Source organism: Oenanthe melanoleuca, chromosome 22 (assembly GCF_029582105.1).
Source record: "Oenanthe melanoleuca isolate GR-GAL-2019-014 chromosome 22, OMel1.0, whole genome shotgun sequence".
Taxonomy (NCBI): Eukaryota; Metazoa; Chordata; class Aves; order Passeriformes; family Muscicapidae; genus Oenanthe; species Oenanthe melanoleuca.
Genome location: NC_079355.1, coordinates 121,061 through 252,269, shown reverse-complemented (window position 1 = coordinate 252,269; position 131,209 = coordinate 121,061). Strand labels below are relative to the sequence as shown.

Below are 131,209 nucleotides of genomic sequence, written 5' to 3'. Positions count from 1 at the left end.
CAGCCCCCCATCCTGCCAGCCCCCCATCCTGCCTGCCCCCCATCCTGCCACCTCCCCATCCTGCCAGCCCCCCATCCTGCCACCTCCCCTGCGCTCTGCAGAGCCCCGAGTGGTCCCCAGGGCTCCGGGATCCCAGGGACGAACACACCGGGTGAAATTCTCACCACAAAACACCCGAAAAAGAGGCAAACGGGGAAAGGGCACATCACCCCTTCCCTCCCCTCGGACAACCCTCCCACACCCCGTCCCCTGTCCCCCGAGCTCCGAGAGACACAACACAACACGACACAGCCCGACGCCGGTCCCAGCCCCTTCTTCCCTTATCCCTCCTCTTCCTCCATCCAGGATGCACCGGGCACTTCCCCGCGGGTTCCTCTTCCCTCCCAAGCTCCCGCCAGCGAATTCAAGGAAGGAAAACTAATGAAAAGCAGCTGCTGGGAATTCCAGAAGGATGATGAATGCGCCTCAGTCCCGGAACAATCCCAGGGCTGAGCAGAGGCGCCCCGAGCACTTACTTCATCGCTTTAATTTGGGAATCGTGTTAGAAAAGGAGGGAGGAGGGAGATTTGGGGGGTGGGGGGAGTGGAAACCTCCTGTAGGTCTACAAACTCCGCCCGCAGGGTAATTAGCCGAAGAGCATAATTAAGGAGCGGGATAAAGGGGCCATTGTGTGCGGCGGCTCCGCAGAGCAGGCGGGAGAGGGAAACTGAGGCACGGGGAGGGCTCAGAGCCGGGAGGGACTGGATCAACGCGGCAGCTGCACAGAGCAGCACGGGCGAGCCAAGAAGGGGGAAAAAACACGGCTTTCCCTTAATATTTTCCAGGTGGGGAAGGAAGGCGGCACTGATGGGGGGCAAATCCAAAAACAACCAGAAAATCCCGAATTAGTGCAGGAGGAAGGAGGAGCTGCTGTGGTCCGAGGATGCTGAGTATCGAGTGAACCCCCACGCCGGGAAAATCCCCCCATTCCAACACCTCCATCCGCATCCCAACGCCAAAACCGTCCATGCTCTGCCAGAACCGCCAGCAAGACCCGCCTGGTTTTTGGAGCAGCCCTTTTTCCTGCCAAAAATCTGTATTTTAATCATTTTCCTTGGCAGCAGCGCAGTTAAGGATCTATTTTCTTTAGGAGACAGATACGGCTCTGTATCCTCGGGAATTCATGGCAGGAGTGGCATAAAAAAAGCCGGAATAAACCCAGGTTATGGATTTTTCCCTCATTTATTTTGGGATATTTGCAGCCTGCCGAGGTGCATTAATTACACCGACGTGCATTAATTACACCGGCACGGCGTCGGGAGAGCTGTTTGGATGGAATTCCATGCCTGAGGAAGGTTTGGATTTATTTAAATCCTCGCCTCCAGACTCGAATTCCTGGGGTTAAACTGGTTTTTTTGGGAATAATGCCAATCCCGTGCATGGTCTCAGCTTGGTTACTCTGGCAGTGCCGTGCCTGGTTCCCATCCACTTCCGAGCAGGGAAAGATGCTGGGATGAGATTTTACCCCGTCCCATTCTGGGTTTGGGATAAAACCCATCAATGCCACATGATCCTGATGGAATGGATCCAGTATCAAGGCAATAGGGTTTTGCATCCACCAAGTTCATGCATGTCCAGGGCATTTCCTTTCCATTCCACCTTGGAGATATTTGTGTTATTGGGAATGATCCCAAACACAGTCCCCAGTTCCTGGCTTCCCTTGAGGAAACCCAGGCTAAAACGCTGCTCCAAACAGCAGTGCCATCATTAGACTCCAACAAATCCCTTCACCATCAAGAGCAGAGCCTCAAAAATACTCCCTGGACAGGAATTGCTAGGAAAGTGATACTGGGGACCACAGACCCTTCCCAGATTCCAGGATCCCATTTGGAAATAACCCAGGAGCAAAGTGAATTCACACAGATTGAAGAGCAGGAGCAGCATCCATCCATTGGTGGGTTGGCACAGGGATGGGACTTCTGGTTTGGATGGCACTGTGTAACCAGATTCCTAAATATTTCCCAGATTTCCATAGATATCCCAGATTTCTAAAGATTTTGGAGTGGAGAAATGCAGAAGCACTGCTTCCCTGGCTGGTATTCCAAAAAGAGTCGTGCAGTTGTTTGGCTGTCAGATCAGTCCTGGCATACACAGACTTATCCATCCCTAGGATGCACCACCTTCCTGGCCACCTCCTTGGGGCATCTCCTGGACATAGAGATGATTTGGGGTTTGGGTTTCTGCTCCCAAAATCCTTCTTTTCCATGCAGATCAATCCACAGCACCTGGCTGTGAAATGAGGCTGGATGCCATGGCCACCAGGAGCTGGGTCCTGCAGATCCTGCAGCTTGTTTCCTCCAATGTTGGGGCAAAAAAAGAAGGAAAGAAGGAAAAGATGTTTCCCAAGGCAGCCTGTGCCTGCTGCCACCCCGGCGTTCCGCGTGTCCAGGCTCATCCAGAGCCTCCTGGAGGGTGGGAGGTGGGTTGGGCAGGCTTGGTGCCCTCGGGAGATGCTGCAGCCGGCTGGATCCAGGAGGGATTGGGAGGATTCCAGCAGAGGATTGGGAAGGCTGTGCCTGGATGTATCCGTAGGGAATCGGGGATGCTGTGCCCGGATGGATCCGGTACAGGATCAAGGATTCTGTGGTGTGGGATTGAAGAGGCTGAGCCTGGATGGATCCAGGACGCTGTGCCCAGATGGATTCAATACAGGGTCAGGGATGCTGTGCCTGGATGGATCAGGAGCAGGATCAAGGATTCTGCAGTGTGGGATTGAGGAGGCTGAGCCTGATGGATCCAGTATCAGATCCAGGATGCTGTGCCTGGATGGATTCAATACAGGGTCAGGGATGCTGTGCCTGGATGGATCAGGAGCAGGATCAGTGAGCTTGGCCGGATCCCACACGAGACAAACGTGCCGTGCCCAGCGGGGTCCAGCCTGGGATGGAGGATGCTGCACCCAAACGGATCCAGCAGAGGATCAAAGATGCTGCATCTGGCTGGGTCCAGGCCAGGACCAAGGATGCTCTGTCCTGCCATCTTCTGTTATGGGATTGAGGATGCTGAGCCTTGCTGGATCTGGCACAGGATCAGGGATGCTGTGCCGAGGTGGATCCAATTCGGGATCAGGGACACCGTGCCCATCCAGCTGCACTTGGCATGATGATGTCCTGGGATCTGGGGCATCCCTGTGCTGCCACACTGTGGGAGCTCCTGGAAGGGGGCTTGGTGATGGGCACAGTGGGCATGAGCAGCCGTGGGATCCAGCAGGGCCTCACCCAGCAGCACCACAAAATTCACCCACCCTGCCCCAGCACCCCGAGCTGCCCCACACACACCCTCACTAACCTGGCTCCATGCAGAGCCCCAGTCCGTAGGAATCCAGCCCCATCCCAACCCCAGTCATGGCTCTAAAGCATCGGGGAGGCCACACCCGCTCCAGCCCCTGTTAATTAATCCCCTTTCTGGGATTCATTAAATCATCGTTAGCGGCGGCTTGTGACAGATCCCAATCCTTCCTCATTATCCGGGATTCCTTGCCAGTGTTTGGCATCGTGGTCAGTCCTGCTTCATCCCCAAAACCTCATAATCCCAAGAGTGACAAATTGGGATACAACCTGTATCCAGCTGACTGCAAAATACCGGAATAATTAGCTGATTGGCCCTCCCCATCCCAGGATTTGCACTTCACGGCCACTCCAACCAGTTGCTTCCAGGAAAGCAAAAGTAGGAAAACCCGGAAAATATGGAAAACTCCACGCGAAACCAGCTGGATCCCGGGACTTCAAACCATTATAAATGCCACAATATTGTTGTCCCATATATGTTCCACATAGGAACACAGTTTCCGAAGGATCCCGAGAAATAACATGCGGAAAAGCATCACTGGAGCGAGAAACACACGTGGAGAGCCAGGAGTGAGGCGCGGTGCTCCAGCCCGGGATTCAGTGGGTACCACCAGCATCCCTGCCCAAAGGCTCAGGACCCCCGGAGGGCTGAGAATTCCCTCCTCCCTCGGGGGGCCTGAGAATTCCACCCAGGATGGCCCTGTAGGGCCCCGCAGGGAGCACCTTATGTTCCTAAAATGCCTTTATATCCCTGAAATTACTTTAAGACGCTGGCCAAGAAGTTGAGTGGGTTTGGGGGTCAAGACTGTCTGCTGAGGGGAGTCAGCTCCCCGTCTCCTACGACCCCCGCCCCCCTCCCAGTTCTCGCTCAATTTGCTTAATCACTTCTCCCCCCGCGGCCAATGTTGGCCCATTAACGGCTTTAAAACCCTTTTAAATGAGAAAAGCGGCAACTCAGGGTCAGGTTTCGGGGCGGGTCCCCCGGAGTGAAGCCCCCCCCAAAGTCCCTACCCCCCCTCAATGATCCCCCAAAAGGGGCAAAGTGAACCAAAACCAAAGCAAATAAACTGAACTTCTCGGGGTTTTTCTAAGCATCCTGCAGGAGGGGCTGTGAGGTTTAGGGGGGTCTGAGCACCCGCAAAAGGTGAGGTGAGCGTGGGGGGCTGGAGAGGGTCCGGGGGGTACTTACGGTGCGGGCTCCGCCAGGGGAGAGGGCTCCATTGGCGAGGTAGGGGCTGCCCAGCTCAGGGAGCATCAGGAAGGGGTAGCCGGGATAGGGGGGGCCCTTAAAAAAACCCCCATCTTGTCGTCTGACCACTGGGGAGAGAAGGAAGGGGGGGTCAGGAGGCGGAGGGGTGGGGGGTGCACCCACGGAGCGGGGGGCAAGGCTGGTGCACGGGGGGCTCAGGGCGGTCCCTCTGGGGATGCCCAAGTCATTTTGTGGGAGTCCGCGGTTCTCGTGGAAGGCGGTCTGCACTCACGGGGCGTGAGTGGGTCCCTCTGGGGGTGCCCACGTCGCTTGGGAGGGTCCTCGGTTTTCTAGGGGTTCCCGATTGGGGGGGGGGGGTCCTTGGTTTTCTAGGGGTTCCCACTTCGGGGAGTCCTCGGTTTTCTAGGGGTTCCCGATTGGGGGGGGGGGGGGGTCCTTGGTTTTCTAGGGGTTCCCACTTGGGGCACACCGGGGTACGACCCTCTGGGGGTGCCCAAGTCCCTTAGGGGGATGCTTGGTTCTGTTGGGAGACCCCCGCTGGGCTGGCGAGGGGCCTCTGCGGTCCCTCTGGGGGTGTCCAAGTCTCCTGGGGGCGTCCTTGGTTCTTCTGGGGGGGTCCCTGCTGGGGAGGGGGATTTCGGCTGCACGGGGGGAATCCCGGGGAGCGGCGGGTCCGGGGCTGGAAAGACCCAGCCCGGCGGCGCCCCCAGCTCGGCTGCTCCGTGGACACACGGGGACACCGACCCTCCGCGGGGAGCGACCGGGGCCGGTAACCGGGGCGGGGACCTGGGGCCGGTGGGGTGCGAGACACGGGGGAGGCGACACGGGAGCTGAACGGGGGGACACGGCAGATGGACACACGGGGGGGCGAGGACATGAGGGGGGAATTTGGGGGGCACCAGGGAGAGGAACGCGGCGGGCGGGATGCGAGGGAAGAAAGACACGGGAGGGACACTCGTGGGGGCGAGGACACCGCTGCGGGGAGACACCGCGGGGATGACTGCAGGACACGGGGAGGGGAGACGGGGGGCACACGAGGGGTCCCGCCCGCAGCCGGGGGCGGAAACAAAGAAGTTGGGAAGTGTCGGCTGGTCCCGGGGGATGCGGCGGGGAGCAGGGGGGCGCCGGGAAGGGGGGTGCGGTACCTTCTGCCAGAGAGTCCCGCGGCTTCTGGAAACTTTCCCGGGGCGGCGGGGGCCGCTCCGCCTGCGGGGAGAGGCGGTGAGCGGAGCGGGGCCGGGCGGGGGGCGCCTCCCCCCGACTCCCCGCCGCCCCTCGCCTCACCTCGGGGCCGGGGCCGACCACGGGGCCGGGGCCCCCTCGGTTCTCGGTCTCGCTGACCAGCGAGGACTTGAGCTCGTCCAGGTCCCCGTGGGCCGAGCCGCGCCCCGCGCCCTTGTCCTGCTCCTCGCCCTCGTCCTGGAAGGCGATGAGCTCGTCGGGGGCCCCCAGGTCGTCTCCCCCCGTCGGTTCCAGCTGCGGCATCGTGGGGTCCCGCCCCGGCCCCGCCGGGCCCCGCCGCCGCCGCCGCCACCGCCCGGAGGGTCGGGAATGCGCGGGGCGGCGGGGCGGGGAGGAGCCGGGATGCAAACCGACACCGGGGGCCGGCCAGGGGCTCGCACCGCCCCGCCGGGCCCGCGCCGCTCCGCTCTGCTCCCGCCGCCGGCCGCGCACCGGCCCCGCCGCCCACGGGGGCCCACGGGGGACGGTCGGTCCCGCCGCGCCCGGGGCTCGCTGCGCGTCCGGGGGCCCCACGCACTGCCCGGGCGCTCCCCATCCCGTGCATGCCGCCCTCGTCCCATCCAGGGTCCTCCACCTTGTCCAGGGTGCCCCGGCTGGGGTCGCCTCGTCCCGTGCAGGGTGTCGCCTCCCGTCCGAGCGTTCCCATCCCACGCGTGGTCTCCCCATTCCGTGCGGGGTGACTCTTCTGATACGTCTGAGTGTTCTCTGCTCTACTCATGGTCTCCCCCATTCCGTCCGTGTTCCTCCCACCCTGCCCTGGGTCCCCCCATCCATCCCAGGGTGTCCCCCCCCCATCTGGCTGCTCTCCTTGCCCCCCATCCTATGGAGTTGCCCGCACCTTCCCTGAGTGCCCCATCCCACCCAGGGTGCCCATCACTCCCCCATCCCTGTCCTGCCGCGGTGCAAATCCCATTTGTGCGCCTCCAGGTATTATATCTCACCGGGGAGACCCTGGCCCACCATCCCACCCAGGTGTTTCACCACACCAGTGATCCCAGTCCACCCCGGAGCCCGTCCCCCCGGGAATGCTCAGAGGGATATGCCCTTCCCTCCCTGCCCTGGGGGGCAGGGTTCAGCCAGCCTGCAGGACAGACTCATCCGAAAAACCTTTCTCCCTTTTTTTACAGGGTGGGCACTTGCGAGGCTGGTGGGGTGGCACCAAATGGGGCTTTATCCAGCATCTCCAAACCCTTGTCTCTGTCCCGTCCAATCGCCCACAGCCTGACCGTGAACCCCAATCTCCAGCCATCTCCAGTTCCCCAAGCCCTGGGGCCACCAGACTCCACCACCCCCCGGCAGCCCCTCGCTCTGCGCCACAAAGGTTCTTCAGTTGCTTTGCCTGAAATACTTCATGAAAAGGCTTTTGTGCCATCGAAATCGCTGGTGACCCCAGTCCCCCCTGCCCAAGATTCCCAAGGAAAAGCAGGAGGCAGCTGCGGGGGGTCGTGCCGGCTGGCCCTTCCCCACTCCCAGCCCTCCAGATGTTTTATTGCCCTGTGTTTAATTAACGTTTCCAGCCACGTGCTGAATGGGGAGCTCACATCTGCCCTGTCTTCCCAGGCAGCTCCTTGTTTAGACGTACATGGAGCTGGGGGTATGGATATGTCCAGGGGTCTGTGTGAGTCCCAGGATGCTAAAAAATATAAATAATCACCTCATGCAGTATTTTTGCCCGTATTTCCCATAAATAACATGGGACGAATCCTCAAGGTGTGAGGAGGTGGCCGGTTCTCAACAGGGCACATGTGGAGGGTGAACATCCCGTGTCACCAGCAGTCCCCACGTGCCCCCCAACTTTGCACTCGTATGAATTCCTAAATTATAAAAATGGCACTGGCAGCTCTGCAGTTTTGGGGTGTTTCCCAACATTTTTGTAGGTCCTACAAACACAGGAGAGCCTCCTCAATGAGTTTCATGCACTGGGAGGTGATATCTGGTGTTCTGGGGTGAAAGGATGAATGGATGGGGAATCCATGGGATGGGGGGTGTCTGGTGGGACCATCCAACCCCCCGGGATCTTCAGCCACCATGGGACTCTCAACCTGCCCAGGACCTTCCACTGCTCCTTCAGTCTTGGTCACCACAGGAAGTCTGGACACCCTGGGATCCTCAGGTCCCCCAGGATCCAACACCCACCCCAGACTCCCCACACCAGGACTCTCAGCCACCCCAGAACCCTTGGACAACCTTGGGACCCTCAGGTACCCCAGGACCTACAGAAACCCTCGGACTTTTAGGTGTCTCAGGATCCTGGGACATGCCAGGACCCTTCTTCCCTCCATTCACCATCTCCCACCCCATCCCACTCCCCCAGACACATTTTTCCCTGAGCACTGGACACGAGGTTATTCCCATCCTCAACAGAAGCCTGAAGCCCCAAGGAGACAAATCCTGACAGAGAACTGGAACCATCGCTATCCCTGGGGACAAGCTGGGGTCCGGGGGGGCTCGTTAAACCCCACCTCACTCTCCCGGGGCAGGAAAAGCTCGGCCCTCGTTATTTTCCCCATGCGCGAAGGTGGTGGGTCATGGGTGGGTGGGGTGCTCCCCCCGTGGCCCCCGAGGCCGCAGGGGTGGGGGTGAGACGCCGCAGGAGTTTTGGGGGAACCTGCCCGTCTCCGCGTCCTTGCGGCTCTCCCAGCTTTACAGTGACCCCGAAGGGCCGGCCCGAAATGCCCCGAGCAATCCTTCCCCAGCGGGGGCAGCCAGATGTTGGCAGCGGGGGAGGCAGGCGGACAATGAGCCGCTAATGTCCCATTAGCACATTCTGGGGACGCCGCCGGACCGGGGCACAGCCCCTGTCCCTCCCCCGCGCTCTCCCTCCGCCTCAGGACCCTCCTGGGCCCCCCAGGGCACCTCCTGCCCCCCAGAGCCCCCCTTCGGCAGGGCCAGCGCCACGGGGGTGGGGGGGAAGGGGGTGAGGGGCAGAATTTTGATGATTTGGCCAGAAATGGAAACGCATTTGCACCCCAAAAAGCTCCAGGCTCCGAACTGCTTCGGTACCGGCACCCACGCCTGATGCGCCCCCGCTGAGCTCGGGGAATGAGGGAAGCCCCAGGAAATGCCGATTTTCTCCCCCCGGGGCTGCGATCGGGGCTGCGGGGGTGGGCAGGGCTGGGTGGGATGGGCTGCGCTGCCGAACCCCGAGAACCACCTGGAACCGGGGAACAGCCCGGGATGGGGGTCCCTGGGAACCCCCACGGGGTGGGAGTCTCCGAAAACTGATCTGGGGAGGGGGGACCGGGACTGCCCGGGAACGGGGCCCTCAACAGTCATCCCGGGACGGGGGAGCCCCAGAACCGCCCCGGGGGGGCGAGAGCCGCTCCGGGCCAGAGGGGCCCAGGAGCCCCCGGGACGGGGGGTCGGTGAGGCACCGAGCCCCGGGACGGGAACGGCCTGGGGGGGTGGGGGAGGTCTGTCCGGGCTCTGTTATTCGGTGGGGGGGGGGGTCTGTCTGTCCGGGGTCTGTTATTCGGGGGGCGGTGGTCGGTCTGTCTGTATGGGGTCTGTTATTCGGGGGGCGGTCTGTCTGTCCGGGGGGTCTCCCTGCCGGGGTCTGTTGTTCGGGGCGGGGTCTGGTATTTAGGGGGTGTGCTCTCTGTGGGGGTGGGCTCTCTATGGGGGCGTGGCCTATCGCTACAGGGGCGTGGTCTCGCTGCTCGGGGGCGCGGTTTAGGCTCTCGTGGGCGGGGCCTAGCGGGGCGGGACTGTCCGGGACCGCGCCGGGCGCTTCCGGGGAGGGGTGGCCGTGCCGGGGCGGTACCGGGGGGGCAGTGCCGGTAACAACGGAGGGGCGGTACCGGGGCGGTGCCGGCGGGCGGTGCCGGTAACAACGGAGGGGCGGTACCGGGGCGGTACGGGGGCGGTGCCGGTAGCACCGGCGGGGCCGTGCCGGGGGCGGTACCGGGGCGGTGCTAGGGGGGCGGTGCCCGTCACACCGGAGGGGCGGTACCGGGGCGGTACCGGGGGCGGTGCTGGGAGGCGGTTCCGGTAGCACCAGGGGGGCGGTACCGGAGCAGTGCTGGGGGGCGGTGCCGGTAGCACCGGAGGGGCGGTACCGGGGGGCGGTGCCGGTAGCACCGGCGGGCGGAGCGGGCGCGGCCATGGCGCTGAACCTGGCCAAGAACGGGCGGGCGCTGCAGGAGGCCTACGGGAGCGTGGTGGCCGCGGGGAGCCGCACGGACTGGTGCGGGAGCGGCGGGGATGGGACGGGACACAGGGATGGGATACTGGGATGGGACGGGATGGGGATGGGGAAGGGGATAATGGGATGGGGTGGGATGGGATGGGATAATGGGATGGGGTGGGATGGGATACAGGGATGGGATACAGGGGTGGGATGGGGGAGCACGGCGGGCGGGGGGAGGGGGCTGTGAGGTGTTCGGAGGGATGTGGGAGTGGGGTGGGGGATGGGGGTGCCGGGGAATCCAGGGGAGGGGATGGAGGGGTGGAAGAACAGGGATGGGTTTTACTGGCTGGGCTGGTGGCCTGGGGGGACATGGGGTGTGAGAGGGGCAGGGAGTGTCCGGGGACTCCGTGGGGCCCCGGGCTGTGGGGTGGCCGCTCCCTGCGGGGCTCTGCACTCAGAAGGTGTTGGGGGGGTGTGAACACCACAGATGAGCACTGTGCTGGCTAAAAATCCCATTTCTGCCTTGATTTTAGGGCTCTGTTCACCTATGAAGGCAACAGCAATGACCTGCGAGTGGCTGGCTCTGGAGGTGAGGATTCTGGGGACCATCCCCATTTCCGTGGGTCCAGGGCTTCCCAGGGCTCATCTCACTGTACCTGCCTGGGATGTCCGGGGGTTTTTAATCCCTGAGGGTGTTTTGGGGGTGCCCTTGGTAATGGGATGGGGGCAGGAAGCTGTATCAGGGTGTCTGGTGTGGTTTTGGAGTGAGGGATATGGAGCAGATCCTCCTGACAGCTCTGCTTCTCCTTTCCATTCATTTTTATCCTTTCCAAAGGATCCAAAGTTTGGATCCTGGCTGCTCTTTTCATCCCTGAAGTATTTTAGATCCCGGATTTAGGCAGGGCCACGTGGTACTCCAGAGCCACTCACTCAGCCAGGGCTCCCTACTCAATGCTCTTAAAGCCCCTCATGTCTAATACCCTTCTTCCTGCAATTCTTTTTTTATTTATTTTTCATCTGTCTACTGATTCCCACCCAAACTCTACTGCTGGGAAGCCAAAGCCCTCAGGAAGCAGCTCACCCAGGCGGGTTTCCCCACGCTCGGAGTTTGAATTCTCTCATCCCTCCCCAGCTTCTTCCTTAATTTCCAAGTGTTTTTCCCAGCTTGTGGAGCTCTGTGGAAGTTGCTGGGATGCTCCACAGGGTCTGATGGAGCCCATGGAGCCAGGGGTTTGGTGCTGGGGAATTTTGTTGAGGAGAGCTCTTGCTGAGTCACAAATGGGAGTTTTGGGGAGCTGCAGAGTGTGCCCCAAGCTCCCCGCAGATCCCTGCTGTCCCCAGGATCCCCATCACCTCTCTCTGGGCCAGCCCTCACCAACCAGCTTCAGACTTCCAGCCTTCAACTTCCCTGCTGAGTTTAGAGCCAAATTTAGAGCCAAATCATAAATATTTAATGGTGAGGAGGAAATGATCTGGGTGATGCTGCAGAGCAGAGCAAGCTGTGTTGGTCTCTGTTACTCCTGCCAGGGGTGATAAGGACCAGTGGCTCTTTCCCCGTTTTTCAGGGCTCAGACAACCCAGCACAGAAGGAATTGTGGTGTGGGGGAATATTTTTGAGATGACAGTGTGCATTTTTGGTGTTTTTCCTCCTTTCCTGGTAATTTATTGGTGTAGTGGGAGCAATGCTGTTCCCTTTCCATTGCCCCTGCCTGAGCCCTGTGTGGGATTTTCCCTCTGGGATTCACTTCCAAGTCCTCAAACCAGAACTGAGGCCCCTCTAGGTGGGAGTAACAGGGAGGGAGGCACTGAGGCAGGACCTTACCCGTGTTACCCTTTTGGTTCCTTCTCTACTTCTCATCTTGGAGAGCAGGAACAAGGCTCAGTCAGTTCCTCCACCACTTCTCAGCACTGTTCCCACCCTCACTGAGATATTTCCGAGTGTAGCTTTGTGCAGGAGCAGCAAAAGCTGTCTGCTCTCATTAAAGCTTCTAATTTATTAGGGAGTGCAAGCAGCTCCTTCCCCTTGTCATGCTTGCACTTTGTTGCAGATCCAGGATCTTTCCTGGATTTTTCTGGGGTTTCTTAGGGCCTGAGGAGGAGGAACTGGGTGATGAAGGCTGCTGGGGATGGGAGTGGGTGAGAAAAGGCTGGGGCTTGGCTCCCAACTAATCATGTGGATGATAAACGATCAGGTTATGTGTTTACAGAATAAACACTCATGAGATGTGACAACCCCACATTTAATGGGGAAAGTCTCCAGGGAAGGCAGAGCTGGGTGGGTTTGGCTGTTCCACCACGCTGGTCTCAGCCCTGTCCTTCCTCTGGGGCAGATGGGGGGCTGGAGGAGATGGTGGAGGAGCTCAACAGCGGGAAGGTGATGTACGGCTTCTGCCGCGTGAAGGATCCCAACTCCGGGCTGCCCAAATACGTGCTGGTCAACTGGGTGAGTGGGGACAGACCTGGGCTCCACTGGGGGCTGGAGCCCCTGCCATGGAGCCAGGCTGGGGAGCTGGGGGTGGCCAGCTGGAGAGGAGAGAGCTGCAGGGAGAGCTCAGGGCTCCTGGCAGTGCCTTGGGGGGCTCAGGTGGGCTGCAGAGGGGCTGGGGCTCAGATCCAGGTACAGCCCAGAGGGGCTCAGGTGGGCTGGAGAGGGGCTGGGGCTCAGGTGCAGGTAGAGCCCAGAGGGGCTCAGGTGGGCTGGAGAGGGGCTGGGGCTCAGGTGCAGGTGCTGCTGCCGTGGATGCAGCCCAGAGGGGCTCAGATGGGCTGCAGAGGGGCTGGGGCTCAGGTGCAGGTACAGCCCAGAGGGGCTCAGGTGAGCTGGAGAGGGGCTGGGGCTCAGGTGCAGGTGCTGCTGCCGTGGATGCAGCCCAGAGGGGCTCAGGAGAGCTGCAGAGGGGCTGGGGCTCAGGTGCAGGTGCTGCTGCCGTGGATGCAGCTCAGGTGCAGGTGCTGCTGCCGTGGATGCAGCTCAGATGCAGGTGCTGCTGCCGTGGATGCAGCCCCAAGGGGCTCAGGTGGGCTGGTGGTGTCTCCTTGCAGACAGGTGAAGGTGTCAATGACGTGCGGAAAGGAGCCTGCGCCAACCACGTCAGCACTGTGGCCAACTTCCTGAAGGTCTGATCCTCCTCGTGCCCTCCCTCAGGGAGTCACTGAAGGGTTTGGGTTGGAGGGGCCTTAGACCATCCAGTTCTACCCCCCTGCCACGGTCAGGGGCATCAGCCCCTCTGGATATTTCCTTCTTCTTACCAGAGCCCTTCTCCTTCCCTTGGGAGCTCTGGGAGCACGGGCAGGAATCGGGGCAGGGTGGGGGTTTAGGGCTCCCAGGGTGACCCCTCACCCCCATCCTGGTTTCTCCTGCTCAGGGGGCTCATGTCACCATCAATGCCCGGGCAGAGGAGGACGTGGAGCCTGAACTCATCATGGAGAAGGTGGCCAAGGCCTCCGGGGCCAACTACAGCTTCCACAAGGAGAGCAGCAAGTTCCAGGACTCGGGGCCCCAGGCTCCCGTGGTGAGTTGAATAAGTGAGGACTTTTGGGTGCCTCTGGTGGGAGGAGGGTCTGGGACCACTGTCATGCCGTGGTGGAAGGGGCACGTGGCCACTGACATGTCTGTGGAAAGGGAAGGTTCCAGGGAGAAGTTAGAGCCCCTTCCAGTGCCTAAAGGGGCTGCAAGAGAGCTGGAGAGGGTCTTTGCACCAGGGCAGGCAGTAACAGGACAAGAGGGGAAGGCATCCCACTGCCAGAGGGCAGGTTTGAAGCATGGGTTGGGTTGCAGGGACCGTAAAGCCCATCCAGTCCCACCCCTGCCGTGGGCAGGGACATTTCCCACTGTCCTAGAGTGCTCCAAGCCCCATCCAGCCTGGCCTTGGGCACTGCCAGGGATGGGGCAGCAGCCTGTGCCAAGGCAGCAATTCCCTGGTTTTGGCCATGTGCACATCACTGGTCTCACCCAGCCCTCCTTTAAATTGTAAGGCAAAGCATCAGGTTATAGGAACTTCTAAGAGAAGTCCCAGAGTGTGCTGATTTGGGCTGATTTTTGAGAAGAAATGCAAATAAAGGTGATTTCTGTGTGACTTCCTGAGGGCTCTGTGTACCAGAAGACGAACGCAATGTCTGAAATCAAGCGGGTCAATAAGGATAATTTCTGGGCCAAAGCAGAGGTGAGTGTCCCTCGGAGCACCAGGTGTTGGGTTGAGCTGGAGATTGTTCTCCATGTGCCTATTCCATGTCTGGGAGCTGGATCAGGAGCTCAGGGGAATGCAGAGCTGCTGCTGTGGGTGCTCAGAGAGGAGGCTGAGCCTGGCAGGGGAAGGTGCTGCTGTGTCTCATCTGGATTTGGCTCGGGGCTGCTGGGCTGTGCTCAGGGAGCGAGAACTGGGATGTACCCTGCTCTCCTGGCAGGCAGCTGGGCTGCATCCCAGCAAATCCCAGCAAATCCCAGCAGGGTGAGGAAACTGGTTTTTGAGCTCTCTGAGGGCTGCTCCGTTTCCTTCCCTTTCACCTTGGGTTTTATGGGGCTAAGCACACGTCATTGGGTGTGAACCTTCTGGGTGAGTGCCCTGGGACCCACTGTGTGCCCTGGGACCTGCCCTATGCCCTGGGACCCACCTCGAGCCCTGGGACCCACCATGAGCCCTGGGACCTGTCCTGGGACCTGCCCCGTGCCCTGGCACCTGCCCCATACCCTGGGACCCACCACGAGCCCTGGGACCTGCCCTGGCACCTGCCCCATACCCTGGCACCTGCCCCATGCCCTGGGACCTGTCCCATACCCTGGGACCCACCACAAGCCCTGGCACCTGCCCTGGAACCTGCCCCGTGCTCTGGCATCTGCCCCGTGCAGAGGGCCAGGGGGCTCCAGGCGCTGGCAGCAGCCCCCGCCCCTGAGCCCAGCGTGGCTGCCCTGTGGCCGTGTCCCGCAGAAGGATGAGGAGAACCGGCGGCTGGAGGAGAAGAGGCGCGCGCAGGAGGAGCGGCAGCGGCGCGAGCGCGAGCAGCGGCAGCGGGAGCTGCAGGAGGCGGCGGGCCGGGAGCAGGTCTTTAAAGCCAGATCCAGTGAAATCGAAGCCCAGAAGTGAGTGGGGCTTTAGGAATGATTCCCAGAGCCCATCCTGCTCTCCGGGGTTCCTGTGGTGCTGGGTGTCCCCACCTACTGCCTCTCTGGGCTGCCCCCACTCCAGCAGAGTTTATTCCTTAAAGTGGGGAATCGTGTCCATGCATTTCCCACTGCTGGAATTCCTGCAGGCCCAGGAAATCTCTTTTAAGAGAGCAGACATGAGGGGATCTTGCTCCAGCTGTGGGGGGAACATTTCCCTGGCTCACCTCCAAGGAGCTTGGCTGCTTGTCCACCATCATCCCTAGGTCTCCCTGCCCAGGGATCCATGGCTCCAGGATTATTCTCCCTTTTGTTTCCCAAGCTCTTGCCTGGCACCTATCACTCCTATTTTTGGGGTGTCAGAGGTCCAGGGAGCTCCAAGCTCCACAGGGATGACTCCAGGAAAATCTGCCCAGCTCCTATATCAAGATGCTCACGTCCATATCCCCAAGGAAGAGATTTCCTTGGAATGACCCCACTATTTGGAGCAGCTCCTGCCCCTCTCTCCGTGCTCCTCTCATCAAGGGTGACCTGTGGCACCTTGTGTGGCCCTGAAGTGAGGGGGAGCATTACCAAAGTGAGGGATTGCCTTCATGTGCTATTCCCAGGGACCTGGAATAGTGGGATGAGGTCTCAAATCCTCAGGTTTAACCCATTTGTCCCCACAGGAGACTCCAGCAGCAGCAGGAGGCTGAGAACAGGGACAGGGAGCAGCAGCAATGGGTAAGCTCTGGTGCTGGCCCCAGGCGAGGTTTATCCATGGTGGAGAGGACAAGGACCTGGGACAGGGCAAGTGGAAATGGCCTCAAGGTGCACAGGGGAGGTTTAAGTTGGATATTGGGAAAATTCCTTCATGGAAAGTGTGCTGCTGGGGTCAGTGCTGGCATCCCCGTTCCTGGGAGGATTTAGCTCTGTGGATGTGGGACCTGGGGACGTGGGTTAGTGGTGGCCTTGGCTGTTGGACTCGATACTTCCAGAGGGTTTTTCCAACCTAAACCATCCCCCAGTCCCACGACATCAAGTCGCTGTTCTCAGCCCAGAGTTCCCCCGTCTCCTGCTCATGCAGCTCCACTGCTGCCTCGGTTCCTTGGGTGCAGGGGGTGCTGGCAGGCAGGGGCTGGGGCAGGGCTGGCCGAGGGCGGGTTGCCCAGCCTGCCCTGTGCCGCAGGAGGAGCGGGCTGAGCAGCAGCAGCAGCAGCAGCAGCAGCGCGGGGCCGGCCGGGTCAGCGAGTCGCTGGAGAAGGCGCAGGTGAGCAGCGGCGCCCCGAGCCCGGGAGGGGCCTGGCTGTGCCCTGGCTGTGCCCTGGCTGTGCCCTGGCCGTGCCCTGACCGTGCCCTGACCGGGCTGTGTGTGCCCCTGGCAGGAGGCTGCCACGCTGGTCGCGCAGAGAGCCGTCAACCCCCGCGACATCTTCAGGCAGAGGGAGCGAGCGGGGCCGGGCCCGGGGCTGCCGGCACAGCCAGGTACGCGGGGACACGGAGGGACCCACGAGTCTCTGCACGGCAGGTCCAGCGGGGCTGCAGCGCTGCTGGAGCTCACAGCTCCCACCGCACTGCTCCCTGCTGTGCTGCGACCTGCACCTGCTGCTTTCCAGGGCGTGGCTCTAGCCAGGTTTTAATCACAAAGATTTCCATATTCTGATTCCCCCTCTGACCCTTAAAGTTTGTGTTGTTTTGGTTTTTTTTTTTAGAGTTCAATATATTAACACCAGGAAAAACACCACTATTGCGATCTATCCTGACTGAATGAAATTTCAGCCAAATTTTTGAACTGCCCCAGCCGAGCAGGATCTTGTGCTGTTAGGAGAGCCTGATCCGATCTCTCAGATTGAAATCAGGAAGTTTGCAAACCAGAACTGAGAGTAGCTGAGGAAGTAGCTCTGAGGAGTGTGTGACACCCCCAGGCAACTGTGACTGCCTCTGCCTCCTCCTCAGCCCAACCCCCTCTAAAGCATCTTAAATTGATTGGGAATAATCACTTCCACTTGGTGATAGGAGCACAAATCCCTTCTTCCTGGGGCAGGCAGGCAAGCCATGGATGAGGGAGGACGAATTCCATTCTGGGAAAATGTCTTTTCTGATGGTTAGACATCTTGGGGAGAGACTGACTTTGAGGTATTTCATTAGGATTTGGAGGAAAGGGAGATACATGCCCTGGAATCTGGATCTGACCCAGAGATAAGGGTTGGCAGGAGTCTTGGTGCTGGTAGGGCTTGTCTGGGAATTCTCCTCAGCTTTTGTTTGGTTTGGAGGTGGAGGTGAGGAGAAGCAGTGCAGTTGCCTCCTGCCACAGGAAGTGCACTGGCAGAAACCAGTTTGCATCATCCCCTCCCAGTTTGATGTCTGTGGAGTTCAGGCTGCTCCAAAAGTCACCATAGAAAGCCAGAGGCAGGGTCCTCATGGAAAGCCAGAGCCCTCCAGCTCTTCCTCCATAGATATCTTTTTTCTTTCTTTTTTTTTTTTTTTTAATTTTCTCTTGGCTGCTGCTGTAACCAGTTGCCAAACCTGTTTTCCACAACCAGGATTAGAGCTGGAAAATCCTGCTTGGGAGGGTGATCTAGCAATTCCTGTGGGTGCACAGTCAGGCTGGGAGACCCCCTGCCTGGCAGCCCTGCAGCCCCCTCCCTTTTCCAGGGAAGCTGCGCAGCCCATTCCTGCAGAAGGAGACGAACTCTGTGCCCGCTCCTGCCTCCCCCAGCCGGGATGTTTGGGGGGCCCCCCCAGCCTCCCCAGCACCTGCAGCAGGTACGTGCTTGGCTCCCTCCACTCCCCAAAGCTTTTCTCCTCATCTTTCCAACTAGATCCCACAAAATTGGGCATTTTGAGGAGATTCTGTTTGGTTTTCCCCTGGGCTTTGTCTCCAGCCAGGGCTGAGCATGATGCTGAGGATGAGGATGGTTCCTGCTTGTCTTCAGCTGAAGGCTCAGGGGGATGAGGATATCTCCTGCTGGAATTCAGGCTGGAATTTGGCTCTGTGCACCCCCAGCCTTCCAGACCTGCCACAGAGGCTTTGACAGTCAGGCTTGGACTTTTCCAAAGTGCCCCAAGCCCAGCCGAGGCAGCTCCACCCCTGTGCACAGGTTTCCCTGTTCTGGAGTTGTTTCCTTGTCCCAGTAAAGAGCCCAGGCACAGAGGGGCAGGACAAGAGGGACTGGCTTCCCACTCCCAGAGGGCAGGGTTAGTGGGATATTGGAAGAACCCTTCCCTATAGGGTGGGCAGGTTGCCCAGAGCTGCTGTGGCTGCTCCAGGATCCCTGGAAGGCCAGGCTGGATGGAGCTGGGAGCACCCTGGGACAGTGGGAGGTGTCCCTGCCCAAGCACTCCCCAGTGGTCTGGCTATTCCAGAGAGGGCCTGGCAGTGCCCAGGGGTGTCCCTGTGCCCTGTGGGTGGCACCGAGGGCTGCCCTTGTTCCCAAATCATGGAATCACAGTTTGGTTTGGCTTGGGATCTCAGAGACCATCTAGTTCCACCTGCCCTGCCACGGGCAGGGAACCAGGGATGTGCTGGGTCCAGCTCCCATGTCCCCAGGCCACTGTCACCACTAGATGCTGCTCTTGGCCAGGACCTCTGCTCCAGCCCTTCCCCTCCGTGGGAATTTTTTCATCTTGAGCGAGTTTATCCCTTCCCTGGCTCTATATCTTCCCTGTCAGAGGCAGATCTCTCCTTTGTCCTTTGGGATCCCACTGAACCCCTGCGTGCTCCATCCAGCTCCCAGCAGGAATGTGCTGTTGCTCCAGCCTGGGGCAGGAGCCAGGTGAGGGGACAGGGGTGGTTTTGGGTGACAGATCCCTGGTTCTCCTCAGGACGGGACTCTGGATACAATTCTGGTGTCCCGGGGTCCCACGTGGAGGAGAATCTGTATGAGGAGCCTCCGGAGCCCTCGGCCATCTACGAGGAACCACCCCAGGTGAGTCTGGGGGGCAGGGGACCCCCTTGGAGCATCCCCCAGGACGAGCCTGGAACACTTTCCTGAGCTAAAATCGTAGGAAATGGCGAAACCCCAGAGCTTAGGTGTGCTCAGGATGCACCCATCAGCAAAGGGGGTGCTGCTATGTCCCTTCCCAGTGCTCCCACCTCCAGCAGGTGGGCTCGGGGGGCTGGTGGGCATTTCTGGGCTTTGGGCATTGTTGTTCTGTTCCCTCCCACTGTTCTCCTGGTGATTCCTGCTCTCCTCTCCTTCCTGAAGGAGCAAGCTGATGATGCCAAATATGACTACGGGGTGGAGTACCAGGAGCCACCGGACCTGGCGGGGAAGGGGCTCTGTGCCCGGGCACTCTATGACTACCAGGCTGGTGAGACCCACAGAGCCACTTCCCTTGTCCTGTCCCTCCAGACCCTTGTCCCCAGTCCCTCTCCAGCTCTCTTGGAGCCCCTTTATGCACTGCACGGGGCTCCAGTGTCTCCCTGGAGCCTTCTCTGCTCCAGGTGAGCATTCCCAGCTCTCCCAGCCTGGCTCCAGGGCAGAGGGGCTCCAGCCCTGGGAGCAGCTCCATGGCCCCCTCTGGACTCGCTCCAGCAGCTCCACATCCCTCTGGTGCTGGGAGCCCCAGATGTGGAGCAGGTCTGAGCCGCCCTCCTTGTCTGTCCCGTGGCAGCTGATGACACCGAGATCTCCTTTGATCCTGAGAACATCATCACCAACATCGAGATGATCGATGAGGGCTGGTGGCGCGGCTACGGCCCCGACGGCCACTTCGGGATGTTCCCTGCCAACTACGTGGAGCTGATAGAGTAGGGACTGCCTCGGGGGCTGGCGGGGCTCCAGCCCCGGGACTGCTCCAGGCCCCCGAGCCTCAGCTCCTGCCTGATCCTTCCAAACACACGGCTTTTTCTTCTCTCTCTCTCTCTCTCTCTCAGTCAAGTGCCATTCCCCGTCCCTGGCAGTGGGCCCCCCAGGCGCTGCCTCCCTGTCCCCCAGAGCTGCCCTTGGGTGGGTGAAGGAAGGGTCCCATCCCGCCCTGAGCCTGCAGGGCTGGTCTCCCCCTCCTCCCTCGGCGTTGGGGTGGTGAGGAGGGCGTGAAAAATCCCTCAGAGGAACTTTCAGGGAACTAATTACCTCCCCCCTGTGCTCCCTCCCACCCCGTGACCTTGGACCTGCTGCAGCCACACTGGAGAAGCCAGTTTCCCAATTTTATCTCATTGGAAAGGTTCATCAGAATAACTGTGGTATGCTGCAGGGTCTGACATGAGGAGAGGTGAATCCTCTGTTCCCCACCACCCTGAGCACACTGAGCTTGCCACGTGTGATCTTGTGTTCTCCCTGCTCACCCCACTGTTCGCCCCCCTCACCCCAAACATGCTCCAGGGATTTGAATTGGGATGAATAACGTCCCCTGCAGCGCAGATCCAGCCAGGCCGAGCGGGTGGGACCCCCCTCCCCACCCCAAACTCACTGTGAACAAGGAAAAGCCCAGCCCAGCCCAGCCCCTCCCCTGGAGTTTCCCACCCTGGTGTCGCTTTAGGAATAGAAGGAGAGGAAGGGCTAGGGGGTCCCCAGCCACCCACCCCTCCTGCAGCTGCAGGGGACACGGTGGTTTCTCTGAGTCTCTCCCCCAAGCTCCTTCTTCTCCCTGCTCCCCCCGGGCCCTCCCCAGCTACAATAAAAGGGCTTTTCTTTGGTGATGGATGTAGGAGGATCCTGGTGGAACTGGGGAGGAACGCAGGGGTCTGGTGCCTACAATGCACCACGGACGGTCCCGGGTCGGCTCCAGCCCGGCCGGAGGCGCCGGCGCCGAAGAGGAGCCGCGGTGGGGAGGGGTGGGTCAGATGGGAGGACCGGGGACGGGGCAGTGGAGGGGACACCTGGGGACAGTGGCGTGCATGGCAGCGGGGCTGTGGGACAGACGGACGGCGGCCAGAGAGACCTGTGGATGGAGAGACATGGTTGCAAAGGATGGAGAGCCAGGAGGGAAGTCAAGGACACCTCGGCAGACAGATTCATACCCAGAAGGACAGATGGATGCCCCAGCAGGCACCCGGAAGGACAGACACCCAGAAGGACAGATAGACACACCAACAGACATCCCGAAGGGCAACTGGATGCCCAGATGGACACCTAGAAGGACAGACAGACACCCCATGGACACTATATGAGGTAGATGGACACCCCAATGGGCAGACAGACACCCAGGAGATGGACAGACACCCACACGTACAGATGGACACAAATGGGTAGGGGGAGACTCCCACGGACAGACAGACAACCCAATAAATGGACACCTAGGAAAATGTCCTGACGTACAGCCAGAAGGACAGACGGGCACCCCGGCAGACAGACAGACCCGCGAGGAGTACAGCCCATGACGGACAGACGGACAACCCGACAGCGTCCCCCTCCGAGAGACGGACGGACGGACGGACCCGGCAGCTCCCGGGAGGCGCCGCCAGTGACTCAGGCGCAGGAAAGGGTGGGGACCGGGCGGCGAGTGAGGGAGGGGAATGGGCGAGCGCCAGGGACTCCCCAGCCGCGGGGAAAACGCGGCCCCTCGCACGGGGCGGGGGCACTGAGCCCTGGGACCCCCACCCTCCCGGGACCCCTTCTTGGTGGGACACCCTCCCTGCCTCAAATCTTGATGGGACCCTCACCCCCTGGGACCCGTCTCACACTAGTGGAACCCACGCCGTTCTGCGGACCCTCCTGAGGAACTCCCTCCTCCTGAACCTCCTCAATGCTGCTGGACCACCACATCTCAGGGGACGGCCCTCCCCATTGCTGGGACATCCATCCTCCTGGTCCCGCTCCGGGATCCCCATCCCGCCGGGACCCTCATGGGATCCCTACCCCATCCTCCTGGGACCCCCCTTTCCAGGACCCCCGTCCCTCCTGTGCCACCGGTGGCCATTCGTCCTGGGGTCCCAGGCCACTGCCCCCCTGCCAGGGGCTGGGGCAGCTCTGGGGGTCCGGGGAGGTGGAATCAATCGAGAAGGGGGGGCTACAGTGGGCCTGAGGATGGTACTGGAAGCTGTGGTGGATGGGCTGTATGGGGAGCAGCTCAACTGGAAGGGGCTGTAGGGGCTGGGGACTGTACTGGGTGGTCTGCACGGGGTGGGACTGGGGGAGCTCGACTGGGAGCTGTTAGTGCTGGGAATAAGAGAACTGTACTGGGGGAAGACTGGAGCAGGGAGAGGCAGGGGAATTGTACTCGGGGCTGTGCTGGGGGAGCCGTAACAGGCTGGGGAGGCTGTAATGGGAGTGGGAGTGGAAATGGGAGGGGGGACAATCCTGGGGCTAAAGCAGAGGCACTGGGAAGTCACCGGGCTGCACTGGGAAGTGCAGGTGGGGCCCCCCAACTCCCGGCAAGCCCCGGCATTGTTGGACAGTGAGTCATGGCTGGGGGGGTCACGCATGTGACGATGGCGAGCGGCCTGAGCGCCACGTGGCTGCTGCCACTGCAGCCCCGGGAGCCTGAAGGGCCCGGGCCGGTGGGGGACACTCAGCGCACCCCCAGCCTCACCCCCTGCCCCCCAGCGCCCCAGGGGTCACGTCCCCGCCTGAACCTCAACCCTACAAGTGGGGGGCTCGGGGGGGGGGGGGTGGGTGGGTCATATATGTGTAATGCATGTGCAGTGTGTGCAGGGTGTGTGCACTGCATCGATCCCCTGTGTGTGTGCACTGCATCCATCCTATGTGTGTGTGCACTGCATCCTCTCCCTGTGTGTGCAGGGTGTGTGCACTGCATCCATCCTGTGTGTGTGTGCATTGCATCCCCTGTGTGTGCAGGGTGTGTGCACTGCATCCATGAGGGAGACTCCACATCCATCCCCTGCGTGTGCACTGTGTCCATCCCGTGTGTGTGCTTCCTCTGTGTGCGGCCAGCCCAAGGTGCTGCCACGCGTGTGCAGGGTCTCATGTGCAGTGTGTGTGTGCCATGTGTGTGGGATCTCGTGTGTGTGTGTGCCATGTGTGTGTACCATGTGTGTTCTGAGTGCCAGGTCCACGTGCAATGTGTGGCCCTCGTGTGTCCTGTGTGCAGGTGCAGGGCATGTTCTGCGGTGTGCACGTCCCACATTCGGTGTCCTAACACGAGCAGCGTGTCCGTGTGCTGCTCCGGCTCCGTGTGCTGTGCCTGCGGTGGGTGTGTGCCCGGTGCCCTGCAGGCGCAGCGCTGTGCTGGGAGCGGCTGTGCTGTGTGTGCCGGGTACGGGGGGTGCCGGGTACGGGGGGTGCCGGGTACGGGGGGTGCCGGGTACAGGGAGTGCCGGGTTTTGGGGGTGCCGGGTACGGGGGGTGCCCGGTTCAGGGGGTGCCGGCGGTGTGTGGGTACAGGGGGTGCCGTGTTCAGGGGTACCGCCGTGTGCCGTGTGCCCGCCCGTGCTGGCAGCGCGGTGTCGGTGTCGGTGCCGCTGCTGTGGGGCAGTGCCAGCGCCCGCCCGGTGCCAGCCCTGGGCCAGGCCCTGCACGGCACGCGGGGCCACAGCGAGTGCGGCTGCTGCGGTGGCACAGGGCCGGTGCCAGGGCCATGCTGGTCCCCGCGCCGTGCAAGCGCTGCTGCGCTGCCGGTCCCTGCAACCCAGCACAGCGCCCGTGTGCGCTCGGTGCCGGTCCCGGTGCCAGTGCCGGTGCCAGTGCCTATGCCAGTCCCGGTGCTAGTCCCAGTGCCAGTCTTGGTGCCAGTGCTAGTCCCGATGCCACTGCCGGTGCCAGTCCCGGTGCCGGTGCCAGTGCTAGTCCCAGTGCCAGTCCCAGTGCTAGTCCCGGTGCCACTGCCGGTGCCGGTGCCAGGCAGCGCCAGTCCCGCCCGGTGTCAGCGCGGCTCCTCGGCAGTCCCAGCCCCGGTGCAGCGCCAGTACCGGGCCGGCGACAGTGACAGTGTCGGTGCCCGTCCCGTTCAGGGCCGTCCCGGCCCCGGTAAGCGCCGGTGCCACCTCGGTGCCGAGCAGATCCCGCCCCCGGCCGCAGCGCCGCCCCCAGCCCGCCCGGCCGCGGCTCTCGGGGCTCCCGGGGCTCTCGGGGAGCGGGGCCGCTGCGGAGCGCGATGGTCCCGCCGGGGCCGCCCCGCTCCTGCCTCCTGCTGGCGGCCGCGCTGCTGCCGCTGCTGCCGGTACCGGCACCGGGGGCGGCACCGGGCCCCCCCGCGCTCACCGACGCCGAGATCGAGGAGTTTCTGCGGGGATTCCTCGGACCCGGGGACGGCGGGGACCGGGACGGGGACGGCACTGAGCTGGGCTTCGACACCCACCTCGACATCGGCACCGTCCCCGGCACCGGCACCGGTGAGTGATCGGCGCCAGGATCCCACGGGGAACGGGGGGCGGGTGCGCGACCCCCAGCCCGGCCCCGCCACGCACACCCTGCCTCGCACTGGCTGCCCCCCCTCATCTGTCCCCTCAGGCTCTCCGGGGTTGCTGACGGAGCCCGAGAAACCCAGGAAGGGGAAGAAGGAAAAACCCCCCAAGAAGCCCAAGGAGCGACCCCGGGGCCCAAAGAAGGATAAGGACAAGGATAAGGACAAGGTCAAGGACAAGGACCGGGGCAAGAAGGAAAAACCCCCCAAGAAATCCAAGGAGAAGCCACCAAAAGGCTCTGAAAAACCTCCAAAAGGCTCTGAAAAACCCCCAAAAGGCTCCAAAAAACCCAAGGAGAAGCCACCTAAGGCCACCAAGCCCTCTGGCAAGAAGCCACCAGTGCCACCAAGCCCCCCCACTGAACACCCCCCAACCCTGCAGCCCTCACAAGGCGAGGAGGATGAAGAGACACCTGAGTTCCTGAAACCTTTGCACAACAAGGAGGAGGAGGAGGAGGATGGAGGTGTCCGAGGTGAGTTCTGGGGACACCCATCTTGCCACTAGTGGGGTTGGGATGGGAGGTCTCAGCACAGCAGAGCATCACCCCACATCCTGCTCAGCAGCCCTGGCAGCACCCCACAGCTGCCTGAGCTCTTCCCCTTGAGTTTCCTCTCTGTCCCCTTGCTTTCCTTCCCATGGGATTTTGTTCCCACTGGGGGCTAGGGGGGGCCAGGACAGTGGCCTGGGGAGGCCACACCAGCCCCTCACTCTGTCTCTGTCCCCAGGAGAGCTAGAAGAGCCACCAAATGAGCGCTGGGGGCTGGGCCGGGAGGGCTGGAACCCTGAGCCCCAGCCAGGTGAGTGCCCAGTCCCCAGGGCCACCACCCTGTGTCTTGGGGACACTCCTCTGCACCCTGAGGCTATCTCCCTGTGTCTTGGGACCACCTCCCTGTCCCCAAATGTTACCTTTCTGCACCCAATGCCATGTCCCAGCTCCCCAGGACCATGCTCCTGTAACACGGGCCACCTCCTTGTTCCCAAATGCTGCCTTCCTGCACCCCTGTCACCTTCCTGTGTTCCAACACCATCTCCCTGCATCCTGCTGCCATCACCTTGCACGCCAGGGCCACCTCCCTCCTCCCTGGTGGCACCTCCCTGCACCCCACCGCACCCTGGACTAATTCCCTGCTCCCAAGTGTCGCTTCCTATGTGCTTCCTATGTGCTCAGGGCCTCCTTTCTGTTCTCGAGTGTTGTCCCCTGCCTGCACCCCAGTGCCTCCCTGTGCCCCTTCTCTGCAGAGGTCCCTGAGGAGCCAGAACCGCCGACTCTGGACTACAACGAGCAGCTGGAGCGGGAGGACTACGAGGACTGTACGGTGCTGGGGTGTGGGGGGCCCCAGGGCCCTGCCTGCAGCAAGGATGGGGGCATGTCCTCCCCGCTGCCACCACAAAGCCACCCTCTGTGTCCCCAGTTGAGTACATCCGGCGGCAGCAGAAGCCCCCCAGGCCCCCAAGCAGGAGGAGACCCGAGCGGGTCTGGCCCCAGCCCGAGGAGACACGTACGTGGGAGGGTGGGACATGGGGCTGGCACCGCCCAGGGGGAGGCTGGGGGACAGTCTCCGGCCTTGGGAACCAGGGAAGCAGCATTTTGGGGTAGCCTGGAGCTGGGGTGAACATGGGGACAGCATAAGGTCTGCGGGGCCCTGTAGGGGTGTGGGGATCTCTTGGATCCTGCGGGATGTAGAGGGATCCTGTAAGGGCACAGAGACCCCTGCGGGGACATGGGGACCCTGTGAGGGCATGGAGAACCCCGCAGGGACATGGAGTTCCCATGGGAGCATGGGGGACTCTGGGGGCACCCTACAGGTGTGGGGATCCCTTAGGAGCGTGGGCACCCCGGGAGCTACAGAGGGTCTGGTGGGGACACGGGGACCTCATGGGACCAAAAGGGAAACCTGGGTTCCAGAAGGGCGTGGGGAACAGAGGGCACCCTGCAGGGACATGGGAGCCCCCTCCCTGCCTCCCCATCTCCAGCACAGCCCCTTCCCCCTCCCCAAGCAGAGCCGGAGGAGCCGCCCCCGCAGCCGCAGCCCGCCCCGCCCGGCCCGGTGACCGAGGGCGACTACGGCGAGGGCTTGGAGCCGCCCGACTACGATGACTGTGAGTGATGAACCGGCAGGGACGCGGCGCCCGCACCCCAACCAGCCCCCCGCCTCCAGAGGGTCCCAGCCCCTCACCCTGTGCCCCCAGGGACCTACGGGCTGCCCCCACCGACGAAGCCCCACGAACACCCGGACAAAGAGGACAGGCTGGAGACAGACGAGGAGAAAATCAGACCCTGTGAGAGGGGGTGGAGGGCGCTGGGCAGGGTGGGCAGGGCCTGGGGGGGAGGCAGGTGCCCATAATGGGCGTGTGTACCCCAGGGCTGATGGCAGAGCCACAGGGAGGTGGCCTGTCCCTGGGCTGGGTCCCATCCCCACAGCGGGTGGCACGATGGGACATGCATGTGAGTGTCACCTCCCTGGAGTGGATGTCACATCACCACGGTGGGTGTCGTGACTTCAGAGATAGTGGCACATCCCTGGAGTGGGTGGCATGTCCCAGGGGTGAGTGTCACATTCCCAGGGAGGTGGCATGTCCCTGGGGTGGGTGTCACACCCCTAGCATCAGTGGCACATTTTTGGGGTGGGTGGCATGTTCCTGGGACTGGTGTCACCTCCCTGGGGTGGGTATCACCTCACCAACAGTGAAGCCCAAGAAAGAGGAGGAGGAGGAGGAGGAGGAGCACTGGGCAGAGGAAAAGGGCCAGGACCGCAAAGGTGGGTGCCAGCCCCCATTCCTGTCCCCTCACACCTGTCCCCCGTCCTTGCCTCCCTCACTGTGCCTTTTCCTTTCCAGGAAAACCCAAAAAGCCAGGAGGAAAGAAGTGGGATCCAGATGAGGAGGAATGGGCCCCTCCAGCAGAGAAGAAAAGTGAGTGCCCCCATTCCTGGGGTGACAGGGACACCCTGCTGGGGAGGGGAAGCCCATCAGCCCCGACGCCCTGCTGTCCCCAGGGTGTCCCCCGATCGGGCTGGAGTCCCATCGCATCGAGGATGACCAGCTCCTGGCCTCCTCCATGCTGCGTCACGGGCTGGGGGCCCAGCGTGGCCGCCTCAACATGCAGGTGAGGGTCCCCCCAGCAGCCGCCCGCAGGCCACAGGACCCCCCACCCACGCCCCGCTCCCTGCTCGCAGGCGGGCACCAGCGAGGACGATTTCTTTGACGGGGCGTGGTGTGCCGAGGACGACAGCCGGGCGCACTGGCTGGAGGTGGACACCCGCCGCGTCACCATGTTCACCGGCGTCGTCACCCAGGGCCGCGACTCCCAGATCCAGTACGGGCTCGTGGGGTGCAGACGGGGACACGGGCCAGGGGAGCAGCGAGGGACCCCTGTCCCAACCTGTCCCTGTCCTCCCACAGTGATGACTTCGTCACCAGCTTCTATGTGGGCTTCAGCAACGACAGCCAGCACTGGGTGATGTACAGCAACGGCTATGAGGAGATGGTGGGGACCTGTTCTGGGCGGGTGACGTGGGAACCACGGGGAGCCTCTTGGCTGCATCTCTCCCTCCTTGGCAGATGTTTTATGGCAATGTGGACAAGGACACGCCGGTGCTGAGCGAGTTCCCTGAGCCAGTGGTGGCCCGGTATATCCGCATCTACCCCCAGCGCTGGAATGGGAGCCTCTGCCTGCGCCTCGAGGTCCTGGGGTGCCCCCTCTCTGGTAACAGTCGCCCCCCAAAGCAGCCTGGGGGCCATGGGGGGTGGGATCTCTGCAGCCATCCCCCGCTGCTGTGTCCCTGTCCCCTCCACAGCTGTCAGCAGCTACTACACCCAGCAGAACGAGGTGACCTCCACAGACAACCTGGACTTCCGACACCACTCCTACAAGGACATGAGGCAGGTGGGCACTGCTGGGGGGCAGATCCAGCAGGGGGTGGGATGCTCTCTAGGGGACGGAATACTCTGTCAACAAATCCATTGAGTGGCATTCTCTGTGGGGTTGGAACACTCACGGCTGCAGGATCCTTCATGGTGGTGGGATCCTCTGTGGGGCAGGATCCTCCGTGAGGAGTGGACGCCTCTGTGGTGGTGGGCACATCTTTGGGGCAGGGCATTCTCTGTGGTTGTGGGCACTTCTGTGGTGGTGAGCATCTTCATAGGGTGGGATCCTCCGTGGGCATGGGATCCCCTGCAGGGTGTGGGCTCGTCCCCAAAGCACTGCCCCCATCTCTCCCCACCCTGCAGCTGATGAAGGTGGTGAATGAGGAGTGTCCTACCATCACCCGCATCTACAACATTGGCAAGAGCTCACGGGGGCTGAAGATCTACGCCATGGAGGTCTCCGACAACCCGGGCGAGCACGAGACGGGTGAGGGAGGCACGAGGGTCTGGGGTCCCCAGGCATGGTCCCAGGTGTTTGCTGACCCCCCTGGGTCCCCGCAGGTGAGCCCGAGTTCCGGTACACGGCGGGGCTGCATGGGAACGAGGCCCTGGGCCGGGAGCTGCTGCTGCTGCTGATGCAGTTCCTGTGCAAGGAGTACCAGGACGGGAACCCCCGCGTGCGGGGCCTGGTCACCGACACCCGCATCCACCTCGTCCCGTCCCTCAACCCCGATGGCTACGAGCTGGCCCACGAGGCGGTGAGCGGGCTGGGATGGGCCATGAGGCAGTGAGATAGGACGGTGGAGCAGGGGGTAGGATGTGGGGAGCTGGGCTGGGCTGTGGGGCAGTGGGACGGGATGGCAAGGCAGTAGGATGCAGCCCCACCTCGCAGCTCACCACTGCTCTGGGCACCTGAGATGTGTCAGAGAAGGGGATGGGACCTGGAGCAGTGGGATGGGATGCAGCCCCCCCGGACTCACCAGTGTCCTGGGCTGCCTGCAGGGCTCCGAACTGGGCAACTGGGCACTGGGCCATTGGACAGAGGAAGGCTTTGACCTCTTTGAGAACTTCCCCGACCTGGCCTCAGCGCTGTGGGCGGCCGAGGAGAGGCGGCTGGTGCCCCACCAGTTCCCCAACCACCACATCCCCGTCCCAGAGCACTACATGTCTGAAGATGCGGCGGTGAGTGCGGCACAGGGGCCTGGAGAGGGTGGCAGGGGGTGACACCTCATACCCTGTGCCTGCCTCTCAGGTGGCAGTGGAGACACGGGCTGTCATGGCGTGGATGGACAAGAACCCCTTCGTACTGGGAGCCAACCTGCAGGGTGGGGAGAAGCTGGTGTCCTTCCCCTTCGACACGGCCCGGCCCAGTCCCCCAACGCCGGCAGCTGCTCCCCGTCCCCTGGACTATGAGGACGAGCGCCCCGAGCTGCAGGAGACACCTGACCACGCCGTGTTCCGCTGGCTCGCCATCTCCTATGCCTCAGCACACCTCACCATGACCGAGACCTTCCGTGGGGGCTGCCACGCGCAGGACGTAACCGACGCCATGGGCATCGTGCAGGGTGCCAAGTGGCACCCCCGGGCTGGCAGTAAGTGTGGCTGCCTCATAACCCGGCCACTGTCAGGTGAGCAAGCAGCTGGGTGGGCGTTTCTATGCTCTTGCAGGTATGAATGACTTCAGCTACCTACACACCAACTGCCTGGAGCTCTCCGTTTACCTGGGCTGTGACAAGTTCCCCCATGAGAGTGAGCTGCAGCAGGAGTGGGAGAACAACAAGGAGTCTCTGCTCACCTTCATGGAGCAGGTGTGTACTGGGACATGGCCGCAGCTGCTCCACCCGCCCCACAGTTCCGCTCATCCCTTTTCCTCACCCAGGTCCACCGAGGAATCAAGGGAGTGGTGACAGACCAGCAGGGAGAGCCCATTGCCAACGCCACCATTGTGGTGGGGGGCATCAACCACAACGTCAGGACAGGTAGGTACCGGAGGTGCTGGCAGGGCGCTGGCAGCACCGCGCCGCCCTCACACGCCGCTGCTCCTGCTCCTGCTCCGCAGCCAGCGGCGGGGACTACTGGCGCATCCTGAACCCGGGCGAGTACCGCGTGTCGGCACGGGCCGAGGGCTACAACCCCAGCGTCAAGACTTGCCACGTGCTCTACGACATCGGGGCCACCCAGTGCAACTTCATCCTGTCCCGCTCCAACTGGAAGCGCATCCGGGAGATCATGGCCATGAACGGGAACCGGCCGATCCGCCGGGTGGTGCCCGGCCGGCCCATGACGCCGCGCGAGCGGCTGCGCCTGCGGCTGCGGCTGCGGCACCGCATGCGCCTGCGGGAGCAGATGCGGCTGCGGCGCCTCAACGCCACCGTGGCCACCAGCAGCCCCACGGCCCCACCACCCAGCACGGCACTGCCCTTCCCTTTCAGCAGCACAGCATACACGCCCTGGAGCCAGGAGCCACCCACTGCTGGCACCTGGGAGATGGACACTGAGACAGAGGTGGTCACTGAGCTGGTGACAGAGACGGAGGGCTGGGAGTTGCACACGGGGACAGTGCAGCCCCTCACCACAGCCGAAACCTACACCGTGAACTTTGGGGACTAGGGACACTTTACACCTCACTCTGCTTCAAGCCACGGTCGGATGCTTCGGCATCCGCTTCCAACATCTTCCTGAGCCCGGGCAGCTGTTCCAGGTGGGCTCCAGCCCCTGGCTGCTTCCAAGGACTGCGGGCATCGCCGCCAACAGCTGGGCACTGTCAGGGACATGCTACTCCATCCTTCGGAGCTGGGGTGGCAGCCCACTGCCTGTGCTCCAGTGGGGTGGCAGGAGTGGTACTGCTCTCCTGGGCAGGGCCCATGGAGGCAGGCATAGCCTTTCTCCCCTCCATACAATTTTTGTTACACAAATAAATCAAGTTATATTGGTATGAACATCTTGTCCCTCCAGTGATTCCCCAGCTCTGTCACCCTCCCAGATGACAGACAAAGGCAGTGCGTGCCAGGACCCCTCGAAGGGTGGGGGCTTGTGCCCTCCCTGTGGTCAGTGTCCAGCTTCCATGTCCCCGTCCTCACTGTCAGCCCCAAAGCCAGAGAAGGTGATGGGCTGGCAGGTGAGGTCACGCAGGTTGACGAGGCAAGCGGTCTGCGTGGCACTGAAATCCGGCACCGTCACCAGCAGAACACGCTGCCCCTCCTTCCCTGCAAACACAGGTGGGTGTCAAGCAGAGGAGACCCCAGCACGGGTTCCCAGCCCTGCAAGGATTTGGGTGTGTTGCAAGACTCACCGTGGAGCAGCTTGGACTGGAAGTGGGGTGCATTGCCGCAGAAGTAGACATGAGGGCACTCGGTGAGGATAAACGGGTCAGATTTGTAGAATGGGTAACAGCCTGGGGAAGATGGGAATTAGGGGGGGGAGCCCCTGGCAAAGCCCCCCCCCCCCATTCAACAATCCCCCAGCCCTCACCATACCCAGGGTATCTGGGGCTGTGGGGCTGATGTGTCCTGCCAGTAGTGTCCACTCCAGGATCTCTAGGTAGTCATCCATGCTGCTGTACTTAAAGATATCACTGATGTTTTGTCCTGACGTCCCCAAAAACCTACAATATGGGGGAAAGAAGGGGAGCTTTAGGTGGTGGACGTGCTGGGACATGGCCCATGGCCACTGACAGCCACCAGAGCCGGTAGTGCAGCAGGTTTGCTTACCTGACACCGTCCAGGCTGGCCTGGTAGGGGTTGGTTACGAGGCGCAGGGTGGCGTAGGCACTGGCCAGGGGCAGCATGCAGCGGTGCAGGGGCTGCTGCGGCAGCGTGTAGTTGGTGGGGTCAAACTCACCGGGCATCACATCCACAGGCACCGAGGTCTGTAGGCAGAGCCAGGATCAAGCAGGTGGCCAAAGTGGCCTCCAAGGGGGCTCAGAGCAAAGCCCAGTGCCACGGCTGCTCCTTTTTCCCAGGACACCCTGCTTGGCTTTACAAAGGAGGCCAGATCCCAGGAGGATTTGGAGCTGGGCTGTGATCTGCCTCCCCAGGGGTACTCAAAGGGAAGTTGGGTGCTGGGGAAGGGGGTTTTGCCACTCTGCACTCTAGACTGCTACCCCACCTCAGGAACAAGGTTCCCTCCCCCAAAGGAACCTGATTCCCCCGCCAACCCCAAGCACTGACACAGAGCTGCAGTAGGATCTCATCCAGCATCTTCACAGCCTCCACACTTGCAGCCTGCGTCTTCTTGGTCAAGTACTTGGCCTGGGTGAGCAGGAAGACAGTGAGGGACAACCCTGCACCCCTCTGCTCCCTCCCCACAGCCTCCCAGCACCCCAGGAGCACCGTGAGGCCACAGCCCCCTTCCTGCTGTACCTTGTTGATAGTGTCTCGGCTCTGCGTGTTCTGGCTCAGCAGATTCCCAGCCAGAATGACACGGGTGATGTGGGCAGCACAGCTCTGCTCACCCTCTGCACCCAGCTGCCCTGTCACCACATCCACTAGCAGCTGAGTGCTCAGCAGGGCCTCCCCACTCACGCTGCCCAGCCCCAGCCCCGAGGCCAGCAGCACGAACCTGGACAGATGGAGAGGCTCGGGCAGTGTGCCACCCTCCCAAACTCAGGGGCTTCAGAGAGCCAGGGCAGGGGGCCCAGACCCCCTGCCAGCCCTCTTGGCACAAGGGCTGAGGGACACATCACCCTGTGGCCCAGCCCCAGCCCTGCTGCTGCTGACTCACCGGTCAGAGCTGGGCCCGTTCCAGGGCAGCGCTGGTGGCAAGTCGGCGAAGCAGAGATCCTCCACCACGAATCTGCCATCGTCCTGCTCGCAGCCATACACAGCCAAGATGGTCCCTAGGGCACAGCAGGCCTGGGCAGTCAGCCCCAGCCAGCGCCTGCGGGGTGGGTGCCACCACAGAGCCACCACTGTCCCTCACCTGTCACCAGCCTCTGCACATCAATGGCTCCTTCCAGCTTGATCCGCTGCAGCTCATCCTCCAGGATCAGCTCATCAGAGGGCTGGATGTACTTGGGCAGGGGCGGCTGAGGCACCAGGTTGTGCTGCGAGGGCACAGGGACAGCTCTGATGGCCTCAGCAAGGACCAGCAGTCCCCAAGGACCCTTCCCAACCCCAGCTCCCATCAGCAGTACAGCTAACACCCCAGCTGGGGGCCCCGGCAGCTGGAACCCCCCAGATGGGCCAGTTCCACTGAGTGCTGGAACAGCACCACTGTGGAAGAGTGGTGGCAGCCAGGAGGGGGAAAAGATGGACAAAAGGTGGGTTTGGGTTGGATACCAGGAAGAAATGGCCTGTGAAGGTGGTGAGGCCCTGCCACAGGTTGCCCAGAGAAGCTGTGGCTGCCCCTGGATCCCTGGAAGTTTTCAAGGCCAGGTTGGATAGGGCTTGGAGCAACCTGGGCTAGGGGAAGGTATCCCAGCCCAGCTGCTCCTAAAGGCAACACATAGATGAGCTTTAAGGTCTCTTCCAACCCAACCCATCCTGTGTTTCCATGATTTCATAAGGACCACACAAACCCACACAAACACACACTAGCACAAGAGGTGGCACCAAGGTGGCATCCAGGGACAGGCTGGGCACAGGCCATCCTTCCCAAATATCAGCCAGTTCCCTGGCTAGGAAGAGCACAGAGAAGCCATGGAAACCCAGCTGAGCTCTCAGGTGTGCTGGCACAACCCCCTGAGCTGTGTGGAACAGGAGGAGGAGGGTGTAACCCCATTACCTCTTCACTGATCTCCTGCAGGATGGAGGGCTGGAGCTGCATGGACTTGAAGAGTGTCCCCACCACGCAGCACCTCTCTCCTGCCTGCAGCTCCGAGAGCTTCCGCAGCGCAATGTCGTTCCCTGCGGAGAGAGGTGGGTCAGGGCTTGGGGCGAGGGCAGCAGGGCAGGGTGGTGGGGGCAGCTGAAGGGCCCCTGCACCCAGGGCAGCAGGAAGCGCTGGGGAATGTTGGGAAGCCTGCTGCTTCTCCTCGAGGCACGGTGCCGAACAGACATGTGTGGGCCAGATGGGGCCAAGGAGCATTCCAGAGCCTGAAGCCTGCAGGCATTTCCTCTGTGCTGGGGCGAAAGCTGGGTCATGATGGTGCATTTAGCTTCCAGTTACAGCTCTGCCCGGGAAGGGTCCAGGACACAGTGTTCCTGCCCTTGCTGTTCCTGCTCTTCACCTGGGGGATGACCCAAACATCCTACTCAGAGCTGACGGGCAGGAGATCACTCATCGCCCCCAAACCTGATTTCTGCCAGGGCCAGGTCCTCTGCCCCAGATCCCCACTGGGATTCAGGATCCCCATCACATCCAGAGAAGATCCTGGTATGCTGACAGGTCCCCAGGCTTTAGGCAGGGATCCACAGGGGATACAGGCTGGGAGAACCTCAGGAGCTGCAAGAAGCATTGCAGCCCCAGCTGCATCCACTTTGTGGCTGAGGAGCAAAAATCTCCCTCACCACAAAGTGAGCCCAAAACTTCTTACCCCACCCCCGGGGATGCAGAGGTGCTCCAGCCCCATCCAGTGTCTCCTCCCATCCAGTATGTGGCTGTGGGACTGTCATTCCCCATTTAAACCAGCCTGTGAAGTCCATCCTGAGCCTCAGGCCTGGAGAAGAGCAAGGAACCTGATCCTAGTCTCCTCTCCCGAAACAACACTGCCTGTACCAGCTCTTCGTCCTTTCTGGTGATATTTCTCCTCCCAAAAATCTCACTTTGCTCATCACGCGCTGCTGAACGTGATTCTTGTCCCAGGGAGAGCACCCTGCTGCCATCCCTGGCGCCCCACACTGGAAACATGGATTCCCGAGCCCAGGAATGCAAACACTCTGAGTCAGAACAAAAACAATCCTGTTGAAGTTTCTTATTTTTGGCTCAAACTCCCCAAAATGTGCGTTCAGGGGGGAGGGGGTTGTGCTCTCCAGATTTTTGCCTGCAGGCTCTTCCTGCTGGGAGACAAACCCCAGAATCTGGTCCCATCCCAGTACTTCAGGAGGTGGAGCTTTACAAACCACGGGGTCCTGTCACTTGGCAAAGTCAGGGCGGCCAACCAAGGAATGACATCTGCCACGGGACCAGCACTGGCTTTGCTTCCACACAGCCCACGGGGCTGGGGAGGGCACAGGAACAGGCATCCGGCCCAAAAGCTTCCACTGAAGGGGTTTTTGCCCATAGAAGGGCAAAGCCAAAGGAAATTCGATCGCAGGCCGTGCCCAGGCTGGCGGGGCAGAGCCCCTGCACCGGCATTGCTTCACCCCGCGGATGGAAACTCTGAGCACGAGGGGTCCCACCCGCAGAACCACAACCCCCCAGCCAGGAAGCAGCCCCCCCAGCACAAGCAGCACCTCTCACCCCCTGCACCCTCCTGTACCCCACTTCCTGGCCAGGGCTGCCCAGCCCCAACCTGACAAACCTCACACTCAACTCCTGCTCCCAGAAGTGTGAGGGGCGACGTGACAAAGACAACGTGTTCTCCCTGCCCACACCCCGCTGTCTATCTGTGATGAGGAATGCAATTTGTCTGAAGGTCAGAACTCCAGGTGGGAGCTGTAGCAGGATTATCACATAAAGCAGCTGCAAATTATCCCATATTACTGTGCAACCCAGAGCTGGGGGGCTGAGCTGTTTAGGTTGGGCTCTGCTGTACATCCCCTGTCAAGGCTGGATACTGGCAGAACTGCATACACCGGAGCTGCTCAGGTTGCAGGGAGGTTGCGGGTGGATTCCAGCCTGGCAGGGATGGATTACCCCCAACAGAGATGGACCTGGCCCCCAGGGATGCCTGCAGGGTACATCCAGCCTGCACATGGGAATACTCACTCACTTCTGGACTCCAGCTATAAATCTGGTCAAACACAGAGATAAAATCTGAAGGCAGCTCCACAGATGTTTGTTGCCAAGATCACCCATGAACCCATGTCCCCAGGTGCCACATCTACATAGCCTATTTCCCCACAGGGATGGGGACTCCAGCACTGCCCTGGGCAGTCTGTGCCAGGCCTGGACAGCCCTTTCCATGAAGGAATTTTCCCAATATCCAATCTGAGCCTCTCCTGGTGCCACTAGAGGTTGTGCCTTCTTGCCCTGCCCCTTGCTTCCTGGCAGCAGAGCCCGATCTCCTGCTGGCTGCACCCTCCTGCCAGGAAGTTGTGCAGAGCCAGGTCCCCCCGAGCCTCCTTTTCTCCAGGCTGAGCCCCCCAGCTGCTCCCGGTGCTGCAGCCCTGCCCAGCTTGGTCGCTACCCCCGACACAGGCTGCCCCGCCAGTGCTTTCCTGGGGCTCCCCGGGCTCACCCCAGCGGCCGCGCGCGCGCCGCTCCAGGCCCGGCCGCATCCCGGCCAGGCGCACGGCGTAGATGTGCGCGTACTGCCGGGAGAAGCCGCGCTCGCCCAGCTGGAAGGGCTGCGAGCAGTCCGAGTATCCCGACACGGGCACCCTGGGGAAGGTGGGGGGCTCGGCCGAGGGCGGGGCCAGCAGCCCCTGCGCCAGAGGGGCTGCCTGCTCCGAAAACATGGTGTGGGACGTGGGCTCTAACGCTGGGTCTGGAAAATAAATTGGTGAATTAAGGATCCTGGCTCCCACCCATCACTGTCACCTCAGGACACAACAGTCCTGAAAATGACCTTGCCCACCCCCAAAATACAAACCACATCCGGGTCTGACCCTCCCTCTGCACATGGCACCACCTCAGCCCCCCTTCCTCCCCTCTTCTCCTAACCCAGGCACCCCCAGACTCATCCTGGTAACCGCACCATCCCACCCTCGCCAAAACTCACCCCCCTAGAGCCCACAAAAATCCCCGCCCGAAGCCCCTACAAAACACCCCTTGGCCATCGGATTCCCCCAGGACCCCCCTCTCCCAGATGGACCCAGGCCCCGCACAGACTCCAGACATCCCAGGCACGAGTGCCCCCCAGCACACTCCGTCTGGCACACTCCTCCTCCCCGCGGCACCGGACCCTCCAAGCACCCCCGAGGACACAAGAGCACCCCCCAAACCCCCGCCAGGCTGCAGGGCCTCACAGGATCCCCCAAAAGCGGGGTCTCCCCACCGCAGAGCGGGTCACGCCCTCGGCCGCCGCCGGGGCCGCGCGGGTCACGTACGGGGGGCGGGCTCGCAGGCCGAGGGGCGCCGCCGGCACCGAGCGCCGCCATCGAGGCGCGGCTGTGGCGGGAAACGGCGCCAGAGCCGCCAGCCCGGAACTGCGTGACCGCGCGGCGGAAGTGACGCCAGAGTCGTCATGGCAACCGCCGCGCGGGGTGGCGCGAGAGTCCCGCGCAGGGACCTGGAGGGAACGTGGCGAGGACACGGACGGGACGGGGCCGGCCCCGCGGGGGCGGCCGGGACAGCGAGACATGGGGATGGACCCCTGGGCTCCACGGAACCCATGCTGGGGAGGGGACACCGTCACCGACCCCAGAGCGGACAGCGCTAACCCGGGGGGACACCAACCCCAAGCCCCCGGGCTCCCCAGAGGCCGGAGAGGTCCAAAGAGGAGCCCCGGGACAGATCTTCCCGACCTCGGGAGGGACCCTCCAGAGCCCTCGGGGGTCCGGCCACTCCCTCCCCGCCCCACACTCTCTGAGAGCTTCTCGGAGAGTACGAGGCCGGGGAGGTTGGGGAGTGCTGAGCTCCCCCATGTGCCCCCCCGAAGCCCCCCGAACCCTCTTCCTGCGGGGGTGGAGCTGTGAGGCAGGAAGGGCGCTGGGGAGCAGCCGTGTTTTGTTTTAAGGAGTTTTGGGGTTTTGGTCCCCCACCCCCGCAGCCTGCGGCTCCTCTATAAAAGGTGTCAGGACGCAGTCACCCACTGTCCATCTCCTGCTGTCACCGACTCAGTGGGCTCACCATGGCTGCCACCCTCCTCCTGCTGCTGCTGCTGCTGCTGGGAGGTAGTGGGGACCCTCCTGCCTCCCAGGGGGGGTGGTCACCCCGAACTAGAGGGGAGAGGAGACACATGGGGACAATGGGGATAACAGCTTGGATGATTGAGCTTGGGGGGGCTGGGGTCTGTGTGAGGACCTGTGTGTGACAGGGATGGGGTCTGTGTGGGGACAGGCACTCAGGGATGTGGGAAGGAGGACAAGAGGACAGGCAGAAGGTAGGGAGGCATGGGAGTTGCGGGGATGGGGTTTTAGGGGAACAAGCTTCTGGGGGTGGCAGGGATGAGGTCTGCCTGAAGAGCCAGGGGTTATGGACAGGGTGCCCATGCTGGGACCGGCACCTGGGGACGTTTGGGGACAGGGTCTGCATGGGGACCTAAGAAGGCTGGGAACAGAAGGATGTGAGTTCAGGCAGGAGGGATGGTGGGGATGGGGCTGAATACCTGGGGCTGGTGTTTTAGGGGTCCCTGGGGACCTCAGTGATGGGCACCCAGCCTGCAGCCATGCTGACCGCCCTGTCTCCGTGCAGCAGCACAGGCCGCGGCCCCCCCGCCCTGCCAGGGTGACCCAGTGTCCTGGTGCTGGGACATGGCCATGGCCACACACTGCGGATGGGAGCAGCAGTGCCGGCACCTCTGGGACAGCCTGGCCCTGGTAAGCACCCCACCCCCAAGTACTCCAGGGCCACCCAGGAGTCCAGGTGGCCCTGAGGATCTTTGTGTCGCCACAGGGAAATGCGGCTGATGGGGAGAGCGTGGCGCAGGGCAGGGGGATTAAGTGCAGCAAGTGCACCAAGATCCTGAAGAAGATAAAGGCGCTGGCAGGTGACGACCCCGATGAGGTGAGGGGTGATGAGGGTCTGGGGGGCCGGACTGGGGACCCTCTCCCTGTGGCCCCCTGACCCGTGGTGGCTTTGGCAGGAGGCGGTGGCAGCAGCACTGCAGAAGGGCTGCCGGGTGCTGGGCCGAGCCATGGGCAAGCTGTGCCAGCGGCTCGTGAAAAAGTACCAGGACCAGATCACCGAGGCGCTGCAGAACGGAGACATGCCCCAGGACATCTGCACTGCCATGGGCTTCTGCCGGTCCTGAGCACAGTCAGTGCCCAGCTCTGTCCTGATCCTACATCCCGTGGGCTGATCTTCCACCCACATCCTGCATCCTGATCCCATACCCCGTGTCCTGCACCCCACATCCCGATCCTACATCCTGCACCATGTCCTGCACCCTGCATTGCAATCCCAACCCCCTGTCCTGCACTGTCCTGCACCCTACAACCTGATCCTGAGCCTACATCCTGCACCCATATCCTGACCCTGCACCAAATGTCCTGCACCCCATGTCCCAGTCCTGCACTGTGTCCTGAACCCTGCATCCTGCACCCTGCATCCTGATCCCATATCCCTTCTCTGTGTCCTACACTTTGCACCCCACATCCTGCACCCCACACCTGCCGGGGGGGTGGGAGTGTGCTTGGGATTTCTGAACTGCCCCTGCTGCAGCTCTGTAGGGTGGGGGTGAGCCAGGTCACCCCAAAGTGCATTGTGGAGCAGGGGGAAGGCTAAAGAAGCTGCTTCTGCTGGCCCCAACTCACCCCACACTCTTTGCTTTCTCCACAGACACAGCCCTGAGTGCTTCCCAAACCCCTACGCCCTGCAGCCCAGCCATCCCCCTCCCCCACAATAAAATCACTCCTCTGGCTCCACGGGTCTTGTTTGTCTGCCCTGGGGAGACACACTGACAAAGGGCAGATGGCACCAGGCACTGGCAGAGGACAGTCTGGCCCGGCCTGCCCCCAGCAGCGCCAAGGTGACACCAAAGGTGCCAGCAGTAGTGTGGGGATGTGTCCCATGTGGGTTGGAGTGAGTGGTTCCCTCCACACACCTGGGTGGTCCTGACTGTCACTGTTCCCTCACTGTGCACCAGCATGCCTGGCACTGCATCTGTCCCTGCACTTGGCACTGTCACTTGTCACCCACTTGTCACCAGCACTGCCATGGGCTTGGGATCATCCTCACTGTCCCCAACACTGGCATTGGCACTGTCCTAGCTGAGGACAGGGAATCCTTTCTTCAGTCTCAGCCAATCAGAGCACAGGGAATCCCACACTTTTTTTTTTTTTTTTTTTTTTTTTTTTCTTTAATTCCAGCCAATTGGAGTGCAGGGAACCTCTTCTGTTTGCCCCCGCTTTACTGGAACAGAGAGACTGCAGGTCTCTGAGGGCTGCCATCAACCAGAGCTCAAGGATGCCTTTCTGGTGCAAACCAGTCAGAACACAGGGTCCTGCTGGCTGAGGGCCGTGGCCAATCAGAGCACAGCGAAATCCACTTTTGGCCCTGGCCAGCGTGCACAAGCAGGTCTGGTGCTGCCGGCTGCAGCCACTCAAAGCAAAGGGGATCCTGCTGGCTGAGGGCTGCAGCCAGGCAGAGCAGAGGCATCCCTGTCCCCTCCTGCAATGAGCTGTGGGATCCCAGTGCTACCCATGGATCCAGGGGCTTCAGGAGCAGCACTGCTGGGTGCTTTGTCTCTTGGGGTGACACAGACACCCCCTGTGTCCCCAGCCCCTCAACGTGCACCCCCCAGCCATGGGGTGACCCTGCACTTTGTGAGGACACCAAGACCCCTTGGTAGTCCCAGCCCCCCAGGTTGGCCCCACACCCTGTGGTGATCCAGTCCCTCCAGGTAGTCCTGGATGCCCAAGAGTTACTCCAGCACCCTGAGATGTCCCTAGGTCCCGGGTGCCTCCATGTCCCGGGGTGACTCCAGACCCATGGAGTGGCCCATATATCACAGATACAACCCTGGACAACCAAGGCAGCCCATGCCATGGGGTAACTCCACACCCCCAGGGCTGACCCCAATGCGCCCTGACCCTGGAGTGCCCCAAACTCTCAAAGGGATCCCAACATCCTGTGGTGTCTCACAAGGACCACTCCACACCTGGGGTGCTCCAGACCCTCAGAGTGGTCCAAAACCCTGGGTTGCTTCCAGGGCCTTCAGGGAACCACAATATGCTCCAGTACTGCCAGATCCTTAGAGGAACCCGAACACCCTGGGGTGCCCATGACCCCCAGAGGGACCCCATTACTCTGCTCCAGACCCTCTGGTGAACTCAAATCTCTGGGGTGCCCCAGACATTTCAGGGAACATGGGTGGGGACATGGCTGGAGGGGATCCCCCCAGTATGCCCCCCTCCATCTGGCCCATTTCTGGTGCACTCTGGACAGCCTCTGCACCCCAGGGATCACTGGTCAGGAGCTCCTCTACCCTGACATCCCCCCAAAATACCCTCAAAGAGCCCCTTATCTCTAGGCCAACCCCCTTGGGGGGGCTGTCCCCATGCAAAGGGGCTGGGGTGCACCAGAGCCCCCCTTGCTGCAGCTGTGTGAGGATGGGGGAGGGGGTGAGGGCACGGGAAGCTCCTTGGCTGCCCCATATGTGTGGGGCATCCCCATGGGGGTCTCTCTTACCAGCACGGGGAGAGAGGCACGAAGAGCACTGGCCCAAACGGCCCCAGAGAAGTCCACACACACCCCGTTTATTGGGGGCCGGAGCCGCCTCCTTCCCGCGTCAGCGTCTGCTCCCACAGCACTCCGAGCAGGACCACCGGCCCCTGCCACCCCTCTGAGTCCAGCTCACTGCCCCATCATGCAGGCCATCTTGCAGGCCACGGCTGAGATGAGGGCGGCCCCGCGCCCGCTGCCTTCCTCTGACTGGATGAAGGTGATGTCACAGCCAGGCGTCAGCTGCCGCACTGTGGCGTGGAAATGGTCCTTGAAGCTGGGGAGTGGGAACACGGGGTCAGGAATGGGCTCAGGCTTGGGAGATGAAGGGAGAGTATGGGGATGTCATTGGGGCCTGGGGATCCCCACCTGGGATGGAGCTTGTAGACAGAGCCGTCAACACCAACAGTGATCTTGAGGGTGTCCTGGCTGCGGCTCTCCCGCATGCGGTTGATGACGCCCGCCAGCCCGGCCGAGCACATCTGGGCAGCCCGTGTGGACACGCTCTCACACACCCGGCGCACAATCTCACAGTCCGTCCGAGAAGGCAGCAGCTCAAAGGCTGACAGGATGTTGTAGATCTGCTTGCGGTCATCAGAATCGCTGGGGTGGGGGGAGAAAATGGGGTCAGCAAAGGCTGAAGGATGGCGACCCTGGGTAAGGCAGCTGGAGAAGGATGGGGAGTGATGGGATGGGGGCAGTTGTGTGGGATCACAGGATGGGGAACCCCAACTGGGTCAGTCAGAGCAGGTTGGTGTGGGATGATGGAATGGGGGACCGCAACATGGGGCTGCTGTAGAGGGCTGGTGTGGGGTGATGGGACAGAGAGACCTGGAAGTGGGCCCCCCTAATGTGTGGTGACAGGACATGGGGACCCCAATATGGAACCGAGCAGGCGGGTAAAGAATGATGGGATCATGATGTGTCATGGGACACTGTGGTTTGGGTGGCAGGACATAGGGACTCCAAGATGGGACAGTCAGAGTAGGCTGGTGTGGGGTAACAGGATAAAAGACCCCCCAAAAGAGGCAGTCAAAGCAGACTGGCATGGGATGAGGGAATAGGGAGATCCCCATGGGGGACACCCAGTGCAGAGCGAGAGCACAGACTCCTCAGTATGCCTGGACCAGTGTGGAGTGAGAGCACAGACCTCCCAGCGCAATGCAGCCTGGCAGGCTGGTTTGGGGGTGCCACTCCTCAGCCTCGTACCTCTCAATCTGGGACATGAAGCGGGTCTCAAAGGTCCCGCGAGTCTTGAGCTTCTCAGAGGCCTCCCCGTTGAAGAGCAGGTTCTCATCCACCAGCTTCAGCAGCACCAGCCGCACAATCTCTCCCATGTACTTCCCCCCAATGATCTTCTCGTACCTGGGGCATAGGTGAGGGGGCGGCATCAGAGCTGGGATTTGAGGGGGCACATCCCACAGCACCCCCCTTTCCTTCCCCCCTCCTCGCTGGATGTGCTCCCCCGCACGGGCACGGCCCAGGGCGAAGGGCGCCTGTGCTGGGACTGAGCCCAGCGTGGCGCAGCGGTTGGGAGTGATGCCCAGGGGAATGGATCTCTCCTATTCCTTACAGTTGCTGACCGGGGTTAAGTGAGGTCTCGTCCACCACGCGGTCGTACTCCAGCAGGAACTCGTCCAGCTCCCCGGAGGCACCAAAGGCCCCCCACTCCGTGTTGACGCACATCCGCCCCTCGTCGCCCTCCACCAGCTCCACGTTGTGCATCTCCTCCATGTAGCAGGCGTTGCAGCCCGTCCCTGCCGGGAACTGGGGATGGGTCTGCGCGGCGGGGGGGCAGCAGTGACAGCCCCCCGCCACAGCCCTCCCATCCCAACTGGGATAAAACTGGGATAGTAGTGTGAGCAATGGGGAAGAACTTGTAGAAGAGACATCTTACCCACAATCATCCCAACCTCGCACCGGTGATCTTCGTAGTAGCAGGAGATCATCGTGGCCACTGTGTCATTCACCATCGCCACCACGTCCATCTCAAAGTCCTGGGGACAGAGACCATTGTAGGCTCATGGAGGGCCAGGCTGTCCCACGACAGGCAGGTTTGGGGTGGATGATCCCCAAGGGTGAGGACCTGGGCATGTGTCATGCACACGTGTGCACAAACACATGCAACAGCCCTACCCAGAGACACACTCAGCTCCAGCAGCCCCATCATGGGGACAGCTATGCTCCAGTGGTCCCTTCCTGGGGACACACCAGGCTCCAGTGGCCCTGCAGCAGGCACAGCCAGGCTGGAGTGCGCCCATGGCAGGGACAGCTGGCCGCGGTGGTCCCAGCACAGCTGTCTGATCCTCTCACCCCTCGCCGTTTGATGGCGTCCCTCAGCAGCCCCACCACGTTGTTCCCTTCCGCGCCGGAGGCTTTGAAGCCCTTGGTCCAGTTCAGGAGGATGCCCTGGAATGGGGGTCAGACCAAAATGGGGCTGTGGGTGTAGGTGAGGCTTGGAGACCCCTAAGTCCTCGTGCTGCCAGGCCACCCCCTCACCTTGTCGATGTCCTCGTGCCGCACAGGGAAGGAGAAGGTGAAGCCCAGGGGCAGCTTTTTGTGCTTCATCTGGTGCTTGTCCAGGAAATCAGAGATGCACTCGGAGATGTAGTCAAAAAGCTGGAAGACAGGAGGTCCAGCCTTTCCCAAGAGATGTCCCCACTCTCCCACTGCCCTTGGGCAGACACTGTCCTCCACCATGAGTTCCCCAGGCCTGGCCAACCCCCAGCTTCTGCTGGCTGGACGGATGGGGCTGTCCCCTCCGTGTTCCCATTGAAACACACACAGCAAAAGAACTGGGATGGGATGGGATGGGATGGGATGGGATGGGATGGGATGGGATGGGATGGGATGGGATGGGATGGGATGGGATGGGATGGGATGACACGTGTGCTCCACTAACCATCTCAGCTGTCCCAGTCATGGCATCCTCCGGGATGGAATACATCTGGTGCTTCGTCTTCACCTTCCACTGCCCCTCCTCTCCCTCGCCCACTTTCACCAGCATGACACGGAAATTGGTGCCACCCAGGTCCAGTGACAGGAAGTCTCCCACCTCTGCAAAGCCAGGGAGAGGGAGAGAAAGTGATGGACTCTTGGAAGGCTCAGCCTTTCACATGGAGCTTGATGAGGTCCGAGGAAGGAGTGTCACACAAGGTACTGGAAGTGACACCGTACCAGAGCCCTCGGGAGTGGAGCGGACATAGGTGGGCAGCATTTTGACAGAGGCTTCCTCATGTGTCTCCAGCTTGAGCCCTCGGTCCATCTCCTTCTGCATGCGGTACATCACCTTCTTCAGGTCCTCCTCCTTCAGACGGAACTCTGACAGGATCTGCTCCACCTGCATACAACACAGCATCAGCCAGGGACCAGGGATATGGGATGCAAGGGGCCGGAACTGCAAGAAATAACCAAGTTTGCCTTTCTCCAGCCCTGGTTTTCCCCGTTGGAACATAGACACTCTGAAATTACTTATCCTATTGCTCTGCTATTCCCCTCCTATTGAACAGAGGCATCAGGGAATCCATAAGACTGTCCTAAGGCACCAAGTGCCCACCGGGTGCTGCCTGCAGGATGCCACAGTCAGCTCTGGGGTCCTCGGGGACCAGGGTTGGCACTAGGTTTCTGCCATCCCTGTCACCTAGCTGAATTTTTAGATGGTTGTGTAGAAGCCAGCGCCATTCCAGCAGTGACATGGGACATCCCATCCTCATGAACCCCAGGGTCATTCCCAGCAAGAAGTACTTCTGGTCATGCCATTGAGGAGCACAGCATCTCCCACCCAGGATATAGGATTCTTTAATGATGAAGAATATTTCTTGTTCCCCTGGGAGCATCCCTCTCCCTGTATCCCACTGGGAATCACAAGTACCATTTTTTGCCCATCAAATGAGGGGCTAATATGGGGCAGAGGGCAGGCAGGGAGGAATGTTGTTGGGGATTGCTGCCTTGTCTCGCTGCCAGGGAGAGCCGCAGGGCCCACTCCAGGGAAGCACCTGGCAAGCAGGATCCGTGTTTATCCTTTCCGTAGCAACCCCGGGCTTGGCGCAGCCTCCATTAGCCGGCAGGAATGGGGGCAGGTGCCCCGGCTGTCAGATGGAGCCGGAGCCGGCACTCCTCCACCAGCTGCAGTCGCAGCATTAGGGCTCATTAGTCACTTGGCTCCGGGTAGGCTCCAATGCTCTTGCCGGCACACAGATGTTTGCCTCAAGGCTGCTGCTTTTTCCTGACAGGTTTTGGGGTAGGGGGCTCAGGAAAGCATTTGGGGTGTGGTTTGGAGCACCCAGCACTGGAGACACCCCCTTGCCGTGGCTCATTTCAGCTGCCCTCCATTCTGGCGTATCACCCGGTGCCATAGCTGCAGCACAGACCACCCTGGAAAGGAGCCGGGCACCCACAGCAGCATTGTGGTGAGGTTTGCCCTGATCCAGAGGGTATTTGGCTCAGAATGACTGGAAAAATCCTGCCAGTAAAAGCATGGAGCTGGATTCGATCACCCCTCCTGGGCTGCTGGCTGAAGGTATTTAGTGCTAATCCATCCCACGGCGCTGCTTGTTATGGCAACACCAGATCTGCCACGGCCGGAGGGTCCCCGTCCCAAGACTGGCACCCAGGAGTCTGAATTGTGTTTCTCCAATGTTTTTTCCATCTCAGCACCACATGTCCCTACTCATCTCCTCACTCACCGTCAAAACAATGGGTTTGGCCCTGCCCTGGAAGGATTTGGGTCTTCCCATATCTGGCTTTCAGCTTCCCATGGAAGTATTGTGCTCCAATGCATCCCACAAAAGGGATGGAGCTGGGAACCATGTGGCTGCTGGCTGCAGTGGCTAGTGACATCCATCTCTGCTGGTCCAGCATGTGACGAGTCCCCTCAGTGTCCCCTTGGTGTCCCCTTGGTGTTCCAGTTGGCAGCAGGGAATGTCTCCACTATCCTCACCCACGACCCCATGAGCTCAATCCATCTGGGAGAGGATGCTTCCCACAAACAAATGGTTTTTGACTGGGGATGAGCCATGTGCCATCCTGCTGGGTGCCTCAGTGATAATGATGACAGCCAGGTGAAGGAGGTGACAGGCCCCATCTCATCCTGGGGATGCAGCTGCATGGCTGCAAGATGCCCAGGGCGATGGTGAGATGGGAGTATCCCAGCCCAGCAGAATGTCCCACAAATGCTCCCAGGTCCATCATGAGCCCTCAGTGCTGTAGGGCCTGTGCTGTGCTGGGGGTGACCTCAGGGACGGGGACGTTCCTGTGGCACATTGGGCTGCCCCCAGGCTGCCCGGGAGCTGGTGTCCTCCCCACCAGCCATCCTGTGGGACACTTCCACTGGAACCGTGGGAGATGCTGGGAGCACCTGGCCCCTCACTCCAGGAAAGGCTGGAACCCCGGCGAGGATCCGCACTCTTCCCCACACCCACTGGGCACCCCCGATCCCCCCTGGCCCCCCAGCATTGCCCTGGCAGCAGCCTCACCTTCTCCTTCCTGCTGCTCTCCATCCTGGCTCGGTGATCCAGCATGGGGGCAGGTGGTGGGGTGGGGTGGGCTACGGGCCAAGCCGTGCCCCCCTCAGCCCCTGTGTCCCCACCGTGGTGCCTGGCCCGGGGGAGCCCCCTGCCCTGTCCTGGAGGTTGTCCGGCAGGCTCCGGGCTGCTCCGTCCCTCGCTCCGTCCCTCGCTGCACACGCGGATGCTCCACTTTCGCTGTTATCTCATCCGATGCTCCAGTCCAGCACCCACTGAGGGAGTCCCGATGCCCCCAGGCCTCAAGCAGAGGGGCAGGAAGCGGGGCCCGGGGCCCTGGTGGGATCAGCCCTGTCGCCCCACATCCTTCGCTCCGGAGGGGCTCCGCTCACGCTCTCCTGCTCGCTTCCTCAACGCGTCAGTAAATCCCCGGGTGGTGCTGGCGCGGGGGTCCCAGCGCAGCGCAGCGGGCTCCGGCACCCCGCCGCGACCCCCGGGTGCGTTGGCGAGGCTTGGCCAGGACCCTCCCCGCAGGGGCCGCTGGCCCCGTCACGCGAAGCACCACGCCCCGGGTCACCCGTGTCCCCGTTGTCATACCAACGGCTCGATGGTGGTGGCAAGCACTCCACCGGCCGGCTTGGCAACCGGCATGCTCCCATGGAGACCGCGGACACAGCGCGGCCTACAGACACCCGCGGAGGGGCGAGGGCGGCGGGGAAGCCTCCGAGCCCCGGGATGGGAAAGGATCCAGTGGTGCTGGCACTGACACCCGGCGCCGCAGCAGATCGGGGATAGCTGTGGGTTTGAGGACAGGGATGGAGCCACGTTATCCCCCCGGTGTTGTGGAAACGGGATTATGGAGGTCCAGATGGGATGAGGAACACTCTTGGTCATGGGTGCTCCCCAAAACCTCCTGGTGTTGGTCTGCGGCAGCATCTCCTCAGGCACAGAGCCGAGGAGGGTCTCCGGGAAGCCCCGACGGGTGTCAGGGGTGCAGCCCCCTGGGGGGCCCTGGGGAGGGCAGAGCAGGGGTCCCCCCTCGGGGATTCGGGTCACCCCACCGTGCCCACCGGCCCTGCGCAGGGGTACCGGGGGCAAGCAGGGCTCTGGAGCCCTGCCCCGGCGCTGGTGCCCACCCACGCGGGCCCTCACACCTCGGAGCGGTCCGAAACCCAGCCCTCGTCAGTGTATCTCCAGCACGAGGCAGAACCGCCCCACGGACGGGTCCCCATTCCACAGTCGTCCCCCAGCATCCAGGGAAGGCTGCTCCCCTCGGGGGGATCCTTCTCAGAGAGAATCACCACACCAATAGGGAGAGGCTCTCGCACAGGGGAGTCACCCCACAGAGGGACCCCCGTCCCACACAGGGAGTCCTGCCCCACACAGGGGAGTCCTGCCCCAAACAGAGGGATCCCCGTCCCACAGGGAGTCCTGCCCCACGCAGAGGGATCCCCGTCTCACACAGGGAGTCCTGCCCCACACAGGGAGTCTTGCCCCACACAGAGGGATCCCCGCCCCACACAGGGAGTCCTGCCCCACACAGGGGGATCCCCGTCCCACACAGGGAGTCTTGCCCCACACAGAGGGACCCCCGTCCCACACAGGGAGTCCTGCCCCACGCAGGGTCCCCGCCCCACAGGGAGAGCCGAACCGCCTGCCCGCGCAGCCCTGCCTGTCGGGAACAGCGCCCCCTGCCGGCCGCCATGAGGAACGAACACCGCCATGACGCCAGGGCGGCGCTGATTGGTGCCCGCCTGACGCCGCAGAGAGGCGAAGGGGGGCGGGCGGTGATTGGTCAGGAGGCCAAGGGGGAGGGACAAACCTGGCGCGTGCGCAGTGCGGGAAGAGTCCCGTGGCAGTGCCGGCACTTCCGGTCGCCATGTTCCACTTCCGGGTCGCGCCATCGCCCCTCGGCTGCCGCCTGCGCTGAGCCGCGACCGCAGCGTCGGTACCGGGGCGGGCTGGGGGCTGTACTGGGGCCGTACTGGGGCCGTACTGGGGCCGTACTGGGGGCTGTACTGGGGCTGTGCGAGGGCTGTACTGGGAGCTGTACTGGGGATTGTACTGGGGCTGTACTGAGGATTGTACTGGGGCTATACTGGGGGCTGTACTGGGGATTGTACTGGGGCTGTACTGGGGGCTGTACTGGGAGCTGTACTGGGGGCTGTACTGGGAGCTGTACTGGGGGCTGTACTGGGGATTGTACTGGGGCTGTACTGGGGATTGTACTGGGGCTGTACTGGGGGCTGTACTGGGAGCTGTACTGGGGGCTGTACTGGGGATTGTACTGGGGCTGTACTGGGGGCTGTACTGGGGATTGTACTGGGGCTGTACTGGGGCTGTGCGGGGGCTGTACTGGGGCTGTACTGGGAGCTGTACTGGGGGCTGTACTGGGAGCTGTACTGGGGGCTCTGGGCTGTACAGGGGAAGGTGGGGCTGGGCCAGCTGGGCTGACTGGGGGGCCCAGGGCTGGGCTGTACTGGGCTGTACTGGGTTGCACTGGGCTGTACTGGGTTGCACTGGGCTGTACTGCGCTGTTGTGCAGGGCTGGCACAGGGGTCCGAGGGTGTTCTAGCCCCTGTATGGCCTCAGTCCCAACCCTTGCTTTTCCCCAGGCCCACGGAGCCGCCACGATGAGGCTCTACAGCCTAAGTGTCCTTTACAAAGGTGACCCCAAAGTGCATTTGCTCAAAGCTGCCTATGATGTGTCCACCTTCAACTTCTTTCAGAGAGCCAGGTGGGTGCCAGGCAGCTGGAACCTCGGGGGGGAACTTGCTTCTCTGTGCCCTAGGCTGGCGTGTGGCTCAGGCAGGACCTTGGGGAGGGTAAGCCGAAGCTTTTGGTAGGTTTTCTGTCCCGCTGGTAGCTCCTGAGAATCTCCTGAAGCTGTAAAACAAAGCAGGAACGTGCTGTGGATATAGGTTGTTCCCAGTGCCTGCTTTAAATGATAAAGGAGTTGTGAAATTCCTCTGGGACCCAAATTTTCCATGCCAAGGCTTTATGGAGCCTCAGGCACATTTGGTTCTGTAATTCCAGGGGTGAAGGGGAAAGAGTGAAGCAAGACTGTCTTAAAAAGCTCTTTCTTATCCAAACGTGCGAGTGGGACGTGGAGCAGTGCCAGCGGGTGACGTCAGCTCCAGGCCCAAAACACTCTGTAGCTGCAGCTCTTGTGTTCCCAAATCCTGAGGAAAATTCCCTGTGTGGTTGTGCTGAGGGCTTCCACCACAGCAGGCTGTGTCTCTGCTTAAAGGAGAGTCTGGGATTTCGGGAAGAGCAGTGAAGTTTGGAGCGGGGGGTGGTGTGGGCATGTCAGCCTTGCAGCTGTTCCCAGGATTTGGTGCTTCTCCCAGGCTTATTCACAGGTGATGCTCAGAGGGCCTGCGACAGCTTGGCCCAGGTGTGGTGTTTAAGGTGTGTTTAGTTGAAGTTTGGAGTTCCCAGAGAGGTGGGTTGAAGGGTTGGAGTTGGGATAACCAGGGCTGTGGCTCCTGGGAGCTGTGGAACCTGCTGGGCAGGAGCACAGGGCTGGGCTGTGCCACTGCCTCATGTCTGCTGAGCATCTCCCAAGGAATTTGGCAGGGCCAGGAAGGCAGAGGGAAGTATAGAGTGGGCAGCTCCTTCTGGAATACTGGGAAATAAAAGCAGTATTCCCAGTGGAGGAGCTGTCATTGAAGAAGATGCACACTGGGACCTAACTGGCACACGGCTGGACTCAATGATCTTGAATGTTTTTTGCATCATATGTACGAAACCATGGGGTCATGGTGGGGCTGTGGCTGACATCAGATCCCTCTACTTGGAGGAAGGCATCCCTGCTCCCTCTCTGCCCGAGTGGGGATGTTCAGAATGTTCAGGAATCCTTGGGCTGGACTCTGCAGTGCCTGTAATCCCAATAGTCCAGAGTCTCCTGGAACTGGTGACCAGGCTGGGAGAAATGCAGACCCCTCCAAGGGATGTAAACTTGAGAGGCAATTTCTGCCCTGGGATTGCTTCCAGCCGTGGGAGGCCATCAGAAAACCTTGGTCTTTGCCGTGCCAGTGTCTATGTGCAGTGACATTTCCTTGGCACTGTGTCACATCCTGGGCAGGAGCTGTCCCACTCTTGTTGTTTGGCAAACTCTGTAACCTGATCCCTGATAAATATTCCTTCCCGGGATTTTCCAGCAGAACTGGGGAAGGTGTTGCCTCACATTGGCTAATCCCAGCGTGCCCAGGATGTGGTGTTTTGGAAACAGGTTTATTTTACTCCTGCTCATTATTTTTGGCCATTTTTTGCTTTGCTGTGGGTTGACGAGGGATCAGTGAGGAGCCTGTTGGACAAGCCTGAGCCTGGGCTCGGGAATGTTTTCCAAACTTAGAGCAAGTCTGGCTAAAGGATATTCTTTAACTTTGACTCAGAGTGGTGGCTGAGTGCCTGGGGGTTCAAACATCCCCCTGGGATGGGGAGGGTGTCCCTGTCCGGGCTCATCCCCAGCATGGGAAGGGCAGTTCTGCCCCTGTACTCACAGCTTGAGGGCTCTGGATGCTCCCCTGGCTCTGGGTGGTGGCTGGAGGTGTCAGTTTGAGGGTTGCCACTTCTCAGAGGTTCAGGGTGCAGCCTCCTCCCCAAGGAAAGCCCAGCACTCAGCTGCAGCCCCACTGCCCAGACATGGGCTTGTTGCCCTGGGGAGCCGTGGGGCGGCTGGTGTCCCAGCCGTGCCCAGCCTGGCGCTGTGTCCCCGCAGTGTGCAGGAGTTCATGACGTTCACGAGCCAGCTGATCACGGAGCGCTCGGCGCTGGGCAGCAGGGCCTCGGTCAAGGAGCAAGGTGAGAGCTTCCCCAAAGGCTGGGCAGCGCTGCTGGGCTGGCCCTGAGCCTGGCTGGGGTGGCAGAGCTTCTGCAGGGAGCTGCTCCAGTGTCTGCTCTCTCCCTTGGCACCCCTGGAGCTGTTGGCTTGCAGCCCCCCCAATTTCCAGACCATCCCACTGCTGAGGGTCTGTTCCAGCTTTGCCATGCAAATCCCGGCTCCATATCCCAAATTCTCACCTCATTTCAGCCTCTCTGTCCTGCTTCAAGTTCCTCCCGAGCCCCAGGACATGTGGGACACAGCCTGGATTGGCTGCTGGAGCCTCTTTAATAACACCCCAGCCTTGTTATTAATTAAAACCAGTTAAAAGCAGGCTAGGCTCTTCCTGGCTACCGTAGGATGTCATTTTCATGTCCCACACTGTGTGGTATGACTGTGGGCCCCTGCCACAGCACAATTTGAGGCTGAGCCCCAAATTTTAAGGCCTTCCTACTTTACTAATGAAGTACTGAAGAATGCAGGTGCTGATGACACCTTGCAGGGTGGTTTGGGGGAGGAGGAGAACTGAGGGGTGGCTGGAGGGTGGTGTGTGCTGGGGAAGGCTCGAGACCTTTGCTGCCTCCCTGACAGGAATTTCCTTCCTTCCTTCCTTCCTTCCCAGAGTACCTGTGCCATGTGTATGTCCGGGGCGATGGGCTGGCCGGAGTGGTGATTGCAGACAATGAATATCCTCAGCGGGTGTGTTTCACCCTGCTGGACAAGGTGAGGGTGTGTGCTGGGAGCTGCTCTAGAAGGCACACTCAGGGCTTTTTGAGCAGTCAGGGCTGGCCACCTTGGCTTGGGCATTGCTCTGGTCCTTGTATGCTGAGATTGTCTATGTCTCTGCCCTCAGCTCATTCAAAAGGGGTAGAGGAGGAGGAGGAGGGTAACCAAGGTGGTCAGAGGGCAGGAGCACCTCTCATGGAATTGTGGAATTGTTTTGGTTGGAAAAGCCCTCCAAGATCATAGAGTCCAACCATTCCCCCAACATGGTCAAGGCCCCCTCTAAACCATGTCCCCTAGTACCATGTTCACGTGTTTTTTTGAATGCTTCCAGGGATTCCACCACCACCCTGGGCAGCCTGGATAACCTTTTCCATTATGGAATTTTCAGCACTCAAGGGGCCTCAGCAGTGCCAGCACAGAGGATGGCACTGCCCTGGACTTGTGGCCACACTCTGGCTGGTACAGCCCAGGGGCCGCCTAGGCATACCTGGGCTCATGTCCAGTCACTGCCACCAGCACCTCCAGGTCCTTCTTCCCTGGCAGTTTTCCAGCCACTGCCAGGGAGACAGGCTGGGAGACCTGGGTTGTCCAGCCTAGAGAAGAGAAGGCTCCAGGGAAACCCCAGACCCCCTTCCAGTATATAAAGCGGCTCTAAGAGAGCTGGAGAGGGTCTTGGGACAAGGGCCTGGAGTGACAGGACAAGGGGGAATGGCTTCCCACTGCCAGAGGGGAGGGTGAGATGAGATCTTGGGAAGAAGTCATTCCCTGTAGGGTGATGGGGACTCACACAGGTTTCCCAAAGAAGCTGTGGCTGCCCTTCAGGTGTCCAAGGCCAGTTTGGGCAGGGCTTGGAGCAGCCCTGTGGAAGGTGTCCCTGCCCAGGGCAGGGGTGTGGATGAGCTGTAAGGGCCCTTCCCAAAAATCTCCAGATCTTCTGTTTTGATGAGCAAAACCCTTTCAGGCACTGTGGCCCCACAGCAGTGGCTCTGGGAGGGTAACTGCTGCTTCCTCACCTGGCAGGTGCTGGATGAGTTCTCCAGGCAGGTCAGTAAGATGGACTGGCCCTCAGGGTCACCTGCCACCATCAGCTACTCTGCCTTGGATGGATATCTCAGCAAATACCAGGTACAGACCTCCAGGACCCTGCAGGGCACCAGACAGAGGGTTCCTGTGTTGCCTGCAGCCCTGAAAATGGCAGGGGAGATGGGCAGCACTGGCACATGCTGGGTGCCCTGGGGCACCCTGGTGTCCCTGTGGTGATGCAGTGCTGTGTTTCTCCCCAGAACCCCCGGGATGCTGACCCAATGACCCGAGTGCAGGCAGAGCTGGACGAGACCAAAATCATTCTGGTGAGGCTGCAGGGTTGCTCCTGCCTGCACAAGCCACTGGGGTCCCTGGGGGCATGTTGTGGGGCAGGGTAGTCACCCCAGACACCTCCCTGGTGTGGGAGCTTCCTTTTCTCTTCCTCTTTTTCCCTTTCTCCGTTTTTTCTGCTTGGGCTTTTCCCAGCTGGCTGGACACAAGCAGCAGAGCTCTGTCCTCCCCTCCAAATGCCAGTCTCCTCTGTCTGTGACCCCGTGGGAACTTTGCTGCTCCTGCCCAAGCCCAGTTCCCATCTCCCTTGGTGGGATGAGGAATGGTGGGGTGAGAGTGGTGTGGGGACGGTGCAGGGGCTCAGCCCATGTTTCCCTGGCAGCACAACACTATGGAATCACTGCTGGAGCGTGGGGAGAAGCTGGATGACCTGGTCTCCAAATCAGAGGTGCTGGGGGCACAATCCAAAGCCTTCTACAAAACGGTGGGTGTGGAGAGTCACCCCTTCTGAGGGAGCTGGGAATGGGTGGGGTGTCATCCTTGGGGGATGGATGGACCCAGGGACACAGCTCTGGGTACCAGGCAGGGATCACCCCTGTTGCCACAGGCTTTGGGTCTGGAGAGCCTGGCTACCCCAATTCCAGCTGCAGAGCCCCCCAGCACCTCGCTGGGGGTATCCTGCACCTGCCCTGGGTGGGGGGTGATGCCCATCCCAACTCCTGGCACCAGCTCTGGCCAAAAGGAAAGGAGCCTCTGGGTCATCAACCTTGGTGCTGTGGTGGCCTACTCTGGCAGGAGAGGGGCTGTGTGAGACCTCAGGTAGGTGGCCTTGGGACCCCCAAACCCTTGGGGAGCTTTACAGATGGTTTTTCTTCTCTTCTTAGGCCCGAAAGCAGAATTCCTGCTGTGAAATCATGTGATGTGGAGCCTGGGGTCTCCACCTCTGGACCACCAGCCCTCCACCCCCCTCCACAGCCACTCCAGGGGTGTTCCTGGGGCTGGGCCAGGGATCCTTAGCCCCCTGGGCTGATGTGACTGTTGTCCACCTTGAGGGGACACCAATGCTGCCACGGGACTGGCACCCATGTGGGGAGGTCCACACTGAAGACCCTCCACCCTCACTGTTCTGGGACAGCTTGGACCAGGAGGCACCCAGCCACACGCTGCCCTGCCTTCACACCCCCCGGGGAGCCTGGAGGAGCCCCCCACTGCTGTCCAGGGGGCTGAGGGGGCAGGCAGAGCCCCCTGTGCCATTCCAGGGGCTGGGGGTCTTTTATGTATTTGTGTTCTAAGGGTGAGCTGGGGGGGGTGGGAGAAGGGGGGAAGGGAAAAAGGTTTCTTGGGTGGGGGGTGCTCACTGCCTGTTTGGGCAGCTTCTCCCCATGCTGGTGAGCCCAGAGCTGTGTCCTGGTGCTAGGGGAGGGGGAGCTCACCAGCCTGCCCTGCACCTCAGGGCCCCTCCCCTGCTCCCACCAGCCAGGGTGGAGGGCTCAGCACCTGCCAGGGCCCAGCAGCCCTCACTGCCTCCTCTTCCTCCTCGGGAAAAGTTTGGCTTGGGCTGTACCTTGCAGTGCTCCAGTTGTTTCCGTGCCCTGCCTGCACTGGCCAGGGGATAAAGTCATCTTTGGCAGTTGTTCCCTGTTCCTTCCCTTTCTGCGGCGACCCGGGGTGGGATTTCAGACAGAAGTGTCCTGGGCACCCCAGCAGGGATGGATGCACTTGGCCTTCCCTCTCCACCTCTTACTTTAATCATCATTGGTTTTTCCTCATAATTTATTTGCAGTTTTCCCGAGACAAAAACGAAATCAGAGTCATCTTTTACACTTACAAGGCTCAGAAAGAAAAGACAAAGGGTTTTTGGGGGAGGGGCATGGGGGGGATATGCTGGAGAGGGGGAGACAGAAAAAGAATGAGAGAAAAGGGGAGGAAAGAGAAAAATTTGGCAACGATCCACCAGCATTCATGGGACAGGAACAGCTCAGCTCCTCAACATACAGCGTTAGCGCCCGAGGGTTGCTCCCGCGCAAAGGGCATGCAGAGAAATCATCAGAATAATTAAAAAATAATTAATATCCCCCGCCCGTCCCGCCCCCTCCCCCCAGCCAAAACCAGCCCTCAGCATGGTGGGGATGCCCTGGGGAATCGTGGGGAGTGCCTGGGAGTGGAGTGATGCCTCCCCAGGGACGGGGGTTGGGGTGGTGGGTCCCCCCGAGCGCTGGCCGTGGGAGGGGGGTGCAGGATGTGCTGCCGGTGCCCCTGTGCTGGGGGTCCCCGGCGGAGCAGCCTGTGCCCCCTAAGAGACCCATTCTCTTAGTCTAAAGTGCTTTCGATGCTGCGTCAGTGCTGGCTGGATCGTCCTGAGCCCCCCGCCCCGAACCCCACCGCTCCCCAGCCGCCCTCTGCCCCCTGACATGGCACCCACATCCCCCCTGCCAAACCTGCCAGCACCAGCAGCTGTGACACGGGGTGCTGGGGTGGGGATCAGCAGGGGGGGAACCCGGGGGGGTGACTGGTGGAGTCTCCCAAAGGCACCCACCGTGTTCCCTGCACAGGAGTGCCCAGGATCAGCCTTGGGCCCCCACGGGCAGCACTCCCAGGGGAGGCACTGGACTGGGGTGGAGGGGAGAGTGTGTGTGTCCCCCCCACCTCACTCACCCCCCGGCAGCCCCCCGTTGCTGGGAACCCCCGTGGGAATTCAAAAATAAATAGCTCTCTCTATGTACAGGGGCTGGGGCAGGACAGAGCAAAGCGGAGCCCAAAGAACAACATCCACCACCAGCGACAGCAACACGCCACGAGCACAGCCGGGAGGGGGGCCGGGACCCCCCTTCCCCCCCAGCAGAGACGGGCCAAGGGGGAGGGCTGAGCCCCCCAGCGCCCTCACCTGTGGCCGAGCGGCTGGGTTGGGTTTGGGGGTGTGGGTGGGGTGGGGATTGGGGTGGCTTTCCCCCTTTTTTTTTTTTTTTTTTTTCCTTTTTTTTGTTGTCTTCTCCATTTTGGGGATTTTTTGTTTTTTGTTTTTTTTGTCTTTTTGTTTTCTGCAAACACAGGCACTGGAGGGGGGAGCAGGGGCCAGGGTAGGGGGGACAGGCATGCGGACGCGTGCTTGGGGGGCCGCAGCTCCGGCTGCCGCCTCGGCTCCCATCGCCGTCTCCATCGGGCTGGAACCAGGACAGCCACCGCCAGCTGTGGGGACAGCGCGGTGAGCCACAGCCGGGGCTGCCGGCGCCCCCGGGCGCTCAGCCCCTCACCTTCACTGCAGCGGGGCGACGGGCGCCCCCGAGCCGTGGAAGTGCACGTTCTGCCACTTGCCGTCGCGGCGGTGCCACACGCGCGTCTCCTCGGACTGGCTGGTGCGGGGCCGGCCCTGCGCGTCGATGTACTGCGTGAGGCGGATGTAGGCGATGCAGGCGGCGTCCTCCCCGATGACGTGCACGTGCGGGTTCAGGATGGTCGTGTGGATCGGCTTGTTGTTCTTGGAGAGCACTGCGGGGCGGCCGAGGTCAGCGGGGCGGGGAAGGGGCAGGGATGGGTGAGGAAGGGGATGGGGCAGAGATGGTGGCAGGGGAAGGGGCAGAGGCAGGGATGGGTGAGGAAGGGGCAGGGATGGGGCAGGGATGGGTGAGGAAGGGGCAGGGGCAGGGATGGGTGAGGAAGGGGCAGGGATGGGTGAGGAAGGGGAAGGGGCAGGGATGGTGGCAGGGGAAGGGGCAGAGGCAGGGATGGGTGAGGAAGGGGAAGGGGAGGGATGGTGGCAGTGCAAACGGACAGATGGCCCAGCAGGGGAGGGCTGGGGACAGGCAGGCAAGGTGACCAGGATGGGCAGGCAGTGGGCAAGAGATGGGACAGTGCAGGAGAAAGGCAGGGAGACAGGATGGATCGAGTGGGGCTGGACAGGGAGAGGATGGGCAGGGCAGGGCGGGCAGGTGGCACAGGCACGTCGGGTACTCACAGTTCTCAAAGTAGAAGCGGTGGAAGTCCATCCCCTCCACCAGGTTGCCCAGTGCCTCGGGCTCAAAGGAGGTGAGCCCCGGGTCGCAGATCTTCCTGCAGGCAGCAGGTGAGAGTGGCCCCGCCCAGCCCAGCCCTGCCCAGCCCTGCCCCGCCCATCCCAGCCCCGCCCCAGCCAGCCCTGCCCCGCCCAGCCCCGCCCAGCCCCACCCTGCCCCGCCCATCCCAGCCCCGCCCTGCCCCGCCCTGCCCCTCCCCACTCACGCGTAGGCCTCGAAGTCGCCGTTGTTGACGGCCTCGATGAGCTGCTCCGTGATCTTGATGATCTCCTGCTTGCGGGCTGAGGGCACGTCACTGTCACCAGCACTGCCCCAGCCCCCGGCGGCGCCGGGGTGGATGGACGGGATGTTGGCATGTACATGAGACATGAAGGGGAGGCATGGGGACAGACACAGGGACAGACAGACAGACCTTGTGGGCAGAAAAACCTTGGGGGCAGACAGACAGACCATGGAGATGGACTGTGGGGACAAACACAGGGAGCTTGGGGACAGACCGACCATGAGGGCAGACAGACAGACCACATGGACAGACACGGGGACCTTGAGGACAGACACAGAAACCACGGGGACAGACAAACACCCCTTGGGGACAGAGAGGGATCCCTGTGCTCCCAGGACCCCCACAGCTCTGCCACACCAGTATCCGCACAATCCTCTCAGCATGTCTCCTTGCTAGCCCAGTGCCACCCCTGCATGTCCCAGTGCCATCCCAGTGCCCTCCCAGCATGCTCAAGCATCCCAGTGCCTGCTCAGCATGTTCCAGTAGTTCCAAGTGCATCCCAGCACTCCTCCTGCAAGTCCCAGTATATCCCAGTGCCATTCTAGCACATCCCAAACCAGCCAGTTCCATACCAGTGTTTCCCAGTGCCATCCCACTGTTTCAGTTCCATTCCAGTGCATCCCAGTACTCTCCCAGTTCCATGCGAGTGCACCCCAATACATCCCAGTGCAATCCTAGTGCATCCCAGAGCTGCTCCAGTGTCCTCTGATGCATCCCAGTGCCATCCTATTGCTTCCCAGTGCATTCCAGTATACCCCAGTTCCATCCCAGTGCAACCCTACTGTGACAGCCCAGTACACTCTAGTGCCATTCCATCTCAGTCACATCCCAGGGTGTTCCAATACTATTCCATGGCATCCCAATATACCCCAGTTTACACCAGTACATCTCGGGGCCACCCCACTGCATTTCAATGCAACCCAGTGCCAACCTACTGTGTCCCAGTGCCCTTCTAGTATGTTCCAGTTCACCCCAGTTCCATCCCAGTGCATCCCAGCATCATGCTGCTGAATTCCAGCGCGTGCCTGTGCAATTGCAGTGTGGTCCAGTATCATTCCAGTGTAGCCCATCCCACTATATCCCAATGACTCATTTCATCCTGATGCCATCTCAGTCACCTCAGTTTCATCCTAGTGCAACCCAGTGCCACTTCAGTGCATTCCAAAAGAGCTCAGTTCCATCCCAGTATCTCCTAGTGTTATTCCAGAGCATCCCATACACTCCAGTTTGCCCTGGTGCATCCCAGTAATGTCTCACTGCATCTCTGTGCCAATCTCCTGTATCCCAGTGTAATTCTAGTGTATCCCAATACGTCCCAGTACCACTCCAGTGCATCACAGTACCATTCTACTGCTTCCCAGTGTATCCCAGTACCATTCTAGTGCATTCCAGTATACCCCACTTCTATCCAGTGCATCCCACTGCCACTCCAGTGCATCTCAATTAATCTTAGTACCATTCTACTGTATCCCAGTGCTTCCCAGTCCATTCTTTTGTCTTGCTAACATGTTCCAACAACCTCAGTGCCACTCCTCTATATCCCAGTTTGTCCCAGTGCATCTCAATGTCCCTCCCATGCCCTCCTAGTGCATCTTGGTGACACTTCTGTGCATTCCAACACAGCCCATTTCCTTCCCAGTACGACCCAGTACTATTCCAGAGTGTAACAATACACTCCAGTTTGTGTCAGTGACTTCTCACTACCTCTCAGCGCCAACGTACTGTGTCTCACTGCTATTCCAGGGCATCCCAATACATCCCAGCACAGCCCAGTTCTACCCAGAGCACCTCTTGGTAACATCCCACCATGTCCCAGTATCATTGCAGTGCATCCTGGTGCCACCCCAGTGCCTTTTCAATGAACTCCAGTTGCCATTCCAGCATGTCCAAATCTATTCCATTTTCATCCAAGTGCACCCAACACATCCTGGTACCCTCCCAGTGCATCCCAGCATGCTCCCAGTGCATCCTGGTGCCATCTCAATGAATCCTAATGTCAGCTCAGCTCCAGCCTAGCACACCCCTGATCCATTCCAGTGGATGTGAACACTCCCAGTGCATCCCAGAGATGTCCCAGTGCAACCCCAGTGAATCCTGGTGCCAACCCTGTGCCATTCCAGTGTACCCCAGTGACTCCCAGCGCTATCCCAGTGCCATCCCAAGGCATCCTGTGCCATCTCAAATTCCACCCAGTGCATTCCAGTGCTGCTCCAGCACATCACAGTGCACCAACTGCATCTTGGTGCCACGCCAGTTCCACCCCAATGCAATTCCAGTGTAATCCAAGGCATCCTAGTGCCAACCCAATGCATCCCAGCTCTATTCCAATGCATTCCATCCAGCACACTCCCAGTGCTGCCCCAATGCATCCTTGTGCCATCCCAGTGCATTCCAGTGCCATCCCAGTGCATTCCATCACTGTCCCAGGGTATTCTAGTGCCATTCCAGTGCACCCCAATGCATCCTTGTGCCACCCCAGCTTCATCCCAGTGTATTTCAGTGCTGCTCCAGTGCATCTCAGCGAACCAAATGCCAGTGCCATCCCAGTGCCATTCCAGTGCACCCCAGTGCCTCTTAGTGTCATCTCAGCACATCCCAGCTCCAGCCCAGTGCATTCTAGCACACTCCCAATGCATCCTAGTGCCATCATAGTGCATTCCACAACTGTCCATCACAGTGCCGTCCCAGTGCATCCTGAAGCCATCCCGGTTCTTCCCAGTACCATTCCAGTGCACCCCAATGCATACTGATGCCATCCTAGAGCCATCCCAGTACACTGCAAGACCCTCCCAGTGCATCCCAGTGCCATTCCAGCGCAACCCAATGCAACCTAGCAGGACCCCAGTGCACCCCAGCTCCCTCCCAGTGCACCCTGCCGCCCCCTGCGCCCGTCACCTTTGGTGTCCTCGTCCTCAATGGTGGTGTTGGTGCTGTCGGAGGACTCCTGCTCACGGCGGCGGTGGGGAGGAGACACAAACAGGGGGTCAGACCTGGCCCCGGGGGTGGGGAGGGGGGACAAGCCCGGCCAGGGCTCGGCAGGACCCCAAGGCCGCCGGACGCCGCAGGGGACCGCGCTGTCACCGCGCTGTCACCGCGCCCGTGCGCACTGCTCGTCCAGGGCACCCCCCCGCGACATGGCTGATGCTGGGGGAGGATGAGGCGGAAAGCAGGGGCGGTACCTTGGTGCCGTCCGCGGGGTTATGAATTACAGTAGTTTGAGGCTCCTACGGGAGAAGGGACACAGACAGACGCGGGGGTGGGGGAAGCGAGAGCCCGGAGGGGACAACGAGGGGGGACGAGAGCAGCACGTGGACAGGGGCGAGGAGAGACCCAGACCAGATTTGGGAAGGGGATAGAGAGGGGGGAGAGAAGCAGAGAGTCATTAGTCCAGCACAGCCAAATGGTTTAATTCACAGACATGGAGAGGGAAGAAAGGAGGGAAAAAGGTGGGCAGAGCCGGGGGAGAGACGCAGTGAGGCCAAAAAGGTGAGCTGGGCTGGGGGCAGCTCCGTGCCCCTGTCCTGCATCCCGGTGCCCAGGGGCTCCACTCACCTGGCAACTGAGCATCCCAGGCATCCCTGTGCCTGAATCCCAACCATCCTGCTGCCTGCATCCTGAGCACTGCCCTCAGCTTGCACCCACACCACCCCTGTGTCTGCCTCCCAACTGTCCCAAGCATCCCTTGGCTGGCATCCCAATGGTCCCTGTGTCTGGATCCTGACCATCCTGGTGCCCACCTCTCGAGCACTCAGTATCCACAGCTTCCTGCTGCCTGCATCCCACCCTCACTGTGTGGAGCAGGCACCGCTTTCCCCATATCCTGCACTCCCTTCCCAGTGCACAGCACTCTGTGCCTGCTGGGCATCACCCTGCCTGTATCCTGCCCTCATGGTACCATGACCATGCCCTCGTGCTGCACCCCTGTGCCATAAAGGTCACAACGGGCATCCCTGCACCTACCCTGCTGCTGGCATTGCCAGAGAACCCCCAAACTGCACCTGCTGTTCCAGACAGCCACACCTTTCTTGTGTCCCACACTCCCTGTGCCAGCTGGGCAGTCCTGTGTCTGGATCCTGCACTAACCTCACCTGCGAGGTCACAGCAGCCCCACCCTTGTGGCCCTGCACCTGCCTTGCCACTGGCATTGCAGGGTGTCCCTGTCCCCCAGCCCTTCACCCACCTCGCCATCTGTGCCACCAGGATCCTCCTGCCTGTGGCTTGTCCCCATTATGGGGCATTGATGTTTGTACCCTGCACCCACTTTGTTCTCGTGGTGGGGCACCCCCACACTCATGTCTTGTACCCACCTTGGTCCCCATGTCACAGGACATCCTCATGCCCATCTCCTGCACCCACCTTGCTGTCCCCATGGCAGGTACATCTCTGTGTCCTGGACCTACCTTGTCCCTATGGTGGGACACCCGCATGACTGTGTCCTGCACCCGTGTCACTGTCCCCACGGCTGAGGGAGACGCGGGGCTGTCCACATGCCCGCACCCTTCACCCACCTTGTCTGTGCAGCGGGGTCACCCTGTGCCCCTGTCCTGCACACTCCTTTCCATCCTCGGGACCCCCCCCCAGCGAGCCCAGGAACGGCTGGTCAGGGGCGCGCACGGTGCTGGATGGGCTGGTGGGATGGATCCAATGGGATGGGGGTCTGGGGGCGCAGGGCAGGGGGCACCTACCAGAGCGGTGGGCGGGAGAGTCCCCTTGGGGCTGGTGACGCCCGCGCTGCCTTTGGTGCTGTTGGTCTGGGGCTGGAGGGAGAGACGGAAGGGGCTCAGTGGCGTGGGGGGAGCAGCCATCCCCGCTTCTCCCGGCCCCCCGGCCCTCACCTTCACGCCATCCGCCTTCTTGTTCAGTAAGCTCTTAGCTGCTGCGGGAGGAGACAGTGTCAGTGCTCCCCCCTGCACAAGGGACACCCCAAACCCGGCCCTTCCCACCACCTGACCCCACCCTGGGCGCCGGCAGCACCTGCCGCCCCGGTGTCCAAGAGGGGGAACATATGGGTGTCCCCATCCTGGGGGATGTTCCCGTTTTGGAGGGGTGGTCCCCACGCTGGGAGGGGGGTCCCCATTCTAAGGGGGTCTCCATTTTGAGAGGTAACCCCACGCTGGGAGGGGTGTCCCCATCCTGGGGATGTTCCCTTACTGGAGGGAGTCCCCATGCTGGGTGGGGTGTCCCCACCCTAAGGAATCCCCATTTTGGGGAGGTTCTCCATGCTGGGAGGGTGTCCCCAACCTGAAGGGGTCCCCAACCTCAGGAAGGTCCCCATCCTGGGGGAAGAGACTGTCCCCACCCAGGGAGGGCTTTCCCCAACCTTGTGGGGCCATCCCCATCCTGGTGGGTGTCCCAGTCCTAGCGGGAGGTTCCCAAACTCAGGGGGGTCCCCAGCCTTGGGGGAGGTTCCCATCCTGGAAGGGATGTCCTCAACCTGTGGAGATCCCCATCCAGGCAGGGTGTCCCCATTCTAGAGGGAAAGGTCCCCAAACTCAGTGGGTCCTCAGACTGGGGGAAGGAGGTGCCCCCAACCTGAGGGGGTCCCCATCCTGGTGGCCCCTGCACTGGGCAGGCAGGACTGGCTTACCTTGGAGAAATGCAGAGAGGAAAGCAAGAGAGAGGAGTGGGGACGGGGGCAAGAGAGAAACGGAGAGGGGGGAAAGGAGGAAAAAGGGGAAAACATAAAAAAAGAACATAAAAAAGATGAGTTGAGTACAGGGCGTGGGGACAGCTGCCTGTGCCCCCCTGTCTCCCTGGAGGGGGACAAGGATAGGCACGGGTATGAGCATCTGTCACTGCTACCATGACCTCTGGCCAGTGGGGGAACAGGGGGTGATGGGGACATGGTGGGGCACAGGTGGTTGTGGAGTGTGGAGGGCAGTCACCTCGAGCATCCTTGTCATTCCTCCACACTGAGGGACCCCTCCCCTGGCTCCATCACAAGCTGAGGGGGGATGTGCGGTGACAAGTCCAGTGACAGCAGAGTGGCGCCCATCAGCACCAAAGGAAGGGGCGGGGAGGAGGAGATGAGCCACACATCCCTCCCCCGTGGACCTACGTCTCCTCAGGAGTCCCTAGCACGCTGTCCCCAAGGGTCCCGGTCCCTCCTCTGAAAGCGGGCGGGCGCTGAGAGGTGGGGGTTTAAACCAGAGCCAAAGTGGGGGCGGGAGGGGGACCCCAGCGGTAGCCCTTCGTGTGGGGATGGTTTAAGACCCGCCGAGTGTTTCGCGGCTCACAAACACCGGCTGCAGCTCTCAGAAGCCGGGGGGAAGCGCAGGCTGGCGGGGCGCTGCCGGGGGACACATGCGAGGGGGCACATGCGGGGTGGGACGCAGGGGGGCACGGGGACACGGGACATGCAGCCGTGCGCCCCCTGCCATGCACGGTGCGCCCCCCGTGTGCAGGAGGGGGGCAGCGGAGGGGGGACACACCCCAGAATTATCCCCCCGCCCCAGCTCCTCGTGGTGACCCAGACGGGCGCCCTGGGGATGGCACAGCGCGTCCCCTCCGGGAACCAGCGGCCCGGGGCCGAGCACTCAGCAGCCCCGCCCTGGGGCTGGGGGCTGCTGCAGAGACCCCCGGGCAGCTGCGGGGACAGCGGGGACAGCGGGGACAGCGGCATTCCCTGGTGCCAGCGGGGCTGCGGGGCCGTGCCGGGGCCATGCATGCGCTCCGGTTTCCGAGGAGGTGCCCGAAACCCGCTGGGGAGGGGGGAGGCAGGGAAGAGGATGGTTGGAGGAGAGGGCGACACGGGGATGGAGGATCTGGGGACACACAGAGACCGAGCGGGGCCGGGGGGCCGGGGGCCCTTTGCGGACGCGTCTACCTTGTTCCACCAGCCCCAGGGGGGCCCCGGCAGCGGCCGCCGACATGGTGGGAGGAGCGGTGGTCTGTCTGCCCACTGCGGGCCGCGGGAGAGAGAGAGAGGGAGCAGAGCTCCTGTTAGGAGGGGCGGGCAGGGGCTGCAGCCGGGACCCCACCTTCCCCCCCCCAACACGAGCTCCTGGGGTGCCCATCAGCCTGGCCTCAGGCCTGGTGCTGCTCCGTCCCCCTCCCCGTGTCGCCCCCCCGCCAGCCACCGCAGTGGGGGGGGACACACGGGGACCGGGCGCTACCTGCTGCTGTGTGCGTGGGGCGGGGGCCGGGTCCTGCACCCACCGTGGCTACCACATGCCCCGTCCTCACCGATGGGGAAAAAATGGGTGAGGGGGTTAAGGAAGGGAGGGGAGAAAGAGAGAAAGACAGCGAGATAGAGAGAGGGGGGCACCGGCCCGGGGGGGGCTATGGAGGGGGGGCTGCGGCCCCCGGCCCCCCCGGCCAGTGGGAGCCCCCCCTTACCTGAAAAGTTCCTGGTGGCCAACATGGTGGTGAGGATGGCACCCTGCGGAAAGGGCAGCGTGAGCCGGGGACAGGGCAGGAGGGGCCCTGGGGCACGGGGCGAGAAATGGGGCGACGGGATGGGGGTGGTACAGGATGGAGCCAGGGGACCAGGCAGTGGGATAGAAGGTGCAGACTCGGGGGTGCAGCTGGGTGGGGGCAGGCTAGAGCCACGGCATGGGGCAAGATACTGGGCAGGGACACGGCGGGACCGTGACGCACTGTGTGTCCCTGGGATGGGACCAAAGCCTGCAGCAGAGCACCAGAGTGGGAAGGGAGTGTGCCCCATGGAAAGGCACGGCAAGGCCCTGATGGGTGCTGGGGTGGGAACATAGTGTACCAGGTACTGCCAGAGTGTGCAGGGCAGGGCAGGGGTCCCACAGCGGGCAGGGGAGGGTCCCACAGAAGGCAGGGCAGGGGTCCCACGAGAGCCCCGGGGAGAGGCAGGGTGATGCTGGCAGGGTGAGCACTGTCCCCAGCCCACGCCTTCCCCACCAGCCCCCTCACCTTGAGCTTCCTCCGGGCATTGAACTTTTTCAAGCACTCCACTGTCTCCTGCCTGTGCATCATGGAGGCCACGGTGGAACGTTGCTGCGGGGGACAGCGGGGTCAGCACCAGGGCCAGCGGTGCCCGGCCAGGGAGACGCGCCCGGGGCACGCGGCACTTACGCAGACCCACGGGTGCTTGAGGGCCTCGTGGGCTGTGATGCGCTTGGCGGGGTTGATGGTCAGCATCTGATTGATGAGGTTTTTCGCTTCGGGGGTGACTGTGTCCCACTCAGGTGAAGGGAACTGGGGGAGCACAGGGACACGGGGGTGGCAGCTGTGGAGGGGCAGCCCCACATCCCTGCGCATCTCCAGCCAGCCACCCAAGACACGGCCGAAGCCGCCCCAGGCTCTGCTGAGGATCAGCTGCAGCGTCCCTCAGAAGGCTCCGGGGCAGCGCTGCAGCCGGGGGGTCCTGGCACCGGGACTTACATCGTAGGCCCCAGCCTTGATTTGTTGGTAGAGCTTGTGCTGGTCCTCGTCCCAGAACGGCGGGTAGCCCACCAGCAGGATGTACAGGATGACCCCTGAGCCAGGGAGAGCGGGGTTAGGGGAGTGCAGGGACCCCAAACCACCCCGGCTCCCTCCGGCCCTGCAATGTGCCCGTGACAAAGCAGTTACTGCCAACACGACCAGGATGGCACAGACAGGGGACAGTGTGGCACTGCCGGGTACATGGCACAGTGTGGCCCCAGGATGGGGTCTGAGCCAGAGCAGGAACTGAGACGAGCATAGAAATGGGATGGGAAAGAGGGTGAGACTAGGATGGGAATGGGATAAGACTAGAATGGAGCCGGGAAGTGCCAAAATGGAAGTGGGATGGGATCAGAATGATCAGTTCGGACAGAGATGGGGCAGAGATTAAGATGGGATTGGGCAGGAGCTGGGCAGGGATTAAGGCAGAGATTGGGCAGGGACTGGGCAGGGACTGGCTCTCACCGCATGCCCAGATGTCCACCGGTTTGCCGTAGGCCTCTTTGCGCAGGACCTCGGGGGACAGATAGCCAGGGGTGCCTGCAAATCCTGGGACAGAGACAGAGATGGGTGAGGAGGGACAGGTGAGCCACAACGGGAGGGGACAAGGACAGGACACAGTGCAGGGCACAGGACTGGGACATGGGCGTGGGGTAGATGCAGCAGGAAGGGAGCAGGGACTCAGCGGACATGGAGGGACACAGCAGACCCAGCAGGGGCACGGAGAGCAGGACACAGTGGGAGGGGCTGGGCTGGGCTGGGGCTGGGCTGGGCTGGGGCTGGGGCTGGGGCTGGGGCTGGGCTGGGGCTGGGGCTGGGCTGGGGCTGGGCTGGGCTGGGGCTGGGCTGGGCTGTTCTGGGCTGGGGCTGGGCTGGGCTGGGCTGGGCTGGGCTGGGGCTGGGGCTGGGCTGGGGCTGGGCTGGGGCTGGGGCTGGGCTGGGGCTGGGCTGGGGCTGGGTTGGGCTGGGCTGGGCTGGGGCTGGGGCTGGGCTGGGGCTGGGCTGGGGCTGGGCTGGGCTGGGGCTGGGGCTGGGGCTGGGTTGGGCTGGGCTGGGGCTGGGCTGGGCTGGGGCTGGGCTGGGCTGGGCTGGGCTGGGCTGGGCTGGGGCTGGGCTGGGCTGGGCTGGGCTGGGGCTGGGCTGGGTTGGGCTGGGGCTGGGGCTGGGCTGGGCTGGGCTGGGCTGGGGCTGGGGCTGGGCTGGGCTGGGCTGGGCTGGGCTGGGCTGGGGCTGGGGCTGGGGCTGGGGCTGGGGCTGGGCTGTTTTGGGCTGGGCTGGGCTGGGCTGGGGGACTGGGGGCAGCAGTACCCACCGAACCAGGCCTGCTGATCCCCCTGCACCTCGATGGCGAGCCCAAAGTCCGCCAGCTTCACTGCTGCCCCTTTGCACTTGCTGGCCAGGAGCAGGTTCTCCGGCTGCGCAGTCACCGGGCACAGGCAGCGCCAGGCACGCACAGCACCGGGCACAGACACGGGTGGGGACACAGAGGAGGGATGGGGCAGGCAGAGGGAAGTTACCGCTGCCACCGACCCGCTGCCCATCAGCCGGTTCCCAGCCGGGCTGTGGCCATGGGTGCTCCATGGCACAGCCCCACAGCCAGCCCAGGTCATCCTGTCTCAGTGTCCTCATCCCAGCATCCCCCCCAGTCCCACCAGCCCTCCATGTCCCACCCGCCACCCCCGTGTCCTGCCCTGACCCCCCAGCCAGGCTCCAGCTGCTCCCACCCCCACGCCCCCATCCCCACCAGTGCACTCCCCCTGGGGCAATGGCAGCTGGGGGGCTGCAGAACTGTGCCACAACTGGGACACATCCCAGGAAGCGGCAGATGGGAGTGCTCAGAGCTGAGGGGATGCCCCGAGCCCATCCAGAGCTCAGTGACTCCCCAGAGCCCATGGGCCAGGAGCACGCCCAGGTTGTGGGCACCCCAAGGACTGGGCAGGGGCTGAGGGGCTTGTGGGAACACACTTACCTTGAGGTCCCTGTGGACCACCCCCATCTGGTGACAGTGCAGGACAGCCTCCAGGATCTGCTGGATGCAGTGGCTGCGTGCAAATGGGAGGGGGGTCAGAGGTACGCTGCTCCCCCACCTCCCACACCCCCTGTCCATCACTGCACCTCCAAACCAGCCCCTGTCCCACTGCTGGGGCTCCACTGCACCCAGGGGCAACTGAAAAAATCAGTAGTGACCTGGGATTTGTGGGTGCTGTGCATGGCACCTCCTCTGTACCCCTGCCAGGGGGCTCAGCCCTGGGGCATCATCCCCAGGGGGACTCCTGAGGGATCATCATCTGGGGAGCTCACCCAGAGGGGTTACTGCTGGGGAGAGTCCACCTGGGGTGGGCCTTTGCCTAGGGGACACCTATGGGGATGTCACTGCCTGAGGGGGGGATCATCTTGAGGCTGTCACTCCTTCCTGGGGAACATCAGCCCTGGGAGCACCTGGTTCCTTCCAACCCAAGTCTCAAGGACGACCCAGGGATCATCCAGGGAGCATATCACTGTCTGGGGGTCACCCCTTGGGGAGCATCCCTTGGGGGTCACCTCTGGGGTACATCCCAGGGTTGTCACTTCAAGGGGGTTCTGACTAGGGGTCACACCTGTGAAATCATCCCTTGGGGGGTCACTACTTGGGGTCAGCCTGGGGCTGGTCACTGGCTGAAGGTCACTGCCGGAGGGTGTGACCCCCTCAGCACCTACCAGGTGAGCTCCAGCCTTGGCACAGAGCCATGGGGGTCATCCCAGTGGTGCTTTTGTGCCCACCCCTGTCCCCCAGGGGAGCCCCCCTATCCCTGCTGCCGCCCAGACACTGGGATCCCCCAGACAGGACTCACGGGGGAAGGGGGGAACAGGGGATGGGGAGGGGCAGAGGGGTGGATGGAGACGAGACAAGAAAGAAAGAGGGAAAGAGCGAGGGGATGAGAGCCTGAAATGGGGGTGAAGGGGGGCCCCACCTAGCTGGGGGAGCAGGGGCATTAAGGGGGGCAACCTCCCTCTGAGGGGGGGCAAAAAAGGGGGGTCAGGGAGAAAAAAGAGTGAGGAGAAAGCCCCACAGCAGGGTCCTGCCGAGTGGAGCGGGGGCCGGGAAGCGGGGGCAGCGTGGGTGGGGGCAGCGAGGGGGAAATGGCCCCCCCGGCCCCCCCCAGATACTGACCTGCGGCTCCCTCTGCTCAGGGGCAAAGTGATGGGTGGGAGGAACGCGGGCAAAGAGCTCATGGACACAGTGACTGCAAAACAGAACGGGGGGCAGGGGCGGGGGGGCGGGATGGAGGGTTAGGGGCGGGAGAGGGGGCAGGATATGGGGGCAGGATAGGGCAAAGGGTGTGGGAGGGGGGCGGGATGGGGTGAAGGGGTGAAGGGGTGCAGGATGGAGGGGAAGGGGGCGGGAGACTGGGGCAGGATGAGGTAAAGGAGGTGAGAGTGGGGGGCAGTTTGCGGGGTGGGATGAGGTAAAGGGGTGGGAGGTAAGAAGTGGGGTCAGGGTGTGGGGACAGGCTGGGGGAAAGGGGTGGGAGAAAGAGGCAGGAGAGGGGGACGGGAGGGTAAGGGGCATTTCAGGGGCAAGGACGGGTGTAGGAGGCAAAACAGAGGGCAAGGGCTGGGGGGGCAGCGAGCAGAGGGCAGCGGTGGGACGCACGGACACACAGATGGACACACGGACACACACAGAGCCGAGCAACGTGTGATGGGAGACGAGAGGGACAGAGGGGTGGGGGGAATGGATGGAAGAGGTGAGGGGCACGAGGGGACAGGGACGAGGGGAGGAGGGGGGCGGAGATGGGGGGAACGAGAGAGGGGGAGAAACAATGTTGTGAAAGCCCAGAGACCACGGGGAGGGGCACACGGCGGCACACAGGGCACTGGCGGGCTGGGACAGCACACAAGGGGCCCTGGGGGCCCCCCACTTGCCACCAGCCCCCCAGCACAGGTCATGATAGTGCCAGGACTCAGCAGCAGAGGGGGGAGCATGGAGTGGGAAGTGGAATATGGGGGTCCCCACCCCACCCAGCAGCAGGATGGAGCCAGTGGAGGGGTTAATAACACGGGGGCCGAGGGGGTGCCCCCTGCCTGCCTCGCTGGAGCTGCCCCATCCCTGCAGGCCTCCCAGTGGCTGGGGGTGTCCAGGGCTTTAGGGGGTGCACGGGGAGGTGAAGGCTCACCTGGCATCAGCCTCACTGTAGTACTCCCGCGCCACTATGTCCTCAAAGAGCTCACCACCTGTCACCCTGAAACACAGCCAGGCAGCACGTCACCTTGAGACCCCTGGGAGCCCCCAGGACCCCCTAGGCCCCTCCTGAAGCTCAGGGAGCCTCCTGCCACACTCACAGGTCAAAGACGAGGTAATGAAACCCCTCCTCAGAGATGCTGTCGTGGAGCCGCACTGTGGGGACCAGACGGGGACAGGGACAGGCTCAGTCTCAGCCCCCACACGCCCCCTGGCCCCCTCCCCCAGGCACCCACGTGTGTCTGTGTCACATGCAGCCCACGCACCCACACCCAGCGTCCCACAGGTGGCACCCAGAGGGACCCAGGATGGGATCCCCAAGGGACACCCAGCATATCCCCAGGGTGTCACTCGGGGCGTCCCAGCCGGCGCGCAGTGCTGAGCCCCGGTGTCGCGGCCACTCACCGATGTTGGAGTGCTTGAGCAGCCGGCAGATGCGCGCCTCGCGCTCCAGCTTCTGGTGGTCTGTGGGGGCAGCGGTCAGGGGACACCTGCCCTGGCCCCCGCCCCATCTCCTGTCCCCAGCCCGCCCCAGCGAGCGCAGCCGCAGGTGCCCGTGGGGTGCGTGTGGCTCTGTGGGGTGTGCAGGTACTGGGGCAGGGCTGGGGGCTTGGGCACGTGTGTCTGGGCGTGCACAAGTGCGAGTGTGCACAGGTGGGTTGGGTGTGCGTGTGGATACAGGTGTGCACAGGTGTGCATGTTCCTGTGTGGGCCCACGAGTGAGGCTGTGCATGCCTGTCCACACGAACAGACGGGTGTGCACGTGAGCAAGCACCTGTGGCTGCACCTGTGTGTGGATACAGAGGTGTGAGCTGTACAGGTGTGATGGGTGTGCAGGGCTATCCGTGTCCCGCAGCTGTGCACACACGTGGGTGTGGCTGTACCTTGTGTACCTATGTGTGCAGCCATACAGCTCCATGGCTGTACTTGTGTGCACAGGTGTACACACCTGTGTGCATCAGTGTACCTGTGTTTGTATGTGATGTGGAGTGTGCAGCTGTACCCCTGTGCGTGCAAGTAGGTGCAGGTATGCACATCTGTGCAGCTGTGTGTGACTTGACATGACGTGTGCCTGCAACAGCCACTGTATGAGTGCACACGTGTAGCAGAGTGCAGCTGCCCTCTGGATGTGTCTGCACACAGGAACGCACAGACACGTGCACAGATGTGCACACAGCTCACACACAGTTCACACACAGTGCACTGCTCCACTCATAGCTCACACCTGTGCAGCTAGAGCCACAGACACACTCACCTGTGCACACACAGAACACACACACACCCTGTGCCACTCTATGCTGCCTCCCATCCAGATGCACATCCAAAACATCTACACCTCTGCACACTGTCACACATCCCACACCTGCAAACACCTGTACACCCCCACTGCTGAGCACACTCCACCCCACAGGCACCCACTCTGGTCTCAGATGTGCACACCCAGCAGTGCCCACCTTCATGTGTAACCACACACACACACACACACAGACACTGTGGATGTGTGCACACCCGCAGCCCTGCTGACACACTCTGCTCACACCTGGGTGCACACACACACACACACATCTGCAGATACACTCAGGCACCCCCTGCTCACAAGTGGGTGAACACCCACACACATGTGCACACACACCATGAACACACATATGAGCAAGCACCATGAACACACATCTGTGCACACACTCAGGTACCTCCACTGCTCATGTGCACACACCCACTGTCACACACACCCCCACGTACACACTGCACACACCTGTGCACACACTCAGGTACCTCCACTGCTCATGTGCACACACCCACTGTCACACACACCCCCACGTACACACTGCACACACCTGTGCACAGGCAGCTCAGAGCTCACACCTGTGCAAGCACACCCGCCCCCCTCCCTCCCCATCTGCTTACACCTGTGTACCTGCAGGACACCCCTCAGGGACAGATGATGTCCTGACGGGCCCCGTGGGAGGCAGCAGGGGGGATAACGGGGACAGGCAGGGCCAGACCCCACCCCCTGGAGCATTCACCCCCCACCAGCACCCGGTGTTGCCAGCACCACTGGGGTCACAAACTGCCATCGGTGTCGTGGCCACCAGGGGTTATCACAGGTACCAAAGATGTCTGGGAGCCACCCCCTCAGGTGCCAGGGGCTTCTCGGGGAGTCCCGGGGCTCCTGGTCCTACCTCTGGCTGAGAGCTTTTTGGTATTGATGATCTTAGCAGCGTACTCATGGCCAGTGCAGAGCTTGACGCAGCGCCGGACGACCGAGAAAGCTCCCCTGGGGAGGGACAGGCTCAGCACGCCCCGAAGCACCCGGGGGGCGGGCGGGGGGGCTCCCACCCATGACTCAGCACCCGAGGTCAGGGGGCTGCGCCCACAGTGACTCAGCAGCACGGGGGTGAACCCCAACACGGGGTGGGGAGGGAGGACCCTGCTCTGGGTGCACTGGGGGGGCACCAGAGGGTGGCTGGGGGAAGGAGGCAGGAGGGGGAACTCGGTGCCACGCATCACCGGGGGATGGGGGGGTCGCGGGAAGGATCCAGCACCCGCAGCTCGTTGCCATGGGAACAGTGGGTGGCCCGGATGGCAGCAGTGGCCGTGGTGGTGGCGGGGATGGTGATGATGGTAGTGGTGGTGACAGTGGTGACAGCAGGCACAGGACCCAGCTGTGACTATAGGAAGCTGGCAGTCACCAACACCACCGGGACAGGGACAGAGATAAGAAAAGCATGGTGGTGCCCATGCCAGGCAGAAGCACCTGCAGCCCCTTCAAGTGACATCAGCACCTGTCCCCCTTCCAGGACCCACGTCCCTGCACATCCCCTGCCTCTTGCCTGCCCGACAGGCCCCTCCATTAGTGGGTCAAGGCAGCGTCAGGGCACACAGAGGAGATCCCCATAACAGGCTGGGGACACGGCTGAGACCAGCAGCACCCCAGTCCTGCCGTGGAGAGGGTGCTGTGTGGGACGTGTGCCCTGGGGAGGGCGCAGGGCCCGGCTGTCCCCCGCCACCGCCCCATGTCCCCATGTCCTCAGGCACCAAGGGCCCCATGCTGGCCAGAAGAACGGGGATCCTCTCACCACCAGGGGAAAAGCGGAGGTTCCCAGGGCCCTGACCCCTCCCCATGTGGCCCCCAGGACAGGGGACATGGTGGTGGCAGCCCCTGAGGGGGGGCACACTGTAATGGCGCGAGCCATGCCTCAGTTTCCCTGCGGCGAGAGGAATATCCCCCAGCCTGGCGAGGGGGCACACATGCGTGATGGCTGGCAGGCTACACTGGAAGATGGGAAGGGGGAAACAGGACCACGTTGCCATGGCAACCAGGATGGGCTGGATATTGGGCAGACCGAGAGAACAGCCCCCGATCCGCACCATGTTCCCCCTGCTGGTACCCCCGAAGGGACTACAGCCATCCCTGCAAAATGCTCCCGCGGTCTAGGGCGGTGGGGGTGCAGCCCCCTCACAAAAGGCCTGACTCCCTCCCCCCTCCCCTCATTTTACTCCCGGCCAATCCCTGCCCGTGGATGGGGGGGAACTGAAACCCCCGTGGCCCTGGGGCAAATGAACCCCCCCTGAAAGGTCCTCTTCAGCTCCCCACAACCCACCCGAGGGGGTCACGATGCAGGGGGTGCAGCTGGGCGGCTCGGAAGGATTGAGGCCGGCAGAGGGAACCTGGGAGTCTTTAAGGCCCGGGGGGCCCAGGAGGGCTGAAGTCTATACGGACCCGAAGGGGGAGTGGATTTGGGAGTTATATAAGGCCCAAAAGGGGTCTAATAGGGGATGGGGGGAGTATGGTCTAAAAGGACCAAAGGAGAGAGGGATGGGGGGGTCTGCAGAGATCGGAGAGGGTCTATGGAAATGGCGGGGGGGGAGCTGGAGGGATGGGGAAATCCATCAGGGTGAGGGGCAAGGGGGTCCTGAAAGGGGAGGAGGTCCAAAAGGAGCAGGTGCCTATAAATGCTCAAGGATGGTCTGGATAATGGGGGGTGTCTACGGGGGGGCTGTAAGGACTAGGGAGGGGGCAGTCTATCAGGATTGAGGGGGGTGGAAGGTTGGGAAGGGACCGGGGGGGCTATAAGGACTAGAGGGGGTGGGGGTTTGTAGGATCTTTGGGGGGGGTGTCTGTGAGAATGGGGGTTCTATTGGAGCAAGGGGGCTTTAAGGACTGAGAGGATCTGCAGGAGCCAGGGGCAGGATTAGGAGTGCTGGGGGAATCTCTGAAAACTGGGGGTGTTGATGAGGAATTGGGGGGTCTGTAAGGATGGAGTGTCCATAGGGTCAAGGGCAGCTACAAGGACTGAGTGGGGGGTCTCTAGGGACAGGCGATGGGGGACTGCAGGGGATCTGGAGGGATGGAGGAGGGGTCTGGGGTGAGCAGGACTGGGGGGATGAGAACAGATCAGGGGAGTCTAAAGGTGAGGGTCCATGGGCTGCAGGGACTGGGGGGCTGTGGGGAGGGGGGGCCAGAGGAGCTGAGGGGTCCGGGCCGCCGGGGAGGGCTGGAAGGCCCCGGGAGGGGGGCGGTATAAGGGGTGGGGGCCAGTGGGGGGGCAGGGCCAATACCGGGGGGAGGGCAGTACCGGGGGGGGGAGCTGGGCAGGGCCGGTCCCGGGGGGGTGGGCTGGGGGGGGGGGGGCCGGTCCCGGGGGGGCGGGGGGGGCCGGTCCCGGGTGTCCCATCCCGGGGGATAGGAGCGGGGGGGGGGATGCGTCACGTCTGCACCGAGCGGCTTCCCGAGCCCCGGGCAGCGCCCCCCGCCCCCGCCGCGCCCCGGGACCGGGACCGGGACCGGGACCGGGACCAGGACCGGGGCCGGGGCCGGGGCCGGGGCCGCCGCCCTTACTTGCCGATCTCCTCGTAGAGCTGGTACTCGTCGGTGAAGCGGGTGCAGGGCACGGTGGTGGCCATGCTGCCGCCGCGCCGCGCCGCAATGAGCCGCCCCGGCACCGGCTCCGCTCGGCTCCGGCTCCGCCCGGCGCGGGGGGCGGGGGGAGGCGCCGGGCCGGGGGAGGCTCCAGCCCGGGACAGCCCCCGCCGCCCCCCCGCCCGGGATCCCCCCAGCCCCCTCCGCGGGGCACCCCCACCTCGGACCTGCCCCCGCACGCCGGGGGGATCCCCCTTGTCTCCACACGGGCCCCATAAGCAGACGCCCCAACCCCGGCACCCCTTTATCCCAAATTACCCCCGGGAGTGGGATACCAAGCCCCCACCCCCAAAGGCCCCATATCCAGACGCCCCTTCCCGGGACTCCCCCCCTAAATAGCCCCGTGTCCGGACTCCCTGTGACGGATTCCCCACAGGACCCCAAATCTAGACTCACATCCGCACCCCCCGCAACAGGACTCGCATCCAGACCCCTCCCAAGAATCTCACAACCCCGCGCAAAGGACCCCAAACCTGCACCCCACATTCTCCCCCTAAAAGGCCCCAATACCCAGATAACCTGCTCAAAGACCCCACATCCATGTCCTGCCTTCCCTCTCGGGGAATCCCCCCTATTCCCCCAATACTGAGCTCCCTCCTCCCGCACCAATGTCACCCCAAACAACCCTTCCAGGCTCCAACCCCTCCCTAAGCAAAACACCCGGGAGAGGTCGGGGCGGGATAAAATCACTCTCCCGCTTCCCCCAAGGGCACCTTGCAGCCCCCCAGCGTCAGCAGCATAATGCGGGGTGCACACGAACCGCCGCCCTCGAGGGCAGCGGCAGCCGCAGGGCCGGGACACGGGGCGCTCCCCCCGAGGGTGGGCGGGTGGGCGGCGGGCGCTGCTGTTGCCATGGGGACCGTGGGCGGCGGGGGCCGGGGGCCGCGGGCCCGGTGTGCGCATCAGCACCGGGAGATGTCGGCACTGCCGCTGGGGGACAGGGGAGCGGGGTGGGTGACACCGCGGGGGTGGTGTCCCCAAAGCACCCACCACATGAAACCTAGCCAGTTTTGGGGATCCCATATCCACCCCCCCACCTCAAGGACCCCAAAATCCAGCTCCCTCCGGAATCCCACATTCCAACATCCCCACGCCCGGGTAGCCCCTAAATCCAGCCCTCCTCAGAGTACCCTAGATATCCTATAGCCCCTCCCAGGGATCTCAAAATTCACTGCCTCCACCCTCAGGGATCCATCCACACCCTGAAGGACCCCCAAATTCCACTCTCTCCCAAGAATCCCGTATCTACCCCAGGATGCACCCCGGTGTCTGGAGCCCACGCCGGCAGACAGACACCCCAGGCATCCCGCCAGCGTCCCTGTCCTTGTCCCATAAGCAAGGTGATGGTGGCGAATTGGGCACACTCATCTCCCCAGGGGAGGCACCGACTCACTCACAGGCCCCACGGTGAGACGTGTTTATTGCAAACCGGGGGTGGGGTGGGGAACCGGACAAGGCGATGGCTGGGGACCCCCAGCCCACACCCCAGGGTGGAGGACTGGTGGCAAGCTGTGAGAGCCAGGCTGGGCCTAGGTGGGGCCCCCTCTCCCAGGTAGCCCCCACTCTCAGACCCCCACGTACCATGCCAGGGAAACCCGTATGTTGCTGAGGCTCCTGCCCAGCTGCCAGCTCCGAGGGTGGGCCTGTAGCCCCCCACAAACACCAGTGCTGTGGGGAGCACCCCCGCTGCTCCCTGACCAAGGGGGAGCAAACCCCAGGGGATGGCTGTGGTCTCTGCCAACTCCTGGGTGTTCTGACAACCCACCAGTGAGGAGGTGAAGGAGGAGGAAGCCAGGAGGAAGCCTCCCCCGGAGCTGGGTAGAGGCCAGGGGCAGCACAGCCCCCTTGGGATACCCTGGAGTGGGGTTGGCGAGAGGATCTGGGGGTGCCGGGCGGGCAGGGTGCTGGCAGAGGCAGGCAGGGGCAGGCTTCCCCACCCCCACTGCCCATACCCAGCACCCATCTCCACCTGTGAGGGACAAAGCTGCCCAGTGCCGGGGCAGGGAGGGCTCTGCATCCCCTGAAACCCCAAAAGCAGTATTCTCATCCACCAAAAATAATAATTATGTCACCCAACGCGTCCCAGTGCGCTCCCTCTATTCCAGAAAAACATGGAGCGTCGGCAGCTCGAGGTGAGGGGAGGGCAGGGGAGGGAAGGGGAGGAGAGGGGTCCTGGTGCCCAGGTTGCCGTGGTGACAGGATGTAAATCTGCCGCTTCCTCAGGCGTCCCCACGCAGCACGGACGGGCGCCGGCAGCGTGGATCAGGGAGTCTCGGGCACTGGCGCTGGGAGCGAGGGTCCTGGTGGGCATCCAGGGGCAGGGAGGTCTCCTCTCCCTGCTTTATTTTTCAGTTGTTTTTGCCACTGTCAAAACTGGACGGCGCCAGGGGAGATGTTGAACATGGAGGGGTCGAATTTCTGGCCGCGGAATGGCGAGCCCTCGGTGTCCCAGCCCTTCTTTAACATCTCATGCACCTTCTGCAAACAGGCCGCAGGCTTCCGTCAGCCCGAGGTGATGCCACGCTGTTCCCCACACCCCTTGCTCCCCCTGCAGCTCATCCCACAGGCCTTGGGGCTGCGTGGCCACCTGGCCCATGGGAAGGGGTGTGGCAGCAGGCCCCCTCCTCCCTGGCTGGCAGTAGTAATTGCCAAGGGCACACACCACTTCTGTGCTCCGCCTCACTGCCTGGGAAAGGGCAGAGAGCACCCAGGGCAGCACCAGGCAGCTCCTGGGTCAGGCTGAGCCATACCCATGCGGTAAGCAGGGCCAGCTTGGGAGAGAGGCACAGTGATGCGGGGCCCGTGCCTGGAACAGGGGGTCTGGGCTTACAGGCACTTGCCAAGCAAAGGGAACACAGGAGTGCATGGCAAAAGAGCAATCGGCAGAACCTCACACCCCCCAAATGTTAATGTGGGGGGACACTGTGAAGAGGAGCTCTGAGACAGAGCAGAGCCATGGGGCCCCTTTTCCTGGGGAAAAGATCCTTGAAGGGCAGGTGGAAGGGCCAGGCTGGGCCGGCAGCACAGGGTAGCCAGCACCTACCAGCTCATGGCTCTGGGGCTTGCCCTGCAGCTTCTGGTGGTAGTCGAAGGTGAGGCGGTCAAGCACAGCATGCTCCTCCTCATCCACTGTAGCCATGGAGCGCTCCTTGTTGATCTTGTCAATGTCGATCTGCTCCTCGCCCTCCAGGATGGCGTTCCACCAGTACTCGTCCCCCTTGTTCAGGTTGATCTAGGGACAAGATGTGGGTCAGCAAATGGGGAGAGGAGTCCCTGTCCTGCTCAGAGTGTGGTACCCCTGCTCACCTCACAGCTCCATGGCTTTGGCTGACAGCAGCATGGGGCTTGCCCATGAGTGGAAGTCAAGTTCATACCGATCCAGGCTCACAGCTGGCAGAAGGGGAGGGATGCTTGTGCTTCCCTCCCTCAGCAGCCAAAGGCTTTGCACAACCTTGCTGTGGGCCCCTACAGCCCCAGCTCAGGCCCCACGGATGAAATCTCAGCCTATGCTATGGCTCAAAGGCAGGACCAGCGTCCCCAGAAGCGCCTGCCTAGGGGTGACACTGGCTCGGGGCCACATGGCTGCCACAGCAGCAGTGGCAAAGCCCAGGACTGTCTGATGAGGAGGCTGTGTCTGGTGGGGTGTGGGGCCAAGGCTCCAAGTGTGGTAGTGCAGCCATCCTGCCCTTCCCTAACCTAGAAGGAACCTTGGCCTCAGCTCCCCTGGCACTGGCTCGGTGGGCTGCAGCATGGGTGGCAAAAGAGGCAAGGAAATCACCTGCTGCTGTGTGCCACCCCTGCTGACTGCTAGCACCTGCTGCCCATGGCACTGCAGCTCAGCAGCAGCCCCGAGGGATGGACACCGAGATGGGATATCTCCTTGCTCCAGCCAACATCCATGGGGAACTGGGAAAAGCCACCAGCTGTAGTCACAGGCGTCCCTGATGGCAGTGCCTTGAACAGAGCCAGCTGGCCAGCAGGGCCAGCATGGGGCATCCTGCAACGGTAACTCCAACGGGCTTTTGGTTTTTCCAGGAAGAGTGGGCTGCTTCCTCCCATGTTATTTTAGCACTAATCCCAGCAGCAGGACAGATTTATGGCATTCGTCGGCCTCTGCAAAATCATCAATAAAGGCAGACAATACAATTTGCTCAAACCTCCCTGGAAGCTCAATAGTTCCGGAGGGGAGAACATGGACAGCCATTCCTGCTACGGAGCCAAGCTTCTCTGTGGTATGAAGAAAAGGAACCAATTAATACAGGAGGGGGTGGCTGGGGTTTAATCCTTCTGGGAGAGCAGAGCCAGTAAAATATTCCAGCTTGGGGAAGGCATTAGTTTTTCCAGCTAGACAGGCATGCTTGTTCTCTTTTTAATTGCACTTCCACTTTGGAGGGGAGGGAGAGCCACCGAGGGTTTGCTCCTGGGCTTCCCAACCCTGGGTGGGCAGGTGGGGGAGTGGAGGAGCCCCCAGAACGTAACCCTGAGACAGAAAGCAAAGCGGAGGGGCAGCAGACCCGGCTGTCCCACTCTTGGAGCAGGATCGCCTTCAGGCTCCCCAGGTTTGGAACATGAGGGATGGCCCTGTGGTGCTGCTGGCAAGGTGTGAGCTTCCCTAGTGAGGGCTCCAGCACAAGCCACGCTCCCATGGCACTGCTGTGAAGCATGCATGGCTTGGTATATCCCTACCAGAACCAGCCGGCTGGGAGAGGGACGGACAAGTACTGGAATTCAGGCATCACCCCAACTCCATCCCAGACCACTGGGGGATGGAAAACCCACCCCGGAGCATCTGGGATGGAAACCCATCTCCCCTCCCTTCCCTACCAAACCCCTTTCCTTCACTGGCACCTTGCCACCATCTGTACACCTCTGCAGCCTGCCTGGGGTGATCTGTTTATCCCTCTTTATTCCAAAGGGAAAGCCGTCAAAGTGAGACTCGCTCCAAGAGTCTCACTTAATTTCTAAAATGAAACGCCCATGGGTCAGGGCAAAGGTCACTCTATTCACATGAATTTGCAGTTTTGTGGTTCAAGGCAGTGCTGGAGGACTTGCTGCAGACAGGTCCTACCTCCAACATGGGGGACACAGACACTGGCCATTTTGCTGTTCAGTTTCTGCCAGTGTCCTCTGTGGATCCAACCCCTGCTTGGCTGAGTGTGTGGGTTATGAGAGCCAGTGGTGATGGATGTGCAGCTGGTTCCCCTCACAAACACTTTGGGTGCCCAAAGGTGGAGATAAGGGAGAGCTGAGAGGCCATGGCGGTCTCTGAGTGATTCCACACACACACCAGTCCTCACCGACCCACCTGTCCATGGAAGAGGCTCTGGCACTCAGCTGACAGGCCCCCATGAGGCTGCAGGCACTGCTGGGGAGAGCTCCAGAAACTGGGGGGCTCCAGGAGGGAGCATGGCTTCTTCCACAAGGACAAACCCTGACCTGATTGTATTTCTCACTTTGAGACAAGGCAAAGCTTTGCTTGCACTTGACACTGACGCTCAGCTTTCCAGCCAACAGCTCTGGCTGGCCCCCCAGGGCCCCAGGTATGCTGAAAGCCACTGAGGAAGGATGAGGTCCCTGCAGTGTGCCCACGCTCGCAGCCAGACTTCAGCTCTGCTTGGTGGGTCCCAATGGGATAAAAGCCTAGCTGAGTTTTTGGGGTGCACAGGGAGGCATGAACAGCCTCTGCAACAGTGGCCTCAGGAGAGGGAGGCATACCCCAATGCTGTATGTGAATCTGGCACTGTCCTCACACTGAAGTACTCGCTTCCCACAGCCAGTGTCCAAGATATGAGCTCTCAGCCATGCCAGAATGGGCTATTCCCTGGAAAAGCACCAGGGTAATGATGTATTGCAAGGACTGCTGCAGGAACAATGGGACACTCAGCAGGAGAGACCCTCCAGCAGGTGACAGGTGTCACTGGCAAGAACACAGCATCATGTCCCATCTCCATACCCTACTTGGAAGGTCACAACCCCTCACTGTTGGTGCTGGGCTTCACGGTAGCACAAGGTTTCCACTCTGATGCCAAATACCTTGTCCGACCTGGAGGGATGCTGCCAAGGGGTGTAAGAAGGTCTTGGGAAGACAATGACCACCTGCCTGCTTTTCTGTCGGAACCACAGCAGCCAAAGTCACCTCAAAAGCCATCGGGAGGTGTTTAGAGGGACAGAAGAGGCAGCAATACCATTCTCATCCGTACAGGAGGGCAAGGCTGAGCACCCCTGAATTGCATCCCCTCTGCCTCATGGCTCACAGGAAGACAAGCCAAGACTGTAATAAACATTCAAGGCAGGACTTGCTGACAAAAACCCAAGCGTGGAAAACAAAGGCTGAGAGGAAGAGAAGGAATGGGAGAAAAATCCCCCACAAGGAAAATAATACCAAAAGGAGTTGTGCACAACACCCAGTGGGGATTGCTAAAAACAGCGAGGTTATTTTAATCTCGCTTTCCACAAGCGAGCGGGTGTGACGGAGAAGGGAGAGCACAGGGATGACACCCAGGACCAGGGTACCGTGTGGCATGCCACAGGCAGGGGCACGATCCTGGGACAAAATCCTGAGCAGGAGGTATGGACAGGCCCCCACCCCATGTCAGCAAAGCACTCCACTGTGAACAATGCCAGCTGGATTCTGCTGCCATGCACACGTGTGTGCCAAAGGATGAGACAAGAAACATGCTGGTGTCAGGTTGGGCTCCAGTTGCAGGAGCTCCACGGAACAGGAGGCAGAAGGCAGAGTGGTCTCTGAATGCTGCTGAGGGGAGTTCTGGGGCTGCTGGAGTGCAAGTGACATAATGAAGAGGCTACATGAATAAGAGCACAAGGCAGGATGAGGGAAGCAGAACTAGGATGGGTTTTAAGGCAAAATAATCAGTACAGGATAAGAGCTGGAGGAGAAGGGCTCATGGCATGCCTGTGAATGGCATCCCAGAAGGGAGCTGGGAGGAGGCCAGGGAGGCTGAGGACAGTGAAAAAGCTGTTACAGCAGCCTCCTGAAGAATCTGGGCATCTTGATGATCCCTGACACATCCTGCAAGAGGACACAGGATTCAACAGCCTCTCTGCACAGAACTGAGACCTTTTCAAACAGACAGGACCAAGCAAGAGACATTTCAACTCCTTGGTGCCAAGACCAAGTTCTGCTGCAGAGATCACAGACCACGAACATGCAGCATGGACAGGGCCATCAAGGTGCCCCAAGCAGCCCCCAAGGCAGGCAGGATCTCCTTGGACAATCCCAGCGCTGGCACTGGGTGAGTTCAGTTTTGGCTACATCCACACTCTTCCATGGAATGCCATCCCTGTTCCCACAGGCAGCACCTTGCAGCACCTTGCAGAAGGGAGACAGCCCAACTGCTGCATTTGGAGTTCACACAGAACAATGCACAAACTGGGCAACAGAAAGGGTCCATATGCCCCATAAGCTCCAAATATACCCCAATGGTCCCATCCAGGCACTGAATAAAAAACCAGATTCCCACAAGGGTGGGTGTCCCCTGATGAATGAATTGGGAGGAGGCACAAACCACTCCTGGCTACTCAGCGCATCGGAAAAGGAGATGCTCTTGGGCGAGAATTACTCACTCTGCTCCAGTTACCTTACAATTCTTCAAGCGAGATCTCATCCCACCATCAATATGCTGGCAGCCAGCTGGAGATCCTCACAAGCCTGGGCTTGTGCTATTCGAGGCAAGACCCAGCTCTGGGGTTGGGGGTGATGGGCCCACTCAGCTCCCCACGCCACGTGGCCACTCCAGGAGGCACCGAGTCTTGCTCCACCCGCACCTTTCCCAGCCTCTGACGGGTAGTGAAGAGACACTGCCTCCCTTGCTGATGCTGGGAACACCCACAGGGGACTTCCAGACTTCCATCCACACTGTGAAGCAGTCACCCATTGGGCCACCTCCTCTTCAATGGGTTTATGCCTTTCCAGGATTGTTTCTTTGTCCCAGATAAGCTAATTTTCAGTATGTTTATGAGTATTTACAAAATGCAGGTTAAAGATGCCACTACCACATCCCTTCAGTGGCCTAGCAGCATCGGAGAAGCTCCTCTCCTTTGCAGGGACCTCACCCACCCTTTTGGCATCAGCCTGTCACTTGAGGTACATCCCTGAGGATCAGCAGTGGTCGAGTGGCACTGTGCAGCTCCCCACACTATCCACAGGATTCCTGACTCTGGCAGCACATTCCCACTCCATTTTCCACTGGGCTTGGATTTAGTGCTCACCTGCTGCCACCCTCATGCCACAGGGAGAAAGGCTTGGAGCCAGCTCCCTCCCTCCCAGGGACAGCATGTGTTCCCTCCTGGGTCTCACAACAGCCTTGGGACTCCTGAAACTCTCCTGGAAAAGCCTCTGGGTGGAAAAGGATAGGGCAAAGATGGACACAGGCAGCAAAATCTTGCTCCTAGCACAATCCTGGCCCCCAAATTGGCATATAAACTTTGCAAACTTTCGACACCCAAGATCCCAGGGTAATGGGGAGAACTCCTGCAACAGCTCCAGATGTGAACACCCTCAGTCTGAACATCTGGAGCACATCAGAAATGAGGCTTGGGGCCAGGAATCACCAGTAATACACAGCTGGGCACTAGCAACCCTGAGACCACCTCGACAGGGATGATCTGGGCTGACAGGCACACAGCAAACCACAGGCCTGCTGGAGGCAGAGGAGCCACAGAGTCCACATCAAACAGGGCAAGCAGGAATCCCAGGACAGGAAAGAAAGGAATGATGGGGAACAGGCACCTGCCAAAATGCTGGGGCCAGGAGCATTGGTAAGCAGAGTGGGGCCAGGTGTGCAGGGCCAGCACTGCGGTGCAGGGCACCATGCCGGGACTGAGGACAGTGAGCACCCCCAAGTAACGGCTGTGCTGTCCCCCCTCAGCTGGAGCTGGGGACCCCTTTGCCCAGCCTGACAGTTGTGCTGCCCAGCTGGCACCCTGACAGACAACTCAGGGCTAGGAGGCAAGGCACAGCACACAGGCAAGGGCAGCATGAGCCAGATGTTGGACAGGCAAAGCCAGACACATCCAGGGCTGGCTCAAACTTCCAGCTGCTCCAGTTTCCTAGGTCAAGCACAGCAGAGCTGCGAGCCAAGGAGACACAGCTGGTGTAGACCACCCTTACCAAAACACACTTCCCAGGCTCCAGGCTCCACAGGGAACTCTCCGTGTTGATCTTGTGGGTGAGTTTCCCTTCCATGAGGATGTGTTGGCTGCTTCCCTCCAGCACTGCTACACGAATTGCACCACTGCTGATATCCACAGACACCTGGAAACAAAGAGAGAAACAATAATCTGGAAGGCTCCTGCTTGCCATCTCACTGTGCAAGCTGGGGTTTGGGATCAAGTGCACTTGCAGGAGATGAGAGAGAGAAGAGCTTCCAGCCCTGCCTGTAGCAGCAGGGTGGGAATCCCACTGTTCTCTCATAGCAAACAGTGACAGTTTGGAGGAGAGAGGGAACCTCTTCAGGGAAGGAAAAGCAGTATAGCCCAGCAACTGGGGGGACCCTTGAGGGATTCAAGGCAGCTGGTTCTATCCTGTGCCTCAGTTTCCCCTCAAAGACAACCAGTAGTGGTACAGGCCTCCAAACAGCATTCAAAGCTTGGGCACCTACCTGCAGTGAGAGAGCTCTTTAGTGGTGTGCCTGTCTGTCACTGTGACAAGCTGGGTATGAGTGTGTGTCATCCCGATAGCTGACCAGGGGCAATTTGGGGATTCCTACACTAGGGCTGCAGCAGGTCATCCCCTTTGCTGCACCATGCTGAAAGCATGCCCCTTGGCTCTGCTCCAGCTGCTGGAGCCAGACTGGGCTCAGCCCATGCCTCCTACCGGTGTGTGAGGAGGGGCTGCGTGCAGGAGGAATGCTGCAGCACGCTCTCCCGGCTCTGCTACACGGGCAGCTCCATCCCCAGGAACGGGGCCAGCTCCCGCCCACAGCAGCCATATGGGGAACCCTGCTCTGACCTGCCATGCAGGTGACATGGCTGTCCCCTGGGGAGACAGAGGCAGGCTGTGAGAGGCATGCAGTACTCTTGGTCTCTGTAGAGACCATATGTTCTCTTTTTTCCCTTCTAGCCCTGAGGTGCTGCCAGCAGAGCCCGTGCCAAGCCAGGGAAGGTAGGGAGGACCTGGCTGGGAAAGGGGCAGAATTGTGGCCCCCAGTGCTGGCCCAAGAGGAGGAGACTGCAGTGAGATTTGCCTGCATTCTCTCCCAGAGTTCCCCCAGATCTTCCTTCTGCTCTGCAGATCTCATTTGAAATGTTATTACATTATCCATTACCTAGGAGACTTACAGCAGCTCACTAGCTCCACACAGGCAGAAGACAGGCAGAGCTGCTCCAGCCAGGGAGGCTGTGTCTGACTGATGTCACCAGGGTACTGCCCCCGAACCTGCTGTGTGCTCTGGCTGGAGCAGAGGAGGCCCAGCACACACAGCACAGGGTGATGTGGGACCGAGCGCCAGCGCAATGGCTGGTAGCAGGATCATGCTCATAGGGGATCCAAAATAATCCCCTATGAGAGGGATTAATTAAATGAGGATGGGAGAGAACAACAGGATGTCACCTGGCATGTGGCAGCCTCTACCAGAGCAGCTGCCCTGGGATGCAAACACCTCCAGAGGAGGTGCTCCCTCCGTGGAGCAGCAGCCTGCAGCCCAGTGCTGACGCCTCACTGCAGAGACAGGGCATGGGGATGAGGCTCTGCTACCACCACTCAGGTCCCCCATGCAGGGACAGAGCTACTGATGCTGGGCTCTCAGCATGGTACAGGGCCTGCCCAGAAAGGACAAAGGGGAAAAAAAGCAAGGTGACTACCAGGTAACCTTCTGGGGAGAATTCTCTGGGGTGTGGAGGGTCAGGAAAGCTGGAGACATGGAAGGCACAGGCGCAGCATTGTGTCTGTGGGATCCATGTGGACAAGAACAACCAAATGCGAGAGGGGTTTTATTCACAGATGGCTGCACAAGATATCTGGTGGGGGTGAGGGACACCTTTTAGGTGGATCTGGGACCAGCCACACATTGGGAAAGGGAGCAGAGAAGCCCAAATGGAAGAAGAGATACAAACTGGGAAGACTTCCCCTAGCCAGTTTGCTGTGCAAGCAGCCAACATAAGAAGCAATTGCAACACCTGCTTCTACCTGCACCTAGCAAGAAGGTCCCACCCAGCACACTAGCCTCCCAGGAATAAGGACAGGGGCAGCACATGCCCTGCTGGAGAGCCCTGCCCCGCCATGCATGGAGGGACATGTCTGAGAGGACTCATATGCACAAGGTGGTACCTGTGCACAGCCCACACCTGGGGGAAGGCCAAGAGCAACCCAGAGTACCCTGGCAGCTGTGAAGCTGCTTGTCCTTCCCTGGTGCTCCCTATGAGCACCTCTGCTCCCCAAAACGCTCTGCTCCCAGGGAAAGCCAGCTCTCGTCTGTGTGCTGTGGCCTTTTCACCACAATGACTTCTGTGCACACTGAACACCCATGCCCGCCCACTCAGCTCAAACAAGCAAATACAAGCTGAGAGCAATGGAACTTGTCTCCTCGAGTCCAGCAAAGACAGAAATCTGGAGCCATTATCTTTACTTAAACACTCACATCCATGGGCCCCTCGTGCGCCCAGAAGTGGATCAGAGAGGTGGGGACCATGGAGGAAGATGCTCCCACCTACCCAATCACCCATTCCTGCTCCAAGGACACCTGAGCTCCATACAAGGAAACCTTAAGCTCACCAGAGCAAAATGTGCCATAGCAACAGCCTGAATCCCAAAAAGTGTCATAAGGAAGACTGTGAGCACCGTTAGAGTTGGGTGCAATCTGAACCCAGGGACTAAATGGGGAAACTTTTTAATCTCGCCTTGGCAGACAGAAGCCAAAAACCTGGTAATTTTTTTTAAATATGAAGTTGTCTGAATGCAGATTGTTGCTCTTGGGCAGGTACCTGAACAACATGTCCAAAGTCCACGAGCTTTTAAATTCCTCTGAGTCCTCCTGCTCTGACCCAAGACCCAGACTGTCTGTTCTCATTCCCCCAAGCCTGGGAATACATAGAATCATTTGGAAATGGAAAGTCAGCTACCAAGAGGAGCCCCAAGAAGGACGGAGGAACAAAACACCAGGAAGAAGAGTGCAAGGAGAAGGGAAGTCCAGCATCCGAACAACCAATTGCTTCAAGAGGGCAGTGCGGGCAGATACTGAGGCAAGGGCAGGCAGAGTCATGCCACGGGCACTGGTGTGGGAAGGGGGAGTCCTGAAACCCCCTTTGCCTGCTCTGAGGTGCAGGGACTCTTCCACAGTGATGGCACAGTCTTGAACCAAGGAAAGGTCAGGAAACCATATTCTGTCTCCACTCCTGTGAGCTCCTGTGCAGGCTCCTGAACCTCTCCATGGCCAAGGATGGAGCAGACAGAGCCCTGTATGGGGTTTTTGGCAAGGACACAACTTCCCTGGCATGGAGGAAACTTCCCCAGACCGGGAGAGGAATCGTGATCAAAGTATAATGCAGAGGGATGGAATATCCATCTGGACATCCCAGAATCCTTTCAATAGACAGCCTGGGCTTGTTTTACAGACCTGCTGGGAGAGATGCATCTTCCTAGTGCCCTGCTGAGTCTGTGGCAGCCCTATGCCCCCTCAACCCTCCAGCATGGGCTGCTGCTGCTGCTGCCAGTGACATTCCTTGGCATGCTGAGGAGCTGTGTAGGCTGAAGCCAGTGACAAACTCCAGCATGCTCCTTTCAGCCACCCTGGAAGCAGAGGAGAACAGGAGGTGGGGGAGAACAGGCTTCCCAAATGGAAAAATACAGAGGAAAGGGCAACACTTGGGAAAGAGCTCAAACTTCTGGGTCCAACTAAGGCCAGCCATGGGCACAGTACTTATGTGTCCCTGACCAGGAGGGAGCAGAAGTGGTGCAGGAAAAACAAAGTGACCACAAGCAGAACTGGGAAGCTCCCACCTGAGCCAAAGAGAGAGGCAAGATCTCTCTCTGCACGAAGCCTGCCAGGGGGAGGGGCTGGTCCTCAGCCTCCCCCCAGGCCGGCTCCCTTCCATCTAGAGCAGGTCAAGCCACACAGGGGCTGTGCCTGATCCAGCTCCCCAGTGCCAGAGGAGCTGTTCCAGCAGCTCCTGCTTCCAAACAGAAGGCAGAAGACACTCAGAGCCAGAGGAACAACTGAGGAAGGGCATTCCCAGCCAGACTCCTAAACACACGTGTGAGTATGCAGGTAGTGGAAACAGAAAGAAGCAGCACAGAAAGGGTGAGCCAGTGCCAGGGAATCTAGCTGACATGGAGGAGGACACTGCAGCACAACAGGAACATGGACTGTGACCTCAGTCCCCACCAGACTCACACCAGAGAGTAAAGCACAACCACATCCTGGTCCTTCAGTACAAAGGACAAGGAGTCTTTCTGCTCCACACACAGTTTCCCAGGGAAGTTGCACACCCCACTGGAAATGGAAATGCTAAAGAGACGCCATTAACACCACTTTACCTGTTTGCCTTTGACAATGTGCTTGGGCACAGGCACTTTGATTTCCAGGTCACTGTAGTCTTGGGACCAGGTGTAATTCTCTCGCACAGCTCCATTGTAGCTGTCAGGGTTTGTCTGGAACTGCTCCTGTCTCCTGGCGGGGGGAGAAAGGGGTGACACATTAAATGTCAGAGAGATCAGAGCCTGGAGAGAGCAGGAAGCCTGAGAGCAGGATGCAAGAAACCAACAGGGAGGGCATAGCTTCTGCTCAGCCCTCCTACAGCATCTCCCAGGCTGGGCTCCTGCCCAGTCTCTCCCTCACTAGTGGCTCTATGGAAAGGAGCAGGTCCAAGCAGCCACAGGACACATGGATCCTCATTCCCTCCACTTCGCATCACAGCTGGAGCAGGGACACTGGCACGTACTGGGTGTAAGCAGTGCCCCAAGCCACTGTCATGGCTGAAGAGGTGGTGGCCTAAGGTTGTGACCTGAGTTCACCATGAAAACACAGCACTGTTCTCCTCACCCTGATTTTAACGTTTGGGAAAACCACCAGCTGTTATGACCAGGGCAACTATTTATGTGGAGGTGATGGAGCTGGGGACCAGGATCCCTCAAGAGCCATCCCAGGCTCTTGTGAATCATGAGCAATACTTCGAGCACCACACTGCCCCTTCCAGCTGTGGAAATGTCAGAAAAGCTGAGAAGATGGCTGCAGGGGTAAGATGAGGTTTATCAGATCAATAAGCAATAATCAGTACAGTGTTTACAGCCAAGAAAGGAGATCACCACACCTATATCCCTTTAAACTGCTGGGCTGGGGATCTATTCCACTGAATCCTCACAGAGACGGCTTTCAAATAAAATCAAATCTCTTCTAAAGATAGCTGTGGTACTAACAAAAGGCAGAGTTATTTTAAAATGTTTTGATACCCACCTAGGTTTCAATGTAGAGCTGGATAAACATGGGGATCAGGGACTTATGTAAAGGGGGGGCTGGTGAAGACCAGCCCCAGGACACAGACAGCACAGGGGAGCCTATCTTCCTGTGCCCCGCTGCCTTCCCGACACCCCCACTCTGGGGGGCCTCACTAGTATGGGGAGGGCTTGGCTGCAGCAGCATGGTGCCCTAAGGGTTATGTAAGAGCCATCTATCTAAATTAAATTAGGCCATAAGACAGTCAGAGGGGGCTGTCAATGTGGCTGCACACACCTCCCCGGTTTTTTTTCTCTGTGGTTTCACCAGGAGCACCAAGGGTGCATCTGCCCCGCTACACCTGTGGACTGGGCTGGTTCTGATCCACTCCTGGGCACCGAAGGCACTACTGGGACTGGCAGCGTTCACCGGCTCCCAGCCCCAGCTGGCCATTTCAGGGGCATCGCATCATTTTTTGGGCACCTCGGCCGTGCCTGGCAGTCGCCCATTGGGCGCCCATTGCCATGGAAACAGGGTTGGCATGGCAGCGCGCACCGGGCTGGTGCGTTGGCTCCAGCTGTCGCTTCCCAGCCGCCCCCGGATTGTAGGAGTCAAACAGGCTGGAGGGCGAGAAGCCGAATGGCTGTGCTGACAGGGCCTTCAGGGCCTCTCGCTCATCCAGTGGGAAGCAAAGGTGCTGAAATGCGGTGGCACGTCCCCAGGCATGTCCCTAGGCATAGGTCCCCACCTAGGAACAGCAGCGGTGGCACCCAGCTTGGCTCTCAAGGCACAACTGTCTCAGAGACCACTCTGCATCAGCCCCTGGCAGGGAGGAGGATCTGTGTGCAGCCTGGGGCAGCTTGGCTGGTTAAATGCCCTCACAGGATATCTTCCCAGGCTGTGGGGTCTGCCCAGGCACAGCACAGCTTCATGGGACTCCTGCCCTCCACCCCAGGTGGGCCACGAGGCCACACGGAGAACCAGAGGACAAATCTGACCCGATTTTAAATCCAGATGGATTTTTTATCTCCTAAGAGAGTGTTTCCTTCCAAGCAGTATGGGCCACTTTCTATTCTTCTGCAACCTTCCACGGCAGTAGCTTGGAGGGGGTTTCGACACCCCACAGTCCTACCTGACCCACCCTTCAGTTCTCTGCAGCCTCCTTCCTGAGAAGCCCAACGTTCTGGCTCAGTGGCCATGCTGGCCAAGGCAGAGTCCAACCTGGCCCCTCCCAAACCAGCCAGCAAGACACCTGGGGGAATCTGGGAGTTGCCATTCTAAGTGTCTGTGGCTCCCCGCAATCACAAAAGAACCAGACAAGAACCATCAAACAGATCTTTCCCCTGGCCTGTTCCCCTCCAGACCTCTACTGGGACAAACTCAAAAGGGAGCAGGAGGAGGCAGTGCGCCTATGCCCAGCCAAGGCTCCCAGATGCAGATCATCAAAGATAGGAGAAATCCACCGGTACAAAGGCACACATGGTGAGACACCAGCTGCAAATGCCACACGGCCTCAGCATGGATAAATACAGCAATCAGCTGCTGTCACAAAGCTATCAGGGGTGTCCTGAAGTGGCTTCTCTTCCTCGGAAGAGCACCAGGGCAAAGCAGACCCCAGTCAGGCAGCTCTGGATGTTGCTGCCCCACTCAGAGGTTACCAAATGCAATCTCACTGCCTATAATGGCATGAGTGGACTCATCAACCCCACAGCCAGCGTTAACCGTGCAGCAGGGAAACTGAGGCAGGACTTGCTCTGCAGGAGCTTTGTCCAAAGTCTCTCCGCACAGTATAGGGACTGTGCAGGTGACAGCAGCCTTACTCCCAGCCTGGCTGTCCCTGTGGGACAGCTCTGTCATCCCCCAGAGCTGTTACTGTGCTGTACCTGGAGCAGGGCTGGGTGATGGAGGGAGATGTCACCGCCACCTCTGCCATCACATGCAGCTCACTGGACAAGCTCAGCTCGACTGCCTCGGCCTTGCAGGTTGTCATCCAGCTTCAGGGGGAGCAGTTCCCCCTCATGCCTAAACCTTCCTCTAACCATGGCTGCTCACCCTGGGGGTGTGAGTTCCAGGAGTATCACTTTTCCATTCCTCTCCTCCCCAACATCCCAGTCCAAATCTCTCCAGCTGTTTTCCCAAGACATCACCAACCTCTGCTTCCAGCTCTGTTTCCAATGTTAAAAATCCATGCAATAGGCTTTGTACGCCTGAACTAGATCACTGGGGGACTCACGAAACCTGGATAATTTCACTGCCAGTGTAACTGCCAGCTCTGGAGCCACAGAGGATCCAGGAGGGTGGTGAAGGCAGGCCGCAGCCTTGTTAGGCACTGCTGACAAACGGCTGACAGCTCCACCACCTCCTGAAGCAACTCTTCCTTTCCTGGAGGTTTTCCAGCCAGATCTCTGCCTGGTCCAACTCTGCTTAGCACACACCAGTGGCACTCCAGAATTGGACCCTGCTCCTTGGCTGGGAGGCAGCTTCCCTCACTGTTCACAGGCGACAGCTCTGGCTCACAGCATGCTGGGCCAAGCCACGCCGGAGGGGGCTCTCTTGGCCAAAGGCATCCATCATGTCTCAAGAGCACCACTGTGCAGGGGCAAGAGAACCTCCTGCACCAACACCACAGTTCCTACCCCCAGACCCACCAAGTGAAGACGGAGGAGAGACCCAGCACACAGCGTGGGTTGGGTGGCGATTGTCCCAGCAGTACAGCTGCTCCTGGTGCAACGGTCACTCACCAGACTGCCTGAATGCCCGCTGGGCTGGGGCAGGTGGTGGCAGGACTGAGGGGAGGGGGGGTGACAAAGTACCAGCTTTTAAACCCAAGGGTTTGGCACTGCGTGCACTTGGCTGCCGGGTGGTGGGGATGGTGGGGGTGGGTCTATGTGTTCTGTCTTGTTCTATTTTCGCTCGCAATGTGTCATTTTGGGGGAGGTGAAACCTTTAACAATGCACCATCGAGAAGCAGCCGATCTGTTTCCCACTCCTCAGCCACATGGTGCAGCATGGCTGTGCTGTCCCTGGGACTGGAGCCACTCCCTATGCATGGGGTGAGACCCTCAGCAGCAGCACAAGCAGACCAAGGCCCCCTGAGAGGTGGCAGTGTCGTCCCTGGTGGGCATGCTGGATGTCTGAGGATTGAGCCCCATACACAGATTTCTGGGCATTTCTTACTCCGGGATTCCCAGCTCCGTGGGCTGGTGACGCACGATAAGCTGAGCAATGTGGAAACGGCAACAGCAATCCTCGCTCTGCGAACAGTCAGATGAACATGTTTCTGTCCTTGGAGCTCAACTGCTGCAGCACCAGCTCTTTGAACACAGTGCTGGACATAAACAAAGAGTAGGAACCAAACACACCAGCGGATCAGGTTGTTTGAGCTGAGAAGAAGCAGGGCAGCTCACCAAGTTCCTCTTCACTGAGGAGTTTTGGTGCAAGCATGCAGAAGTTGAGGAAAAGACACATCAGCATGAGGAGCAGAGGTGGGAAAGTGTCATGGGAGGGAACTGATACGGCATAATCTAAATGGACCTCCTTTTTTCCCTATAAGAAGAAGGAAAACATTACAAGGATTTTGAGAACAATTCAATGAAAGTGATCCTCTCAGCCTGGAGCAGTTCAGTTTTCCAAGGCAGGATCCCTGCCCTCTCAGGAAGGAAGTCCAGGATACCTGGATCTAGCAGTCAAGGATGACACCGCTCAGTGGCCAGTACAGCAGACATCCTCCCATCACTGGCATTCCCAGAAAGCTTCCTCCAGAGCTGGCACTGCTGTTTGCTATTAGTCAAGGTGAATTATTTAGGCAGCTCTAAGGAAAACATGTCAAGCCAGATGTGAAGATATGGAGGAAAGATGAGAGGAACAGCCCACAGTCTGTCCCCCTGAAACTGCTGCTGCAGGTAGCACAGGGCTGCTGGGAACCAGCACCACGTCAGCAGCCGCCATCCTCCTGCCTGGGAAACACTTGAGTAACCCACCTAGGGTAGCCTGTCAGACCCCTAGCAACCTTCAGGCCTTCATACTATCACAAATCCCTCCTCCCTCCTGGGGAAGCACCTTGCACCACACCTGCACCCTGCCCTCCCAGAACTAAAGGGGCTGCATGAAGCCCAGCAGGGCCAGCTAGGAAGGCAGGCATGGGATGGCTGAGTCCATTCTGCATCACTGCAGAAAGGCCCCGCTCACCCAAAGACATCAGCATGAGCAGAAGAATACAGATTTACTGGAATACAGATTTCCAGAACTTCTGCCTACTAGCCCTCCAGATGAGAACCTAAAGTGCCTCAAGCCACACAAAGGTCTGTGCACCCCAAAAAGCTGCTACCAAGCTTCAGCTTGAGCTGGGTAACAGCCAACAGACAAAGCTAAAAAAAAAAAAAAAGGCTTCTAAGATGATTTTGAAGAGGGTAAAGTGTGCCCTCTGCTCATCAGGGTTCCAGTGTGGGTGCTGTAGCAACAGTAGGGGAGTCAGAGGTTTAACCTCATCAGAAAGCTGCATGGATTGTGTGCATGGAAAATCCCAGCTTTGTGCTCCTTCTGCAAGCAAGCTGCAAAGGAGCCTCCCCCCCCACCTCCAGATTTAACATCTTTTGGCATCAAAACATCAGGACAGTTGCACTTTCTGTCTCTGGGTTCTGCCTGGGAAGCACCGTGGTAGGAAAACAGAGACTGCAGCTCCCAGACCTTCGCTGGGGTCCAGGAGGCACCCAGGGCTCCACAAAGGCTTCTTTGTACCAGCACTTCAACTAATGAGGGCCCTGGCACAGCTCTAAGCAAGTTGAATGCCAAATCCCTTCCCTTGCAGAACAAGTCACACTGCAGTCAATAAGTCTCAGGATCCACTCTGACCATCCCAATCCTCTCCAACACTCCCTGGCTGGCAGCAAGCTCCAGCCCTGAGCACACCAGTGGTCCAGGGCCCTGCCAATCCTCAGGATTTCTTCCAGCCCAGGTGTGTTTGCTTTGCTGGAGAACAACCCAAATCCAGTTTTAGAAAGTCTTCTTCACCCCCAAAGTGGACAGAAGTCTGTCATCAGCTCCCCATAGCCCATTATCCCTGGGGACCTGAGCAGACACCTCCAGGACTGCACTGTGCACCTTGGTGGTCCTGTTCTCAAAAACAGAAAGTGAAAAATGCCGGCCAGTGCCTTCCCCCTCAGTCTGAAACCTGAGGCACAGCCCAGCCAGGAAATGTAGTCCAGGCCCAAGCCTGCAGTGCCCACCATCAGCTTTACAAGGATCATGGAATCATGGAATTATTTTGGTCGGAAAAACCCTCTGAGACCATCAAGTCCAACTGTGCCCCCAGCACTGTCAAGGCCACCACTAACTCATGTGCCCAAGTGTCAAATCTGCATCTTTGTTAAATCCCCACAGGGATGGGGACTCCATCACTGCCCTAGGCAGCCTGTGCCAGGGTTGGACAGCCCTTTCCATGAAGGAATCTTCCCAATATCGAACCTAGAGCTCCCCTGGCACAACGTGAGACTGTTTCCTTTTGTCCTGTCCCTTGTTCTCTAGGAGCAGAGCCAGATCCCCACCTGGCTCCACTCTCCTGTCAGAAAGTTGCCAACAGTGAGAAGGTCCACCCTGAGCCTACTTTTCTCCAGGCTAAGCCCCTCCATCTCCTTCAGCTGCTTCTCATGAGACCTGTACTTCAAAGGTCACCTCACCTTCAGGAAGCCTCAGAGCTTCAACTTACCACCAGGATGGGACCAACAACCAAAAATCAAGCCCATCAAAACACATTCCCCTAGATCCCATTGTGTCACCGAGCCCGGGTGATGCAGTGGGAAGGGGTCAAGGCTCCTGGGTACCAGGTGCCCAAGGCACCACTCACACGATGCCTTTGCTGCTCTACTCAGCAGCCAACCAACAAATCCTCCTGCTTCCTTTGCATTTGGAGGCCCCACCAAGATGCTCTGCCCTCTCCCTACTGGGGGAGAGCCTTGCTCTTCTCCAAGCTCACTCACTTCAGGAGAGCTTTTAGCCTTCCCTTTTGCATCCTGAATTATTTACAGAGCTGTTCGACAGCACCAACCTACTGATATTAGGCAAATTGAAATGCCACCACCAGCTCACAGGAGAGTGTTAGAGTGCCAGCACCAGGGGCCTAAATTTTACTACTGCTGGGATATTTAGGTCAAGGACAGGAGGACATGCTACTGTCTGGAAAAGACCCCTGGGATCTTTATTGTTTGCCAAGAGCTTATACAACCTTGGGCTTCAGACCTCCTGAGAGAGAGACCTACACACAGCCAACCAGGCTTCCCTGGGAAAGGGGGACAAGGCCAAAGAAAGCCAATAGGATTGAGCTGTGGGAACAGAGGACAAAGTGGTTTCTCTCTCAGACCCCTGCACCACCAACACAACCTGGTCCTATCCGGTAGTTTTCCACGTTAACCCTCTTTTGGTGGAGACTGCAATATCAAACCAAGCAAACAGTGACTGCTTTTTTACCTAAGAATTGGGCACATGCTGTCCCTTGGTTTCCAGCCCTGGGATCTCCTGCTTGAGAGAAAAATTTATAGGTTTTAATTTAGTTATTTTTGGTCCCAGGACCTAATTTTGGAGCTCAGTACCTTGGTAGGGCAACCAAAAGCCTTAGCAGTTCAGTGCAGCACAGGGAAACTGGCACTCTGCTGCTGATCTCAGCTACCCAACCGGAGGGGCCTGGTTCTCCATGAGAACACTGGAAAATTGGACCCTGACTGTTCCTCATCATCTGCCAAAGGCTTGAGTGACAAGAGCTGCACCAGAAAGCACTAAAGGATTTCACCCTCAGATCAAGTGTTTCAGCTCTTGGAAAAGATGCTTCCTGACCAGTTAAGTTCCCACCACAATGGGAGATCATTCTCCCAGCAGGAATGGCTTCTCTCCATTGCAAGAAAGACTCCACTTAACAAAGATGACTTAAGATACATTTCTCTGCTTTCCTCAGTATTACCTGGACACATTTGTCACAGAAACCAAATACAACAGCACTGCAAGTGCAGTGCTGCAGATCCTGAGGGCCAAAAGCCTTGGTGCCACAGAAGGAGCCAAGGACACAGTGGGGCATGTCGGCAGAAAAAGGTCACACCAACACAGAGCTTCCATGAAGCTCTTGCTCCCACCTGGGGAGAGCTGGGAAGGGAGGAAAAGGAGTTGGAGTAACATCACTTTACTGTGAGAGGTACCATGTGGCTGGAAGAGGATTTCCTGGCCTCATTGCAAAAGCAGGACAGCCAAGGAGAAAAGAGAGAAGGCAGAGAACACCAGGGGGTCCACACACAAGCACAGGTATGGCCCTCAGAACACCGGAGAATCATGCAGGACCAGGAGCACAAGCACGCTCAAGGGAGAAAGAAGCATAGAAATGATGACTCTTCAGGCCAAAAACAGGCTGAAAGCAGAAAATGGACATGATAGAAGAATCCCACAGAAGGCAGAGAAGGGGACTGGGGACCCACTCAATGCCTCTTTACCTGCACAGAGAAAAGAGCCATGCATGGCAGTGCTGCACTGCAGGGACCTGCTGCAGGATGCTGTTGCAGAGCCCCAGGCATGGGAGGGCTGAAATTTAGAGAGAAAGGGGAAAATAATCCCTCCAAAGGGCTGAAGAACCAAGTGTTTAGAAAGCTGCTGAGCCACTATGTATCAGGGCAGGGTGAAAGCACAGTGGAAGTATCACTGCACCACTCCTTCTGTTCTTCTCCTCTTCCCCCAGCATCTGCTGCTGATGGAGACAGGATATGGGGCCAGATGGAGCTCAGCTACAGCAGGTCAGGCCATTCTCTGAGCTCTGTCTGACTCCTGCTCATGACAGGCCTTGGCCGTGCTGGAGGAATTCCCTGTGCACAGCCCCATGTGCATAAGAGGAATCGGAACCAGGACAGATTCTCCTTAAATATGGATCAAGATCAGCTCCTTTCTAGGTCAGGCTGGAAGAACAGCACGGACTCTGAGGTGAGCTCATCAGGAAAGTCCATAAAGGCAGTGGAGAAGGAAACCAGTTTAACTGGCATCTGGTCTGGACAATCCCAGACAAAACTGCTGAGCACCTAAGGGTTCCCCTCTCTTATGAATGGAAAAGGCTTGAGAGGAGAAAGCTTGGGATAATGCAGTTTCTGAGTCAAACAAAACTGGCCTCAAAGTTAGCAGCATGCAGCAGCATGCAGTAGCAGCTCCTCTTCACAGCCGTGCTCCCCCACACAGGGTGACCAGCAGTGAAATTCCTGTCCCCAGAACCCCAAGGAGGATGCAGCCATGCCAGGAAGCCCATCCTGCAGGCACCTCACAACAAAATGCCATCTGGGCTTCCAGCAAAGCCAAGCTGTTGCTAAGTCAAGTTACATTCACACAGGCGCCTCATGGAAATTTCCCAGAGCATTGCTGTGTCATCCCAGGGATGCTCCCAGTGCGTCTCACAAAGGGTTAACTCCAGGTTGCCAGGGGCTCTGGGAATGGGAGTGGTGGGTCTCAGGAGGCAGCTGGAATGTTAGGCGTCAGCTCACCAGATTAATGCATTTCAGTCCAATTCTACTCCGTTTCTCACCAGCCAGCAAGCCAGGGAGTACACCAGGGATTTTGTAGGTCACTGCTGAGCCCCAACACCCACTCCCAGAGACAGCAAAGCAATGTCAGGGAGCCCGGCCAGGTGGCGGGGCTCACCTGGACCAGGTGACTGGGGCAGTCAGGCTGGCCAGGGCTCTGCTGCTGAGCCACAGCCTGTTTGCCCCCTTCCTTGGCACAATGGCACTGTGCACATAGGGTGAGTGGAGTCTCTTCCCCAGCCAAGACTTCAAACCTGAAGGGTCTCCTTCAAGGCCCCAAAAGTGGGGAGCCATGAAGAGCCCCCTCCTCACCTCAGCCCACTCCTCGAGCTGCTGCTTCCCTCTCCACACCGCAGAAGGCAAATGGCTGAGGCCAGAGACCTCAGGGTCTCATTCTGTTCTGCATGTTACTGTGCCAGATCACCCAGCAGCAGCCAAAGGCCTCCTAGGAACGAGGCACATGCATATCCTACTGGGCCCACCTGGCACAGTGCTCTGTGTCCCAGTGGCCCTGCTTCCAGCCCTGGCTGTGCTGCCCACACCTAAAGATCCTCCTCTCAGAGATGTCACCCGTCCAGATGATCTCTAAGGTACAGACCAGAGCTGCCCCATCCTGAGCACACCTGGCTGGAGCACCTGGGAGAGACACAAAAGCTAGATGGAGAAACACATGAAGGTGAGACATTCATCATTATGCAGTGTCTAACAGGACTGCCCTTCCCAGCCTCCTGCCACTACCTTTTGCCCATACACGAAGTAAGGGAAGGGACTCATAGGACAGGGGGATGAGAGCTTCCCCCCCAGTTCATACTGGGAGAAAGCAAGGAGCAGAGGGAAGCCAGGAACCAAAGTCATAAAGCACAAGCACAGGCCGGGCTGCGCAGTGCCACACGTGGGCTGCCAGGCTCTATTTTAAATGCTGTGTGGCAAATATATGCAGGATGGAATCCAAGCTGGGGGAAGGGGAGGGTGCTGGGCAGCTGAGGTGTTCAAAATTAGGAGCTGAGCTCAGGCAAGGATGGCTTCTGGGAGCAGATCGGGGAAGAGCCAGAGCTGGGGCTGTGCAGCTGCAATGCCAGGAAGAACAGCCCCGTGGTGAGATGTGAGGAGGGTTGTGCCCTGCTACCCTCCTGGCAAGGCAGGGACAGCAAGAGAGCTGCAACAGCTGGGGAAGGACGGCTGGAACACTTAGGGCAAGAGGAACCTGCTTCTTCTGTGACAGGGACCTCTTCCCTGTCGGCACAGCTCCTGGCACAAGTGTCACCCCAAAGACACCTCCATCCTCAGGGTATTTACAGGGCAGCAAAGAGAATTGATTCACCTGCCTTTCACAAGTGGGGAAGGTGAGGGACTTGGGGAGACCTGGCCGAGCTCCAAACTGAGCCCTGAAAACCTTCACACCTGCAAAACTGGCTTGATTCATCTGGATTGATGCTGAAAAAGCTGCTGCCATCTCACTGTGCTTTGTAAGATGTTCCCAACCAGCACCCCAGCATCCTGGCGCAGCGCGAGGCTCTGATGGGAGCTGGCAGATCTGGGATGGTACCTGCCCTACATTTCCAGAGCCATCAGGTTGACAGAATGAGCAAGTTTTTATATAGATTTTGGTGGCAGCGGTTTTCTTCACCAGCGGCTGGAGGGGCGGAGGGAAGGAAGGGAGATGGAAAATATTTTTGTTTAAGCTCTTTTCTGCATTCCTGCTGCCAGAGTTGTGCATTACTCATGCGCCCCTCGTACCCAGGCTGGTAGCTCTGGGTTTTGCTCAGAAGGAAGGGGCTGTGGAGAATTAAGCAGTTGGTTAAATTATTAATAGTCTGTCGGGGGGTGCCCGCCTGGCCCCCACTGCCTTTCAGGGGGCTCCAGTGCCCCCCAGAGGCATTGAAACCAACTACAGCCCCATGACAAACCCTTGGGTTCCTCTGCCCTACTTCAAGCACGCAGATACTCATTCTCCTGGCCTGGAAACCACTAGACACCTGGGACTGGGATGGGGGCTCCTGCACCTGGTCTCACCCACCACATTGAAACTGGGCAGGCGCCAAGGGGGCTGCAGGTATTCCACCCCATCAGCGAGTTTGGGGTGGTGGGAGCAGTAAGAGAAGAGGGAGAAGAGCCCATTGGGGAGGGCAGAAGTCACAGTGGCAGCTCTATTCAGCAGAAAGCACCTTCTTTTCATGGCAACACCCAGGGGAGAGCTGCCACGCAGGGCGTGGTGTTCAATGCCACAGCTACAGGTTGCAAAACAGTGCCTGAGGTCTGACAGGAGCCACTCTCCAGCGGTGCCAGGACACACTCAGAGGGTGGCACATGCAAGGGTTCTAACCAGGCTCTCACCACACGCAGCAGAAACCATCCTACTTGGCTCCACCACACTTGCTGTCAAACCCATCCTGCTCCCACAGAAGCCCTCACCTTCCTTCCTGATCCCTCCAGTTTCCTTCCTGCAGCCCTGACTTGTTTTCAGGCAGCTGAACAGTCCTCACACCAGCTGCTGCCCCACAACCAAAGTCCCGAGGTGAAATTTCACGGGGCAAACCACAGCAAACCTGGCCTGCACAGGGACACATGCAACTGGCACTCAGCCCAGGCCAGCTCTCTCTGCTCACAGCTTCACTGGGCTCCAATCTCTCCCTCTCCTCTCCACTGAGAGAAAGCTGAGCTGGACACAGTCAAGGCTCTGCTGTGCACTCTGGCAGGGCTTTTTTTGACTTGCTAATTTTGCCCAGAAAGTGGTGTCAGACTGGTAGCCCCATGGACAATCTTCCTATACCAGGACAGCTCCAGCACAGGCATTGCAGGTGAGTTCATTTTCGGCATCTGGCTTTTCTTTATCCCGTGGGATGCACATCAGTTACACATAAGCCTTGAAGCTGTGACCAAAGAGCCTGTTTGAGTGCCCAACCATCCCCTGGGGGAAGAACCACACCTCTCCACTCCTGCCACTTATTCCACTGCTCCCAAGATTTTGGTTCTCAGACTGTCCCTTCCAAGGGTGAACAGCCCCAAAGTCTGAGCTCTGAATTCTCTCTGCCCCTGGATGGCATCAGTCATCCCAGTCCTTACAGGATTTGAGGTTCTTCCAGTGGTCTATCCCTTTCTGGCAGCTTGCTTTTCCCAATGACATGTCCAAAACTGGCTGGGAGGACAGGGATCACCAGCCCAAGCTTCCCTCCTCACCAAGCATTAGTGGGACAGCAGGGACAAGCCACAGCAAAGCCCCACATATGGGCAGGACCATTGTGGTGATTGGAAGAGGGCTGGCGCAGCCAGCACATGGGGTCTGACCATAGAACATACCAGGGACAGGAGGAGGAGATGGAGTCTGCACAGCCAGCTCACAGCATCACTCCCCTGACTTGGTCAGCAAAGAAACACAGGAGTTTGAACCTCATGAGGCCCTGAGTAAGGGTTGGGCAGCTCTGACTTGGCTGAGGGTCAAGGGGATGCCATGGAAGGATGAGTGAACCCTGTACAGGACCTGCATTCAGGTACATGGCTCAGAGAGGCCATGCTGGCTCTCTGGAGCTCACATCTTGCTGCTCAGCATACTTCTGAAAGTATCCCAGAAGCTGTGGAAGGACTTTGACACAAGGACATTTCTGCACAAATGGAGGCTCCTTGGCACTGCTGGAAAGCCACCAGGCCTGGCTAAAGAGAAAACTCTACAGCACTTGCTTGATCTTCAAAGCTGGCCCTGCTCTGAGCCAAGGGTTCAGCCAGAGACCTATGGAGGGCTCCAAACCCATTTGCTGCTGCAAATGTCACATGGGCCAGGCTGCCAGCACCAACTTGCAGGTATTGCAAGGTATCCGTGCACATGCCCAGACAGCTGCTGGGATGTCTCCCAGCACACCAAGGAGTCCAGCACTAACAAAATGGTTTCAGGCTGGTGCCGTGAGTTCCACGTGAGGTTTAGCAAGTGCCAGAAAAGGGACAGTCCACGGCACAACCTGTTTGTGGAGGAGCTGAATGGCCCAGCTCAGCTGTGTGGGGCCATGTACAGGATATTCCGCTTCCCCTGCTCAGAGCAGAGTGGGAAACCCTGAACCACCCACTGGACAGCAACTGCTGCCCTCCTGTGGGGAATTACACAATGCCTCCAGCCTTGGAAGCCTGCAAGGGAAATCCTCACAGCCTCCCGAAGGGCTGAGTGCCTGCAGAGGAAGGTCAAAACCCAAAAAGGGCTGTGCAGGGAACAGTGGACACCCTGTCCACAATTTTGCACCCCCCCCACCAGGAGCATGAAGAAAGTAAGAGACCCTTACGTGGGCAGCTCTGCTGGGGCAGCAGCCCCCGGAGGCTCCGCTATCCCAGGGCTGGGGGCTGCGGCGCCCTGGGCTGCAGCTGATTCCTGAGAGCCTGCAGCTTCCCCAGCATGTGGCTCTGGGATGTGCTCCGTTGTCTCCACCTCAATCTCCTGAGCCGCAGGGCACAGCTTCAGCCTCTCAGCAGCTGCAGCTGCCTCCTCCTCCTCCTCCTTCTTCCTCAGCTTCGCCTCCATCTCCCGGCGCCTCTTCTCATCATCCTGCCTGGCCATCCGCTCAAACACTCGGAATGCCTGGGAGAGAAGGAGCAAACGGAGTAAGTAGCACTGCCTGCTCTGCTAAGAGAAGAAAAGGGGCAGCATCACATACTTGGGGCATCTACTCCCACCTGCCCTTCCTCTCTCTGCACCACATACCTACCCTCAGCTGCTTCAGTCATCAACAAAACCAGCTAGTGACTCTTTGAAAAGTCCCATGGACACATCAAGCACACCTCAGAAACTCCCGGGAGCATTTTGGAATTGTTTCTAGGATTGCATTCTCACAGTCAACCTCACCCCAGCCTGGGAAGAGGGCTGGTTGCTCCAGGGAAAAGCACAGTGGTGAAATTCAGCTCTTGGCTGGGAGGGAACTCCAAGAGAGCCTCCCCTTACCCCATATTCCAGGGCTCATCCAGGGACCATTAGCAAGCCTGGACAGGCAAACAGGATGAGCAGCCCTAGGAGAAGTTGCAGGACAGCTGACCTGGTACTGGCTATGTGCAAACAGACAGGTGCAGAGGAAGATGTGATCCCAGGAGATGCAATCCTACCCCTCATCTGGCTTCCAGCCATGCCTGTCCAGTGCAGGCTGAAGGCCAGAAGTGAAGCCCACAACTGTGTCTGCAGCAAGGAGTGATGGCCACTCAGACCCTGCACCTGATTCTTGAAAAGGCTGCAAATTCTCCCACCCAAGTGCCAGGGCTTTGGCACTGTAAACATGTTCTAAATGTGTGCAAGCATTAAACACAGCCCTCCTTCGCTTCCCAGGAATATTCTGGAGGCAGATTTAGTGCTTTCAGCAGTGGACTGGCACACCTGCTTGATTCGAGTCTTCTTCTGGGTCCAGGAGGTGCAGGACAAAGGACATGGCCCAGGGAGGGCTCCTGCCAGCACAATCACAACAGGACAGAAACTCGTGCCACTCACTCCAGCTTTTCTCCCCAGGCAGTGAGCAGAGGGGAGGATGTGGGAGAGGTAAGCACCAGCCCTGCATGGATCACGCAAAGCAACACCTCAGAACTGTGTGCCCTGGACTGCAGTCGAGTGAGGATGAGGAGGAACGAGCCCCTTCCACTCTGTTCCCCACCTCAGGCTGCAGCCATGAGGCTGACCTGACTAACACCAGACAGAAAGGCAATCAGCACTTCCCTTCTGCCCAAAAGTTTGAGCTCCATGCTGTCTCTCTGCAGCCTGAGCCCCCTCTGGGGTCTGCCTAATCCAGAGGGGCCAGCAGGGGCCACCCCGGCGGTAATGAGGACCCCCCCAGTGCCACGGGGCACTACAGGGAAAGGCAGTACCCCTGTCTCCCCGCCTGCAGCATGCCTGGGAAGGAAAATTCACCAGTCCAAGCAGACAAATACCTTAAACCCAGCCTCACTCTAAGTTTTACGAGCTCATTTCCTCCTTGCCAGTAAAGATTAACAACAGGCCAGAGGACCCCAAGTCAAAGCTGCTCCAACACCAAAGCAGGCAGGTCAGAAGCGGGACCAGTGCAATGCCGGCCACAAGCTCTCGCTGAGCCGAGTCCAGACCTGCCTCCCGCAACGACACCCGGGTCCTCATCTGCCTCCCGCCTCTCTCTGGGCACTCTGCTCCCACGGCTCCTGGCGGCAGCTCCCTGAGGCCACCCTGACTCGGTGCTCCAGGGGCCAAGCTCCGAGCTGATGTCGCAACCGGGCTCTTCCTACCGGGGTCTCGCAGTCCTCACCTCCCTCCGGGGCTCCTCATCTTCTTACGAGGGTGATGCTTGCCCCCGCTTGAAAGGACCTCTCCTGCCTTCCTCAGCGCTCCTCCAGGCAGCGCCGGTGCCCTGGGGGTTGCTGTGCCGCCCGACCCCCGCCCCGCATTCCCCGCCGCCGGCCCAATAGGAACACCGCCCAGCCGGGAAAACACGGCCCGTTCGACTCGGCGCCGCGGCAGGGACAGCGCCGCCGCCAGCAAGGCCAGGCCGCGCCATCTCCCCGGGCCTCGCCGGTACCTGCAGGGCCATGGCCTGCGCCGCGCCGGGCGGGAAGCCCAGGCGGTCCCCGGGCCGCAGGAGGAGTCGATAGAAGTCGGTCTTGCGGTAGAGAAAGCCGAAGAGGATGCGTAGGAATTCCTCCACGTTGCCGACATGCTGCAGGATGCCCAGAAGTGCCTGGTCGTACATGTCAGTGAGCGCGGCCTCCATGGCGGCCCAGGGCCCGCTGTCACGGCAACGGGTTCGGCGGCGCTTCCGGTCCGCCCGGAACCCGCCCTGTGCATATGGATTCCGGCCCTCCGGAAGGCCCCTCCCGCCTCGCTGCGGGTTCCGGGCATTCCCGGCCCCCAGTGGCGCCGCTCGCACCTCCTGCCGCCTCGCAGCACCGGGAGACGCCCAGACCCCGCGGCCCCGGGACCCTGTGTGTCTCCCATGTCCCCGGTCTCCCCTCCCCTCGCCATTCCCGACTCTGCCCCCAAAGGGGACGTGGGGGTGGGGGGTGTGCAGGACCCGCTCCGAGCCTCCAGGGGGCGCCCAGGCCCCGCCACCGCCTCCGCCGCCTCCCGGGGGGGCCGGGGGAGCCTCAGGCGCCGCTGAGGCGGCCTGCACTGCCGGCATCCCGGCTCCGTGCCGGCTGCGCGGGTCCGGGCCGCTGGAGACAGAAGCTCTGGGGCATGGAGAAACAGCTGCATGGTGCCCCCCAGACCAAGGCAAGTGGGAGCCATGCTGGGCCGGGGGAGCCTCAGGCGCCGCTGAGGCGGCCTGCACTGCCGGCATCCCGGCTCCGTGCCGGCTGCGCGGGTCCGGGCCGCTGGAGACAGAAGCTCTGGGGCATGGAGAAACAGCTGCATGGTGCCCCCCAGACCAAGGCAAGTGGGAGCCATGCTGGGCCGGGGGAGCCTCAGGCGCCGCTGAGGCGGCCTGCACTGCCGGCATCCCGGCTCCGTGCCGGCTGCGCGGGTGCCGGCGCCCAGGGCAGCCCTGCAGTGGGTCTGCTGGGCCGGTGGGATGGCAGCAAATCAGGCGCAAGACGGGAGAGGTGGCCCCAAGGAGCTGCTTGGCCTGAACCAAGAACTTTTCTGTGTCCCATGCTCTGCCAGGAGGAGGTGCACTAAAGTCTGGGAGGGAGAGTGGCTGGGACAGCTGTCCTTAACTGGCCAAGGGGATGCTCTGCGCCACAGAGCAGAGTCATGCCCAGTATGGAGGAGTTACCCACAACAAAGGGCTTCAAGGCGTTTGGGGACTGGCTTGGCATTGGTTAACAGGTGGTGAGCAGTTGTAATGTGCATCACTTGTTTTCTTGTGTGTTCTTTCCCTCTCACCGTCTCTCTCTTTTTTTCTTTTTTCTTTTTTTTTATTATTACTATTTTACTGCATTTCAATTATTAAACTGTTTTTATCTCAGCCCACAAGTCCTATTTTATTTGCTTTCCTGAGTATGTTCCTTACTCCATGAGGGTAAAGTAAGTGAACAGCATCATGGTTCTTGGTTGACAGTCCTTTTCGATGACGGATGTGGGGCATGAAGGGTTTGAAATAATTCCCAGGTGCCAGCTCCTGACTCCTCCAAGGGAACTCCAGGAAGTATTTGGTTCATGTTCAGGGCAGGCCCACACCAGCAGCTGGCTGACACTCTCAGGCACTTGCAGGGGCACTGGGATTTGCTCTGGAGACAGGTGATGTCCCAGGTAGTCTCTGCAGAGTTTTTAGAGCAGCTCTCCAGAGAGCCCTGTATATGCTGGGGAAGGGCTGAATCCAGTGGCTTTGCTTTACCTGTCACCAGCAGCTGGGGAATATTTGGATGCCCCCATGGAGATGGCAGAATGTTGCTGGTAGAAGCCCCCGTGAGGTCACAAAGGCTCTGTGGAGCCGCAGAGCCAGGCCCTGTGTGCAGGGTGCGTTGTGTGCCACGGGCTTCAGCAGCAGCAGCTGCATCATGGCACAGGCACGGTGTGCCCTGACTCTCATCGTCCTCCTGCTGGCCCTGCCAGCCCAGGATGTTGGGGCTGCTTCGTGGCGAGCACAGGCAGTGGGTAGGTGGGCAGGCCGGGGCCAGCAGCCAGGTCTGAGCAACAGTGACTCAGAATTCAACTGACACACTTTCTGTCTAAAGCACTGGAGCATGAGGCTACGCAGGAGGAGGAAGGCCAGCAGAAAGTGCCAGTCCCTGGGGAAAACACCAGGGCCTTTTACACAACAGGTGTGTGGAGTAACCGCTGTCCCTTGGGCATCCAGCAGCATCTGCACAGATCCCTGGGCCTGCAGGCTCTGCCCCGGTGCCAAGCTGTCGGTGCAGAGCCAGTGCTCCGCCAGCAGCCAGGAGCAGCTCTGGGCCAGCACCTCGGGGGTGCAGGCTGTTGCTGTTGCTGTTGCTGTTGCTGTCCCAGTGACACACACTCAGACGCTCTGGGGGCAGCAAATGCTCATCACCTCCCACACTCCGTCCTCAGGGATTTTAGAACTTCGTTCTTTGTGGGGGAGTGAAGCCACCTGCACACCCCTCAGCAAATGATGGGAAATGTGACTTTGGATCTAATGTCCCTCCCCCAGCACCTGCATCCCAGATGTTGCTGTGAGACCCTGGAGGCCCTAACACAACAGAGAGGGATCCCTGCTTGGAACTGGGCTCCAGAGGAGTGTGCTCTCAGATTAGCATGGCTTAGGAGGATCCTACATCATCCTCCTCCAAGCTCTGTGCCTGAGCCATGCTGAGGCTTTACTTTTCCCTGAACCTTGACAGTGCTGGCCAGCCCTGGGGAAGGCCCCATGCCAGGATATAGGAATGCTTTCAAAATTATCCAGGCACTGGGCAGTCCTGCCACAGGTTGTACGTGGGAGACAAGTCCTGAAAACTGGGGGCAGGCAGACGCTGCCCATACTGCAGAAAAGGCAATAAGGGAGAGGGAAGTTCAGGTATCTCCCTAGAGGGCCTGACTGAATCCCCTTGGGGTGTGGGTGCTGGGCTGGGGAGCAGGAGCTGGGGGTGGCTGTCCTTGACACAGGAATGGGTTTTGTCCATCTCACTCCAAGGGGCCAGTGGAAGCCGTGTTCGCCCCACGCTCTCTGTCCAGCCCCTGAGCCCTGTCCATGGAGACAGCTATATCCTTTGGCATCAGAGAGGGTCTCCATCCAGAGCAGCACCTGCCAAGCCTCAAAAGGGAAGATGGGCAAGGGCAAAAGGAATAGTGAGCAAATGTGAAGGATCCCCAGGAACAGGGAGCAAAGCCCGGGTGCGCTGTGTTCCTCCATGATCCTCTTCCCTGTTCTGTTGTTCTGTCAGGACAGATGGTGCTCCAGGATACGAGGGGAGCTCTTTGGGGGGAATTTGTTTGCAGCTGTGGGCACAGGCAGGGCTTTTCCAATTTCTCAGCTGGACTCTGCACTTGAATTCCCTTGGCACTGCAGGAATCACTGGTCAGTCCTGACCGACTGCACAGCCTGAGTGCTGCTTCCAGGGTTTGCTGGGGGGAAGATGCAACTTTATTCTTATCATTAAGGTCCAGAGCATCAAGATGGAAGGGGACAATCTTCCATGGAGACGTCCAAAGTGCTACATGAAATCCTGAGGGAGCTGAGAGTGATACTAGGAGGTGGGTATAGGTCACTCCTAACCAGCACAATTAGGCAGCAGAGGTTTCAGGTGCATGTAAGGTCACACTGTAGCCCCCTCCACCCACAGCTCAGATCCTGACTACAGGACACTCCACGTCATGCCCTGCGGTACTGGTGAGCTGCAAGGGTGCTCCAGAGTCTGTACTGCCAGTTGTGTCTGGCTGAATCCCAGGGACTGTGCTTGCCCCAGTCAGATCATCCTTGGCCAGAGCACAGGAGAAATTGTGGGCACATGTGAAGAATCCCCAGGAACAGGGAGCAAAGGCAGACACTGCAAGAACTGGATTGTGACCACTCCAAAGTGTAAGCAAAGCTAAGAGGAGAGAGAGGGTCCAGAGAGCAGGGACTTGCAAGGCCTTTGGGAGCTCCCTTGGTTTCTACTGAAGCCGTGGAAACGTTGCCCCCACAGGATATTCCCTAGTGACGTGGGAAAGAACCTTTGTTGGCAATGTCAGGCCTCCGGTGAGATTAGCAGGGGTGTGCAGGACACACTAACGTGCACAATTGGTCCTGCAGGTGTGAAGAGCCTGAGCCTCAACAGCGCTGTCAGCAGGAGATCCACCAGCTCTGGGAGCAGCGGGGCAGACCCAGACGCGGTGGAGAGCGGGGCATACCCAGACACTGTGCTGGGCAGGGTGGACACAAACGCTGTGGATGCTAACTCTTTCCAGAAGTACTGCATCGAAGGAATTGTGGCGGTCCTTGGCTCCATGCTGCTCGGAATGGTGCTGTGCTGTGTGCTCCATGTGTGGAGGAAGAGGAGAAAGTGAGTTGGTGGGGTGGAGGGGAGCTGCCAGGCTGGTATGGGGTGGCATCAGGTATTTCGAGCTCCGGTGCTCTGGGTGCCCAGTAAGTCACCGTGGAGATTGGCTGTGAGCTGGCGCTCCCTGCTCTGCCCAGAGCTGTCTGTGCCCACAGCCCGCGGGGCGCCAGTGCTGCTCACACCCTCACACTCAGCAGCTTCCTCTCTCCATAGGAAAACGTAGCATCAGGGAGCCCCTCACAGCTTCCTGAGCCACTTCAGAGTGCCTGGACAGCCGCACTGAGGAATATTTGGAGGAGTATAAATAAAGAGCAGCAGCACAATCAATTTTGTTGTACTGGCAGCAAACTTCCATGGGTGCCACTGTAGGGCCTGGGAGTCCCCTGGCTACTGAGGGGGTGCAGGGAGCCCCAGGATGCCACTGAATCTAGCTTGCCACTGGTTCTAATTTGATTCTTATTTGATTTTCACTATATGTATTATCTATGCTGTAGGCAATAGAGTCACCTTGGACACGATCCTTTGTTGTGTTTTTGCAAATTCATATTAATTCCACCTGAACAAGAGGAAGAACTTTTCCATGCAAGTGACATGTACTGGAACAGATTGCCCAGGTTTTGGAGTCTCACCCACTTGTGATATTCCAGGACTGTCTGGACACATTTCTGTGCAATGTGCTCTGGATTATCCTGCTTGAGGAGGGAGGTGGGACCAGATGACCCCACACTGTTGTACCTTTCAACCTTATCCACAATGTGATTGAAGTTTGTTTTCACTAACACCTTTGCCAGTGATTCACCAGCACACAGTGAGTGGAAGGGATCTCCCATGCAGGGGAGGCACCCAGTAAGATTTTTTCATATGCTTCTTCATATGCTTCGTATGCATCTCCTGGAGAAATGCATGGCAAGGAAACGAGCTGGATGAGTGAGCTGGGGCAGACTTTGACAGGGCTTTTCCATCCCAGCTTACTGGGACACCAGGAAAAGGTGGAGCCCTGCCATAGGGCCCCTGTGTCTGGCTGCTGTCCAGAACAGGCACTGAATGCTCCCTAGCCTCCAGCAACACATAGACCCGGGAATATTTTATATATATTCTGTTCTATACCTTTTATCATATTTTGACATATTAACACTCTGTGGTTCATACATTTATTCTGAACCTGCTTTCCTGTTACTCCAATAAACCAAACTGTTCATGAATCTGGATGGAGTAAGTTCTCATGGAACACGACTGCACTTACAGTGCCCAGTTGGTGCTACTGGGAGGGGTGATGTAGGCACACGTGGCAGAGGTGTGAGCAATGGAGCAGCTTTTGGGGTGAGGTAAGGAGAGAGAGATCATTCAACAGTTAAGTCATGGGCAAAACACTTGACTCAGGAAAATTAATTTTAATTTATTACCAATTAACAACAGAGTAGGACAACATGAAATAAGAGGATCAGTCAGGAATGGAGCCTGGGTAGGCAGGGGCACAAACTGCTGCTGTTCTGGGGGTTTCTGGAGACTGCTGGTGACACTTAAGAGGTCCATAGTGTGTGAACAAGTACTGGGATGCCCAGTGATGCTGTTGAACACCAGGGCATGTGCAGGATCCTGCAGTTCAAAGCCAGCACCAGGACTGGGAGTGCTGATGCCAAGCAGGTGGATTTTGGGGCAGGCTCAGGATCCATCAAAGGCTCCCAATGCAGGACTTACAGACTTACTGGCGCTACTGGGCTGGGGACTGGGGGGGATGTATCCCCTGGGTCTGTATGTGAGATTACCACAGACTGGTGTGTTTCCCAAGGCATTTCCCAGCAGCTCCCAGAGTGCTGCCTCACTGCTTTAAGTGCCTCCCTCCAGTGTCACAGTCCCACTGTTCAGGAGTGGGGCTCACTGTAGGATTGAAGCTGACAAAGGTATAAGGATCCCCTCCCAGTGCTGGGAATCTGCAATGTCCAAAATTGTCCAGGGGGCATCTTGAAGGGGCCACCCATCCTGCTCCTTCCCAGCACATCCTTGGCTCTGCACCCCATCTATTCAGTTCTGCACCCATGTGATCAATGTTGCTCCACATGTGCAAGACTCTGAACTCCCTTTTGCTCAGTGCTACACCCTTCCACACTTGGCCACACGCCTGCACACTTTGTGCTGTGCCCCGTTTGGTGCTGCATCACACATACTCAGTGCTGCACCCCATGTACCTGTTGCTGCACCCTGCATGCCCAGCACTGCTCCCCAGACCTGCCTCTACCACTGCAGGGGTGTAGTCACACCTGGATCCCTTCTCAGCTTTGGGGATACAGGTTTATGGGACCTGGGGGTCCAGAACGTGAATCCTCCCATCTTCATCCAGGGACTCCTGCCACAGTTTCCTCCCCAGCTCTCAAACCAAGGGCAATTGGGGACACCCAGTGGTGACAGGAATGTGGAGTGGGGACAGCCTAAAGGTGTGGGGTCACACACACCCTTGCTACTGCTTTGGAGAGCTGAGAGTGGCAAGAGGTCTGCAGGCTCCAGGTCCACGTCCCTCCTTACCCGCCAGGCCCAGCCTGTGCTGTGGCTCTGCACACCCAGTGCTGCACGTGGCCCGGGACACAGGGCCCATGGGGACACAGGACGGACTCTGGCCGGGTGACGCAGGGGCAGTGATGCAGCAGGGCTGGGGCACCCTGGCCACTTCCTCCCCGCACCCGGTGCCATTTGCAGCCCCTTGTCACTAGTGTCCCCATGACGGGATGGTGTGCAATGGCCCAGCTGTGGCCAGCCCTCAGGCACTGATCCGTGCAGTGGCACAACCCCTGGCAAGACACTCCAGCTTCCTGTGCCGGCTGACCCGCTGCCCTGGGGCTGCCTGTGGCCTCTGACCACTGAGCCATGGTTCCTGCTGGGCAATGATCATCCCAAGACAGGAATGGGCACTGCAGCTCACCCTGCTCAGGGCACACGTGTGCCCCCAGCATGTGCATGTGCACATGGGGCTGTGTGCACACATGTTCACAGAGGGCTGCACACTAGCCGTGGGCAGGGGGTCACCCCTGCCTGTGTCACCCAGGCTGGGGGTGCTGAGGGAAACCCAGCAGGACCTCCCAGTAATCTCCTGGGACCTTGCAGGTTCCCCTGAGCTGCCACCACTCAGCTGTGGATGCTGGTGCCATGGTTGATCCTGATTTCAGTCCCCATGTGTGGCCAGTGGGTACCCCTGGGTTGGGGCTGTTCTGGGTGCTGGTCTCCACCAGTGCGGGCACAAGGCCCATGTCAGTTCAGAGCTGGAATGCCGGCCCAGTGGTCAGCAGCTCAGTGCCTGCCTGCACTGGTGCTGTGCCTGGCACAGGCTGGTCATGCTGGAGCTGAGCAGAGCCATTCCACAAGATCGCCAGACCTACACCCATGCCAAAGTGTGTCAGGCTGCGCTGAAGCCCAGCCTGGGCCCTCACATGTGCTGGCCTGTGCCCGTGCCACACTGGAGCAGAGCCCACATGAGTGCCAAGCCCTGCCAGATGTGCGGGAACCTCGTCAAGGCCACAGCCGTGCAGGGCTGAGCTAGACAACACCAGGGCAGAGCACACATCTGGGTCGGGATGTGCCACACCAGTGCTGGGCCGTGCCAGAGTCGAGTCAGCCCAGTGTCGGGCAGGGCCGGGCCGGGCTATGCCGCTCCGCTCCGGTGTCGGTGCCGGTGCCGGTGCCGGTGCCGGTGCCGGTGCCCGCGCCTCCACCCCGCGGGACACCGAGCGCGCACGTGGTTCTCAGGCGCGGTGCCCGCGCGGAGGGGCGGGGCTGAGCTCCGGTCTGTGCTCGGCGCGGCCCAATGGCGGCGCGGCCCCGCCCCTTCCCTCGGCGAGCGGGCCAATGGACAGCGAGGGCTGTGCCGGGCCCCGGCGCCGGGGCGGGGTTTCAGTCACGTGGGCACGGAGGGCGGTGTTAAAGCGCGCCGGGCGCCGTGGCCGCGTCAGTCGGGCGGCGGGGGCGGGCGGACGGACCCGGGCGGGCTGCGCCGTGAGCGGAGCGCGGAGCGGGGCCGGAGCGGCAGCGAGGCGCCACCGCAGCTGGGGATTCCCGGTTAGCGCAGCGCGGCCCGGCCGGCGAGCGGAGCTGGCGGGCGGGGCGGACACACATGGCGGCGGGAGGGGGCGGTGGCGCGCGCGGGAGCGGCCGTTACCGGCGGCGGGAAGGGCCGGTATCCGGTGCTCATCCTGTTACGCTCTGTCCTTCCCGCAGGATGAAGAGAGGCGCGGACCATGCCGCGGCACCCAGCCCCCAGCCCCTGCGACCGACGGGCCCGTAGGGCGTCGCAGCCGCCCCGAGCCCTATAGCGATCCCTCTATTTAATTTTATACCTAATTTATTAACCCATCGCCCCGCCCCCGCCATGGAATCGCCCCCCGTGGTGCCCACCGCCCCTATGTCTGACTTCCTCTGGATGCTGGTCCTGGGCTTCATCATTGCCTTCGTCCTGGCCTTCTCTGTTGGTGCAAACGATGTGGCCAACTCCTTCGGCACGGCTGTGGGCTCGGGGGTGGTGACCCTGCGGCAGGCCTGCATCCTGGCCAGCATCTTTGAGACGGTGGGCTCTGTCCTGCTGGGAGCCAAGGTCAGTGAGACCATCCGGAAGGGTCTGATTGATGTACAGATGTACAACTCCACACAGGAGCTGATGGCAGGTTCGATCAGCGCCATGACTGGTAAGGAGCAGGGAGGTCACAGTGTGGGGGTGGCATGTCCCAGGTGCTCTGGTGATGGTCTTTCTTAGAAGGCTGCTTCTCCTCCAGGATCTGCTGTGTGGCAGCTGATAGCTTCGTTCTTGAAGCTCCCCATTTCTGGTACCCACTGCATTGTTGGAGCCACCATTGGCTTCTCACTGGTGGCCATAGGGCAAGACGGTGTCAAGTGGTCTGAGTTGCTGAAGATTGGTAAGTCCTGCTGGCAGAATCACCCCAGCAGTGGAGACCCCGTGTGTCCCTGGGCTTCCTTTTCCAGCAGCAGGATGCTGATTGTGCCTCCCACTTTCTAGTGTTGTCCTGGTTCATCTCACCCCTTCTTTCGGGCATCATGTCTGCTGTCCTGTTCTTCCTCGTCCAGAGGTTCATCCTCTGTAAGGTAAGGGCTATGTGCCCTGTTTTCTGACACTTTGGGGCTTTTGGCTGCTCTCAGTGGACTTGTTGGTTGGCTTAGGGTCACCAGGGCTTCTCCTGGCACTTTCTGGAGTGTGTGTTGGCACCTTGGGGAGTGGAAGAGCTGAGAAAATGGGGCCTGTGGCCACTTCACAGTGGACCTGGAAGGTTTTGGGGCATCCCCTCCTCTCTGAAACATGGGAGTTGTCCTGCCTGTCTTCAGCAGGACCAGCCCTGTTTCCCAGTAGTGAAGTAACCCAGAACTGATAAGACCTGAGCTGTCAGTTGAGTTTTTTTCCAAAATCCTGGTGTAAGGATTTTTTTCCTTGGGGTAGGCTGCAGGTGAAGGTGGTGGGAGGGACAGAATTCTTCCTGGAGCTGGGGAAACCACATTGCTTCCACCCAGCTATGCAGAGAAACTCCAGCACTTTCCTCTGCCTATCAGAGGTTAAATTCCTTTAAGTTTTATGATTCAGATGTTAAGATCTTATCACTGGCAGCCCTTTAAAACAGCTCAGCGTCACTACTGTCACAGTAACCTTGTGTAACCAGCCTCCCAAAATGGGGCTGGCCCTGTCACACTCCATTCTGGTGCTGAACAATCCAGTTGCTCAGTGCTGCTTGGCATTCAGGAAGACATGGTGTGCTTGTCCTGATGCCAAATCCCAATTGCTGGGCAAGCAGTGGGGATTAAACACTCCTGCTGCTGAGGTGAGGTCCTTGCTGCCAGGTATGTGGTCACATAAGCTCCTTTGTGAGTAATGGATTTTTTGTTTTGGTTTTTTTTGGTTTTTTTTTTTTTTGTTTTTTTTTTGTTTTTTTTTTGGTTTTTTTGTTGTTTAAGTCAGCTGGAAAGGGTAAAAGCTTTGAAAGTTCTTGGGGAATTGAAACAAAAACATAAGTAGAGGTGGCAGTTTGGAGAGCCAGAGAATGGGTTCAGAAGGCAAGTAGAGATGAGTTCTTCCAGGCTTGGGAGTGCTGGAACCCTTGGCTGGGCCTGCCCTAGCTCTCTGGGGAGCCCTGTGGGACCCTGTTGTGCCCCCTCCCAGCTGGGGGCATTTGTCTGTGGGTTGTTCCTGCAGTAAACAAAGGCTGTTGGGAGCTGTCATCTGTAGGTGACTGAGGGTACAAACCCCTTCTGGAAAGAATCTGTTGCTAAGCTGCTCATTGGCTGCTACACAGCCCCCCTGTCTACCTCTCTACAGCAGTGATCTCTTTTCCAGGCAGATCCTGTTCCCAATGGCCTGCGAGCTTTGCCCGTCTTCTACGCTTGCACGGTGGGAATCAACCTCTTCTCCATCATGTACACTGGGGCGCCCTGTAAGTGCACAGCAGAATGCATGAACCTGAATTTTGAAATTCTTTCTAAAGCTTCCATTAAATGCACGATTTACCCCTTTTTTGCTTTACAGGGCTGAGATCTCCTAGAAGGCGGCTGGCCTGTGCCGGTTACGGAAAGCGGCAGGCTAGCCTGCGCTGTCTGGGCTAGGTAGTTGCCCAACCAAAGAGACCTGCTCAAACTAAACTCCTCCAGACCTTTCTCCTTAGACTTCCCAGGACTGGCCAATAACATGACTTCCCCTTCCCTTCTCTTACCTGTGCTAAAACTCAGGTATCTGCTGACTGCTGAAGAGACTCCTCAGGCTGCCGGTGGTGGGGCCAGGAGCAGGGAATGGGGCTGAGCCTCCTGGTTCATCCTGTCCCTAAAATCAAGCTAATTACTCATGTCAAGAAGAGCTGGCCCATGTGCTGCAGAGTCTGAGCTTCAGTTGGAAAAGCCAAACTAAGATGCTGGATTGCAGGGGACAGATCATGAGCAGGACTGAAAGGGCTCAGCAGGGACAGCCGGATTTGCCCGTGGAGCCAGAGGCTCTGTCACCTCCATTTTTTGCTGGGATGAGTTGGCCTGAGCTGTTTTTTGGTGTGAGCGTGGGTTTCCTGTTGTGGAGGTGGGATGCGGGCAGGCAGTGCTGGCTCTGGCAGGGTTTGCTCTGTAAACAGTGGCTGGAAAATTTTTTGGAGGGATGTCAGCTTCCCCTTCCCTGGGCTCTCTGACATGGGAGAGAGGAGGACAGGCCTGCAGTGGTGCTGCTGGGGGCACTGGGGCTGCTCCAAAATCACTTGATTTTTTTAGCATGTCCAAATCTGTGTTTATCCAGAGTCCTGAACTGCTGAGTGAGCTCTAGGTTGCTCGAGCACAGGGTTTGCAGGCAGACCTGTGCCTGGGAGAGGTGTCTGGACCCCTTCAGGAGCACTAAGTCACTGGCTGCAGCAACAAAAGCAGGGTTTGGATTGTCACAAGCACCTGATGCCCTGCCTGGGGTTGCGTGATGCCAGACCTCTGCTCAAAGTCAGGCTGCCTGTGAGAATGCTCCTAAGTGGGTCATGTATCACCTCAGATGCCATGAAGGCTAAATTTCCATTGACTCCTGGAGCAGAAGAGCTGCCCTCCCCAGCAGCTGGAGGGACTGGTGCTCCAGGGGGAGCAGCCCAAGCTTCCGTGTCCTCTCCAGAGCAGAGAAGCAGCGCTGGCACTGCAGCAGCCACGCTGGGAGGTGTTTTTTCCTTTGACATTGCAGCAAATGAAGAGACGAGTTATGTGGAGCCTGGGTTCAGGCACCACTGTGTACAGGGTTTGCCTGGGGGCAGGGCCTGTGAATGGCCAGCTGCTGGTGGGGATATGACCCGTGGGGCTCAGAGAGTATACCTGGGGTCCCGGCGTGGTCAGTGATGCCTTCCCAGTAGTGTTTTTCCCTGGCAGGTGGGTTAGCTCAGGGCTGTTGCAGGTGATGGAGTCCCTGTGCCTGGGAAAACCAAAGTCATATATTGAGGAGGGTTTTGCCCAGAGGTTTTCAAAGATCCGTTGTTTTATTTCCTAGTGCTGGGCTTTGACAAACTTCCTCTGTGGGGTATCCTCCTAATTTCGGCGGGGAGTGCTGTTGTCTGTGCTCTCGTCGTCTGGTTCGTTGTATGTCCGAGAATGAAGAAGAAAATCGACCGTAAGTACTGCGTTCCTCGGGGAAGGGCACGCTCTGCCTCACCCGCTTCTCTTCCCAGTGGGGGATCCCGTTAGCTGTGGGGCTGTTATTAACAGAATCCTCAGGATTTAACCTGCTCCGAATCACTGGGGCACTCACCACGCTGGGCTCTGCCTGTTCCCAGCCCAGGCACCCACAGCCCCCCAGAAGCAGCTGTTCTGCTGCTGAGCAGTGTCTGGCGCTGACTGATCTGTGGGGTGATCTCTCCTGGAGCTTTGGGCAGTGTCAGACAGCTTGTCCCACTCTAATAGACGAGAAAGAAGGCAAGAGACAATGTGCCTGTTGTAACCTCTAATCTTCTCATACCTGCTGAGCAATCCTTGGCCTGGCTGATGCAGATCACAAGTTTAAAGCTGATGAAATAGTTTCCCTGTAGCAAAAAAAAAAAAAAAAACAAAAAACCACAACCCAAAACACTCTATTGAAAGACATCCAAAAGATCAGCCCTGAGCTCTGCCTCCAGAGCAGTGCTTGGAACTGCATGTGGTCCTGAATATCAATGATGTGTGCAAGCTGGGGCCTTGGGAGTTGGTGATGAGGGGATGTCCTTGCTGTGCTGGTGTAATTGGGGTGTGACTAACAGCTTTATGGCTGCTCTTGACAACCTTCCAGCTGTTTAATTCCTGCCTGTGAGGCGAGGTGGGCTCTTCTGCCTGGCAGACATGCTCCCTACCTGCCCACAGCATCCCTGGGAGGAGGTGGGCATGCAGGGGGAGACAGTCCTGCTGGGACTGGATGCCAGGATGAAGGGCTGATGCCACAATCCAGCCCTTGAGGCAAACAAAGTGACAGGGAAATGGTCATGTTTATGACAAGAAGGTGGTTTTGGTTGTTGTCTGAAGGAGCTGACCTCATGTTTTCACCTGGAGAAAACATGCTTTTCCTGTTAGAGGCGGAGGAACAGCCTCAGCTTCCACCGCTGGGTGCTGCTGGTTTGGCTTCCCAGAATGGACAGGAAACCAGGCTGCCTTTGGGAGGTGGGGGCAAACTCCTGTTTGGGTTTGTCATTCACCAGTGGAAGCTGGAGAGGAGCCCAGTCTGGAGCTGCTGGGCTGGTAGAGGAGCTGGGCTCTTCTGGGCGCCTTTCTGTCAGCTTCAGGGGTCATAAGCTGTCCAGGAGTGGGTCCAGAGTATCCCACTGCCCACAGGGATGGGACAAACATGGCCCAAAGAGGAACCTCTGCACTAGACATTACTGACATAAAAGCCTCATAATGGTGTTCACCACACCCAGTGTGGGTGGGGGTGCCTAAAAATAGGAGATGAGTTGGCTTAGATGGTTTGGCTGTTGTGCCTGGGACAAGGTCTGACTGTCCAGCAGTTTCCAAAGTTCAGGATGGGGAGGAGCTGTAAATTTTATTTGGCTGCCATAAATCTAAGTGGCAAGGTGTGTAGGCTTGCTGCTGGCATTGGGTGCAGTGGTGGAAAGGGGGTTGATAGTGGCTGCCCCTCTTCACAGGAGAGATAAAATCAAGTCCTTCTGAAAGCCCCTTGATGGAGAAGAACGTTTGCCCAAAGGAGGAGCAAGAGGAGGCCAAGATGCCCCTGGGTGATGCCAAGGGCCCCGCTGCCGACGCAGGGTCGGCCGTCCCCCTCCGGGCAGTGGTGGAGGAGAGGATGGTCTCCTTCAACCTGGGGGAGCTGGAGGAGTCTCCGGAGCAGGAGAAGCTTCCCAGCCTTGACCTGAAGGAAACCAGCATTGACAGTGGTGAGTAGCAGGGTGCGATGCAGGTGGTTAGACCTCCCCAACCCAGGCAACCCTTGGTGCTAACCCCTCCACCTCCTGTCCCTGCTGGCAGGAGCTGTGCGGCTGCCCAATGGCAACCTGGTCCACCTGAGCCAGGCAGTGGGCCACCAGCTGGGCTCAGGTGGGCAGTACCAGTACCACACTGTGCACAAGGACTCTGGTCTCTACAAGGAGCTGCTGCACAAGCTGCATCTAGCCAAGATGGGGGACTGCATGGGGGACTCGGGGGACAAGCCCCTGCGGCGCAATAACAGCTATACCTCCTACACCATGGCCATCTGTGGCATGCCCCTGGACTCCCTGCGTGCCAGGGACAGCGAGGACGGGGAGAAGCTGAGCTGGTCTGTGGTGGACACTAAGAAGAGGGTCCGCATGGACAGCTACACGAGCTACTGCAACGCGGTGGCAGATGCACACCCAGCTGCAGATGTGGACCTGAACACAGCCCAGGCAGAGCTGGGTGCCAGTGACCGCAAGGGCAGCAGTAGGTCCCTGGAAGAGTGGCATGAGCAGGATAAGCCTGAGGTGTCCCTACTCTTCCAGTTCCTGCAGATCCTCACGGCCTGCTTTGGCTCCTTCGCTCATGGTGGCAATGATGTCAGGTCAGTGGAGTTAGTGGGAGCCAGGGAGGCTGCTAGCTGGGGCTAGTGCTCATGGAATCGTGGAATCACAAAACAGTTTGGGGTGGAAGGGACCTTAAATCCCACATTGTTCCAACCCCCTGCCATGGACATATTCCCTTGACCAGATTGCTCCATGCACCATCCAACTTGGCCTTGAACACTTCAGTTCTATCGCTATCCAGTTAATATTTTATCTTGCCAAGAGCCTCAGGGCCTCTAGACCAGATTCCCTTTCTCTTCCAGCAATGCCATTGGACCCCTGGTTGCACTCTTCCTGGTCTATCAGACGGGCGATGTGGCTACCAAGATGGCAACTCCCATCTGGCTGCTTCTCTATGGGGGTGCAGGGATTTGCATTGGCTTGTGGGTCTGGGGAAGGAGAGTCATCCAGACAATGGGAAAGGACCTGACTCCCATCACACCATCCAGGTAAGGGCTACCATGGAGTAGAGTGGAGGTTCCAGGCAGCCTGAGAGCTGCACTCTGCTCCAGGAGCCACTCCCTTCTCTTTTGGAGGTTTCAGTGGTGGAACTGGGGTGTGTGTGGCTCCAGCACCCTGTTGCATCCTGGGGGGTTCAGCCAGGGGTCTGGAGAGCCAAGCTGTGCTGTCTTGAGCCCACTGGGTTTTTGGGGTATCTAGTGCCCCAATTCTGATCTGCTTTCTGTCTCTGCAGTGGCTTCAGCATTGAGCTGGCATCAGCGCTGACGGTGGTCATTGCCTCCAATGTTGGCCTCCCAATCAGCACAACCCACTGCAAGGTAGGAGGGGTAGTGGGGGGGTGGCTTTGGCACAGGGTGCGCAGTGTTCCTGAATCTTGCTGCTTGTTGGACTGAGCTGTGTGGGAGGCCCCACTCTGGGCCGCTGGCCACTGTCAGCTCCCAGCTCTGCCACTTGCATCTCAATGTGAGGTGGCAGCGGCTGTCCAGCCACGGGGTGGGTCCCTGGGACACTAGGGAGATGATGGGAGAACAAAACCCCTTTTATGGTCCCCTAGGCTCTGCCAAGAAACCATGGGAACCCAAGTGTCACGGGGTCCTGGTCCTGTCACCCCTCTGGAGTGGCAGCTCCTTGTCCTGCACTCCCTGCTTGTGCTCTGAGGTCCCCACAGGCCGGAGCAGGGCCCAGGCTCTGGCCTGGGAGATGAAGAAGTTCATGTCTGGGGGGTGCAGATGCCTGCTCTGGTGCTGAGCTGTGCCCTTACTCCTTGGGCAGGTGGGCTCAGTGGTCTCAGTGGACTGGCGCCTCTTCCGAAACATCTTCATGGCGTGGTTTGTCACTGTTCCCATCTCTGGCCTCATTAGCGCTGCCATCATGGCTGTCTTCAAGTTTGCTGTCCTAAAGGGATGAGGGCACCAGGGCTCCCACTGCTCCTGCTTCCCACTGCTGTCCTCCCTCGAGGAGCCACTGAGGCTGCCTGCTGTGGGGTGGTGGCTGCGCCCATCTGCGCATAGTGCTGTCACTGAAGTATCTTTTTTTTTTTTTTTTTTTTAATATAACTATCTTGGCGCTAACATTGTGTGGGGTGTGCTGCCAGGGCCGTATCTGCCCCCAGGTGCCCCCCTTGATCTGCTGTAGCTGTAGATAAGCAGTTACTGGGTGCCAGTTTCTCACTTCTACTGCTCCCCTGGTAGTGATTTCTTGGGGGAAGGACAGGTTGGTCCTTGCCTGCCCTGGAACAAAGGGCTTGGGGTACTCCTCTTGCAGGCTGTGCTGTGTTCAGCTTTGCCTCCATTGCCGTAGTGCTGTGGACACCATCCTGCTCGGGGGCCCTGGGGGCTGCCCTCTGGCCCCCATCACTGCTGCTACCTCGGACATAATAAAGATTTCCTTCGTATGCCAGTGCTGTCTGTGGTTCTGGGGATTTGGGACACGGTGGGGACCGGGTACTGCCCCATAACTCTCCCTGCCTTGGCCCTGTGCCCCAGGAGGGAGCTGGGGACAAAGATAAGAGCCTGTATCAGGAGAGGGCCTGTAACCAGCCCTGCGCAGGGGTTATCGCAGCCTTGCACCTGGGGACGGCTCCTGCCCCCGTCGTCAGCCCCATCCCCTGCGTGGGGGTGTGTGTGTGTCTGGCCGTGTGTCCGTCCCTCCACAGCCTCTGCGCTGCTCCTCCATGGGCCGTGGGATGCTCCCTCCTGCCTGGGTCAAGGCCGGTCCCAGGTCCCCACGTCAGCGGCCCCTGGGTGTCGCAAGAATCTCGGTGGGGGTAGCCGGGAGGGCTGGGGGCTGGTCCGACACACGTAGGTTTCCAGCGGTGCTTTATGTGCTGCGTGGGGACGGCTAGCGCAGCCCGTGGGGCGGGGGTCGCTGTGTTCCACGGGACGTGGGTGCTCCATCCTGTCCCCATCTCCCCGTGGTGCGGGGCCGGGCGGATGCGCTCCCATCGGGGCGGCTTTGGGGCGGCGGCGAGGTCGGTCCCTGACCCCGGTTAATGATTTGCCGTCGGGCGCTTCCCGCTGCCAGCGGCGCCGCTCGGCAAACAGCAGCCCAAGGCTCCGAGCCCGGGGGGGAGACGGGGGCAGCACGGCCGGGGAGCGGGGAGCGCCGTCCGGGGAGGGCAGGGGGAGCGCCCCCGCGTGCAGTGCCCACGCGTGAGGAGGTGTCCGCACCGCATGCGGGGGATGACTGCCCCACTTGGGGGTCACCGCCTCGGGCTGCCCCGGCTCCGTCCGGCTGTGCTGCCCGAGGCGGGGCCGGGCCCGGCCGGTGGCCGCGGAGGGGCGGTTCCGCAAGGCCCCGTTAAAGCGGCGGCGGCCGGAGGCGGCGGCCGGAGGCGGTGGCGATGGGCAGCGAGGGACAGCGGGGCCCGGCGGCGGCCCGGGGCCCGGGGCAGGGCGACCCGCAGACCCTGCGGAGGGACTGCCAGCACCGGTGGGCTGAGGACTGCAGGGGGACTGGCGGGCAACGGAGGCAGCAGGACTTGGGGATGCGGGGCGAGGGCTTGGGGAAGGACAGGTGGGGAGAGCACACGGGGAGGGGAGGAGGACCCGAAGAAAGGGCCCCAGGATTCAGGTACGGGAGAGATATTTGTCGTATCGGGAGGGGGCAGAGGCTCTGGGTGTCATGTAGAGTAGGTCCAAACAGGGGGTCACTATCCCCCCTACCTGCGCTGCACACCCTCTGCCCCCTTCCTTCCTCCAGCTCCATTTCCAGCTCCCCTGCCCGTTTTTCTGCTCCAGTAACTTGCTGTGGGGGCCCTGGGCTAGGATGTTCACACAGCCCTCCCAGAGCACTGACCAGCGACTGGCATAGGGAAACACGACCCCATCTCTTCCTCTGTGCCACCCGCAGCCCTAAACCTCTCCTTACCCTGTAACTCGTCCCGTGGTCACCCCCAGGATCTTTGTCAACCGGAGCCTGGCGCTGGAGAAGATCAAATGCTTTGGCTTTGACATGGACTACACCTTGGCCAGTGCGTTTTGGGGGGGGCCCTAAGGCGGAGGGGGTTAGTGGTGGGATTCCCCCAGCCCCTGCCCATATCCCCCTTTCCCCCTGCAGTGTACAAGTCCCCTGACTACGAGGAGCTGGCCTTCACCCTGTTGCTGGAGCACCTTGTTGCCATCGGGTACCCTCCTGAGATCCTTGCCTACAAATATGACCCCACCTTCCCCACCCGGTCAGTTTGTGGAGGGGCTCCCAGAGATGGGAGGGGAAGTGAGTCCCCCATCCACTGACAGCTGTGTGGTGCAGGGGGCTGGTGTTTGATGCCCTGTACGGGAACCTGCTGAAGGTGGATTCCCATGGGAACCTGCTGGTCTGTGCCCATGGCTTCCGCTTCCTCAAGGGGTGAGTCTGCGAATTCACCAGCCCTGGGGCAAGGGGAAATTTGGGATCCCTCAGGGTGGAGTGCAGCTCCATGCTCCCTCCCCAGAGCCGAAATCCTCCACTATTACCCCAACAAGTTCATCCAGAGGGATGACATGAAGCGCTTCCACATCCTCAACACCCTCTTCAACCTCACAGGTGAGTGAGAACACCTCATTGTCCTAGCGCTCCCACCACCCTGGGTTGCTGTCCTGTCCTGCACCCCATCTCACAGCCCCCTCCCCTACAGAGGCCCACCTCTATGCCTGTCTTGTGGACTTTTTCACCAACTGCTCCAGATATGTCAAGTAAGAGGGAGGTGGTGGGTGGGGGGCTTGATATCGGATTGGACAGGGGTTAAATACTGGGGGCAGGGCAGCCCCTTCACCTCCTCCCTTCCTGACTGTTGCAGCTGTGACACCGGCTACAAGCATGGGAACCTCTTCATGTCCTTCCGCAGCATGTTCCAGGATGTGCGCGAGGCCATGGACCATGTCCACCTCTCTGTGGGTGCAATGGGCAGGGGCTGCTCGTGGTGGGTGCTGCGAGTGCTGGGGTTTTCCCACATGCACAGCCTGGGAGATTTTGGCCAGCCACATCCCATCCCTTCTGCAGGGCTGCCTCAAGGAGAAGACGCTAGAGAACCTGGAGAAATATGTGGTGAAGGATGTGAGTTGTACAGACCCCTGTGGGCCCCTCCCTACTCTGTCCCTGCAGCCAATTCCTTGTGCCCCACCCCGTGCTCCCCTCCACTGACTTGCCCCTCACTAGCCCCGTGTGCCACTGCTGCTGAGCCGCATGAAGGAGGTGGGGAAGATCTTCCTGGCCACCAACAGTGACTACACCTACACTGATGTGAGTAGGGGATGTCCATGTCCCCCACCACCAGGCCCAGCCTGCCCCAGATGGGGGAGGCAGAGGGGATGTGCTGAACCACAGGCAGGGTCTGCCTTCCCTGGGGGCAGCAGTGATGATGCCAGATGTCCTTGCAGGCCATCATGTCCTACCTGTTTGACTTCAGCAATGAGGACAAGGTGAGTCTGTCCCCGTGTGGGCTGGGTGAGGGCTGCAGGGTGTCCATCAGCATCCTCTAGTTGACCCCCTCTCCGGCATCCACAGGCTGACGTCCCACAGCGCCCCTGGAGGTCCTATTTCGATCTGATTGTGGTGGACACCCGCAAGCCCCTCTTCTTTGCTGAGGGCACTGTCCTGCGCCAAGTCGACACGGTGGGGACCTCTCCCCTGCTGCAGGGCTAGCTGGGGTGGTGGGCACTATTCAGGCACTAAGGTAGATTCACAGCTGGTTGGACACCAAGCAGGCACAGACAACAGTGTCCCCATCCCGGGGTCCTCTTGTCCTGCAGGACACAGGGAAGCTGCGCATTGGCACGTACACTGGCCCCCTGCAGCACTGTGCTGTCTACTCTGGTGGTAAGCGCCCAGCTGGGCTCTGTCTGGGCTCTGTGGGCAGCATAGGGGGACATGACCACCCCCTCACCTTGACCCCTGGCTGTCACAGGCTCCTCAGATATGGTGTGTGACCTCCTGGGTGTGAAGGGCAAAGACATCCTCTACATGGGGGACCACATCTTTGGGGACATCCTCAAATCTAAGAAGAGGCAGGGCTGGCGCACCTTTCTGGTGGTGCCTGAGCTGGCCCGTGAACTGCAGGTCTGGACGGAGAAGAGTGGTGAGCAGTGCTGGGTTGGGGACACAGACTTTGCCATGCAAGGGGAGGTGGCCCAGAGCCTCCTACACCCCTCAATGGCAAAAATGCCTCAGTGGGCCATGCCCTGACCCTCTGTTGGTCATGCTGGCCCTGTTGCCCTTGCAGAGCTGTTTGAGGAGCTGCGGAGCCTGGATCTCTTCCTGGCCGAGCTGTACCAGTGAGTTGGTTCGGGTGGGAGACAGGCAGGGGTGGGAGCACCTGTGGGGAACCCTCCAGGTGAGCCCTTAGCCTGGCCTGTTCCATTCCAGGCACTTGGACAGTGGCAGTAGTGAGCGCCCAGACATCAGCTCTATCAAGCGTCGGATCCAGGTGACACCCAGGGCACTATCGCAGCTGACACACAGCTCAGCTCACCCCCCTGCCACAACTGCCTCCATGGGGGCCCCCCAGGGGCCGTTGGGTGCCCTGACTGTCCTGCTGCACCCACAGAAAGTCACGCATGAGATGGACATGTGCTATGGGAAGATGGGCAGCCTCTTCCGCTGTGGCTCACGTCAGACACTCTTTGCCAACCAGCTGATGCGCTACGCAGACCTCTACGCTGCCTCCTTCATCAACTTCCTCTATTACCCCTTCAGCTACCTCTTCCGGGCACCCCCTGTCCTGGTATGCAGCCCCCAGTCCCTGCTGGCCACCCAGTGTGCCTCAGTTTCCTCCCTGCCTGAGGGGGGCATGAGGCTGATAGAGGTGTTGGGTGGGCACCCAACCCCTTGGCTGGCTGGTGCCAGCCTCTCTCTGGGAGCCTTCTCCACCCCGCCCCTGCAGATGGCCCATGAGTCAACAGTGGAGCACTCTCGCCCGGACTCGGGGGACGCGGTCACTGCCCTTCCTCCCGGGCTGGCCCAGCATGGTGACCCTGGCCAGCAGGTGGGTGGCAGGGAACAGAGGGGCACAAGGACACGGGCGTCCTGCCACCCTGATGCACTAGGGGTTCCTGTCCCCGCTGAGTCCCTTCTGCACTGTCTCAGGTCCCTCAGGACTCGAGTGGGGAGGAGGAAGATGATGGAGAAGCCTGAGCACACCCCCCCCTCCAACTGCTGCCATGCCCGGGGCCAGGACTACAGGAGGGCATTCAGTGGCCCTGGACCTCTGGCACTGCCAGATGGAAGCCACACATGGCCAGCTACCACCTCTGGTGGCCACAGGATGGCTGGTAGCCCTGACTCATGGCCCCTGTCACACCTGTCCCTGGGCAGTTGGAACCTTCTCCTGACTATGCCCAGAGTCAGGAGAGCGCCCTGCCCCACAGCCTGCTAGCTTCTGACTCTTTAATTCATATCTGCCTGGTGCCCCTTTAACTCATATCTCTCCCACCAGCTCAATGCTCGCCTAGGGCCATCCACCACCAGGGTGCACAGGCAGTGCCACTGCTGCAGTGTTACTGTAAACCCCACCGCAGCAGTTGGGGACCCAGCAGCTCCTGCTCCTTTAGCCTCTGGGCCTGCCCTAAGCACTGCAATGCTGGGTGGAGGGGGTGGGGCTGTGAAGGTGACAGCTGTTCCAGTGGAACCCCCTTCACCTGCTGTCCCACTCTTCTTTTTCCTACCTTTTCTATTTATAAAAGATACTCAAAAAACTCCTGGCACTGCAGAGATATAAAATTGGCTGTTTTAAAGGAAAACTGCTTTGTTCCTGCACCTGAGAGGTGAGGGTGAAGGGTAGTTCCCAAATCCTTGTCCAGCAGCTGGGACAAGCACAAGCCCCTGGGGAGAAGGTGGTGGCCTCGAGCTATCCCCACCTCTACAGAAGAGGGGGCCAGACCAGCAGCGCTGCACAGAGTGGAGCCAGCCCTGTGCCAGAACTCTGGCACACTGCTCCTAGACTCCTGCCAGCATCCATGACTCAGTGGAGATGCTGAGCCAAGGCTGGGGTTGGGTGCATCGTGAAGGAGAGAGGAGGCAAAAGAGGGTAATGGGGCCAGGACCACTGCTTGCTGGGCTCTATATGGTCACTGTTCACAGAAATGTGCTGCAAACAAATCACTCTGCCAATCCCCTTGCCAGCCTCTCACCTGGTACCTTGTGCCACTGCCTGCTCCAAGTGCAGGGACAGCTGCAGATGGGGCCTGAGTGCACATAAAGGGCTCATCTGTTCCCAGACCCCAACCACGTCCAGGAGTTGGGGGCCTGGCCTGCTGCAAGGTCCTCTGCAACCCTTGGTGTTGCTGTCAGTCTCAGGGTCTGCACAGAAGCTGTGGGGCACTGCAGGTCCCTCAGGCAGAGCCATTGCTACCACCTGCGCCTCCAGACACCGGGTCTGCATATATGCCTCTCAGTAGGGGACACACAGATACTGTCCAGGTAGGGCACAGAGCAAATCGCTCAGGACACTGTTTCCAAACACTGGGAGGCGCCTGGAACATTGCAGTCCAACTTACTATTCTACAGCAGGAAAACCAGAGTGTGTGTCAAGGCAGAGGACCTGAGGGCAATGCTGGGGGACACAGCTCCAGGGGATATTGCTGGTGTCTCCACACCACTCACTAGGCCACACACATCTCTACTGCAAATTTTAATATATTTGAAACAGAATTTAGATTTTAGAATTCAGATATTTAAAACAGAATGTAAAACCGAATTTAGATATTTAAAACAATTTAAAACCGAATTTAGATATTTAAAACACAAAATTTAAAACCAAATTAAAAACAGATTTTAGATATTTAAAACAAAAAGCAGAACTTAAAACAGATTTTTGATATTTCAAACAAGCTTCTTGGGTGCCACCCCCTCCCCTCTCCATCTGAGGGGAGCAAGAGCAGTCAGGCGAGTGAGTACCAGGCAGCATGGTGGGCAGGCAGCCTGTCCCTGCTGGGAACCCCTCAGGACCTCTAGAGGGGATATGAACTCAAACCCCCCAGCTCTGTCACTTCTGGCAAAGCCATGTTTCTCCGGAAAAGGAAACAAGTGTCCTCCTCAGCATCCAGGATTTCACTGAGGGACGACACCACAGGGTCATGGTCCTTCAGCCACTGTGGGTAGTGACTCCCAGCCCTCTCAATGCGTAGTGAGCGCCGCACAGGTGTCAGAAATTTCACTTCTGGGCCTTCCAGGAAGTCCCTTGCTCTATGGAAAGGACAAGAGCCTTGGGTAAACCCTGCAGAAGACCACTGGCACGGAGGGTGTGTGCTACAAGAACAGGAGGCTCAGCCTTACCTGGATGCAGGTGTAACCTGCAACTTGACTGAGAGGGGAAGGGAGGTCATGGGCCTCCCTGCCAGGCCTGGAGTCGACGCTGTGGGCTGTCTCTCACCTGGACCACACTTCCTAGGCTCCTGAGGAATGGGTTCCTCTGCCTCTTCTCCTGGCAGGAGAGGAAAAGGGCAAAGCAGTTGCAGAGAACAGCTGCTGGGGAGGGATTACACTTTGGCACTCTGGACCAGGGCAGGGTGCCTGCCTGCAGAGGCTTGCTGGCCCAGGACCCTCCCTAGGCCAGGCAGAGTGACAGCGTCCCATTTTTCACATCAGGATTCCAGACTTCCACAGCACTCCTCAGGAGGGACATGAGGTGCTGGGACAGACTGTAAACCGTGTTGCTTCCCGGCCGGCAACCCCAGGGAGCCCCCACATGCCCACGCTCCGGTCAGCCCCACCACGCTCAGGTTACCTTCCAGTGTGTGGCCTGCGTCCTTCAAGGTCCTGAGAACAGTTTCCCTGAGCTCCTCGACTGGCTGCAGGAAAAGCAGAACATGGGTCAGGGCAGGTCTGGCTTGGGAAAGGAGACCAGAGTTCCAGCTGAATAGGAGGAAAGGCTTTTGCTGCACCACAACACCCTGTGCTGAGGGCAGCAGCAAGAGGCTGAAGGATTCCCCTTTACCTAGTGGGATCCATCAGCACCCAACACAGCTGGCCAGGTGCCCACCCTGCATGGGCACATTCTGCAGCATGGAATAGGACTGGCAGCTCTAAAGGACTTTTTCACCAGTGAATAGTGCTGCTTTATCTCATTCCAAAACCTGGCCCCTGGAACTCGAGGAAACCCTCCAGAGCAGAGGCAGGGAACAGACGGAGCTGGCGTGCTCCACTCACCTCAGCCCCAGCAATGACTGCTTCTCTGTACAGCTGCAACACATCAAAGGGGCCACTCCGGGCCAGCAGCTTTGCTTGGCAGATCCAGAATCTGGCAAATTTCTCTGCCTGGGGCACAAGGGACAGCACTGCCCAGAGCTCCTCCGCATGGACACCCTGCAAGTACAAGGGTAAGGGCCTGAAGAGAGGTGTCCGTGGCACAGACAAGTGTGTGCACCAGGAAGCAGTCCGTGCCTGACCACAGCTCCCAGCACCCTCCAGGAGGAATGCCTCAAAAGTCTGGGTTTGCAAGTCTCCTACGTAACCATGGCAGATAAAAGCTGTCCTGCCTCTGTCTTCCCCTTGGATAATTGAGTCTAGTATATTCCAGAGGGCTGTAAAAGGATAGACTCCAGTGCTGGCATTAAGTGGGGGCAGTACACCCTGGAGCAGGGCTAGTGGTCGGTGTTTCCAGCCACTGTTGCCCACCAGGGCCGTACCTCGAGCTGTGACACTCGCCAGGGACCTACCTTGAGTTGGCTCAATCAGCCTGGGCTGCTGCTGCAGACTGCACTGCCAGGTTCCAGGACACTGTCAGTGACATACACAAGGGCCATGCTGGCTTTGGCTGGGGTGGAATTGATTTCCTTCCCAGTGGTTGGTACGGGGCTGTACTTGGCATTTGTGATAAACACAGTGATGGTAAGATGTAGGAGAATGGATTGCAAGCAACCTTGCCCCTGGTAAGTCACGGCTGTACTAATTACCAAAGAAGAGGAACAGCCTGGCTCTTAATGGGTCACAGCTGTGACTTATAAAGATAAGGGTGATAAAAGGTGTGGACTTGGCTGATCAAGGAGGACCCTGAGGAAGAGGCCCTGGAAAAAGAGAGCCTTGAGGAGGTAGAGGAGCCCTGAAGGAGAAGGAATGATCCAGAGAGACACAAAGAACAAAACAAGGAAGAGAGTTACTGCTAGCAAAGGATCTGCTGTGATGTCAGTCTGGGTCTGATGAGGCTGGAGCCTGCAGTCATAGCTGAGCTAGGTGAAGACCTGTGTTTGGAGTCTGCAAACCAATACTTGCAGTCATAGCACAGCAGGAGATAAGCAGCAATCAGTCTGCAGTTAGACTGTACAGTAGGAGCTTGCTGTAATCAGTCAGCACAACTAAGCTATAAGGAGGAATAATCTGGGACCTTTTTCACATTATTAAGGGTGTGTCTTGGCTCATTTCTACTCCTAATGAGAAGTCTAGTGCAGCAATGGACTGCATGAGCAGCTGCATGGGGCTTGGCTGCTGGCTGGGGTTAAACCACAACAGTCTCTACCTCAACTGGGTACCTCTCTATTCTCCTGGTTGGCACAGCTCACTGCATGCCTTTGGCCTACCCATAACTTTATGAGGGCTTTAATTTTCCTATGTTTCCCCTCTGTCAACTGAACACTTGTTCCCAACCCCTCTTAGCTACCGGAGGGACATGGCCCTCATCCCCTGGCACACTCCAGGAGAGAAGCTCGTTCAAGCAGCTCCTTTCCCATTCCCACCTCCTCAACGAGCTTCAGGCACTCAGGTAATATGCTGTTGCTTGTTGCTTGGCAGTGCTGCTCTGGATTCTCTTGATTCTCTTTTGCTTTGATCTTTCTAGAGGATGGCATCACGTCCTGCTTTCGAAGCTGTGACATTGGTGGCCGCTT

At 59.7% G+C, this 131,209-nt stretch overlaps 13 protein-coding genes across 38 annotated transcripts in view; 7 read left to right on the top strand and 6 right to left on the bottom strand.

Annotated features, from left to right (window-relative positions):
- The window catches only part of TCF7L1 (transcription factor 7 like 1), a 16,855-nt gene extending 10,402 nt beyond the window's left edge, over positions 1-6,453 (bottom strand). For 2 of the 4 annotated variants that reach the window (XM_056508459.1, XM_056508461.1), the window contains exons 1-3: positions 5,821-6,453; positions 5,682-5,742; positions 4,516-4,643 (exon numbers count right to left, since the gene is read on the bottom strand). In XM_056508459.1, coding sequence (XP_056364434.1) covers positions 4,516-4,643; positions 5,682-5,742; positions 5,821-6,444 — 813 coding nt within the window. In that variant the 5' untranslated portion in view covers positions 6,445-6,453. Of the gene's footprint in view, positions 1-4,515; positions 4,644-5,681 lie in introns of all 4 variants that reach the window. The other 2 variants (XM_056508458.1, XM_056508460.1) reach the window with 1 other exon arrangement.
- A 3,376-nt stretch (positions 6,454-9,829) lies between these two features.
- On the top strand, positions 9,830-20,628 carry DBNL (drebrin like). 2 transcript variants are annotated; one of them, XM_056508498.1, is made up of 14 exons: positions 9,830-9,964; positions 10,441-10,496; positions 12,238-12,350; positions 12,950-13,024; positions 13,273-13,419; positions 13,993-14,070; positions 14,833-14,984; positions 15,674-15,728; positions 16,174-16,254; positions 16,370-16,469; positions 17,640-17,750; positions 18,810-18,913; positions 19,193-19,298; positions 19,602-20,628. In XM_056508498.1, the coding sequence occupies exons 1-14, from the start codon at positions 9,882-9,884 to the stop codon at positions 19,739-19,741; spliced, it is 1,401 nt and encodes a 466-aa protein (XP_056364473.1). In that variant the 5' UTR covers positions 9,830-9,881; the 3' UTR covers positions 19,742-20,628. The 2 variants fall into 2 exon arrangements, with proteins under 2 accessions (XP_056364473.1, XP_056364475.1); XM_056508500.1 differs by having other exon boundaries at positions 9,845-9,964; positions 16,189-16,254.
- A 3,271-nt stretch (positions 20,629-23,899) lies between these two features.
- Positions 23,900-31,097, top strand: AEBP1 (AE binding protein 1). The gene is made up of 21 exons (XM_056508455.1): positions 23,900-24,219; positions 24,338-24,763; positions 25,017-25,088; positions 25,531-25,602; positions 25,704-25,790; positions 26,293-26,391; positions 26,482-26,571; positions 26,979-27,050; positions 27,130-27,204; positions 27,288-27,397; positions 27,468-27,607; positions 27,694-27,778; positions 27,853-27,997; positions 28,089-28,177; positions 28,522-28,645; positions 28,720-28,916; positions 29,161-29,340; positions 29,411-29,750; positions 29,827-29,966; positions 30,038-30,137; positions 30,218-31,097. The coding sequence occupies exons 1-21, from the start codon at positions 23,982-23,984 to the stop codon at positions 30,766-30,768; spliced, it is 3,432 nt and encodes a 1,143-aa protein (XP_056364430.1). The 5' UTR covers positions 23,900-23,981; the 3' UTR covers positions 30,769-31,097.
- On the bottom strand, positions 31,078-37,366 carry POLD2 (DNA polymerase delta 2, accessory subunit). Of its 8 annotated transcripts, none has more exons than XM_056508481.1 (13): positions 37,251-37,355; positions 36,440-36,688; positions 34,634-34,756; positions 34,393-34,542; positions 33,883-34,004; positions 33,079-33,202; positions 32,881-32,995; positions 32,520-32,718; positions 32,328-32,408; positions 31,869-32,026; positions 31,635-31,762; positions 31,451-31,552; positions 31,078-31,364 (listed from the first exon to the last, which is right to left on the bottom strand). In XM_056508481.1, the coding sequence occupies exons 2-13, from the start codon at positions 36,657-36,659 to the stop codon at positions 31,207-31,209; spliced, it is 1,680 nt and encodes a 559-aa protein (XP_056364456.1). In that variant the 5' UTR covers positions 36,660-36,688; positions 37,251-37,355; the 3' UTR covers positions 31,078-31,206. The 8 variants fall into 8 exon arrangements, 7 of the variants coding, with proteins under 7 accessions (XP_056364456.1, XP_056364455.1, XP_056364457.1 ...); XM_056508480.1 differs by having other exon boundaries at positions 37,199-37,345; XM_056508482.1 differs by having other exon boundaries at positions 37,170-37,261.
- LOC130261878 (antimicrobial peptide NK-lysin-like) lies at positions 37,362-39,724 on the top strand. Of its 2 annotated transcripts, none has more exons than XM_056508521.1 (4): positions 37,362-38,036; positions 38,557-38,681; positions 38,758-38,868; positions 38,948-39,724. In XM_056508521.1, exons 1-4 carry the CDS (start codon positions 37,994-37,996, stop codon positions 39,113-39,115), a joined length of 447 nt encoding a protein of 148 aa, XP_056364496.1. In that variant the 5' UTR covers positions 37,362-37,993; the 3' UTR covers positions 39,116-39,724. The 2 variants fall into 2 exon arrangements, with proteins under 2 accessions (XP_056364496.1, XP_056364497.1); XM_056508522.1 differs by having other exon boundaries at positions 37,379-38,036; positions 38,560-38,681.
- A 440-nt stretch (positions 39,725-40,164) lies between these two features.
- GCK (glucokinase) lies at positions 40,165-48,014 on the bottom strand. Its single transcript, XM_056508501.1, has 10 exons — positions 47,001-48,014; positions 44,704-44,866; positions 44,429-44,583; positions 44,026-44,145; positions 43,840-43,935; positions 43,424-43,523; positions 43,100-43,283; positions 42,736-42,891; positions 41,896-42,129; positions 40,165-41,803 (listed from the first exon to the last, which is right to left on the bottom strand). Exons 1-10 carry the CDS (start codon positions 47,043-47,045, stop codon positions 41,659-41,661), a joined length of 1,398 nt encoding a protein of 465 aa, XP_056364476.1. The 5' UTR covers positions 47,046-48,014; the 3' UTR covers positions 40,165-41,658.
- YKT6 (YKT6 v-SNARE homolog) lies at positions 47,649-55,487 on the top strand. Its single transcript, XM_056508517.1, has 9 exons — positions 47,649-47,785; positions 48,628-48,932; positions 49,604-49,725; positions 51,712-51,794; positions 52,436-52,536; positions 53,560-53,664; positions 53,823-53,888; positions 54,236-54,337; positions 54,738-55,487. Exons 3-9 carry the CDS (start codon positions 49,622-49,624, stop codon positions 54,771-54,773), a joined length of 597 nt encoding a protein of 198 aa, XP_056364492.1. The 5' UTR covers positions 47,649-47,785; positions 48,628-48,932; positions 49,604-49,621; the 3' UTR covers positions 54,774-55,487.
- Positions 55,488-55,608: 121 nt separating this feature from the next.
- On the bottom strand, positions 55,609-75,742 carry CAMK2B (calcium/calmodulin dependent protein kinase II beta). Of its 8 annotated transcripts, XM_056508488.1 has the most exons (21): positions 75,606-75,742; positions 72,946-73,040; positions 71,171-71,230; positions 70,867-70,921; positions 70,701-70,766; positions 68,513-68,585; positions 67,856-67,958; positions 67,009-67,092; positions 66,502-66,596; positions 66,193-66,315; positions 66,031-66,114; positions 65,485-65,527; positions 64,973-65,047; positions 62,982-63,019; positions 62,832-62,903; positions 61,326-61,370; positions 61,042-61,090; positions 58,069-58,144; positions 57,806-57,900; positions 57,105-57,339; positions 55,609-57,039 (listed from the first exon to the last, which is right to left on the bottom strand). In XM_056508488.1, exons 1-20 carry the CDS (start codon positions 75,668-75,670, stop codon positions 57,107-57,109), a joined length of 1,629 nt encoding a protein of 542 aa, XP_056364463.1. In that variant the 5' UTR covers positions 75,671-75,742; the 3' UTR covers positions 55,609-57,039; positions 57,105-57,106. The 8 variants fall into 8 exon arrangements, with proteins under 8 accessions (XP_056364463.1, XP_056364465.1, XP_056364466.1 ...); XM_056508490.1 differs by lacking the exon at positions 61,326-61,370; XM_056508491.1 differs by lacking the exon at positions 64,973-65,047 and having other exon boundaries at positions 62,982-63,022; positions 75,606-75,735.
- A 1,347-nt stretch (positions 75,743-77,089) lies between these two features.
- On the bottom strand, positions 77,090-105,484 carry NUDCD3 (NudC domain containing 3). Its single transcript, XM_056508764.1, has 6 exons — positions 105,114-105,484; positions 102,876-103,168; positions 89,179-89,311; positions 84,817-84,960; positions 78,730-78,918; positions 77,090-78,164 (listed from the first exon to the last, which is right to left on the bottom strand). The coding sequence occupies exons 1-6, from the start codon at positions 105,303-105,305 to the stop codon at positions 78,054-78,056; spliced, it is 1,062 nt and encodes a 353-aa protein (XP_056364739.1). The 5' UTR covers positions 105,306-105,484; the 3' UTR covers positions 77,090-78,053.
- Positions 105,485-106,471: 987 nt separating this feature from the next.
- On the top strand, positions 106,472-110,672 carry LOC130262015 (uncharacterized). 2 transcript variants are annotated; one of them, XM_056508765.1, is made up of 5 exons: positions 106,472-107,128; positions 107,209-107,295; positions 108,593-108,685; positions 109,224-109,473; positions 109,684-110,672. In XM_056508765.1, exons 1-5 carry the CDS (start codon positions 106,897-106,899, stop codon positions 109,691-109,693), a joined length of 672 nt encoding a protein of 223 aa, XP_056364740.1. In that variant the 5' UTR covers positions 106,472-106,896; the 3' UTR covers positions 109,694-110,672. The 2 variants fall into 2 exon arrangements, with proteins under 2 accessions (XP_056364740.1, XP_056364741.1); XM_056508766.1 differs by lacking the exon at positions 107,209-107,295 and having other exon boundaries at positions 106,967-107,128.
- A 2,728-nt stretch (positions 110,673-113,400) lies between these two features.
- Positions 113,401-131,209, top strand: part of SLC20A1 (solute carrier family 20 member 1) — a 19,817-nt gene continuing 2,008 nt past the window's right edge. Inside the window, exons 1-11 of one of the 3 annotated variants that reach the window (XM_056508757.1) lie at positions 113,401-113,514; positions 113,674-114,137; positions 114,225-114,365; positions 114,467-114,552; positions 115,790-115,886; positions 117,446-117,565; positions 119,064-119,312; positions 119,404-119,953; positions 120,218-120,403; positions 120,649-120,733; positions 121,188-121,814. In XM_056508757.1, coding sequence (XP_056364732.1) covers positions 113,825-114,137; positions 114,225-114,365; positions 114,467-114,552; positions 115,790-115,886; positions 117,446-117,565; positions 119,064-119,312; positions 119,404-119,953; positions 120,218-120,403; positions 120,649-120,733; positions 121,188-121,322 — 1,962 coding nt within the window. In that variant the 5' untranslated portion in view covers positions 113,401-113,514; positions 113,674-113,824 and the 3' untranslated portion in view covers positions 121,323-121,814. Of the gene's footprint in view, positions 113,515-113,673; positions 114,138-114,224; positions 114,366-114,466; positions 114,553-115,789; positions 115,887-117,445; positions 117,566-119,063; positions 119,313-119,403; positions 119,954-120,217; positions 120,404-120,648; positions 120,754-121,187; positions 121,815-131,209 lie in introns of those variants that run through there. The other 2 variants (XM_056508756.1, XM_056508755.1) reach the window with 2 other exon arrangements.
- LOC130262012 (cytosolic purine 5'-nucleotidase-like) lies at positions 122,573-127,129 on the top strand. Of its 2 annotated transcripts, XM_056508759.1 has the most exons (18): positions 122,735-122,846; positions 123,314-123,387; positions 123,474-123,591; positions 123,666-123,761; positions 123,847-123,938; positions 124,030-124,087; positions 124,192-124,285; positions 124,395-124,448; positions 124,551-124,634; positions 124,772-124,813; positions 124,899-125,006; positions 125,144-125,210; positions 125,299-125,469; positions 125,614-125,665; positions 125,757-125,817; positions 125,938-126,114; positions 126,274-126,375; positions 126,477-127,129. In XM_056508759.1, the coding sequence occupies exons 1-18, from the start codon at positions 122,758-122,760 to the stop codon at positions 126,522-126,524; spliced, it is 1,587 nt and encodes a 528-aa protein (XP_056364734.1). In that variant the 5' UTR covers positions 122,735-122,757; the 3' UTR covers positions 126,525-127,129. The 2 variants fall into 2 exon arrangements, with proteins under 2 accessions (XP_056364733.1, XP_056364734.1); XM_056508758.1 differs by lacking the exon at positions 123,314-123,387 and having other exon boundaries at positions 122,573-122,846.
- CKAP2L (cytoskeleton associated protein 2 like) overlaps positions 128,150-131,209 on the bottom strand; it is a 6,582-nt gene continuing 3,522 nt past the window's right edge. For all 3 annotated transcript variants that reach the window (XM_056508762.1, XM_056508760.1, XM_056508763.1), the window contains exons 3-7: positions 131,060-131,209; positions 129,537-129,692; positions 129,115-129,178; positions 128,664-128,811; positions 128,150-128,573 (exon numbers count right to left, since the gene is read on the bottom strand). The exon at positions 131,060-131,209 is cut by the window's right edge and continues 43 nt beyond it. In XM_056508762.1, coding sequence (XP_056364737.1) covers positions 128,339-128,573; positions 128,664-128,811; positions 129,115-129,178; positions 129,537-129,692; positions 131,060-131,209 — 753 coding nt within the window. In that variant the 3' untranslated portion in view covers positions 128,150-128,338. The remainder of the gene's footprint in view (positions 128,574-128,663; positions 128,812-129,114; positions 129,179-129,536; positions 129,693-131,059) is intronic.

What these genes read in the sequence shown, in the direction of transcription:
- DBNL (XM_056508498.1), top strand. Translation starts at nt 9,882, where the DNA reads ATGGCGCTGAACCTGGCCAAGAACGGGCGGGCGCTGCAGGAGGCCTAC. An exon ending in AGTGAAATCGAAGCCCAGAA is followed by an intron (nt 14,985 to 15,673) that starts GTGAGTGGGGCT and finishes TTGTCCCCACAG; the next exon opens with GAGACTCCAGCAGCAGCAGG. An exon ending in GGGGCTGCCGGCACAGCCAG is followed by an intron (nt 16,470 to 17,639) that starts GTACGCGGGGAC and finishes TCCCTTTTCCAG; the next exon opens with GGAAGCTGCGCAGCCCATTC.
- AEBP1 (XM_056508455.1), top strand. Translation starts at nt 23,982, where the DNA reads ATGGTCCCGCCGGGGCCGCCCCGCTCCTGCCTCCTGCTGGCGGCCGCG. An exon ending in GCCGCCCGACTACGATGACT is followed by an intron (nt 26,392 to 26,481) that starts GTGAGTGATGAA and finishes CTGTGCCCCCAG; the next exon opens with GGACCTACGGGCTGCCCCCA. An exon ending in ACGAGCTGGCCCACGAGGCG is followed by an intron (nt 28,917 to 29,160) that starts GTGAGCGGGCTG and finishes GGCTGCCTGCAG; the next exon opens with GGCTCCGAACTGGGCAACTG.
- POLD2 (XM_056508480.1), bottom strand. Translation starts at nt 37,301, where the DNA reads ATGGCGGCGCTCGGTGCCGGCGGCGCCCCTCGGCCTGCGAGCCCGCCC. An exon ending in AGGGCGTGACCCGCTCTGCG is followed by an intron (nt 36,689 to 37,198) that starts GTGGGGAGACCC and finishes TTTATTTTCCAG; the next exon opens with ACCCAGCGTTAGAGCCCACG. An exon ending in GCCAGCCTGGACGGTGTCAG is followed by an intron (nt 31,763 to 31,868) that starts GTAAGCAAACCT and finishes CCCATATTGTAG; the next exon opens with GTTTTTGGGGACGTCAGGAC.
- LOC130261878 (XM_056508521.1), top strand. Translation starts at nt 37,994, where the DNA reads ATGGCTGCCACCCTCCTCCTGCTGCTGCTGCTGCTGCTGGGAG. An exon ending in GCTGCTGCTGCTGCTGGGAG is followed by an intron (nt 38,037 to 38,556) that starts GTAGTGGGGACC and finishes GTCTCCGTGCAG; the next exon opens with CAGCACAGGCCGCGGCCCCC. An exon ending in CAGGTGACGACCCCGATGAG is followed by an intron (nt 38,869 to 38,947) that starts GTGAGGGGTGAT and finishes TGGCTTTGGCAG; the next exon opens with GAGGCGGTGGCAGCAGCACT.
- GCK (XM_056508501.1), bottom strand. Translation starts at nt 47,045, where the DNA reads ATGCTGGATCACCGAGCCAGGATGGAGAGCAGCAGGAAGGAGAAG. An exon ending in TGACTGGGACAGCTGAGATG is followed by an intron (nt 44,146 to 44,428) that starts GTTAGTGGAGCA and finishes CCTGTCTTCCAG; the next exon opens with CTTTTTGACTACATCTCCGA. An exon ending in TTCATGTCCCAGATTGAGAG is followed by an intron (nt 42,130 to 42,735) that starts GTACGAGGCTGA and finishes CCCCCACCCCAG; the next exon opens with CGATTCTGATGACCGCAAGC.
- YKT6 (XM_056508517.1), top strand. Translation starts at nt 49,622, where the DNA reads ATGAGGCTCTACAGCCTAAGTGTCCTTTACAAAGGTGACCCCAAAGTG. An exon ending in GGCCTCGGTCAAGGAGCAAG is followed by an intron (nt 51,795 to 52,435) that starts GTGAGAGCTTCC and finishes CTTCCTTCCCAG; the next exon opens with AGTACCTGTGCCATGTGTAT. An exon ending in ACGAGACCAAAATCATTCTG is followed by an intron (nt 53,889 to 54,235) that starts GTGAGGCTGCAG and finishes TTTCCCTGGCAG; the next exon opens with CACAACACTATGGAATCACT.
- CAMK2B (XM_056508488.1), bottom strand. Translation starts at nt 75,670, where the DNA reads ATGGCCACCACCGTGCCCTGCACCCGCTTCACCGACGAGTACCAGCTC. An exon ending in TACAGTGAGGCTGATGCCAG is followed by an intron (nt 68,586 to 70,700) that starts GTGAGCCTTCAC and finishes ATTTGCACGCAG; the next exon opens with CCACTGCATCCAGCAGATCC. An exon ending in TCAAGCACCCGTGGGTCTGC is followed by an intron (nt 66,115 to 66,192) that starts GTAAGTGCCGCG and finishes TGTCCCCCGCAG; the next exon opens with CAACGTTCCACCGTGGCCTC.
- NUDCD3 (XM_056508764.1), bottom strand. Translation starts at nt 105,305, where the DNA reads ATGGAGGCCGCGCTCACTGACATGTACGACCAGGCACTTCTGGGCATC. An exon ending in CGCAGGCCATGGCCCTGCAG is followed by an intron (nt 103,169 to 105,113) that starts GTACCGGCGAGG and finishes CTTCTCTCCCAG; the next exon opens with GCATTCCGAGTGTTTGAGCG. An exon ending in AGCCTGGGAAGTGTGTTTTG is followed by an intron (nt 78,919 to 84,816) that starts GTAAGGGTGGTC and finishes TCTTGTCCCTAG; the next exon opens with ATCAACCTGAACAAGGGGGA.
- LOC130262015 (XM_056508765.1), top strand. Translation starts at nt 106,897, where the DNA reads ATGCCCCCATGGAGATGGCAGAATGTTGCTGGTAGAAGCCCCCGTGAG. An exon ending in GTGGCGAGCACAGGCAGTGG is followed by an intron (nt 107,129 to 107,208) that starts GTAGGTGGGCAG and finishes TTCTGTCTAAAG; the next exon opens with CACTGGAGCATGAGGCTACG. An exon ending in GCTGAGAGTGATACTAGGAG is followed by an intron (nt 108,686 to 109,223) that starts GTGGGTATAGGT and finishes TTGGTCCTGCAG; the next exon opens with GTGTGAAGAGCCTGAGCCTC.
- LOC130262012 (XM_056508758.1), top strand. Translation starts at nt 122,588, where the DNA reads ATGCGGGGGATGACTGCCCCACTTGGGGGTCACCGCCTCGGGCTGCCC. An exon ending in GACCCCACCTTCCCCACCCG is followed by an intron (nt 123,592 to 123,665) that starts GTCAGTTTGTGG and finishes TGTGTGGTGCAG; the next exon opens with GGGGCTGGTGTTTGATGCCC. An exon ending in TCCTGCGCCAAGTCGACACG is followed by an intron (nt 125,007 to 125,143) that starts GTGGGGACCTCT and finishes CTTGTCCTGCAG; the next exon opens with GACACAGGGAAGCTGCGCAT.